The 144,179-nt window shown below is 43.8% G+C and overlaps 2 protein-coding genes and 1 pseudogene across 4 annotated transcripts; 1 reads left to right on the forward strand and 2 right to left on the reverse strand.

Moving 5' to 3' along the window:
- The first annotated feature begins 14,285 nt into the window (after positions 1–14,285).
- On the forward strand, positions 14,286–20,138 carry LOC116376349 (ATP-binding cassette sub-family G member 5-like; annotated as a pseudogene).
- Positions 20,139–24,483: 4,345 nt separating this feature from the next.
- dync2li1 (dynein, cytoplasmic 2, light intermediate chain 1) lies at positions 24,484–31,004 on the reverse strand. Of its 2 annotated transcripts, none has more exons than XM_020494228.2 (13): positions 30,827–31,004; positions 30,474–30,606; positions 29,778–29,812; positions 29,614–29,683; positions 29,442–29,530; positions 29,118–29,313; positions 28,944–29,012; positions 26,954–27,031; positions 26,573–26,652; positions 26,331–26,401; positions 26,102–26,199; positions 25,905–26,000; positions 24,484–25,100 (listed from the first exon to the last, which is right to left on the reverse strand). In XM_020494228.2, exons 1-13 carry the CDS (start codon positions 30,838–30,840, stop codon positions 25,038–25,040), a joined length of 1,092 nt encoding a protein of 363 aa, XP_020349817.1. In that variant the 5' UTR covers positions 30,841–31,004; the 3' UTR covers positions 24,484–25,037. The 2 variants fall into 2 exon arrangements, with proteins under 2 accessions (XP_020349817.1, XP_020349816.1); XM_020494227.2 differs by having other exon boundaries at positions 30,474–30,609; positions 30,827–30,984.
- A 4,248-nt stretch (positions 31,005–35,252) lies between these two features.
- LOC109900093 (centrosomal protein of 170 kDa-like) lies at positions 35,253–121,013 on the reverse strand. Of its 2 annotated transcripts, none has more exons than XM_020495817.2 (18): positions 120,716–121,013; positions 108,159–108,298; positions 99,614–99,703; positions 93,741–93,819; positions 93,437–93,495; positions 89,895–90,078; positions 73,587–73,724; positions 70,437–70,901; positions 62,571–63,160; positions 59,907–60,041; positions 51,964–52,099; positions 50,247–51,797; positions 41,490–41,748; positions 40,512–40,713; positions 38,377–38,627; positions 38,175–38,268; positions 37,987–38,038; positions 35,253–37,818 (listed from the first exon to the last, which is right to left on the reverse strand). In XM_020495817.2, exons 2-18 carry the CDS (start codon positions 108,288–108,290, stop codon positions 37,562–37,564), a joined length of 4,674 nt encoding a protein of 1,557 aa, XP_020351406.1. In that variant the 5' UTR covers positions 108,291–108,298; positions 120,716–121,013; the 3' UTR covers positions 35,253–37,561. The 2 variants fall into 2 exon arrangements, with proteins under 2 accessions (XP_020351406.1, XP_031691059.1); XM_031835199.1 differs by lacking the exon at positions 120,716–121,013 and adding an exon at positions 119,023–119,116.
- Positions 121,014–144,179: the final 23,166 nt, after the last annotated feature.

Genomic DNA, 144,179 nt, shown 5'->3' on the forward strand with positions numbered 1-144,179 from the left:
CACCATCTGCCTCAGTCTGGAGGTATTGTGGCAGAGATGAGAAAAGTTTTTGAGGCTCCGGTGTCCTGGAGAGAGGCTGCCCGGACGTTACACAAGCTTCGGCAGAGCTCCCTCAGTGTGGCAGACTAAGCATTGGAGTTCCGCACACTGGCAGTGGGGGTACCTGGAACCCGGAAGTGCAGTTCGACACATTCCTGCACGGATTATCGGCGAGGGTAAAGAACGAGCTTTCAGCCCAGGAACTACCGACGGATCTCGACTCACTCATTGGCTTAATCATCCAGATCAACTGACGGTTACGTGAACGTAGGAGGGAGAAGAGGTCTGATTGTGGTCTCAATCGCTCACTCAAGGAGACCACCTTGCCTCTGATGAACTCTGGAAGTCCCCGAGAGGATCCACGCTTACCCGAGATTCCTCCAAGAGCCTCCGAAGACTGCCGAGTTGCCGCTTCTCTTACCAGGTAGTGGTTCAGCAGTTACTGAACTTGAAGCGTAGAACATTATAGTACATTAACACAACACCCTCAAATTGGCAATCAGCCAAAGTATTCACACTGCACTGCAGGAGCTCTCTCATTGACTAGGTAAACCACTTGAGTTGTTTACACCACACACACAAACACACACACACACACACACACACACACACACACACACACACACAGAGTAAACTCTCTGTCAATGCTTCGGCCCTTAGGGGGGTGTAGAGTCAACCTGAACCTCCTAACCACAGAGATACAGAGAGAACAAATCACAGGATCAAAGCATTAATCACTACCTGTCAGAAAGGTACAGCCACACTAGGGGAGAGAGGAGGGGATGTCAAACATCAACCCCCCCACCTTCTTCTCCTCCTGACTTCAGAGCTCTCAAATCACCTTTAAAGTTTCAACAAACCAATCTCAGGTAGTGCCCCCCTCCCCTACGCCTTCTTCCACTCTCCTGTTCTTATACTTCTGTTCTAGCAGGAGTACAAAGCAGTCTCCTGAGAGAGCAGATAAGGGGAGATTTGAGGCACGGCCCGCGTAGGGCCCCTCTCGCCAACACAGCTACGGCTATTTATCGACTTTAATTACATGGTTAATATGGGAATGTACAATGGTACAGCAACGTTAATCTCCTGAAAGCACTCACCTTCCCAAAAAAGCCTCACTTCTCAGCCTGAATGCAGGGCTTAATTAGGCAGACTAGAGGGAGGGGAGGTAACGTGTAAATCCCTTATTTGTGTATTAGTCGGGATTTGGAGATGAAACGAGAGCCTGTGATTGGATGGAGGATTCTGAGTTAGACCCAGGGGTGCTGTGTGCCCTGGCTACGCCTCCAATATGTACACACACACACACACACACACACACACACACACACACACACACACACACACACACACACACACAAACAAATAAATCTCCACAGTACTGTGGTTGTTCACTATTTGTCACGACTTCCGCCGAAGTCGGTTCCTCTCCTTGCTCGGGTGGCGTTCGGCGGTCGATGTCACCGGTCTTCTAGCCATCGCCGATCCACCTTCATTTTCCATTTGTTTTGTCTTGTTTTCCTACACACCTGGTTTACATTTCCCTCATTACTTGTCGTGTATTTAACCCTCTGTTCCCCCCATGTCTGTGTGTGAAATTGTTTGTTCTAGTGCTTGTACACATTTTTGACTGGTGCGCGACGGGTTTTGTACCCATATTTTGTATTTCTGGATGTTGTTGGTTTTGATCATTAAACTGCTCTGGTTATTACCCAGTTCTGCTCTCCTGCGTCTGACTTCCCTGCCACCAGTTACGCACCCCTTACACTATTGAATATATGTAAATGAATTGTCTGCTAAATTACCATATTATATTACTACACTGATCCAAATTATAAACGCAACATGTGCTGAGGGTGCTGAGGAGTATTTCTGTCTGTAAATAAAGCCCTTTAGTGGGGGAAAACTAATTCTGAGTAGGTGGGCCTGCCCGCCAAATGGGTGGGCCTATGCCCTCCAAGGCCCAGTCATGTGAAATCCATGATTAGGACCTAAGGAATTTATTTAAATTGATTGATTTCCTTATATAAACTGTAACTTAGTACCATTTGAGAAATTGTTGCATGTTGCATCATATTTGTGTTAAGGATAGGTTATATTACTATATTATATTGCTATCAGGTAAATCTTTCTTTTTGACTCATTCTCTTTCCAGGAGACGTTTAAGTTTTATGTAGACAAGCTGAAAGAGAAGTGTAAGGTATCTCAGCCGAGCACCGCAGTAGAGGAATAAGACTATCTGTCCTTTTGTTTTAGTTGTTTTTTAGAAGCTGTAGAAACATCTTGTCTAGTAGCTGGTTGTTTTATTACTTCAGTTGATTTAATCCTTTACTAATTTTGTCCCAAGAATTATTGGGATTTTGCACCAGCACAAAACTTACATAATCTTTCCATCTTCAACACCAATCCTTTTTCTGAGTGTGACTTACCAAACCTTCCAGAAGCTTTTCACGATACCCTTTACTGGCACACACATTGTTATGCTTTAATAACCATAACCTACATTAAGAAAAAGATTAGGAGCTGTAGAAACAAAAATAAGGAGAGAAAGAGATTGAAAAAGGAACAAGCAAAAGTTGTTGATGGATATCTGCCAGAGTGGCGTTCTAATCTTTTGCCAAGATAAAAATAAGTCTGTAATTTAAACTAATTCAACACAATATAGTACTTTGCTGCCATCCAGCAGCGGAGGGTAGTACTCCAACAAGAGCATTGGTTCGTTTACAGTCTTAAGAATGCGACAACAGACAGTTTCCGTAACCACGGTTTCACCAGTCCTGGCTGGACTTCCGCTTGATAAATTAGGGCAGCATGAAACACAGCACAACAGCAATGTGAACCAGGTTGCTTCCACCACCTGGACAGACACAAAGGTCAAATATATCATAATACTTCATGGTTGGTCCTCGGGTGGTAGAGCGTGTTGTTATAACGCTAGGATGGTGGGTTCAAATCCTAGGACCACTTATTGGTAAAACGTAAATGCAAGCATGACTAAGTTGCTTTGGATATCGTGTCTGCTAGACGATATACAGTTGAAGTCGGAAGTTTACATCCACTTAGGTTGGAGTCATTAAAACTCGTTTTTCAACCACTCCACAAATTTCTTGTTAACAAACTATAGTTTTGTCAAGTCGGTTAGGACATTTACTTTGCGCATGACACAGGTCATTTTTCAGATTATTTCACTTATAAATCACTGTATCACAATTCCAGTGGGTCAGAAGTATATATACACTAAGTTCACTGTGCCTTTAAACAGCTTGGAAAATTCCAGAAAATGATGTCATGGCGTTAGAAGCTTCTGATAGGCTAATTGACATCATTTGAGTCAATTGGAGGTGTACCTGTGGATGTATTTCAAGGCCTACCTTCAAACTCAGTGCCTCTTTGCTTGACATCATGGGAAAATCAAAAGAAATCAGCCAAGACCTCAGAAAATAAATTGTTGACCTCCACAAGTCTGGTTCATCCTCGGGAGAAAGTTCCAAATGCTTGAAGGTACCACGTTCATCTGTACAAACGATAGTATGCAAGTATAAACACCATCGCAAGTATAAAAACCACACAGCAGTCAAGAAAGAGACACGTTCTGTCTCCTAGAGATGAACGTATTTTGATGCGAAAAGTGCAAATCAATCCCAGAGCAACAGCAAAGGACCTTGTGAAGATGCTGGAGGAAGCAGGTACAAAGTATCTATATCCACAGTAAAACGATTCCTATATCGACATAGCCTGAAAGACTGCTCAGCAAGGAGGAAGCCACTGTTCCAAAACCACCATAAAAAAGCCAGACTACGGTTTGCAACTGCACATGGGGACAAAGATCATGCTTTTTGGAGAAATGTCCTCTGGTCTGATGAAACAAAAAATGACAATGACCCCAAGCATACTTCCAAAATTGTGGCAAAATGGCTTAAGGATAACAAAGTCAAGGTATTGGAGTGGCCATCACAAAGCCCTGACCTCAATCCTATAGAAAATGTGTGGGCAGAACTGAAAAAGCGTGTGCGAGCAAGGAGGCCTAAAAACCTGACTCAGTTACACCAGCTCTGTCAGGAGGAATGGGCCACAATTTCCCCAACTTTTTGTGGGGAGCTTGTGGAAGGCTACCCGAAATGTTTGACCCAAGTTAAACACTTTAAAGGCAATGCTACCAAATACTAATTGAGTTTATGTAAACTTCTGACCCACTGGGAATGTGATGAGAGAAACAAAAGCTGAAACAAATCATTCTCTCTTCAATTATTCTGACATTTCACATTCTTAAAATAAAGTGGTAATCCTAACTAACCTAAGACAGGGAATCTTTACTATGACTAAATGTCAGGAATTGTGAAAAACTGAGTTTAAATGTATTTGGCTAAGGTGTATGTAAACTTCCGACTTCAACTGTATATATGATATTTCAGTTTGGGGTCTGAATACTTTCCGAATGCACTGTGTCTTCCTTCTCTGGTCAGCTCTTTGTGTCCATCCATATGTCTCCATATCTTCCATCTCTAGTCAGCTCTTTGTGTCCATCCATATGTCTCCATATCTTCCATCTCTAGTCAGCTCTTTGTGTCCATCCATATGTCTCCATATCTTCCATCTCTAGTCAGCTCTTTGTGTCCATCCATATGTCTCCATATCTTCCATCTCTAGTCAGCTCTTTGTGTCCATCCATATGTCTCCATATCTTCCATCTCTAGTCAGCTCTTTGTGTCCATCCATATGTCTCCATATCTTCCATCTCTAGTCAGCTCTTTGTGTCCATCCATATGTCTCCATATCTTCCATCTCTAGTCAGCTCTTTGTGTCCATCCATATGTCTCCATATCTTCCATCTCTAGTCAGCTCTTTGTGTCCATCCATATGTCTCCATATCTTCCATCTCTAGTCAGCTCTTTGTGTCCATCTATATGTCTCCATATCTTCCATCTCTAGTCAGCTCTTTGTGTCCATCCATATGTCTCCATATCTTCCATCTCTAGTCAGCTCTTTGTGTCCATCCATATGTCTCCATATCTTCCATCTCTAGTCAGCTCTTTGTGTCCATCCATATGTCTCCATATCTTCCATCTCTAGTCAGCTCTTTGTGTCCATCCATATGTCTCCATATCTTCCATCTCTAGTCAGCTCTTTGTGTCCATCCATATGTCTCCATATCTTCCATCTCTAGTCAGCTCTTTGTGTCCATCCATATGTCTCCATATCTTCCATCTCTAGTCAGCTCTTTGTGTCCATCCATATGTCTCCATATCTTCCATCTCTAGTCAGCTCTTTGTGTCCATCCATATGTCTCCATATCTTCCATCTCTAGTCAGCTCTTTGTGTCCATCCATATGTCTCCATATCTTCCATCTCTAGTCAGCTCTTTGTGTCCATCCATATGTCTCCATATCTTCCATCTCTAGTCAGCTCTTTGTGTCCATCTATATGTCTCCATATCTTCCATCTCTAGTCAGCTCTTTGTGTCCATCCATATGTCTCCATATCTTCCATCTCTAGTCAGCTCTTTGTGTCCATCCATATGTCTCCATATCTTCCATCTCTAGTCAGCTCTTTGTGTCCATCCATATGTCTCCATATCTTCCATCTCTAGTCTTCCGTCTCTTTTCAGCTCCTCTATGATATGTGTATTTACTGTCATGGCGGAAGTGTAGTCGTCTCACACTGGAGAGCTATGGCTCTAATGACTCACGTGTATGCCGTTCAGGGTGAAGTTGCCGATGAAAACTGGGTACTTGAGGCCCCTGAACTGGACTTGCAGCATTCCCTCAATGCCCCAGTGCATGACTGAGGCATGGGAGAACCAGGATGACCACTGAGGAAAGTGACACAGGTTCACAGATGTTGAAGAACCACATTATACGCAAGGAAGGGTCACATATTGTCATTCTCATGGAAACTGTCATGTTTCTGAGGGATTAGGATTGCTAGTATTGCATGTTGCACCACAGAATCTTATGACAAAAAAAGGTATAGAACGCGCCCAATGTATGAAGACTACAGCAGAGACTTGTCCTCCTCTCTCACCTCACCACATGTTCTCCAGGCAGAGGATGAAGCCTCCAGTGAGGTAGAACACAGGGAACAGAGCATTGCCCATGAAGGCTGAAGTCTGCAGGGCAGGGCTGCAGCCACAAACAGCCATGGTGCAGTACACCATGAGCCAATCCAGCAGGAAGTTGTGCAGGAAGCGGTCCGGAGGGAGTGGTGTGAGGGAGGAGTGGTGTGAGGGAGGAGTGGTGTGAGGGAGGAGTAGTGTGAGGGAGGAGTGGTGTTAGGGGGGAGTGGTGTGAGGGGGGAGTGGTGTTAGGGGGGAGTGGTGCGAGGGAGGAGTGGTGCTAGGGGGGAGTAGTGTTTAGGGGGGAGTGGTGTGAGGGAGGAGTGGTGTTAGGGAGGAGCGGTGTGAGGGGGGAGAGGTGTGAGGGGGGAGTGGTGTGAGGGGGGAGTGGTGGGAGGGGGAGTGGTGTGAGGGGGGAGAGGTGTGAGGGGGGAGTGGTGTGAGGTGGGAGAGGTGTGAGGAGGGAGTGGTGCGAGGGGGGAGTGGTGCGAGGGGGGAGTGGAGCGAGGGAGGAGTGGTGCGAGGGAGGAGTGGTGCGAGGGAGGAGTGGTTCGAGGGAGGAGTGGAGCGAGGGAGGAGTGGTGCGAGGGAGGAGTGGTGCGAGGGAGGAGTGGTGCGAGGGGGGAGTGGTGCGAGGGAGGAGTGGTGCGAGGGAGGAGTGGTGCGAGGGAGGAGTGGTGCGAGGGAGGAGTGGTGCGAGGGGGGAGTGTGGCTACATTGCTTTTGTCATTGTGACGGGTTTTTAAACAACAGTATGAAAACCTCTGAGGTATGGCAAACATTGAGCTATACTGACCCCTAATGGTTCATGTGGAAAGTAACATTTTGACAACCACTGGCATGGGGAGAAGTCGTGTGAGGGGGGAGTGGTGTGAGGGGGGAGTGGTGTGAGGAGGGAGTGGTGTGAGGAGGGAGTGGTGTGAGGAGGGAGTGGTGTGAGGGGGGAGTGGTGCGAGGAGGGAGTGGTGCGAGGGGGGAGTGGTGTGAGGAGGGAGTGGTGTGATGAGGGAGTGGTGTGATGAGGGAGTGGTGTGAGGAGGGAGTGGTGTGAGGGGGTAGTGGTGTGAGGGGGAGTGGTGTGAGGGGGAGTGGTGTGAGGAGGGAGTGGTGTGTTGAGAGGGAGGAGTGGTGTGGTGAGAGGGAGGAGTGGTGTGGTGTGAGGGAGGAGTGGTGTGAGGAGGGAGTTGTGTGAGGAGGGAGTGGTGTGAGGAGGGAGTGGTGTGAGGAGGGAGTGGTGTGAGGGAGGAGTGGTGTGAGGGGGGAGTGGTGTGAGGTTGGAGTGGTGTGAGGGAGGAGTGGTGTGAGGAGGGAGTGGTGTGAGGGAGGAGTGGTGTGAGGGAGGAGTGGTGTGAGGGGGGAGTGGTGTGAGGGGGGAGTGGTGCGATGGGGGAGTGGTGCGAGGGGGGAGTGGTGTGTGGAGGGAGTGGTGCGATGGGGGAGTGGTGTGAGGGGGGAGTGGTGTGTGGAGGGAGTGGTGTGAGGGTGAAGTCGTGTGAGGAGGGAGTATTGTGAGGAAGGAGTGGTGTGAGGGGGGAGTGGTGCGAGGGGGGAGTGGTGCGAGGGGGGAGTGGTGTGTGGAGGGAGTGGTGCGATGGGGGAGTGGTGTGAGGGGGGAGTGGTGTGTGGAGGGAGTGGTGTGAGGGTGAAGTCGTGTGAGGAGGGAGTATTGTGAGGAAGGAGTGGTGTGAGGGGGGAGTGGTGCGAGGGGGGAGTGGTGTGATGGGGGAGTGGTGCGATGGGGGAGTGGTGCGAGGAGGGAGTGGTGCGAGGTGGGAGTGGTGCGAGGTGGGAGTGGTGGGAGGGGGAGTGGTGCAATGAGGGAGTGGTGGGAGGGGGGAGTGGTGTGAATGGGAGATTTCTCAGGGAACTGAGACAGTGTCCCCAGTGAATCATCATCTTACCTGATGGTGAACTGGTGTAGTCGGCCTGTCAAGCGGTCCCTGTGTTTGGATATAGTGATCACTTTCTCCTGAGGCATGGACTGATGTGTGGCGGACAGACAAACATAATTACTTGGTCGTTACAATGATGTAAAGGCAGAAGAAGAGGTTTAATACAATGCATTGAAAGGGGCACATTAAAGAAAAATATAACATCTCTGAGAAGGTTTTCGAAATATAACTTTTTTTAGGCACTCACCTCGTTACAGCCTCCAGGGTTGTACTTGGCTCTTCACCTGTCCCTCTTACCTGCTCCACAAACTGGGCTGACAGCACCCTAGTCCTCTTCAGACACTCAGCCTCTCTCTCAGGGCTCAGATCTACTGAGGGGATAGACACACACATGATCAGAGACACACACTGTGACATATACACTGACACACCCACATGATCAGAGACACACACTGTGACAAACCCACATTAATACACTCTGACTTCACAGTTTCCCCTTTCTGCTACTAACATACAGTATATCCCTTCACCCAACCTACCATAGAAGTCAGAGGGGTTGCAGTAGCAGGGGTAACCCAGGGCTGTGATATTTGGTACCATGTCTTTAGCAGCCCACAGTAGACAGCTGAGCCAGAGAAGAGGAGCACCACCAGGTCAAAGAGCTGGAAGATGTCTGAGCATGGCTGGTGGACAGACAGCGGTACCAGTCAGTTCCCTCGGGCCAGCCGGGACAGAGTGATCACCAGGTTATGGGCCGTGAAGCTGTCCAGTGGCTCGTACAGGATCAGGATACCTGCAGACAGAGAATGAGATAAGATTTACTGTGTTCAATACAGGGCTCTGGGTACAGTGATAAACTGAAGTGGAACAGTAACATTGCATAAAGGAACCAATATTAATTACAGTGCTGAGGAGAAAAATATCCCCATGTGGATTATATCAACTCATATAAAATAAGTCCTATTGCTATGTAACTTTTTTGCAATCCCTCACTCCAGCTCCCAACAGGGGTCCAGAGCAGCTGCACAGCGATGTTGACCCTCCTCCTCCCTCCCCCAGACACCCCTCTCACGTACTCATTACCAATCTGGGTGTGGGCACAATGACATCATCCACCTAAACAGGATGGCTTAAAAGAGCTGACTAGAGATGGAAGATATGGAGACATATGGATGGACACAAAGAGCTGACCAGAGAAGGAAGACACAGTGCATTCGGAAAGTATTCAGACCCCAAACTGAAATATCATATATTCAGTTGAAGTTGGAAGTTTACATACACCTTAGCCAAATACATTTAAACTCAGTTTTTCACAATTCCTGACATTTAATCTCAGTAAAAATTCTGTTATTTGGTCAATTAGGATCACCACTTTATTTTAAGAATGTGAAATGTCCGAATAAATGTAGAGAGAATGATTTGTTTCAGCTTTTATTTCTTTCATCACATTCCCAGTGGGTCAGAAGTTTACATACACTATTAGTATTTGGTAGCATTGCCTTTAAATTGTTTAACTTGGGTCAAACGTTTCAGGCAGCCTTCCACAAGCTTCCCACAATATGGGTGAATTTTGGTCCATTCCTCCTGACCGAGCTGCTGTAACTGAGTCATGTTTGAAGGCCTCCTTGCTCGCACACGCTTTTTCAGTTCTGCCCACAAATGTTCTATGTGATTGAGGTCAGGGCTTTGTGATGGCCACTCCAATACCTTGACTTTTTTGTCCTTATGGCATTTTGCCACAATTTTAGAAGTATCCTTGGGGTCATTGTCCATTTGGGAGACCCATTTGCGACCAAGCTTTAACTTCCTGACTGATGTCTTGAGATGTTGCTTCAATGTATCCACATAATTTTTCTACTTCATGATGCCATCTATTTTGTGAAGTGCACCAGTCCCTCCTGCAGTAAAGCACCCGCACAACATGATGCTGCCACCTCCATGCTTCACAGTTGGGATGCCTCCCCCTTTTTCCTCCCATGGTCATTATGGCCAAACTATTTTTGTTTCATCAGGCCAGAGGACATTTCTCCAAAGGTACGATCTTTGTCCCCATGTGCAATTGCAAACTGCAGTCTGTATTTTTTATGTCTGTTTTGGAGCAGTGGCTTCCTCCTTGCTGAGCGGCCTTTCAGGTTAAGTCGAAATAGCAACCATTTTACTGTGGATATAGATACTTTTGTACCCGTTTCCTCCATTATCTTCACAGGGTCCTTTGCTGTTTTTCTGGGATTGATTGCACTTTTTGCACCAATGTTCGTTCATCTCTAGGAGACAGAACGCGTCTCCTTCCTGAGCGGTATGACAGCTGCATGGTCCCATGGTGTTTATACTTGCGTACTATTGTTTGTACAGGTGAACGTGGTACCTTCAGGCATTTGGAAATTTCTCCCAAGGATGAACCAGACTTGTGGAGGTCAACAATTTATTTTCTGAGGTCTTGGCTGATTTCTTTTGATTTTCCCATGATATCAAGCAAAGAGGCATTGCGTTTGAAGGTAGGCCTTGAATTACATCCACAGGTACACCTCCAATTGACTCAAATTATGTCAATTAGCCTATCAGAAGCTTCTAAAGCCATGACATCATTTTCTGGAATTTTCCAAGCTGTTTAAAGGCACAGTGAACGTATTGTATGTAAACTTCTGACCCACTGGAATTGTCATACAATGAATTATAAGGGAAATAATATTTCTGTAAACAATTGTTGGAAAAATGACCTGTGTCATGTGCAAAGTAGATGTCCTAACTTACCTCCTAAAACTATAGTTTGTAATAATCTCTTATGGATCGTGGACCGCTAGTGGTCCACCTGCGACAACATCTGGTGAAAATGCACAGCGTCCATTTCGAAGTAAGAAAATCAAAATATTTGTACCTTTATTTAACTAGGCAAGTTTCCGGTTACTAGTCCAACTCTCTAACCACTAGGCTACCCTGCCGTCAATTAAAAGCTTAACTTCTTGTTAATCCAACCGCGTTGTCAGATTTAAGAAAATCTTTACGACGAAAGCATACCATGCGATTATCTGAAGACAGGGTCCCACATCATAATACTTTATCAACCAGCACCAGCTTCACAAAAATAACAAAGAGCGATAAAATATATCACTTACCTTTGAAGATCTTCCTTATTTCTATCTAAAAAGGTCTGTTTAGTTGAGTGGATAACTGTCAGTCAGGACCCGAGCTGTGCTGTCAGTCAGTCATTAACATTCAGCCCATTTAATCCTTATTAGGAGCATTGCCGTGTTGTCAGTCAGTCATTAACATTCATCCCATTTAATCCTTATTAGTAGCAGGGCCGTGCTGTCAGTCAGTCATTAACATTCAGCCCTTTTAATCAATATTAGGAGCAGACAATAAACAGACAACATCATATGCAAGTTGGCATTTATTGTCATGAATCTTTGCCTGGAGGCAACTCTGTAAAGTTGTCTCTAGCGGACACAGCCACAAAGTAAAACAAAAATGTATTTTAAACCTAACCTTAACCACACTGCTAACCTTAACCACACTGCTAACCCTAACCTTTTTAAGACCAAAAAGCAAATTGCTGTTTTCATGTATTTTTTACTGTATAGAGAAGTTCTACTTTGTAGCTGGCCCATCTAGCAGAAATGACTCAATTCTGCCTCCTGATCAAAATTCATCACTTTAACGTCAACCTGCACATACAGCTGCCATACATTCACACAGCTCACACAGTCCTCCTCACCTTTAACATAGGTCGCTAAGGTAACAAACAGTGTTCTCTAGGTGTGCAGAGTTAGGTAACAGCTTCAACTGTTTGATATGGGTAGACCATTTTACAGAGGATACATGGTGCTCTGAGTACGATCTCTGAAGGATTGTAGAACGTTTACCATACATACATGGACTACCGATATTTGTATATACATGCACAATACATGGACTACCGATATTTGTATATACGTACACAATACATGGACTACTGATATTTATATATACATACACAATACGTGGACTACTGATATTTATATACCATCCATGGACTACTGATATTTATATATACGTACACAATACATGGACTACTGATATTTATATAGACATACACAATACATGGACTACTGATATTTATATATACATACACAATACATGGACTACTGATATTTATATATACATACACAATACATGGACTACTGATATTTATATATACATACACAATACATGGACTACTGATATTTATATATACATACACAATACATGGACTACTGATATGTATACACCATCCATGGACTACTGATATTTATATATACATACACAATATATGGACTACTGATATTTATATATACATACACAATACATGGACTACTGATATTTATATATACATACACAATACATGGACTACTGATATTTATATATACATACACAATACATGGACTACTGATATTTATATATAAGTACACAATACATGGATTACTGATATTTATACACTACCATTCAAAAGTTTGGTGTGACTTAGAAATGCCCTTGTTTTTTAGAGAAAAGCTCTTTTTTGTCCATTAAAACAACATCAAATTGATCAGTGTAGACATTGTTAATATTGTAAATGACTATTGTAGCTGGAAATGGCAGATTTTTTAAATGGAATATCTACATAGGCGTACAGAGGCTCATTATCAGCAACCATCACTCCTGTGTTCCAATGGTACGTTGTGTTGGCTAATCCAAGTTTATATATTTGAAAGAGTAATTGATCATTAGAAAAACATTTTGTTTCTGGCCATTTTGAGCATGTAATCGAACCCACAAATGCTGATGCTCCGCATACTCTAAAGAAGGCCAGTTTTATTGCTTCTTTAAATCAAGACAACAGTTCTCTCTTTATCCCTGGCTTTCTGTCTTCCCTCTGTAGAGTGACAACCTGCTGAGTTACCTGACAGTGGATGAGACTCTGGCTTTCTGTCTTCCCTCTGTAGAATGATAACCTGCTTAGTTACCTGACAGTGGAGGAGATATACAGAGACAGTCAGCAGATGTCATCCACAAGAAGGTGTGAATCGTACAGACTAGAGATAACCTCTAGACCAGGGCTGGCCTACAACAGATACAGACTAGAGATAACCTCTAGACCAGGGCTGGCCTACAACCGATACAGACTAGAGATAACCTCTAGACCAGGGCTCGCCTACAACAGATACAGACTAGAGATAACCTCTAGACCAGGGCTGGCCTACAACCGATACAGACTAGAGATAACCTCTAGACCAGGGCTGGCCTACAACAGATACAGACTAGAGATAACCTCTAGACCAGGGCTCGCCTACAACAGATACAGACTAGAGATAACCTCTAGACCAGGGCTGGCCTACAACAGATACAGACTAGAGATAACCTCTAGATCAGGGCTGGCCTACAACAGATACAGACTAGAGATAACCTCTAGATCAGGGCTGGCCTACAACAGATACAGACTAGAGATAACCTCTAGACCAGGGCTGGCCTACAACAGATACAGACTAGAGATAACCTCTAGATCAGGGCTGGCCTACAACAGATACAGACTAGAGATAACCTCTAGACCAGGGCTGGCCTACAACAGATACAGACTAGAGATAACCTCTAGACCAGGGCTGGCCTACAACAGATACAGACTAGAGATAACCTCTAGACCAGGGCTGGCCTACAACAGATACAGACTAGAGATAACCTCTAGACCAGGGCTGGCCTACAACAGATACAGACTAGAGATAACCTCTAGACCAGGGCTGACCTACAACAGATACAGACTAGAGATAACCTCTAGACCAGGGCTCGCCTACAACAGATACAGACTAGAGATAACCTCTAGACCAGGGCTCGCCTACAACAGATACAGACTAGAGATAACCTCTAGATCAGGGCTGGCCTACAACAGATACAGACTAGAGATAACTTCTAGACCAGGGCTGGCCTACAACAGATACAGACTAGAGATAACCTCTAGACCAGGGCTCGCCTACAACAGATACAGACTAGAGATAACCTCTAGACCAGGGCTGGCCTACAACAGATACAGACTAGAGATAACCTCTAGACCAGGGCTCACCTACAACAGATACAGACTAGAGATAACCTCTAGACCAGGGCTTGCCTACAACAGATACAGACTAGAGATGACTTCTAAACCAGGACTGGCTTACAACAGATACAGAATAGACCTCTAGCCCAGGGCTCGCCTACAACAGATACAGACTAGAGATAACCTCTAGATCAGGGCTGGTATACAACTGATACAGACTAGAGACAACCTCTAGATCAGGGCTCGCCTACAACAGATACAGACTAGAGATAACCTCTAGATCATGGCTGGCATACAACAGACACACATGAAAGAAGATACACTAGATTTTTTCGAGATTATGGTGTCAACTGTGATAAGTTGTTGACACCTGACCTCTTGGCCTGCAGGTGATGGCGGTGTGATCGGAGGATGCATCTTCGCAGGGATCTCTATGGGAGAGAGGAGGAGGGTGTCCATTGCCATGCAGTTCCTTCAGTACCATAGTGAGGACAAATAAGCTCTTTGGTCATTGTCTGTGCAAAATTTCAGGAGGCAAGCATGTAGCTAGCTATACCATACATGACCAAAATATGTGAAGACAAATACAGGCTGTTTTACAAAACAAGTAATACTAATTTTCAACATCATGGATTATACTGTTCATTGTTAGGATAAGAGTATTTCACCTTGAGCGGAGGAAAACGTTGATCATCAAAAGTCCCCACAAAGTTCAACCACTAACAAAGAGACTTGTGTCTAATAATAGACCGGAAACAGAGAGGAATGGACAGAGGGAGGAAGAGAGAGGGAGAGATGGAGGACGGGGGGCTAATGAAAGGCAGGGTTATCATACACTCTGGATTAAGCTGAGTGAATCCTTTGGGGGGTCCCAGGTGGAGTTTATCAGGGCCTGTGAACACCCAGGGGGTGAGGGGGTTTTAGGCCTCATTCGGATTAGACGAACCACTCTCCACCCAAACACTGGGCCACATTAATGAAGGGTTCCCGTCCACTGCCTCGCCAATCAACCAGGAAATTAATAAATCATCACACAATTAATGTATCTGTTAATTCCAGTCATCCTTTACAAAGAGGCAATCTTTTAATTGTGTTAATTGGAGAAATTAACGGAAAAGAACACACTTATCTTAAAGAGTTGTCCCTTAGAGAGGGACTTTGCCAAAGTTCAACTTAGTTTTTAACATTTATACAAATTAATTTGGATTTTTATGTTTTTTCTATGTTAGATATTCCCTGATGTGTGACTTTGCGACATGTGATGTCGTTACAGAGGTCATCCTTCTGGACGAGCCAACCACGAGCCTCGACAGCATGACGGCCAATCAGATTGTTGTTTTACTGGCTGAGCTGGCCAGAAGGGACCGCATCTTCATAATGACCATTCACCAGCCACGCTCTGAAATTTTCAGGGTGAGGGAACAAGAACGAAGCTACTCAGTGTTATGTTCGTATATTCAGTGGTTATGTCAATCTTCAGACTGTTTTCATCCAAGAGAATAGTCTGTTAATGCATTATATTCTGTTGTTGTTGAGTTATGTTAATGGTGAGGACTAACTCCAGCCCTGTGTGTTCCTCATCTCTTCAGTAGAATAGCCATAATGAGTAAAGGAGAACGGGTGTTCTGTGGCCGGCATGGGGAGATGGTGAACGTTTTCAGCACCTTTGGCTACAAGTATCCAGAATAGTAGAACCCCTTTGATATCTATGGTACAGTAATATATTAACTTCACACAATGTATTCATGTACCGCCCCTATCTCTCTATTGACCCTCCCTCCTGGTCTGTCCTATGGATTGACCAACAGTGGATCTGACATCAGTGGACACGCGCTGCAGTGAGAAAGACCACCACCAACAGTGGATCTGACATCAGTGGACACGCGCTGCAGTGAGAGAGACCACCTCCAACAGTGGATCTGACATCAGTGGACACGCGCTGCAGTGAGAGAGACCACCACCAACAGTGGATCTGACATCAGTGGACACGCGCTGCAGTGAGAGAGACCACCACCAACAGTGGATCTGACATCAGTGGACACGCGCTGCAGTGAGAGAGACCACCACCTACAGTGGATCTGACATCAGTGGACACGCGCTGCAGTGAGAGAGACCACCACCAACAGTGGATCTGACATCAGTGGACACACGCTGCAGTGAGAAAGGCCACCACCTACAGTGGATCTGACTTCGGTGGACACACGCTGCAGTGAGAAAGGCCACTACCTACAGCTACATGCACAATATCACCTCGTCCTATCAGGACTCAAAGATCTAAAGGAGCATGCTGCAAGAGGACCGACAAACTCAAGAGCAAATAGTCGCCCAGCAGCCTGGCCAAACTGGCTGTGCTTCTCAGGTCAGAGGTTAAACTACTCTGTCGCACTTGGCTTGCTAACCCACCTCAAACTATTGTATCTGCTGTACTGCTATTGATTATGAAGGGAAATAAATATGGTTCATTTCTGAGGGTATAGTAGCCTATGATGTGGTAGCGTGATGGCACCTCCTGATTTACTGTTTGGCTCAGTCCTCCTTTCTAACCTCTCGCTTTCTCTTTCTGTAGGACTGTGAGGAACCTGTCTCAAGACTGGATGTGTCCTGATGCTTCTGTCCCAGAACATTATGCTAATGTTCATCTGTGGAGAAACAATTGATAAAATATTGAGTTACAATAACAACAAAATGGTCCAATGTTGTCATAACCTGTGTTTATCTCTAGTAAAACTTTAAAGGTTGATGTCCTGGTCAAGTGGACCTTACTGTATTTGGTTAGAGGACCCTGGTCAGGGACTTTCCTCTGGATCTCTTAGAACAGTGAACCCTTCTCTTTTACCCCCTATCTCTCTCCGTCCCCAATCTCACAGAGTAGGGATAAGGGATAGGGAAGGAGATAAGGGACTTGGCCAAGAGGCTTAAGGGACACCATGAGTCAATAAGCACCCAAACACCTCAAGATAGCAGCAATGGGTTTATAATGGTTATCGGTCTTGTCATGACTGTCCTGATCAGGTCAGGTTACAGGAGACCACATCCCTACAGATTATCTCTCAACCCCAACCGGGGAGGAGAGATCTAGGGGTCTGAAGATGTTGGGGTTTTATGACCCCTCACGCCCCTGGTAAATCTCAGGCCACAAGACAAATTCCTTTGTCCTGTTACTATGGAGAACCAGCCTCAGAACATTAAACATGAAATAAAGGGACTTTGGAACAATGGTTTCCGTCAGCCACAATGGTGATAGATGGAATATGAAAATGAATGTCATTTTTGTTGTGTTATTAAAGGTTAATAGATGATGTTATTATGAAAACATTGTATCGTGAAGAGTTTTCCTAGTATATGTTTGCTGTTTATACATTGTACGTTGTGTGGAAAATGTCCAAATCAAAGGGAATGTTTTGGTAAAGATGAAATGTTAAGTTAGTTTTCTAAAATTGGATTTGAGAAAAACTTAGACCTTGCTCTTAACTTGCTATACCCAGAGAATTGCCCTAAAGGCGGTTACGCCCACTTCTGACCCAAGGGTATAAAACCTGTGAGTAAAGAATTTACAGGGAAGACTACGTGACCCAAGCTGCAGCCAAGGTCTAAAAAGTCAACGAACCCAGAACGCAACGCAAGTTTGAAGACAAATAAATATTTTTCTACCCAAGCTACGGATGAGTAGCTGTGTCTAAGCGGGTGAATTCAAGCCGGACCCCCTAGCACCCAATCCCAGCAAATCGCGGTATCTAAACGGTTTCATTCCTATGCTGTGAGCTCTGAGCTACAGAGCTGTCTGTCCTCAGAAGACCCCTTCCAGAGCAAGGGTGAGGGAACAGACTCCTAAGCCAAAAGGACGCTGACATCGTGAGGACGACCAGAAAGGTGCACCGGGGAAGTGTGTCATCGAGCAGCCTGAACGGTCTACGCAGAGAATCCTCGGAGATCTTCCCCACGTAATTACATCATTATATTCTGACCCATAAGAGCGGCAGTTTGGGGCAAGGCTAGGGTTAGAATAGCATAGCTGACAAATTCACCAAAATGTATATTTCTCTCGTGTACTTTCTTTTCTCTCTCTCTTTGAAATCCCCATTGTGGGTAACACGCGCCATAGTTTGTTGGCCCGTTACACTAAGTTCTAATCAATAGCCTATAATGTGTTTTGTCTATGTGTATCTTTTATCATAATTTTAGCTTTCTCGTAAATAAATATTCAACTAAGATTGGTGTGGTACGAACTCATTGGAGAGACCCGGGTCCGTGCAGATTCACGGACTATACGACGTTCAGAACGAGATTGTAGAGGTAACTGGTTAATTAGCGGCTGTTATAAAATAGATATTCTGATATTCTTTGAGTTACTTTGGGAAATAGAAACTCAATAAAAACTAGTTTTCCCATGGTGCCCCAGGTTAATGAGTTAATAATTGCTTGATTCAGATAATCACACAATTAGAAACTTTTAATCATTCGATGAACAACAGTCGTCACTTTAACTAATACAACGTCACGACAGTCTTGAACAAATCTATGCTCTGAAATTACATTATACAAGAGAAACTGTAATCCAATCAGTGTAAAGGTATGATGGTAAAAACAATTAAAGGTAACCTTGTAATACTGACCTGTATGCAATAGCAGGAGGTGTGTTCATATCATAATCACTACTGGCCTAATGATGCTGTCCTCTAGTTCCTGCTCTGAGGGCCATGGCTGACCAGGAGAGTAAGGATGGTCTGTACCAGAAGTGACAGATGTTCTTGGCCTACATCTTCCACATCCTCCCCTTCAGCATTGTCAGCGTGCTCATCTTCCTCTCCTTCCTGTACTGGTAGCTTTCTGTGTGTGAATGTGTCAGAGGTGGCTGGTAGGGGGAGCTGTAGGAGAACAGGCTTGTTGGAATGGAAAAAATAGAACAATGGTGTGGTTTCCATTTAGTACTCCTATTAACTCCTCCCACCGGCCTCTGCGGTGTCTGTATGTCCATGTTCACCATGCAGATTTGCATTCATAGTCCCCCACACGCGACTGTGTGTCCATGCATATGAGTCTCCTTCTCTCCCAGGACGTTGGAGGTGAGCCTAGAGATGTGGAGGTTCCTGGTGCCCCATGTGGCAGGGGAGCTGCTGACCCTGGTGCTGTGGGAGTGGTGCATGGTCAACACAGGAGAGGCCCTTCTCAATGTGACTGGCGTCAAGGTGGGCTCCGGATTCCTCAGGTCAGACCACTACTAGGAAATATGGACTTGTGTTTTCAGTGTCTTAATTGTCATGCTATTGCACATACCCATTAAAAATTCATGTATCTGATGCTGATAGGAAATTATTGGTACTGGTGACATTTTATTTGGGCTCCCATCACCACTGTCAAATATGTAAACTACAGACCATAAGTGAACTGATGGTCCTGTCCCTCTCACTCTATAGAAGTAACCAGCAGATGCATGTGCTGCTCCAGTGGCTCAGCAGTACGGCTGTAAGCTGCTCATGGCCTCAACTTCACCTGCAGTTAGACTCATTCCAAACCTCTTTCTCCAATTAAAGAAGCCAGTGAAACCAGTGCCCAAATGAATCAGGGGATTCTGTGATGCGTGCACTGTAACAGTATGGTACATTCCTATCAGGTTTCCCTAAAGAGCCAATGTCGAGATCTTGCATTGTACTGTATCGCCTAATCCAGTGTTTTCCAACCCTGGTCCTTGAGTACCCTCAACAGTACAGTTTCATTGTGGCCCTTGACAAACACACCTCATTCAACTCATTGAGGGCTTGTTGATTAGTAGACAAGTTGAATCAGGTGTCCAGGGTTAAAATAAAAATGTGTACTGTTGGGGGTACTGGAGGACCAGGGTTGGGAAACACTGGACTAATCTTTAGTTTATTCATGTAATCATGTACGGTATGTGGTCGAATCTTTGCAATGAGTCTGGGGTTAATTATTTCTGTCCATGTTCTATGCAGGTACATGCAGAATACCTCTGGCAGGCGCCTGTCTGGTGACAGATGGAGATGACATCATAGACCAGGGTTACCCAGGAGCCCTGGACTGCTACACCCTAGACTTCCTCCTGCTCTACTCCTTCCTGCCTGCCCTGGTGCTGCTGGGAGTCATCATCTGCCAGATCAGAGACCATCTCGTCCAACACTGAAACAGAGAACGCCTCGTCCAACACTGAAACAGAGGTCGCCCCGTCCAACACTGAAACAGAGGTCGCCTCGTCCAACACTGAAACAGAGACAACCTCGCCCAACACTGAAACAGAGACCGCCTCGTCCAACACTGAAACAGAGACAACCTCGCCCAACACTGAAACAGAGGCCGCCTCGTCCAACACTGAAACAGAAACAACTTTGTCCAACACTGAAACAGACCGCCTCATCCAACACTGAAACAGAGACCGCCTCGTCCAACACTGAAACAGAAACAACTTTGTCCAACACTGAAACAGACCGCCTCATCCAACACTGAAACAGAGACCGCCTCGTCCAACACTGAAACAGAAACAACTTTGTCCAACACTGAAACAGACCGCCTCGTCCAACACTGAAACAGAAACAACTTTGTCCAACACTGAAACAGACCGCCTCGTCCAACATTGAAACAGAGACTGACACCAACAGTATCATCATGGAGACAGAAAGGGCTGTGGGAGCACAGTAGGCTGGTAAGGGGAGGATGGCTCATAATAATGTCTGGAATGGAGTGGTCAAACCATGTGTTTGATACCATTCCATTCATTAGGAATATTTGGTGCACCACTTTCTATGCAGTTCCTCCCCTTCCATCTGTCTCATTTCAAACTGTCTAAATGAAAGTAAGAAACAAAAACAATGGAGATATTTTCCCAGTACATTTACAAGGAGGGAAAATGGAGGAGCCAATTCTGCTGTTATTGAATACAGGACTTCCTTATGTAGTAAAGTGGGACCTGTAAAAATGAAAAGTGGTTATTGAGTTGGACTATCACATTTACTAGGAGTGTCATGAGCAAAGCATGCGATACAGTGCATTCGGAAAGTACTCAGACCCCTTAAACTTTTTCCACGTTTTGTTACGTTACAGCCTTATTCTAAAATAGATTTAAAAATAATTTTTCCTCATTAATCTACACACAATACCCCATAATGATGAAGCAAAAACAGTTTAGACATTTTTGTTCATTTATAAAAAACTAAATTAACAAAATCACATTTACATAAGTAATTCAGACCATTTACTCAGTACTTTGTTGAAGCACCTTAGGCAGCAATTACAGCATTGAGTCTTGGGTATGATGCTACAAGCTTGGCACACCTGTATTTGGGGAGTTTCTCCCATTCTGCTCTGCAGATCCTCTTCTCTGCAGGTGCCAGCTACTCCTGCGTTGTCTTGACTGTGTACTTAGGGTCGTTATCCTGTTGGAAGGTGAACCTTCGCTCCAGTCTGAGGTCCTGAGCACTCTGAAGCAGGTTTTCATCAAGGATCTCTCTGTACTTTGCTCAGTTCATCTTTGCCTTGATCCTGACTAGTCTCCTAGTCCCTGCCGCTGAAGAACATCCCCACAGCATGATGCTGCCACCCCCATGCTTCCCCCGTAGGGTTGGTGCCAGGTTTCCTCCAGATGTGACGCTTGGCATTCAGGCCAAAGAGTTCAATCTTGGTTTCATCAGACCAGAGAATCGTGTTTGTCATGGTCTGAGAGTCTTTAGGTGCCTTTTGGCAAACTCCAAGAGGGCTATCATGTGCCTTTTACGGTGGAGTGGCTTCTGTCTGGCCACTCCACCATAAAGGCCTGATTGGTGGAGTGCTGCAGAGGTGGTTGGTTCTTCCATCTCCACAGAGCAACTCTATAGCTCTGTCAGAGGGATAATCGGGTTCTTGGTCACCTACCTGACCAAGGCACTTCTCCCCTGATCGCTCAGTTTGGCTGGTCGGCCAGCACTAGGAAGAGTCTTGGTGGTTCCCAACTTCTTCAATTTAACAGTGACAGAGGCCACTATGTTCTTGGGGACCTTCAATGCTGCAGACATGTTTTGTTATCCTTCCCCAAATCTGTGCCTTGACACAATCCTGTCTCCGAGCTCTACGGACAATTCCTTCGACCTCATTGCTTGGTTTTTGCTCTGCCATGCACTGTCAACTGTGGGACCTTATATAGACTGGTGTGTGCCTTTCCGAAACATGTCCAATCAATTGAATTTACCACAGGTGGACTCCAATCAAGTTGTAGAAACATCTCAAGGATGATCAAAGGAAACAGGATACACCGGAGCTCAATTTCACTCCAATAGCAAAGGGTCTGAATACTTATGTCAATATATTTATGTTTAGAAATGTTAATACATTTGGAGAAAAAAATCAAATAAACATTTTTGCTTTTTTATTATGGGGTATTGTGTATAGATTGATGAGACATAGACTATATTTAATCCATTTTAGAATAAGGCTGTAACGTACCACAATGTGGAAAAAGTCAAGAGGTCTGAATACTTTCCGAATGCCCTGTAAATGTGAAGTCTCTAATGGAAGTATGGCAACAAATCTAGTAAATGATTCTGACAGTATAAAGAAGTAATACTACTGTAATGCTGTTATTACTTAAAGGTATATTGTTGTATATCTCATGTATTTCCACACTCGCAGAAAGTGACATGCCAGTATGTTGCAATCTGTTGGGATCTCCTTATAAAAATACATCATTTGTTTTTCTTTCTTGTTGTAAAAATGTCAAGTAAACAATATTTTTCAAAATAGCCTACTTTTAACAGTTGTATGTTTGAATAGGAAAATATATGTACAGTTGAAGTCGGAAGTTTACATATACTTAGGTTGGAGTCATTAAAACAAGTAATTTTTCCAACAAGACAGATTATTTCACTTATAATTTTATGATTCACTGTATCACAATTCCAGTGGGTCAGCAATTTACATACACTAATTTGACTGTGCCTTTAAACAGTTTGGAAAATTCCAGAAAATGATGTCATGGCTTTAGAAGCTTCTGATAGGCTAATTGACATCATTTGAGTCAATTGGAGGTGTACCTGTGGATGTATTTCAAGGCCTAACTTCAAACTCAGTTCCTCTTTGCTTGACATCATGGGAAACTCAAAATAAATCAGCCAAGACCTCAGAAAATAAATTGTGGACCTCCACAAGTCTGGTTCATCCTTGGTAGTAATTTCCAAATGCCTGAAGGGACCACGTTCATCTGTACAAACAATAGTACGCAAGTGTAAACAACATGGGACCACGCAGGAATCATACCGCTCAGGAAGGAGACATGTTTTGTCTCCTAGAGATTAACTTACTTTGGTGCGAAAAGTGCAAATCAATCCCAGAACAAGAACAAAAGGACCTTGTGAAGATGCTGGAGGAAACAGGAACACAATTATCTATATCCACAGTAAAAGAAGTCCTATATCGACATAACCTGAAAGGCTGCTCTGAAAGGAAGAAGCCACTGCTCCAAAACAGGTTTGCAACTGGACATGGGGACAAAGATTGTACTTTTTGGAGAAATGTCCTCTGGTCTGATGAAACAAAAGTAGAACTGTTTGGCCATAATGACCATCATTGTCTTTTTAGGAAAAGGGCGAGGCTAGCAAGCCAAAGAGTGTGGGAGTGCTTTGCTGCAGGAGGGACTGGTGCACTTCACAAAATAGATGGCATCATGAGGTAGGAAAATATGTGGATATATTGAAGCAACATCTCAAGACATCAGTCAGGAAGTTAAAGCTTGGTCGCAAATGGGTCTTCCAAATGGACAATGACCCCAAGCATACTTCCTAAGTTGTGGCAAAATGGCTTAAGGACAACAAAGTCAAGGTATTGGAGTGGCCATCACAAATCCCTGACCTCAATCCTTTCAAAAATCTGTGGGCAGAACTGAAAAAGCGAGAGCAAGCAAGGCCTACAAACCTGACTCAGTTACAGCTCTGTCAGGAAGAATAGACCAAAATTCACCCAACTTATTATGGGAAACTTCTGGAAGGCTACCCAAAACGTTTGACCCAAGTTAAACAATGTAAAGATAATGCTACCAAATACTTATTGAGTGTATGTCATCTTCTGACCCACTGGGAATGTGATGAAAGAAATAAAAGTTTAAATAAATCATTCTCTCAACTATTATTCTGACATTCCACATTCTTAAAATAATGTGGTGAACCTAACTGACCTAAGACAGATTTCTTTTCTCACCAGGAATTGTGAAAAACTGAGTTTAAATGCATTTGGCTAAGATGTATGTAAACTTCTGACTTCAACTGTATGAATCCAAAACAATCGATATGAAATGTTCTACAGTATATGATAATGGGAGCAGTTCTCTGGGTCTATTAAATGACTGGACAGGTGTCTACCATGGCTGAAGTCTGTATGGTTTATTAAATGACTGGACAGGTGTCTGCCATGGCTGAAGTCTGTATGGTTTATTAAATGACTGGACAGGTGTCTACCATGGCTGAAGTCTGTATGGTTTATTAAATGACTGGACAGGTGTCTGCCATGGCTGAAGTCTGTATGGTTTATTAAATGACTGGACAGGTGTCTGCCATGGCTGAAGTCTGTATGGTTTATCAAATGACTGGACAGGTGTCTACCATGGCTGAAGTCTGTATGGTTTATTAAATGACTGGACAGGTGTCTGCCAGGGCTGAAGTCTGTATGGTTTATTAAATGACTGGACAGGTGTCTGCCATGGCTGAAGTCTGTATGGTTTATTAAATGACTGGACAGGTGTCTGCCATGGCTGAAGTCTGTATGGTTTATCAAATGACTGGACAGGTGTCTACCATGGCTGAAGTCTGTATGGTTTATTAAATGACTGGACAGGTGTCTGCCAGGGCTGAAGTCTGTATGGTTTATTAAATGACTGGACAGGTGTCTGCCATGGCTGAAGTCTGTATGGTTTATTAAATGACTGGACAGGTGTCTGCCATGGCTGAAGTCTGTCTGATTTATTAAATGACTAGACAGGTGTCTGCCATGGCTGAAGTCAGTCTGTGCTTTAGAACATTCTGTTCTTTTGATCTCATTGGCTGAGAGAGCTGATGAGTCCATTAAGTTAGGTCTCCAGTTCCAGGCCTTTCCAAGACTTGGACACGTTTCTCTTGTACTGATCCAGTTCCTGTAGAAAACACAGAAGGCACAATGTTATCATGAGCCTTTGGGTTCATTCTACATGGTTTATCTCTCCTATAGCGTTAAAACCATGTCAGGATACCATGCAAGGAGACTGTCAAACCACGTAAGCTGTATAACAGAAAGCTGTTCTGGATGCTGAGCTCAGGGTTCAGCTGACTGATTCAGTTAGGTGATACATCTGACATGCTGTATATGACAGAGAGTCAATCAGTATTGCTGGTAAAAACAAATGAACTCAGTGTGACCTGGAACTGAATTCTGACCTCATAAAAACCCATCTATAAAGGTTGCATCTGAAGCAAGTTCCACTTAATGGCTCTGTCTGGGTTCCTAGACTCATTTATCAAGGTACATGTTTGAGTCTTTAGTATCCACATTCTGTGTATTGGCATGGATTCAGTACCCCAGCCTCTCAACTCTTATTGGCTGACTCCACCCATCACATGATCCCTGTACAATGGGAGTGCCATCTGATTCAGCAACAATAAAAAATAATCTGGACTCTTGGCTACAGCCAGATACACACCAGAGTTTACTTTCGTTCAGGGTTATTACGGGGCAATGCAGTGTAACTGGGCTTACTAGAAGACGAGTAGAGATGTTTGAGCTAGATTAGAAGAACAAGATAATCTTGACAATCTCCATGGACCCATACAGTGTGTGCTGTAGCCAACTCTTCTAACCCTAGGGTTGCGTTTACACAAACAGCCCAATTCTGATTTTTTTCCCCCACTTTTTCTTTTGACCAATCAGATCAGAAACATTGGAGTTAAGACAGGGTTCATACCGTGTCTTTCTGGGCTCTCATGGAGTCAATCTGGGGTTCACTATACTGGGGGTCCTTGGCTGGGTCCTTCAGCTCTCTGTGGTGGTCACTGGTGTTCTGGTGGACGACACGATTAATGGATCAGTATCACACACACATATATATATATCAACCTGTGTGTGTGAATGAGAGGGTATTTGTCCGTATGCAAGAATTACCTCAGGAGGGAAAACAACCTCAAACACTTTCTTCCACAGATCTAGAGGGTTTTTAGCATGAAGAGTCCCAATGTCCACATCTGTGGTTGGGGGAGAACCTGGAAAGTAGAGTGACATCAATTGTGTCATGTTACAACAACACACACACAGTATCAGTATGATAAACGGTAGGGCACTTTAACACTGCCGTAATGATTGTTACCACAAGGGGGTGCTAAACACAACTCACCTATCTGGCTGAGGGAGTCCATCCCAGCAGGAATGATTAGAGGCTTACTGAGGTCAGAGGACATAGATTTCCTGTCAGTATAGGAGGAAACATGTACATCTGTGTTAATGTTGAATGAGAGAGGACATTATTTATACTGGGCCTAAGTCTAGTCCTCTCAAATGATGACAAATTGTGGCACTATCAAACTGTAGCATTGACAAACTGTGGCATGGACAGATGGAGGGTACAACAGCTCTTACCCCTTCTCTGTCCCGAATCCTAGTTGTGTGAATAAGCTCTTAGTTTTGGACATCAAGCTCTCAGACTTGCTGCTGGTAAACTACAGGTGAAAGGATGGACAGATGGTGAGGTAGATAATAGACAGGTGAAAGGAGGGAACAATGGTGAGGCAGAGAGAACAGACAGGTGAAAGGATGGACAGATGGTGAGGCAGAGAGAACAGACAGGTGAAAGGATGGACAGATGGTGAGGCAGAAAGAATAGAACATATTGTGTAATGAAACGATACCATCACTCAAACATAGCATTTGAGATACTTGTTTAATATAGCCTACAGTGAAATACTGATATGCATAGGCACATTGGCAACTGTGATTGACTATTAGGCCTACGGTTCTTACAATTAAAGAAGCTGCGTAGTAATGAGAAATAAACCGAAGGGTCTTGCAGATCACTTTCCTCTTCTCAGAGTCAAAGTCCTACAAAGAAAATGCATTTATCAGTCACATACGCTAACTTTTACACAAAAACAGAAATCAACAGAAATAGCCAACAATTGTAAACACAAATCCAACAACTACATTCTTCAGGGTGAATATACACTCCCGGTCAAAAGTTTTAGAACACCTACTCATTCAACGTTTTTTCTTACATTTCTTTACCATTTTCTACATTGTAGAATAATATTGAAGACATCAAAACTATGAAATATCACACATGGAATCATGTAGTAACATAAAAAGTGTTAAACAAATCAAAATATATTTTATATGAGATTCTTCAAATAGCCAACCTTTGTCTTGATGACAGCTTTGCACACTCTTGGCATTCTCTCAACCAGCTTCACCTGGAATGCTTTCCAACAGTCTTGAAGGAGTTCCCACATATGCTGAGCACTTGTTGGCTACTTTTCCTTCACTCTGCGGCTCATCCCAAACAATCTCAATTTGGTTGAGGTTGGCGGATTGCGGAGGCCAGGTCATCTGATGCAGCACTCCATCACTCCCCTTTTTGGTAAAAAAGCCCTTACACTGCCTGGAGGTGTGTTGGGTCATTGTCCGGTTGAAAAACAAATTATAGTTCCACTAAGCCAAAACCAGATGGGATGGCGTATCACTGCAGAATGCTGTGGTAGCCATGCTGGTTAAGTGTGCCTTGAATTCTAAATAAATCACATAAGTCACCAGCAAAGCACCACCACGCTTTACGGTGGGAAATACACATGTAGAGATCATCCGTTCCGCCACGTCTCACAAAGACACGGAGGTTGGAACCAAAAAGATACAATTTGGACTCCAGACCAAAAGGACACATTTCCACCAGTCTAATGTCCATCGCTCGTGTTTCTTGGCCCAAGGAAATCTCTTCTTCTTATTGGTGTCCTTTAGTAGTGGTTTCTTTGTAGAAATTCGACCATGAAGGCCTGATTCACAGTCTCCTCTGAACAGTTGATGTTGAGATGCGTCTTACTTGAACTCTGTGAAGCATTTATTTGGGCTGCAATTTCTGAGGCTGGTAACTCTAATGAACGTATCCTCTCCAGCAGAGGTAACTGGGTCTTCCATTCCTGTGGTGGTCCTCATGAGAGACAGTTTCATCACAGCGCTTGATGGTTTTTGCAACTGCACTTGAAGAAATGTAAAAGTTCTTGACATTTTCTGTATTGACTGACCTTCATGTCTTAAAGTAATGATGGACTTTCATTTTCTTTGCTTATTTGAGATATTCTTGCCATAATATGTACTTGGTATTTTACCAAATAGGGCTATCTTCTCTATACCCCCCTACCTTGTCACAACACAACTGATTGGCTCAAATGCATTAAGAAGGAAATACATTCCACAAATGACCTTTTAAGTTGGCACACCTGTTAATTGAAATGCATTCCAGGTGACTACCTCATGAAGATGGTTGAGAGAATGCCAAGAGTGTGCAATGCTGTCATCAAGGCAGGTAGCCTAGTGGTTAGAGCGTTGGACTAGTAACTGAAAGGTTGCAAGATCGAATCCCCGAGAGGCAAGGTAAAAATCTGTCGTTCGGCCCCTGAACAATGCAGTTAACCCACTGTTCCTAGGCCGTCATTGAAAATAAGAATTTGTTCTTAACTGACTTGCCTAGTTAAATAAATGCCAAATTTAAAATATATTTAAAAAAGGCAGTGGCTATTTGAAGAATCTCAAATACAAAATGTATTACTTGCTTAATACTTTTTTTGGTTACCACATGATTCCATATGTGTTATATCATAGTTTTGATGTATTATTCTACAATGTAAAAAAATAGTCAAAATAAAGAAAAACCCTAGAATGAGTAGGTGTTCTAAAACTTCTGACCGGTAGTGTACTTTTTTTTATATCAATACCTCTCAAATGAGTAGAACACATATCTCACCTGAAATATATCAAACTTGCTGCCAATAATCAGCAGTGGAACTGGGAAGGGGTTGATCAGCTCTCTGTCCTGTTGAGAGACTCAGAGTTAATATCCTATGTAGCAAAGACTCCTTTTACATTAATAATGCTGTGCTTTAAAGAAAAGCATAACTACTAGAAAAAGTTGTGTTACCGGGTGGTCTTTAGGGAGGACCATTAGGGGTCTGTTCTGGGCCTGCTGCTTGGACCCAACTTTGGACTCTACTGTCCTTTGTGGCTTGGAGCAAGCTTTCTCCACCTGGGTCCGTGTTGTCTGAAGCAGCCTCTCCATGGTTCCCCATAGAGCATTGGGCTTGGACAGGTCCAGAACCAGCACCACAGACAGAGACCTGAGAAATCACACACAGACCTCTTTACTTTCATTAGCACAATGTCTCTGCAGAGTGGCTTTAGAGAAGAGGTCATGTGATGAACTACTCATTTAAGAAGCAGTTTAGGTGGTGGGACTGGGACTGACCTGACATTCTGAGCAGTGATGGGGATCTGAACCAGGTCTGATAGGGAGGTACCTCCTCCCAGCTCCCACAGGTGAGCTATGTCTTTGGGCTGGAGGAGGAGAACAACAGGTCAGACTGATAATCACACACCATCAGCTCCCTGGAATTGTACAAATGAAAGCGGTGTCATACAGTGTTGTGTCCTCGCGCCCGTCTACCAAAGGTGTACTCCAACGCTAGAGTTGGTTTAGGTGGTTCATCCCTAGAAGAGAACAACATATCATTCACAGTAATAGAGACAGCTATACTAGTATCTTACTATAAAAATACATCAGTGGTACTGAGAATAAACTCACCTGTCGAGGCACCGGAGCAAAATTGTAGTTTTACCCTAAGAGGGGGGAATATGATTATCAAGGATATCAACCACCCGAGCCACTGCCTGTTCACACCGCTACCATCCAGAAGGCGAGGTCAGTACGGGTGCATCGACGCCGGGCCTATCTCAAGGCCATCAGACTGCTAAACAGGAATCACTAACTCAGAGAGGCTGCTGCCTACATTGAGACCCAATCACTGGCCACTTTAATAAATGGATCACTAGTCACTTTATACAATGCACTGTAAATATTGCCACTTTAATAATGTTTACATATCGTACATTACTCATATCACATGCATATACTGTAATACATACCATCTATTGCACCTTGCCTATGCCGCTCGGCCATCGCTCATTCATATAATTACATGTACATATTCTCATTCACCACTTTAGATTTGTGTGTATTAGGTAGTTGTTGGGGAATTGTTAGGTATTACTGCACTGTTGGAACTAGAAGCACAAGCATTTCGCTACACTCGCATTAACATCTGCTAACCATGTGTATGTGACACATACAATTTATTTGTAGGTTACTGCTGTGCTGGAACAAAAGCCTTCACACCCAGTAGCTCTCCAGGACCAAATTTAGAGAACCCGGATCTCACTATTAGGAGGACTGTTAGCTAGTTTCTCCAGACACACAGTCATAAAGATGGCTACAGCTTACCCCTGCTTTATTCCCAATGAAGAACACGGTTCTCTCGTTGAGTGACACTGGATCAACTCCGCCATCCTCCTCCCCTCCTGTCCCGTCCTCCCGACTCTGAACCTCCGCAGAGGCCAACTCCCATAGCGTGTCACTACTAGACAAACGTTACGATGTAACCTTATTTGTTCATTCTGATAGTTTGTTGTCGCCCAAAACAATGTTGTTAATAGCTGGGTAGCTAGCTAACATTATATCAAATATACTGGTAACTAGCAAACCCCCCGTCCTCTGCTGCTACTAGCTAGTTAGCTAACGTTAGTTTAGGAAAAACATGCAAAATTTGAAGACCAAAGTGGCAAACATGATCTTACCTTATCTTTGGCATTGACTACCTTTAAATGAAATGTAAAGACTTGAGTTTGATTGCCCCGTTGTTTGAAAATATGAAGGTCCAGCTTGACGTTTACATGTCAGTCGCCTTGGATCAGTAAACGTTGCGCTGGGCAACGTCGCAGTTCGATGATGGAATTTAGCACTTTGCCCAAAGGGTTTGTGGGAAAGGTAGTTTCAAGAGTCAGAGACTAACGTTAGATAAAAAACATAATTTACAGGATGATCCACAGTATTTCTGTACTTTTTGGTGATGGGAAGAATGTACAATTTTAGAAGCATAAGGACCTTATCTTTCATATCAGTGAGAAATAAAAGTGAGAAATAAAAACAATCTAAAATCTATTTCAGTGAGAAATAAAAAAAATCTAAAATCTATAAGTTAAAAAAAGGTGACACACCTTGATAGCGATTATGGTTAGTTTTCCCATACAGCCAAATCTCCAGAAAACAGACGGAAGACAAGAGACGACCACCTGTGCTAATTAGCCATCTAGCATGTAATGAACACCTGTGTCTAAGCGTAACTAGGGAAGTGTAGTTTGGTCGCATGGAGGCTCCATAGCTGTATGGATCTGTAACTGCCACAGTGTAGTTTAGTAGGATGGAGGCCCCTATAGCTGTATGGATCTGTAACTTCTACAGTGTAGTTTAGTAGGATGGAGGCCCCTATAGCTGTATGGATCTGTAACTGCCACAGTGTAGTTTAGTAGAATGGAGGCCCCTATAGCTGTATGGATCTGTAACTGCCACAGTGTAGTTTAGTAGGAAGGAGGCCCCTATAGCTGTATGGATCTGTAACTGCCACAGTGTAGTTTAGTAGGATGGAGGCCCCTATAGCTGTATGGATCTGTAACTGCTACAGTGTAGTTTAGTAGGATGGAGGCCCCTATAGCTGTATGGATCTGTAACTGCTACAGTGTAGTTTAGTAGGATGGAGGCCCCTATAGCTGTATGGATCGCTAACTGCTACAGTGTAGTTTAGTAGGATGGAGGCCCCTATAGCTGTATGGATCTGTAACTGCCACAGTGTAGTTTAGTAGGATGGAGGCCCCTATAGCTGTATGGATCTGTAACTGCTACAGTGTAGTTTAGTAGGATGGAGGCCCCTATAGCTGTATGGATCTGTAACTTCTACAGTGTAGTTTAGTAGGATGGAGGCCCCTATAGCTGTATGGATCTGTAACTGCTACAGTGTAGTTTAGTAGGATGGAGGCCCCTATAGCTGTATGGATCTGTAACTGCCACAGTGTAGTTTAGTAGGATGGAGGCCCCTATAGCTGTATGGATCTGTAACTGCTACAGTGTAGTTTAGTAGGATGGAGGCCCCTATAGCTGTATGGATCTGTAACTGCTACAGTGTAGTTTAGTAGGATGGAGGCCCCTATAGCTGTATGGATCTGTAACTGCCACAGTGTAGTTTAGTAGGATGGAGGCCCCTATAGCTGTATGGATCTGTAACTTCTACAGTGTAGTTTAGTAGGATGGAGGCCCCTATAGCTGTATGGATCTGTAACTTCTACAGTGTAGTTTAGTAGGATGGAGGCCCCTATAGCTGTATGGATCGCTAACTGCTACAGTGTAGTTTAGTAGGATGGAGGCCCCTATAGCTGTATGGATCTGTAACTGCTACAGTGTAGTTTAGTAGGATGGAGGCCCCTATAGCTGTATGGATCTGTAACTTCTACAGTGTAGTTTAGTAGGATGGAGGCCCCTATAGCTGTATGGATCTGTAACTGCTACAGTGTAGTTTAGTAGGATGGAGGCCCCTATAGCTGTATGGATCTGTAACTTCTACAGTGTAGTTTAGTAGGATGGAGGCCCCTATAGCTGTATGGATCTGTAACTGCTACAGTGTAGTTTAGTAGGATGGAGGCCCCTATAGCTGTATGGATCTGTAACTGCTACAGTGTAGTTTAGTAGGATGGAGGCCCCTATAGCTGTATGGATCTGTAACTGCTACAGTGTAGTTTAGTAGGATGGAGGCCCCTATAGCTGTATGGATCTGTAACTGCCACAGTGTAGTTTAGTAGGATGGAGGCCCCTATAGCTGTATGGATCTGTAACTGCTACAGTGTAGTTTAGTAGGATGGAGGCCCCTATAGCTGTATGGATCTGTAACTGCCACAGTGTAGTTTAGTAGGATGGAGGCCCCTATAGCTGTATGGATCTGTAACTGCTACAGTGTAGTTTAGTAGGATGGAGGCCCCTATAGCTGTATGGATCTGTAACTGCCACAGTGTAGTTTAGTAGGAAGGAGGCCCCTATAGCTGTATGGATCTGTAACTGCTACAGTGTAGTTTAGTAGGATGGAGGCCCCTATAGCTGTATGGATCTGTAACTGCTACAGTGTAGTTTAGTAGGATGGAGGCCCCTATAGCTGTATGGATCTGTAACTTCTACAGTGTAGTTTAGTAGGATGGAGGCCCCTATAGCTGTATGGATCTGTAACTGCTACAGTGTAGTTTAGTAGGATGGAGGCCCCTATAGCTGTATGGATCTGTAACTGCCACAGTGTAGTTTAGTAGGATGGAGGCCCCTATAGCTGTATGGATCTGTAACTGCCACAGTGTAGTTTAGTAGGATGGAGGCCCCTATAGCTGTATGGATCTGTAACTGCCACAGTGTAGTTTAGTAGGATGGAGGCCCCTATAGCTGTATGGATCTGTAACTGCTACAGTGTAGTTTAGTAGGATGGAGGCCCCTATAGCTGTATGGATCTGTAACTGCTACAGTGTAGTTTAGTAGGATGGAGGCCCCTATAGCTGTATGGATCTGTAACTGCCACAGTGTAGTTTAGTAGGAAGGAGGCCCCTATAGCTGTATGGATCTGTAACTGCTACAGTGTAGTTTAGTAGGATGGAGGCCCCTATAGCTGTATGGATCTGTAACTGCCACAGTGTAGTTTAGTAGGATGGAGGCCCCTATAGCTGTATGGATCTGTAACTGCTACAGTGTAGTTTAGTAGGATGGAGGCCCCTATAGCTGTATGGATCTGTAACTGCTACAGTGTAGTTTAGTAGGATGGAGGCCCCTATAGCTGTATGGATCTGTAACTGCCACAGTGTAGTTTAGTAGGATGGAGGCCCCTATAGCTGTATGGATCTGTAACTGCTACAGTGTAGTTTAGTAGGATGGAGGCCCCTATAGCTGTATGGATCTGTAACTGCCACAGTGTAGTTTAGTAGGAAGGAGGCCCCTATAGCTGTATGGATCTGTAACTGCCACAGTGTAGTTTAGTAGGATGGAGGCCCCTATAGCTGTATGGATCTGTAACTGCTACAGTGTAGTTTAGTAGGATGGAGGCCCCTATAGCTGTATGGATCTGTAACTGCTACAGTGTAGTTTAGTAGGATGGAGGCCCCATAGCTGTATGGATCTGTAACTGCTACAGTGTAGTTTAGTAGGATGGAGGCTCCATAGCTGTTTGGATCTGTAACTGCTACAGTGTAGTTTAGTAGGATGGAGGCCCCTATAGCTGTATGGATCTGTAACTGCTACAGTTAAATATAACTTTTTTTAAAGGATTCTTTCTCGCTGATGAAAGATAAGGGCCATATGTTTTGAAAGCCATATCGCATCCAATGATTATTGATGTTATTAAAAGTTAAAACACAGCATGGACGAAGCTAACGGCTGAGAATTATTTACAAACCTGAGTCTTCCAAGAGTGCAATGTTACCCCTGCTTAGCTAAATCCCAGGCAGTAGCTCACACGTCTTGGAAATCAGCAATCAAGTTAAGATATGTAACTTTCAAAATACAAACATTTCTGTATTTTGAAAGTTCTATATCTTGAAAACTTGATTGCTGACAAGCAAAACATTTTGGAACTATGTCAACAATGGACTAATGAAACAAATACCAAAATACATTTTTTGGAGTATTCCTTTAAGTAGGCTAGTTTTAGGGGTATATTTGTAGGGGTATATTTATATTTGTGACAACTTTTGCTTTAACTCCGGTACATTCCTAAAGGTAATTTTACTCAGCATTTTAAAAAGTCAGGAAAAATGTATAAGGCAGAGCAATTATGGATGGCCGTCTGCACTATTATAATGTCCTTTAAATAGTTTCTGTTACAGGTGCATAGGTTACACAACAAGATTACTAGGAGAGATGGAGACCCCTCACACTTTGTGGACAAACTCAAAACGGAGGCTGCAAAAATAGAGATTTGGACATGAATATACCCAAAAAGTGCATTGAGCAGAAAAGTGCATAAATGAAAGGTGAAAAACAAAATACAAATGTTTAGGTATCAAACCATCAGTGTTAAGGTGAGCGCACAAACCAGTCTAAAAATTGCTCAGTATGAAAACGTACGAGTCACCATGAAATAGGTGTGCAAACTATAACTCATTGAATACCAACCAGTCTTGTTTCTACAGCAAAAATCCATGTAAATAAGGAAAGAATCTAAACATTTTATTTAATTGAAAAAGTAACATAACAATAAACATGAATTGCAACAATAAAATACAATGAATTAACAAAATAAATCAAATGGTGGTTTACACAAAACATGAAACAGAAAAGTAAAACATATCAAATGTGTACACTTTCAAATGAACAAAAAGTGTACCGAGCACTTCAGTATTCCCATCACTTTCTTTCTTTAATGTAATATACTGACACACATGATGGTGTGCAGAGGATAGGTACAGAGGCATCTCATTCTGATATCAGCGGTTCCATTTAGGTTTTTGGTTTTGTCCTTTTGAATCCTAAAACCACTGACGGTGACACTTGAAGAGCCTTTGACACGTTTGACAAATTATACCATTTCATTCCACTCTGGATGATTCCTCATCTTAAAAAACGTTATGCCATTTTACTATTCAAACTGGGCACTTGGTGACATCAAAGTCTGTATATGAAGCAGAAAAGATGGAGCATGTTTTCTGGTACCTAACTTCACTATTGCTTAAGTATCTAAATACGGTTGCAAGATCTTGAATACATTTTATACGACGACACATAACTTTACACGAAAGGCTTGTAAAATGGTCAGGCTAACCCTCCAAAAGGGAACTAAAGAGAAGCAGCAAACGCAGTGAGGTTGTCAAGTCTATACACACATACTGTATGAGTACATGACAACATCCTCCCTTATGGAAATGTAGAATGGTGAGTGATTCAATGTCAGTAAAAGGCTTGCTATAGTCTTATGATCATCATTCATATATGTAGTAATGACAGTGGTTATAGCTAATGCAACGTTGACAGTAACTTCTTTCTGTAATGACAGTGGTTACAGCTAATGCAACGTTGAAAGTAACTTCTTTCTGTAATGACAGTGGTTACAGCTAATGCAACTTTGACGGTAACTTCTGTCTGTAATGACAGTGGTTACAGCTAATGCAACTTTGACGGTAACTTCTGTCTGTAATGACAGTGGTTACAGCTAATGAAGCTTTGACGGTAACTTCTGTCTGTAATGACAGTGGTTATAGCTAATGAAGCTTTGATGGTAACTTCTGTCTTTAATGACAGTGGTTATAGCTAATGAAGCTTTGACGGTAACTTCTGTCTTTAATGACAGTGGTTATAGCTAATGAAGCTTTGACGGTAACTTCTGTCTTTAATGACAGTGGTTACAGCTAATGAAGCATTGACGGTAACTTCTGTCTTTAATGACAGTGGTTATAGCTAATGAAGCTTTGACGGTAACTTCTGTCTTTAATGACAGTGGTTATAGCTAAATGTAGCTTTGACGGTAACTTCTGTCTTTAATGACAGTGGTTATAGCTAAATGTAGCTTTGATGGTAACTTCTCTCTTTAATGACAGTGGTTACAGCTAATGAAGCTTTGACGGTAACTTCTGTCTTTAATGACAGTGGTTATAGCTAAATGTAGCTTTGATGGTAACTTCTGTCTGTAATGACAGTGGTTATAGCTAATGAAGCTATAAGCATACAATTTCAAAGACCAATTTAAAGTCCTTGTAAATCAACACTAAACAGACAGAGGTCCTCTTGGTAGAAGACCAACCTGCTCTCTCCAACAAAGGCCATTCAGGGTGTACATCTGGTACACCATTATGGACTCATGTTACTGTATAAAATACTACAGTAAAGGGGAAGGACTCAGAACAGTCCAAGATGAAAAAGATCCGGTCAATGTCACATTTTCGTTTTCACTTCCAGTTTACAAAGATACCGCATAGTCATAACAGGAAAAATATCAAGTAATGCAAATCATATGAAATATGTAATTTGGGTCAAGGACCAGGCTTAAGGGCTCTAATCAAGTCTATGCAAACGGAGCCAACGGAGGTCCGTTGCATTACTGTACTGTAACATAGTTTAACATGGTACTGTAACAGTCTTAAATCATTTCAAACACTAAAAACATTTTTTCATGTGAATTGCATTTCACCATAACAATGTATAAGATTCTCTGGGTACAGAATTGCTCAGAGAAGTTGAAATTCAGTATTTTAGACAAATGTGCAGAAAATAGATAGAAAACAGATTACCAGCAAAACAGATAAATTACCATTCAAAATACAATAAGAAACATTTTGAGTTTGCTCCACTGTACACTTATTTCACGTTTGGAAACTTGGCTCACATAAAAAAAACTGTTTTACTGTTAGCTTTGGTAGGTTACTAGGGTGGTGGAGGTTCATTCTGAAATATTCCCGAAAGAGGGCAAATTGTTCATTGAGGCAAGTGTTCTATATATGAAGCATCAGAGGGTGGGAACCTCCTCACTTCTGAGTGATGGCACTCTCTTCTCCACTGGGGTGGATGCGGTTGAAGTGCAGGCTTCCCAGGTCTCTGGCTGACACAGACCCTGACCCCTCAGTGGGTGCCGAGGAGGCGGTGTAGCCCCTGACTGCAGGGCCTGGGAGGGTCTTCTGGGGCCCCTGAGAACCAGGAGAGGGCTTGGGTGTAAGGGGGCTGGTCAGGTCAAGGCTGCTCAGGGCATCCAGGGTGCCTTCAGGATCCACCATGATATTTATCACTGTATGAGAAATACAGGAGAATAGTTGAAAAAGATGAGCTTGTGTTTGGTTGTGATCATATATGTTGAAGCAGGTGGAATGCATGTAGTGAAACTAATGTGTATATAAGTCTGAATCTATTTGCAATGAACACTCCTCTTAGCGGTGGCCTGCAGCGCTCTTCACACCTTGTAGCTGCTTCTCCACTCTCTTCAGCTCCAAGACGATAGAGGAGATGTCCTATTACAAGAGAGGTAAGGGGAAGTCATTAGAGAGGAATGAAATCTTCCTTATAAAAGTTGCTTTGTTATGATGCATTATTTTTTTTAAATGAAAAAGAATGTAAAAATACATGTACAACCTGTTTTTTCCTTACCTTGTTGGAGGTTTTGAGGAGTGGTATGTCGCTGTCAGATGGGAGTTTGCTCTCAATCTCATCCCAATTCCTGTCCTTGTCTTTGAACAATATTCTGGAAAAATCATAGTTCATAGAGCTAAGACTTGCTTTGCTAACATCTCCTTGATCTCTTGTGAATGTCAGATATAGAGATAAACAACATAAAGAGCTTGATTGTTACCGTATTTTTCCTGCTGTTTTGTCAACAGACTGTCTGATTTGGGCAGACAGCTGAGAGACAGATGTGAGCAGCAGACTGTCCAACACCGCCTCATCTCTGTTCCATGTGCGTCTCTGGAGGACGCAGTCCAGGCTGTCTGGGGCGCGGGGGCGGCGCTCTACAGGGCGTCCGTTTATCTCAGGGGCCTTGTTCTGCACCATGGGAGGGATCTTCCTGAAGTTGAGGCTCTCGTCAAACACACAGTCAATCAGCTATGAGGGGAAGAGGAAGTGATGAGGGTCAGTTATTTGTGGCATCTGTATGATTGCTGTGATTTCCACAACTTCACCACGACTGGAGCATGTTATACTGTATCTACTCGCTATTAATGTATACTATCACCATGCTACAGATTATCCAGATTATCATAATATGAGTTAGATTAATTAGGTATTAAAGTAGTTATCAGAGAAAGGTCAATGAAAGCTCAACAAGAACATTTTAATATACACACTTTAGTTATATCTGAACAGTATATAGCAGACTCAAAATGGAATAGAGCAAAGCTCAAACCATAATGCCAGTCCACACCTTCTGCAGCAGATCAAACCATAATGCCAGTCCACACCTTCTGCAGCAGATCAAACCATAATGCCAGTCCACACCTTCTGCAGCAGATCAAACCATAATGCCAGTCCACACCTTCTGCAGCAGATCAAAGCATAATGCCAGTCCACACCTTCTGCAGCAGATCAAAGCATAATGCCAGTCCACACCTTCTGCAGCAGATCAAAGCATAATGCCAGTCCACACCTTCTGCAGCAGATCAAACCATAATGCCAGTCCACACCTTCTGCAGCAGATCAAAACATAATGCCAGTCCACACCTTCTGCAGCAGATCAAACCATAATGCCAGTTCACAGTCCACACCTTCTGCAGCAGATCAAAGCATAATGCCAGTCCACACCTTCTGCAGCAGATCAAAGCATAATGCCAGTCCACACCTTCTGCAGCAGATCAAAGCATAATGCCAGTTCACACCTTCTGCAGCAGATCAAAACATAATGCCAGTTCACAGTCCACACTTTCTGCAGCAGATCAAAGCATAATGCCAGTCCACACCTTCTGCAGCAGATCAAAGCATAATGCCAGTTCACACCTTCTGCAGCAGATCAAAACATAATGCCAGTTCACAGTCCACACCTTCTGCAGCAGATCAAAGCATAATGCCAGTCCACACCTTCTGCAGCAGATCAAAACATAATGCCAGTTCACAGTCCACACCTTCTGCAGCAGATCAAAGCATAATGCCAGTCCACACCTTCTGCAGCAGATCAAAACATAATGCCAGTTCACAGTCCACACCTTCTGCAGCAGATCAAAGCATAATGCCAGTCCACACCTTCTGCAGCAGATCAAAACATAATGCCAGTTCACAGTCCACACCTTCTGCAGCAGATCAAAGCATAATGCCAGTCCACACCTTCTGCAGCAGATCAAAACATAATGCCAGTTCACAGTCCACACCTTCTGCAGCAGATCAAAGCATAATGCCAGTCCACACCTTCTGCAGCAGATCAAAACATAATGCCAGTCCACACCTTCTGCAGCAGATCAAAGCATAATGCCAGTCCACACCTTCTGCAGCAGATCAAAACATAATGCCAGTCCACACCTTCTGCAGCAGATCAAAACATAATGCCAGTTCACACCTTCTGCAGCAGATCAAAACATAATGCCAGTTCACAGTCCACACCTTCTGCAGCAGATCAAAGCATAATGCCAGTCCACACCTTCTGCAGCAGATCAAAACATAATGCCAGTCCACACCTTCTGCAGCAGATCAAAACATAATGCCAGTTCACACCTTCTGCAGCAGATCAAAACATAATGGCAGTCCACACCTTCTGCAGCAGATCAAAACATAATGCCAGTTCACACCTTCTGCAGCAGATCAAAGCATAATGCCAGTTCACAGTCCACACCTTCTGCTGCAGATCAAAACCTAACGCCAGTTCACAGTCCACACCTTCTGCAGCAGATCAAAGCATAATGCCAGTTCACAGTCCACACCTTCTGCAGCAGATCAAAGCCAAAGTGATGCTAAAGCAGTATGTTGAGCATTAGTAGTAGAAGGAAGGAAGAAGTCAAACACCTTTTGCAAGCCCTCCTGCGTGCCTTCCTGCGTGCGGCCTACCACTTCGTGGGTGTCAATATTGGAGCCGGGTGTGGTGGCGGCGGTGCTGACTGTGGTGCTGGGAGCCGTGCCAGAGGAGCTGACCGAGTCGATCTCTCCGGCCACATCGTGGATCTCCCGGGCGAGGATGGCCAAGTCCTTGGTTAGGTCTTGACTGATCCTACGCACACAGGGAAATAAGCAGTCAGGCTGCTGGAACACTTCTCTAAATCAGTACACACACAGATATCTCACAAGGATACAGTATTACCTAAGACTACTCATTAGACATTGAGGAACTTCTGTATGTCAGCCTCAACAAAAAGCACTTAGCCTACTGTATAATCAATTGACACAGCACATAGAACCATTCTAAAGATTGAAAATGGTCTAACCTCCATCTAGAGGCCGAAGTGAATTGACAATATTCACTTGTAAATGACAATATCCTACACAAGCATTGTATGCAGGGAACCTGAACAAAAAAAATGTTTACACGAAGAGATACTTGCGATAACATAACGTTATCTTCCATTACTTTCAATCTCCTTGTCTGATGCAGGTCCTTTCTTTTGTAAGACATTCCTTGTGCTTGCTCTGAGGCAGTATGAATCTGTCCTTTTCTCACTGCTGTCTGCCCAGTTCAGTCTCCCTGATCCAAATCCAATCAGTTTTCCACTTAAATGTTTGTGTGGAAACAACGTTCATTCAACCAGTTTTTGCCCAGTGGGATGGTTCTATCTCATGACCATCATACTATGTGAAAGTCCCCGCTGAGTCGGGAACCATTTATTACAGCTTGACAAAACAGAGCACCTCAGAGTGGACTAACTAAAGATCACAATTGTTTAATGAGATTGAAAACACTAACCTATTCCTGGGGATGCCCTATCTCCAGATCATATTTACCACCTGTGCCATGTCCATGAGGCATATAAACTGAGCTTAGATGAGTACCTGGCAATCTCCTCGCCGTGAGCGGTCCAGTCCTTGACGTACTCCTCCTGTTGTTCTCTCATGCGGTGTTTCAGGACCACGCCTCCAGGGCCAACCTGACCAGAGTTAAGGATGCCGGTGGAGCCCCCCAGTCTGGTACCCCTCAGGACCGGGTGTGGGCGCAGGGGGCGCCCGGGTTTGGGGGAGGTCCTGTTGGAGCCAAACTCCTCCTCGGAGGTGGATCCATATTCTGGGGGCAATCGTCTCCACCTGTTAGAGGCTAAGGTCAGGGAGAAAGATACAACACAATTATCCCGTGATAACTGTATTTGAGTTTATTTCAGATATTCAAAAAGCAGCGGATATGCACATTGTCTAAAGCATTGTATCTTAAAGCAAGCCAAGCAGACTTCTGTAACTCTGATCTCTACACAAATCATGACAAGATATGTGGTTTTAACAGTGGCACATAATGATCTCTACACAAATCATGACAAGATAGCCTGACGTGAGGCTGGTGGAGATGGATGTGGCTCTAACAGTACCACGTAATCACGTAAACAGTGAAGGTATACAGTATCACGTAATCAGTGAAGGTATACAGTACCAGGTAATCAGTGAAGGTATACAGTACCACATAATCAGTGAAGGTATACAGTACCACGTAATCAGTGAAGGTATACAGTACTACGTAATCAGTGAAGGTATACAGTGCCACATAAATCAGTGAAGGTATACAGTACCACGTAATCAGTGAAGGTATACAGTACCACATAATCAGTGAAGGTATACAGTACCACGTAATCAGTGAAGTTATACAGTACCACGTAATCAGTGAAGGTATACAGTACCACATAATCAGTGAAGGTATACAGTACCACGTAATCAGTGAAGGTATACAGTACCACGTAATCAGTGAAGGTATACAGTGCCACATAAATCAGTGAAGGTATACAGTGCCACGTAATCAGTGAAGGTATACAGTACCACATAATCAGTGAAGGTATACAGTACCACATAATCAGTGAAGGTATACAGTACCACGTAATCAGTGAAGGTATACAGTACCACGTAATCAGTGAAGGTATACAGTACCACATAATCAGTGAAGGTATACAGTACCACGTAATCAGTGAAGGTATACAGTACCACGTAATCAGTGAAGGTATACAGTGCCACGTAATCAGTGAAGGTATACAGTACCACATAATCTGTGAAGGTATACAGTACCACATAATCAGTGAAGGTATACCACTTGCTCTGTTCCTCTAGCTGGTCACAATTCAAATTCACATTATAATAGTGAGTCTTGTAATCCTATGTAGGCCTGAATCCAGTGCTTCACAGTGTCTGTTTCCTGTTTCCAGTGACTACTCCTCTTTTAGAAGGTGAGGTCACTGCCACTCATGGTTGATCAAGCCTCTAAAAGTCTAAGTCATGGGGGGGGTGTAGCTCGCTGTAGCTCGGCCACCTTCCACCGCAGATGTCTCATGGTCTGACAAACACCGCTGTAGCTCGGCCACCTTCCACCGCAGAGGTCTCATGGTCTGACAAACACCGCTGTCGCTCGGCCACCTTCCACCGCAGGTGTCTCATGGTCTGACACACACCGCTGTAGCTCGGCCACCTTCCACCGCAGATGTCTCATGGTCTGACAAACACCGCTGTAGCTCGGCCACCTTCCACCGCAGATGTCTCATGGTCTGACAAACACCGCTGTAGCTCGGCCACCTTCCACCGCAGATGCGAAAGTCTGACAAACACCGCTGTAGCTCGGCCACCTTCCACCGCAGATGTCTCATGGTCTGACAAACACCGCTGTAGCTCGGCCACCTTCCTCCGCAGATGTCTCATGGTCTGACAAACACCGCTGTAGCTCGGCCACCTTCCACCGCAGATGCGAAAGTCTGACATAGGCAGATGCGGTGGACTGAGACAGCTTAAACTGATTGATTTTTTAATGGGGATTTGTTACTTAGATTGATGCACCGATGAGTCAGCAGACTCCGGCGATAGCTGACGCCCGCATAGCTGATGTTCTTCTGTTTTGGCGGTGTCGGAAGCGTAACTGTGTTGGCGCTGTCAAATCAGTCAGCAGCTGCTCTTGCTGCCATTGTCAGGAAGCCACACCCATCCCACTCCCATTAGAGGTTCAGAGGGAGAAAGTGTAGGATATATAGAAATACAGTGCCTTGCGAAAGTATTCGGCCCCCTTGAACTTTGCGACCTTTTGCCACATTTCAGGCTTAAAACATAAAGATATAAAACTGTATTTTTTTGTGAAGAATCAACAACAAGTGGGACACAATCATGAAGTGGAACGACATTTATTGGATATTTCAAACTTTTTTAACAAATCTTTTTGTATCCAAATCCGGCTTTAAACTTCTTCACAACAGTATCTCGGACCTGCCTGGTGTGTTCCTTGTTCTTCATGATGCTCTCTGCGCTTTTAACGGACCTCTGAGACTATCACAGTGCAGGTGCATTTATACGGAGACTTGATTACACACAGGTGGATTGTATTTATCATCATTAGTCATTTAGGTCAACATTGGATCATTCAGAGATCCTCACTGAACTTCTGGAGAGAGTTTGCTGCACTGAAAGTAAAGGGGCTGAATAATTTTGCACGCCCAATTTTTCAGTTTTTGATTTGTTAAAAAAGTTTGAAATATCCAATAAATGTCGTTCCACTTCATGATTGTGTCCCACTTGTTGTTGATTACCACTTGTTGTTGAATACTTTCGCAAGGCACTGTAATGATGCTGAAATCATGAGGGTTTCTACCCTCCTCTTACATTCCAGTATTCAAACTTGTAAACGAGGCTGCATGGGATTTCTCTTAATGTGACTCCATGCAGCCAATGGCAACGTCCGCTTGAGGTATAATGCCAGGAGCTGCGTTGTGGATTTGATAACTCTAATGCAGTTCCACCTCCAACACCACCAGAACAACCGCTATGCGGATGTCAGCTAGAACCTGAAAGAATCTAAACCTCTTGTTTCAGTTGATGGGTGTGGATCTAATAGAATCTAAGCCTCTTGTTTTAGTTGAAAGGTGTGGATCTGATATAATCTAAGCCTGTCGTTTCAGTTTGAAGTTTTCTATTTACATAACGATGAAAATAATGTAATTGAAGCAATTTCGAGGCTGTATCTAGAATGAAAGTCTATCATTTGCAGAGCTTGTGTTAATAATGTCATTATTAGGAACAATGACAAACACCAGTTAAAAAGGCAGACTGATTCCCGTCAGCTGACACACAACAAAAGCATCAAATGAGGGCGCCCCATCACCCAAGCATCAAACAAGAAGGTATGGATATCTTGGAGGACATAAGCTATTAAGCTATTGTTTCTCACAATGTCACATCTGCGCAAAATGTGTAATGTACAGTATTGACCAAATGCTCTCTAAAGATTTAAAATATATCAATTGGATTCACTGTAGTAACATCTTAACTACATGACAAGTTCTAATATGCTATGGTAATGTCTTAAATAACCATTTCCACTAGGGGGAGTACAGCCCCTAAACAACAGAGCCCAGTGCTGATCACAACATTGCTTATGTCTTGCATCAGCAATGAGGCTAGGTTCCCTCAGTGACAATTGTCTTCATCTATTTGGCTCTGTATCGCCAATTAAGATACACTAAAAGATCAGTCAGCTTTGGCCGATAACATTGTCACTTCTAGCCAATTTGAAACTTGTGCCCATAGTATTTAGACCAGGGCTCTCTAACCCTGTTCCTGGAGAGCTACCCTCCTATAGGTTTACACCAGGGCTCTCCAACCCTGTTCCTGGAGAGCCACCCTCCTGTAGGTTTACCCCAGGGCTCTCCAACCCTGTTCCTGGAGAGCTACCCTCCTATAGGTTTACACCAGGGCTCTCCAACACGGTTCCTGGAGAGCCACCCTCCTGTAGGTTTACACCAGGGCTCTCCAACCCTGTTCCTGGAGAGCTACCCTCCTATAGGTTTACACCAGGGCTCTCCAACCCTGTTCCTGGAGAGCCACCCTCCTGTAGGTTTACCCCAGGGCTCTCCAACCCTGTTCCTGGAAAGCCACCCTCCTGTAGGTTTACCCCAGGGTTCTCCAACCCTGTTCCTGGAAAGCCACCCTCCTGTAGGTTTACACCAGGGCTCTCCAACCCTGTTCCTGGAGAGCCACCCTCCTGTAGGTTTACACCAGGGCTCTCCAACCCTGTTCCTGGAGAGCCACCCTCCTGTAGGTTTACACCAGGGCTCTCCAACCCTGTTCCTGGAGAGCCACCCTCCTGTAGGTTTACACCAGGGCTCTCCAACCCTGTTCCTGGAGAGCCACCCTCCTGTAGGTTTACACCAGGGCTCTCCAACCCTGTTCCTGGAGACCTACCCTCATGTAGGTTTTCGCTCCAACCCGAGTTGTTGGTTCAGCTTAACAAGCAGCTAATTATTAGAACAAGGTGAGCAAGATTAGAGTTGGAGTGAAACCCTACAGGATGGTATCTCTCCAGAAACAGGGTTGGAGTGAAACCCTACAGGACGGTATCTCTCCAGAAACAGGGTTGGAGTGAAACCCTACAGGACGGTATCTCTCCAGAAACAGGGTTGGAGTGAAACCCTACAGGGCGGTATCTCTCCAGAAACAGGGTTGGAGTGAAACCCTACAGGACGGTATCTCTCCAGAAACAGGGTTGGAGTGAAACCCTACAGGACGGTATCTCTCCAGAAACAGGGTTGGAGTGAAACCCTACAGGACGGTATCTCTCCAGAAACAGGGTTGGAGTGAAACCCTACAGGACGGTATCTCTCCAGGAACAGGGTTGGAGTGAAACCCTACAGGACGGTATCTCTCCAAGAACAAGGCACACACTAAACACCACCACACACCAAACACACTAAACACCACCGCACACACCCCACACACTAAACACCACCACCCCTCCACACATTATACACCACCACACACCCCACACACTAAACACCACCACACACCCCACACACTAAACACCACCACACACCAAACACACTAACCACCACCACAAACACTAAACACTAAACACACTAAACACCACCACACACACTAAACACAACCACACACACACACACTAAATACCAACACACCCACTAACCCCCACCACACTAAACACCAAACACCACCACACCAAACACCACCACACACTAAACACCACCACACACCCCACACACTAAACACCACCACACACCCCACACACTAAACACCAACACACACCCCACAAACTAAACACCAACACACACACACTAACCACCACCACACACTCACATTAAACACTAAACACCATCACACACAACACACCACCACACACTCACACTAAACACCACCACACCCACTAAACACCACCACAACACACTTAAACACCACCACACACACCGCACACACACTAAACACCACACCGCACACACACTAAACACCACCACACACACACACACTAAACCCCACCACACACACACACACTAAACCCCACCACACACTCACACTAAACACCACCACACACTCACACTAAACACCCCCCCCCCTCACACTAAACACCACCCCCCCCTCACACTAAACACCACCCCCCCACACTAAACACCACCACCCCCCCACACATTATACACCACCACACACACCACACACCCCACACACTAAACACCAGCACACACACACACACACACACACTAAACACCACCACACACACTAAACACCACCACACACACACTAAACACCACACACTAAACACCACACACTAAACACCACACTCTAAACACCACACACTAGTGGTGTGGGGGCTGTGCTTTGGCAAAGTGGGTGGGGTTATATCCTTCCTGTTTGGCCCTGTCCGGGGGTGTCCTCGGATGGGGCCACAGTGTCTCCTGACCCCTCCTGTCTCAGCCTCCAGTATTTATGCTGCAGTAGTTTATGTGTCGGGGGGCTGGGGTCAGTTTGTTATATCTGGAGTACTTCTCCTGTCCTATTCGGTGTCCTGTGTGAATCTAAGTGTGCGTTCTCTAATTCTCTCCTTCTCTCTTTCTTTCTCTCTCTCGGAGGACCTGAGCCCTAGGACCATGCCCCAGGACTACCTGACATGATGACTCCTTGCTGTCCCCAGTCCACCTGGCCATGCTGCTGCTCCAGTTTCAACTTCCACCTGACTGTGCTGCTGCTCCAGTTTCAACTGTTCTGCCTTATTATTATTCGACCATGCTGGTCATTTATGAACATTTTAACATCTTGGCCATGTTCTGTTATAATCTCCACCCGGCACAGCCAGAAGAGGACTGGCCACCCCACATAGCCTGGTTCCTCTCTAGGTTTCTTCCTAGGTATTGGCCTTTCTAGGGAGTTTTTCCTAGCCACCGTGCTTCTACACCTGCATTGCTTGCTGTTTGGGGTTTTAGGCTGGGTTTCTGTACAGCACTTTGAGATATCAGCTGATGTACGAAGGGCTATATAAATAAATTTGATTTGATTTGACTAAACACTAAACACCACACACACAAAACACCACCACACACTCACACTAAACACCACCACACCCACACACTAAACACCACCACACCCACACACTAAACACCACCACACACACACTAAACACCACCACACACACACACTAAAAACCACCACACAACACACACATGGATAGGAACAAATACTGACCACAACACACACATGGACAATGAAAAACACTGACCACAACACACACACGGACAAAGACAAACACTGACAACGACAGGACAGGAAAAAGGGCAAGCCTATCCAAGAATCACAATGATGTAAAAGAGGAACAATTCTAAACATTCCTTTACACCACATTATTTTCATGATTTTATATTTTTTATTTCACCTTTATTGAACCACGTAGGCTAGTTGAGAACAAGTTCTCATTTACAACTGCGACCTGGCCAAGATAAAGCAAAGCAGTGCGACACAAACATCAACAGAGTTAGTTACACACGGAATAAACTAACATACAGTCAATAACACAGTAGAAAAAGTATAGTGTGTGCAAATGAGGTAAGATAAGGGAGTTAAGGCAATAAATAGGTTATAGTTGCGAAATAACTATAATTTAGCAATTAAACACTGGAGTGATAGATGTGCGGAAGATGAATGTGCAAGTAGAGATACTGGGGTGCAAAGGAGCAAAAATAAATAAATAACAGTATGGGGATGAGGTAGTTGGATGGGCTATTTACAAGACGGGCTATGTACAGGTGCAGTGATCTGGGAGCTGTTCTGACAGCTGGTGCTTAAAGTTAATGAGGGAGATATGAGTCTCCAGCTTCACTGATTTTTGCAATTAGTTCCAGTCATTGGCAGCAGAGAACTGGAACAAAAGGTGGCCAAAGGAGGAATTAGCTTTGGGGGTGACCAGTGAAATATACCTGTTGGAGCACGTGCTACGGGTGGGTGCTGCTATGGTGACCAGTGAGCTGAGATAAGGCGGTGCTCTACCTAGCAAAGACTTATAGATGACCTGGAGCCAGTGGGTTTGGCGACGAATATGAAGCAAGAGCCAGCCAACGAGAGCATACAGGTCGCAGTGTTGGGTAGTGTATGGGGCTTTGGTGACAAAACTGTGATAGACGGCATCCAATTTGCTGAGTAGAGTGTTGGAGGCTATTTTGTAGAAGAGTTTACAGTCTAACCAGACACCTAGGTATTTGTCCACATAGTCTAAGTCAGAACTGTCCAGAGTAGTGATGCTGGACGGACAGGCAGGTGCTGGTAGCGATCAATTGAAGAGCATGCATTTAGCTTTACTTGCATTTAAGAGCCGTTGGAGGCCACGGAAGGAGAGTTGTATGGCATTGAAGCTCATCTGGAGGATAGTTCATACAGTGTCCAAAGAAGGGCCAGAAGTATACAGAATGCTATCGTCTGCGTAGAGGTGGATCAGAGAATCACCAGCAGCAAGAGCGACATCATTGATGTATACGGATAAGAGAGTCGGCCCGAGAACTGAACCTTGTGGCACCCCCATGGAGACTATAAACTATCAAAATAAAGAAAGTCGAACACTCCATGTATAATCTCCCAGCAATTTCATGGGTATTTACCAACGTTTCGGCATCACTGTGCCTTCCTCAGGGTAATGTCATGACTACTTGCACCAGGTGCTTGCACTGTGTGTCTACATAACCTGGTTTAAGTATTCATGACATTACCCTGAGAAAGGCACAGTGATGCCGAAACGTTGAAAAATACCCACTACATTTCTGGGAGATTATACATGGAGTGTGCGACTTTATTTTGATAGTTTATAGTCTCCATGGGGGTTTATTCACCGTTAGTCAGCACCTCCACACAAACTATTATTCTGGGTGTGCACAATCTCATGTTTTTTAACCCCCATAGAGACTTCTAGAGGTCCGGACAACAGGCCCTCCGATTTGACACACTTAACTCTGTCTGAGAAGTAGTTGATATACCAGGTGAGGCAATCATTTGAGAAACCAAGGCCGTTGAATCTGCCGATAAGAATGTGGGGATTGACAGAGTCGAAAGCCTTGGCCAGGTCTATGAATACAGCTGCACAGTACTGTCTCTTATCGATGGCAGTTATGATATCATTTAGGACCTTGAACGTGGCAGAGGTGCACCCGTGACCAGCTCGGGATGGAGGGTGTGGGGGATTTGGAAACAACGGGATGAAAAAAAACACAGTTGACTTGCTCTTTAAATGTTTACATTAAATAATAAAATACTGAGTGTTTCAATCTGTCCTTTATTTTATGAGTGAACCTATCAGAGATGAGAGCATGATCTGACCTGAGGGAGTGTTGTGGATGGAGGTGCTGATTCTGGACTTGGCCTCGGTCAGCTTGGACACACTGTTGGCCCTCATGCGAGGAGCCAGTTTGTTGTCGGTGGGGGAGCGGAGGCCCAGGCGCAGTATGGTCTCTGCAGACAGGCGAGGGGAGGAGGTGCTGCTCCGACCTACTGTACACTCTGAGTCACTACGGGCCGAGATGGAGCCCAGCCGTGTCCTCCTGGGCTGGGCCAACATGTCCAGCCGCGAGGGCCCTTTACGACCAGATGGAGGCTTGGATGTAGAACTGGTGGTGGACACCTCGGAGGCCACAGACATCCTGTCTGCATCGGCCTGGTCCGTGTCGGATGTGTCCCCCAGCCGGGCCCGGCGGAGCAGGGAGGTTCTGGTAGGCCGTGGCTGGGGCAGAGAGGCCTGTTTCCCCAGGGAGGAAGCTGTGGCGGCCTGGAGAGTCTTAGACTTACTGGAGCTGGTCTTGCAGCTGGATTTGGCTTCCAGTTTGGAATGTAGCAGGTCATCCGTAGAGGTGAAGTGGCTGCGGCCGTACGTGCGACTATGCAAACTCTCCTGGTCAGAGGAAAGAATGTCGGAGATGGGGAAGGACGAGGTCTGGTCGTCATCTGTGAGATCCTGGGAGGGTTGGCGTGCCCGTGACGAGGCAGGCTGGACGGAGCGGCGAGCATCTAGCCGGCTGGGATCAGTTCTGGTCTTGGTCTTTCTCTCCAAGCGCTCGCGAGCGTTGGTGCTGGCACCGGTTTTGGAGGTTGAGCCCAGGTTGCTCTTCTCCTTGTACAGGCTGCTGAGGGAGCGGCGTTTCTGGTGAGCTGGTTTCTTCTCTCCCTCCCCTGCCGCCTGGTTGTAGGTGCTGGCCGTGTCCACGTCTGACTCAGGGGAGAAGAAGCCTGCACGGTTGGCTCTGTCCAGCTTGTTCTCAGCCCTCAGCTTGGCCTCCAGGAAGGCCATGACAGCCTCTGTGTCCTTCAGCAGGGTGGCTGTGTCCATGCTGCCCACAGAGTCACTGCGCTCGCTGCCCAGGACACCGGCATCACCTTTGATCCGAGGGATCAGCTCGATGGGCACCACACCACTGGGCTTCTCAATGGTGAAGCTGCCCTGACGGACTAGAGACTTGCCCCCTGACTTCTCCCCCCTGTCCCCTCCACCTTTGTTGTAGTGCTGAATCCTATCCTCCGCCCGCCTCCTCCTCTCCTCGGACCTCTTCTCACTGCTGCTCATAGGTCTGAGAGAGGGCTTGGAGGAAGCCTGTAGTGGGGCCTTGGTCTGGTTCATCATATCCCCCTCCTCTATGGAGGTAAAACATGCCCTGTCTCCTTCATTCTCCACCTGCCTCTCCTTTTCCTGGGGCTCCGTATCCTGTTTCTCCCCGATCTCTGAGCGATGCAGGCCCAGGCCGCACAAGCTCTTCCCAGGCTTGGCCCGGGGGTCGTCGATGGGGAGCTGTGGGAGGGTCCTGCGTTTACGCTCGGTGAGACTGGAGGTGGCAGAGCTGGTACTTCGGATGGAAACGCCCGACTCAAAGGCATCCACTTCTGGAAGAAAAAAACAAATAGTAAAGCTACATTTCTTAATCAAATTAAATACATTTTGCTCAACCATAGTAATTTAGTGCCATTATGTGATGTAAATACACCTTAGTTAAGACAGATGCAGATTGACATTAGCCTCATTTTGGTAAATATAGGAGCCCTACTGTACCTCTCTGCTGATGGACGAAGACAGGTGACTCAGCACCAGACCCCTCTGGATCGGTTCTGGTGTGGTTTGCAGCTGGACTGGTCCACTGAGACACCCAGGGACTACCGCCCACTGCCAACGACTCCTCAGACATACTCTGACAGGAGAGAAGAGATCGCAGACACAGTTAGCCTCTTGTCAGACTCGTGGCATTCCACTCCATTTAGAGAAACAGCGGTTGTGGGAAAAGACTACAGTTAACCTACTAAATCAACCGGATCCCTGCTACTGGCCACCTAGAGCTGGAGGAAGTACTCACATGTAGCGGAGGACACAGAAGACAACTCTGCTGCCATTCATTCACCTCTGAGGGGTCTTATGTTTAAGTGATGAGCCTGAAGTTATCATACTCATTACGTATTAGCTGATTCATATTTAAAACCAAGCATGGTGTAGAATAGAGGACCCAGAGTAGCCAAGGGAGGTGATAGGTGGGAATGAAGAACCATGATTGTAGAAAACAATACTTGAATTTATTACAGATACAGGATTTCAGAATAAATGGCTTGTTGTCCATAGCAGCAACATTCAGGATACGAAATCTCACAAAAATGATGGCGTTTCTGAAGCTCAGCCCCTTAATAGGGTTCCTACTTCAGCTTAGACTGGGCTTAAATGCTAAACAGTATACCTAGGGATTACCCCTTTTCCAGCTCTAAACAGAGCAACGCTCTCATTACTGGGACTAAAGAGAGTATCAGAACAGCCTAAATCAACTGCCTGTACAAACAGGCCGCAACAAACAAACTGCTATGGAGCACATTATAAAATGGTGTTCAACCCTGAGCTGAGAGAAGTGGACAGCATGTATCCCTTCACTACTCAGCCCCACCAACACTTATTAACCAATGAGAATGAGCAATTCATTTGAAGAACTTTACTTGTTAAATTAGACCAGGTAGCACTTTGGGAAACATTTAAGTTAATTGCATGAATTAGTTTAAATGACCATATTTAGTCATGTCATTTAGTCATGTCCACTTCAGTTTAAAAGAGAGAGCTAAATTAAATTGAACATGAATAGAAATACTATTGTGGGAGAAAGGATGAATGTGTCACTGTTTGTCACCTCAAATCTTTCTCTCGACCTGTGTGTACAGTTGAAGTCGGAAGTTTACATACACCTTAGCCAAATACATTTAAACTCAGTTTTTCACAATTCCTTACATTTAATCCTAGTACAAATGCCCTGTCTTAAGTCAGTTAGGATCACCACTTTATTTAAGCATGTGAAATGTCAGACTAATAGTAGAGAGAATGATTTATTTCACCTTTTATTTCTTTCATCACATTCCCAGTGGTTTACATAAACTCAAAAAGTGCAATCTTTGTCCCCATGTGCAGTTGCAAACTGTAGTCTGTCTTTTTTATGGCAGTTTGGGCAGTGGCTTCTTCCTTGCTGAGCAGCCTTTCAGGTTATGTCGATATAGGACTAGTTTTACTGTGGATATAGATACTTTTGTACCTGTTTCCTCCAGCATCTTCACAAGGTCCGTTGCTGTTATGGGATTGATTTGCAATTTCTGCACCAAAGTACGTTCATCTCCAGGAGACAAACACCTTTCTGAGCGGTATGATGGCTAAATGGTCCCATGGTGTTTATACTTGTGTACTATTGTTTGTACAGATGAACGTGGTACCTTCAGGCGTTTGGAAATTGCTCCCAAGGATGAACCAGAGTTGTGGAGGTCTACAATTTTTTTCCCGAGGTCTTGGCTGATTTCTTTTGATTATCCCATGATGTCAAGCAAGTTTGAAGGTAGGCCTTGAAATACATCCACAGGTACACCTCCAATTGACTAAAATTATGTCAATTAGCCTATCAGAAGCTTCTAAAGTCGTGACATCATTTTCTGGAAATTTCCAAGCTGTTTAAAGGCACAGTCAACTTAGTGTATGTAAACTTCTGACCCATGGAATTGTGATACATTGAATTATAAGTGAAATAATCTGTCTATAAACAATTGTTGGAAAAATTACTTGTCTCATGCACAAAGTAGATTTCCTAACTGACTTGCCAAAACTATAGTTTGTTAACAAGAAATGTGTGAAGTGCTTGAAAAACGAGTTTTTCAAGGTTTTAACACCTAAGTGTATGTAAACTTCCAATATGCAATATGAATGACAGTCATCCAATATGCTGTAATAGAAATGTTTCATTAAATCAGATCGACGATTGTAGACTATACTAGACTATTGTAGACTATACTAAACTGTTGTAGACTATCCTAGCATATTGTAGACTATAATATATTGTTGTGGACTATACTAGACTATTGTAGACCATACTAGACTATACTAGACTGTTGTAGCCTATACTAGACTATTGTCGACTATACTAGACTGTTGTGGACTATACTAGACTGCTGTAGCCTATACTAGACTATTGTAGACGATCCTAGACTATTGAGGACTATATACAGTCTCCTTCCTCCCTTTGTGGCTTGTATGGAACTTGCCTGGAGGGGACAGAGCATCATTTCTCATCTCTCTATGAACTAGGTCACAGACTGAGTGGCCTACTCTGTGAATAACAAGGACGCGGGGAGTGCCTGGCTGACACACAACTACTCCCCTTCCAATAGAGTAATCTTAATGCAATCTGGAGCTCTTGCTTTCCTATATTTATAGAACAGATGTAATTCATTTGATCCCCATGTTGTTGCAGGACATTTTGTGTATGTTATTTACATTTTTAAAAGGATTCTAAAGTTTGTAATTTCCACTAACATTTCTGACTTCATTTGCACCAACTAAAATGTATCAATGCCTACAAAAATGTCCATTCATTATAATCCACACAATAATTCACATTTCCTGTTGCTTCAGGATTATTTTCCACCTGTGAGAAATGGATAATCTGTAAATATACTGAACAAAAATGTAAATGCAACATGTAAAGTGTTGGTCCCATGTTTCATGAGCTAAAATAAAAAGCAAAAAACTTTATTTCTCTCAAATTGTGGGCACAAATGTGTTTACATCCCTGTTAGTGAGCATTTCTCCTTTGCCAAAATAATCCATCCACCTGACAGATGTAGCATATCAAGAAGCTGATTAAACAGCATGATCATTGACGGACAGTGCCTTGCGAAAGTATTCGGCCCCTTTGAACTTTGCGACCTTTTGACACATTTCAGGCTTCAAACATAAAGATATAAAACTGTATTTTTTTTGTGAAGAATCAACAACAAGTGGGACACAATCATGAAGTGGAACGACATTTATTGGATATTTCAAACTTTTTTAACAAATCAAAAACTGAAAAATTGGGTGTGCAAAATTATTCAGCCCCTTTACTTTCAGTGCAGCAAACTCTCTCCAGAAGTTCAGTGAGGATCTCTGAATGATCCAATGTTGACCTAAATGACTAATGATGATAAATACAATCCACCTGTGTGTAATCAAGTGTCCGTATAAAGCCGGATTTGGATACAAAAAGATTTCCCAAGCTTTAAACATCCCTAGGAGCACTGTGCAGGCGATAATATTGAAATGGAAGGAGTATCAGACCACTGCAAATCTACCAAGACCTGGCCGTCCCTCTAAACTTTCAGCTCATACAAGGAGAAGACTGATCAGAGATGCAGCCAAGAGGCCCATGATCACTCTGGATGAACTGCAGAGATCTACAGCTGAGGTGGGAGACTCTGTCCATAGGACAACAATCAGTCGTATATTGCACAAATCTGGCCTTTATGGAAGAGTGGCAAGAAGAAAGCCATTTCTTAAAGATATCCATAAAAAGTGTCGTTTCAAGTTTGCCACAAGCCACCTGGGAGACACACCAAACATTTGGAAGAAGGTGCTCTGGTCAGATGAAACCAAAATTGAACTTTTTGGCAACAATGCAAAACGTTATGTTTGGCGTAAAAGCAACACAGCTCATCAGCCTGAACACACCATACCCACTGTCAAACATGGTGGTGGCAGCATCATGGTTTGGGCCTGCTTTTCTTCAGCAGGGACAGGGAAGATGGTTAAAATTGATGGGAAGATGGATGGAGCCAAATACAGGACCATTCTGGAAGAAAACCTGATGGAGTCTGCAAAAGACCTGAGACTGGGACGGAGATTTGTCTTCCAACAAGACAATGATCCAAAACATAAAGCAAAATCTACAATGGAATGGCTCAAAAATAAACATATCCAGGTGTTAGAATGGCCAAGTCAAAGTCCAGACCTGAATCCAATCGAGAATCTGTGGAAAGAACTGAAAACTGCTGTTCACAAATGCTCTCCATCCAACCTCACTGAGCTCGAGCTGTTTTGCAAGGAGGAATGGGAAAACATTTCAGTCTCTCGATGTGCAAAACTGATAGAGACATACCCCAAGCGACTTACAGCTGTAATCGCAGCAAAAGGTGGCGCTACAAAGTATTAACTTAAGGGGGCCGAATAATTTTGCACGCCCAATTTTTCAGTTTTTGATTTGTTAAAAAAGTTTGAAATATCCAATAAATGTTGTTCCACTTCATGATTGTGTCCTACTTGTTGTTGATTCTTCACAAAAAAATACAGTTTTATATCTTTATGTTTGAAGCCTGAAATGTGGCAAAAGGTCGCAAAGTTCAAGGGGGCCGAATACTTTCGCAAGGCACTGTATGTAGTTCTGTCCTTGAGCTGTTCTTGTCTAATGATGTTCTGTATTATGTCATTCTGCATTATGTTTCATGTTTTGTGGGGACCCCAGGAAAAGAAGCTGTTGCTTTTGCAACAGCCTTTTGGGGATCCTAATAAAATATAACCCCCCCCCCAAAAAACAACACAGGTGCAACTTGTGCTGGGGATAATAAAATGCCACTCTAAAATGTTCACAGATGTCTCAGAAATCTCAGATGTCCATCAGCCACTCCTTGGGCTACAATAGCTATTTTGCCAATTGGCCTGGACACCTTTTACAGCCGACACGGAGCCCTGACGATCCATCATGACTGGTCTACTGACGTAACTGTCCGAGAGGGCTTCAACAGACTATTCCATCGCGACGTCCCGCTAAGGCCCTTCTGCTAGACCCGGCCCGCTAGCTGTCTCAATCGCCGTGCCTCCAGCTCGCTTAGCTACACACTGGACCCTATGATCACTTGGCTAAGCATGCCTCTCCCTAATGTCAATATGCATTGCCCATTGCTGTTTTGGTTAGTGATTATTGTCTTATTTCACTGTAGAGCCTCCAGCCCTGCTCAATATGCCTTAACTAGCATTTTGTTCCACCTTCAACACATGTGGTGACCTTGCCTGGTTTAAATGGTGTCTCTAGAGACAAAACCTCTCTCATTGTCACTCAATGCCTAGGTTTCTCTCCACTCTGCTGTCTTCAACCTGGATCTCAGCGATCACTGCCTCATTGCCTGCGTCCGTAACGGGTCCGCGGTCAACCGACCAACCCTCCTCACTGTCAAACGCTCCTTAAAACACTTCAGTGAGCAGACCTTTCTAATCGACCTGGCCAGGGAATCATGGAAGGATGTTGATCTCATTCCATCAGTAGAGGATGCCTGGTTATTCTTTAAAAGTGCTTTCCTCACCATCTTAAAAAAGCATGCCCCATTCAAAAAATGTAGAACCAGGAACAGATGTAGCCCTTGGTTCACTGCAGACCTGACTGCTCTTGACCAGCACAAAAACATCCTGTGGCGTACTGCATTAGCATCAAATAGCCCCCGCGATATGCACATTTTCAGGGAAGTTAGGAACTAATATGCAAAGGCTAGCTTTTTCAAACAGAAATTTGCATCCTGAAGCACAAACTCCAAAAAGTTATGGGACACCTCCTCCCAGCTGCCCACTGCACTGAGGCTAGGAAACACTGTCGCCACAAATAAATCCACGATAGTTGATCATTTCAGTAAGCATTTTTCTACAGCTGACCATGCTTTCCACCTGGCTACCCCTACCCCGGTCAACAGCTCTGCACCCCCCACAGCCTCCCCATTTCTCATTCACCCAAATCCAGATAGCTGATGTTCTGAAAGAGCTGCAAAATCTGGACCCCTACAAATTAGCTGGGCTAGACAATCTGGACCCTCTCTTTCTAAAATTATCCACCGCAATTTTCGCAACCCCTATTACTAGCCTGTTCAACCTATCTTTTGATTTGATACTTGTATCGTCTGAGATCCCTCAAGATTGGAAAACTGCTGTGGTCATCTCCCTCTTCAAAGAGGGAGACACCTTAGATCCAAACTGTTACAGACCTATATCTATCCTACCCTGCCTTTCAAATGTCTTCGAAAGCCAAATTAACAAACAGATCCCCGACCATTTCGAATCCCACCGTACCTTCTCCACTTTGCAATCTGTTTTCCGAGCTGGTCATGGGTGCACCTCCTCCAACTGCTCTTAAATGCAAGTAAAACTAAATGCATGCTCTTCAACCGATCGCTGCCCACACCTGCCCGCCTGTCTAGCATCACTACTCTGGACAGTTCTGACTTAGAATATGTGGACAACTACAAATACCTAGGTGTCTGGTTAGACTGTAAACTCTCCTTCCAGACTCACATTAAGCATCTCCAATCCAAAATTAAATCTAGAATCGGCTTCTTACTTTGCAATAAAGCATCCTGCACTCATGCTGCCAAAAACGGACTATCCTACCGATCCTTGACTTTGGCGATGTCATTTACAAAATAGCCTCCAACACTCTACTTAGCAAATTGGATGCAGTCTATCACAGCTCCATCAGTTTTGTCACCGAAGCCCCATATACTACCCACCACTGCGACCTGTATGCTCTCGTTGGCTGGCCCTCGCTTCATATTCGCCGCCAATTCACTGGCTCCAGGTCATCTATAAGTCTTTGCTAGGTAAAGCCCCGCCTTATCTCAGCTCACTCTGCCAATGACTGGAACGAATTGCAAAAACCACTGAAGCTGGAGACTCATATCGACCTCACTAACTTTAAGCATTAGCTGTCAGAGCAGCTTACGGATCATTGCACCTGTACATAGCCCATCTGTAAATAGCCCACCCAACTACCTCATGCCCATATTGTTATTTTTTTGTTTTCTTGATCCTTTGCACCACAGTATCTCTATTTGCACATTCATCTTCTGCACATCTATCACTCCAGTGTTTAATTGCTAAATTGTAATTCCTTACACTGCTTTGCTTTATCTTGACCAGGTCGCAGTTGTAAATGGGAACTTGTTCTCAACTGGCCTACCTGGTTAAATAAAACGTTTAAAAAATGTCTGCGCCCCTGCCCAGTCATGTGAAATCCATAGATTAGGGCCTAATGAATTTATTTACATTAACTGATTTCCTTCTATGAACTGTAACTCAGTAAAATCTTGGAAATGTTTTGCATGTTGCGTTTATATTTCTGCTCTGTCATGAGGAAATCAGCACTAGCGTTGGAAACTTTGTGATCTCTGCCTGTCATTCCTGCCTACTGGGCACAGACATCAATTCACTGTCTATTCATATCAAACTATTTGTCACATGCGCCGAATACAACAGCTGAAGACCTTACAGTGAAATGCTTACCTATAAGCCCTTAACCAACAATGCAATTTCATTGAAATTACGTGGAAGCAATGTTGATTCAACCAGTGTGTGTGTAGTGGGTGGTTTGTGCATCACTCTCCTTTGAAAACTAAAACAATAGGAGTTCTACTGGAAAATAAATGGTATTTTGGCATATTAACACTCAACAGTTTTCAGAGGCTGTCCCATCCCTAAGAAGGAGTCTGAGGGTCAAGGGAAGAGACAGCGAGTGACTCAACCCAAGTATGTCAGGGCCATAATAATGAATGTTAGTGATGGATACACTTCAAGCATCACATCACTGAATGAGATAGATGCCACCAGGTGTTGGTAGCCTGGCAGGCTATGATGACTAAAAGCCGTGAGAGATTGGGTGCAATCAATTTTGTCACTATGGAAGGGGTGTATATTACCTCGGATGGAAGGCAGCTTGGTTTCACCGTTTCTCCCATCTCTGTGGTCTTCCTCTCCTTCTTCCCCCCTCCTCCTTGTTGTAGTTCTACTGGTCCTGAGACAGACAGATCCTGGTTCTGCTCCATCCCGAAGACCTGAGTATTAAGGTAATAAAGAGCTCCTTGACTTTCCACTGTAGTCTACTCTACTCAATAGATAAAGGTGGCTGATATTGGACCAACATGAGGGCCAGAGAATTAAAGCACAGCCCCATACATCCACACAAGGCCAGTGCCATGGTAACAGCACTAGAAAGAACACATATTACAGCCATGTAAAAAAAAACAAAGAGCAGTGTGCCAATTAGTGTGTCAGCTAATTATAGGAATTACCATAATCACACTTCTAGTTTAGAGAAGACTACCCAGTCCATGCTCTGAATAAAACTGACAACCAATTATTTGATTTAACTAGGCAAGTCAGTCAAGAACAAACTCTTATTTACAGTGGGTTAACTGCTTTGTTCAGGGGCAGAACAACAGACTTTTACCTTGTCAGCTCAGGGATTCAATCTAGCAACCTTTCGATTAGTGGCCCAATGCTCTAACCACTAGGCTACCTGCCACCAATGCCATCCCCCAACCCACTCCCCTCTTCATCCATCCCCCAACCCACTCCCCTCTTCATCCATCCCCCAACCCACTCCCCTCTTCATCCCCAAATACCATATGTCCCATATACCTGTTTAATGATAGAATAAAGTACATATCAGGGCAACATGTTTAATGATAGAATAAAGTACATATCAGGGCAACATGTTTAATGATAGAATAAAGTACATATCAGGGCAACATGTTTAATGATAGAATAAAGTACATATCAGGGCAACATGTTTAATGATAGAATAAAGTACATATCAGGGCAACATGTTTAATGATAGAATAAAGTACATATCAGGGCAACATGTTTAATGATAGAATAAAGTACATATCAGGGCAACATGTTTAATGATAGAATAAAGTACATATCAGGGCAACATGTTTAATGATAGAATAAAGTACATATCAGGGCAACATGTTTAAACCAAGTTTATTTGGGGTAATCTTAAGCCGCAGCAGTAAACTCTCCTCCACTTCTGAGAATCTCCCTTCTAGAAATCTTTTCATTCAGCATGAGAAAGCACGCAGGCAGCTGTTACATGAGCAAATAATGGAGAGAGCTCGATTGTGAGCCTCAAAATGCCATTTGGAGCCCGTTAGATTTGCTCTACAGCTGCGATCAGACTGAGCACTACACTCTTAGAAAAAAAGGCTTCCAAAAGGGTTCTTTGGCTGTCCCCCCTTTTGATTCCAGGTAGAACCCTTTTGGGATTTATGTAGTACCCTCTGTGGAAAGGGTTCTACATGTAACCCAAAAGGGTTCTTCAAAGGGGTACAGTCCCAAAATGTTTTGCATGTCAGCAATCAAGTTAAGATATTGGACTTTCAAAAAGCTAATTGTAACTTGCCACATAACCATGACACAAAATGAACCATATGATGAAAAACACGTGATGATGTGGCAAGTTATAATTAACTTTTTGAAAGTCATATATCTTGACACGTTGATTGCTGACATGCAAAACATTTTGGTAATGTATCAGCAGTGGACTAATGAAAAAAATACTAAAATATAGTTTTTGAGTGGATTATTCCTTTAAAGGATTTATGTGGTTTTAATCGTGTTTTTTTATGATGGCAGCTGTTACGCTGGATTGGGCCAGACAAGTTATACACACTACACTCTTAGAAAAACGGGTTCCAAAAGAGTTCTTTGATTGTACGATAGCCCTTTTTGGTTCCATGTAGAACCCTCTGTGGAAAGGGTTCTACATGGAACACTTTTGGGTTCTACCTGGAACCAAAAAGGGTTCTTCAAAGGGTTCTTCTATGGGGACAGCTGAAGAAACCTTTAAGGTTCTAGATAGCACCTTTTTTTTCTAAGAGTGTATGATAGCCCACTCTCTTAATGTGTATGGCTGTTCATATGAGCTAATCCTAATAAGAACAGAGAGACTTGAGGGAAATAGACCTCCATCTCAGGGCGAGATGTACCATTTCCTAATACTAACAGTGACATTTCTTTATTGCTATACTATTGAAAATTAGAGTATTAGTGAAAGTGCCTGATCAAGAACTTCACTGCACCACAGTTTGAAAGGAATCTTGGATTACATATTGTACAAGGTAAATATTTTAAATAGTCTCGTAATGACCACATTGTTGGACATGAAATACATTACGAAATGAAATCCAATTTCCCTTTACCCATGGGTCACAGAGGACTAGAGGACTTAGTCAAATGCTTCTCATTCAAAAAATAGCAATGTAATAGATCAATGTGACGACAGGTCATTACAGCTCAAAAGCTCAGCATGCTTAGTGGACGTTATTTATGGAGGATATTTCAGAAAACTATAGAAAAATAGCCCTTTGAATGCCCCGTTCAATAAAGTTAATTCAATGATGTTATTTCAAGACACGGAGAACTTGGTCATTCTTACTTTCAAACCAAGTCAACTTTCCTACATGCAATTCAGATCATATAAAATGACTTTTGTATTCCTAACGATTTTCACAGCAACCCAACCCACAATGATATATCCTTGAGCGGAGTGTGAATATACATCAGAAAGCTGACCATACCTTGTCTATCATGCGCCTGGCCTCCTCCTCCTCAGGGTTGCGGTTCTCCAACTCGATGGTGTAGGTTCCCTTATCACTCTGGTCATCCTCCTGCTCCCTGTTCCTGTCCCCATGAGACCGAGGGGTCCTCAGACCCTCCTCACTGGGGCTGGGCTCAGTGGTCTGGTGGCCTGTACTGACCGAGCTCCTCCCTATGCTCTGGTCCTCAGACCTCTGCTTCATCAGAACTCGGGCGGCAGTGGGGGCTCCCGCTATCAGGGCCGCTGATAACGGGGCCTTACTGAAGTCTGTGGTCATGGTGGAAGGGGCCTTAGAGTGGGAGGGGGGGGTGGGGCAAAGAGCCTCCCTGGCCGCACCCCCAAGCAGCGGTGCAGTCTGGGAGAAGGAGTAGGAGCGTCGCTTGCGGGGGTTGTCATCGTTGTAGAATTCGATCATGAAGGTAGTCCTGTTGCCGGTAGTCCGACCCCACTGACCTCCCTGTCCTCCCTGCGCCGACCTCAGCCTCTCCTCCAGAGCCAGCCTCCGGCTGCCGAAGCGCAGGCCAATCCCGTTCTCAGAGTCACTCTGGGTACCGTCCTCATGCTTGCTGCCTGGGAGAAGCAAGACAGGAGGAGAGCACAGACCCATAACATCTAACCTCTGACCTTTCAACTGCTAATCATGACAGAGAAAGGACAGATAGTCCTCTATGATGGAATTTAATGTCTCCAGACTTCACCCAGCCACAGTACTACTAGCCCTGCCTCCCTGTGGGCAGAGGGGGAGAGGGGAGGGGGTTGGAGGGTGGAGCTGGAGCAGGAAGGGAAGAGGGAGGGAAAGCGGGGGCTCAGAAAGTAGCATGCAGTCAGACGTGACAGTGGTGGGTTCAGAGACAGAATATTACCAGGCCACTCTGGAAACAGAGGCCTTTCATGCAGCAGCAGACAAACAATCTGTTAGGAGCCTTACAATGCTGCGTGTCTCTGAGTGACTAGAGGTGACTGGCCCCGGCCACATCACCGCCAGCCCCACATGAGTCAGACTGCATCTCCTCCACTCCACCTCATCACACACAGCACACATCAAGCAAAAACAAAACAGTTAAATCTACTACACAGTACGGAAACAATCAACACAGTTAACCCTACAACACAGTACAGAGACAATCAACGTGGTTAACTCATCAATCCACACAAAATACCCCATAATGACAAAGAAAAAACAGTATTTTTAAAAACTGAAATATAAAATGTATATAAGTATTCAGAACCTGTACACAATACTTTGTTGAATCATCTTTGGCAGAGATTACGGGTTCAAGTCGGGGCTCTAGCTGTGCGACTCAAGGACAGACACTTGTCCGGAAGCCACCCCTGCGTTGTCTTGGCTATGTGCTTAGGGTTGCTGTCCTGTTGGAAGGTGAACCTTCGCACCAGTCTGAGGTCCTGAGCATTCTGGAGCAGGATTCCTCTGTACTTTGCTCCATTCATCTTTCCCTCCGTTCATCCCCACAGCATGATGCTGCCACCAGCATGCTTCACCGTAGGGATGATGCCTGGTTTCCTCCAGACGTGACGCTTGGCATTCAGGCCAAGGAGTTCAATCTTGGTTTCATCAGACCAGAGAACCTTGCTGTTATATGCCTTTTACTGAGGAGTGGCTTCCATCTGGCCACACCATAAAGGCCTGATTGGTAGAGTGTTGCATAGATGGTTGTTCTTCTGGAAGGTTCTACCATCTCCACAAAGGAACTCTGGAGCTCTGTCAGAGTGACCATCGGGTTCTTGGTCACCTCCCTGACCAAGGCCCTTCTCCTCCGATTACTCAGTTTGGCTGTGCGGCCAGCTCTAGGAAGAGTATTGGTGGTTCCAAACTTCTTCTATTGAAGAATGATGGAGGCCACTGTGTTCTTGGGGACCTTCAATGTTTTGGTACACTTCCCCAGATCTGTGCCTTGACACACTCGGAGCTCTATGGACAAGACTTCATGGCTTGGTCAATGATCAATGGAAACAGGATGCACCTGAGCCAAATTTTGAGTCTCAGAGCAAGGGGTCTGAATACTTAAATATGGTATTTCTGTTTTTATTTTTAATAGATTAGCAAATATTTCTAAAAACCTGTTTTCGCTTCATCATTATGGGGTATTGTGTGTAGATTGATGATTTATTTTTATTCATTTTAGAATAAGGTTGTAACGTAACAAAATGTGGAAAAAGTCAAAGGATTTGAATACTCTATATTTCTTTATTGTTTTCCCCTAACCCTACCACCCCTCCCCTAATTGTAGTAAACTAATGGACAACAATACTTAGGCTTCTACTTCCAGCTTATACATACTATATACAATTTTCTGACAAGAAACAAAGTGAAATATAATATAAAATATTGGAAGGTGAACAGCCAACAAAACAACAATTAACCATAGTACACAGCACAGCAGTGCAAACACTAACACACAGACACATGTCAAATCTCCATCACACAGTTTTAAAACACACAACATTCACAACATAACATATTGTTAACCTTCTACAGGTTAACAGAGACTAAAACCACCAAAACGTAACAGATTAACCAGTTAATTTACGTCACAAACAACAAAGTTAACCCTCTCCAGCCATTGTATTTCTGAGACCCACCTGAGAACATGAATATTAACACTCAGCAGCTTCACGCTCGTCTTGCTTTCCCGTCTGCACACATGACTGGGGCTGATGACTGCACTGAGCACCACTGAGCACGCCTCACACACACACAGCTCTCTGTCCCTGGGGCTGATGACTGCACTGAGCACCACTGAGCACGCCTCACAAACAGCTCTCTGTCCCTGGGCTGATGACTGCACTGAGCTCCACTGAACACGCCTCACACACAGCTCTCTGTCCCTGGGCTGATGACTGCACTGAGCACCACTGAGCACGCCTCACAAACAGCTCTGTCCCTGGGCTGATGACTGCACTGAGCTCCACTGAACATGCCTCACACACAGCTCTCTGTCCCTGGGCTGATGACTGCACTGAGCACCACTGAGCACGCCTCACACACAGCTCTCTGTCCCTGGGGCTGATGACTGCACTGAGCACCACTGAGCACGCCTCACACACAGCTCTCTGTCCCTGGGCTGATGACTGCACTGAGCTCCACTGAACACGCCTCACACACAGCTCTCTGTCCCTGGGCTGATGACTGCACTGAGCACCACTGAGCACGCCTCACAAACAGCTCTGTCCCTGGGCTGATGACTGCACTGAGCTCCACTGAACATGCCTCACACACAGCTCTCTGTCCCTGGGCTGATGACTGCACTGAGCACCACTGAGCACGCCTCACACACAGCTCTCTGTCCCTGGGGCTGATGACTGCACTGAGCACCACTGAGCACGCCTCACACACAGCTCTCTGTCCCTGGGCTGATGACTGCACTGAGCTCCACTGAACACGCCTCACACACAGCTCTCTGTCCCTGGGCTGATGACTGCACTGAGCACCACTGAGCACGCCTCACACACAGCTCTCTGTCCCTGGGCTGATGACTGCACTGAGCTCCACTGAACATGCCTCACACACAGCTCTCTGTCCCTGGGCTGATGACTGCACTGAGCTCCACTGAACATGCCTCACACAAACATAACACCTCCAAAGCTCACAGTCCTGACCGCCTGCAGCATGAGAACTCCAACCACAACACCGACCCCTGTTTCTTCCTCCCCTCGATCCCACAGCTAGACTCCCACAATAGCCTCTGGAAGATACAGCTTCAGAATACACCCCATAAATCAAGTACAGGAGAAACGCCTCAAAGCACAGCAGCCAAACATTGTATTTATTTATTTATTTTACTAGGCATGTCAGTTAAGAAAAAATTCTTATTTTCAATGGAACAGTGGGTTACAGTGGGTTAACTGCCTGTTCAGGGGCAGAATGACAGATTTGTACCTTGTCAGCTCGGGGATTTGAACTTGCAACCTTTCGGTTACTAGTCCAACGCTCTAGGCTACCCTAGGCTACCCTGCCGCCCCAATACAGTATGCGCTGTAGCACTCAGCAGCTCAGCCTCTGACTTCACTTTTGTACGTGCTATGTGCTTCATAAATCTCCATTTATACCACTGTCTGCACCCCACCCCCAGGCACAGCTATCCTACACCAGAAATTAGCAGCCATTTAATTAGCCAGCTACAAAGAGTAGCTAGCGCCCAGCCCACACTCTATTGAGTCCTGTCAAACAGCGTCCCACAAAAGGCCCAGACATGGTCATGAAGATGCAGACAGAGATAGTGGCAAGGCTCCAATTAAAATATGAAACAACTAAAGCACTATGTGGATGAATCATTAAGGAGATGGAATGGATGTGGCTTGGCTCCTTGGTGTACAGCAGAAAATGAGTGCTGTATGCAGGGAGAATGGAGAATGGGTGAGGCAGGCAGAAAGGCAGGTGGTCTACTGTGCCATCCATGCTAAGCTCAGTCAATGGGTCTCAGAGCTGGGAGATGGCTGGGGGATTTAGAAGTGCTGGGGACTAATCCTGAGGAAGTAGACAATTCGGACTGCCATTAACAAAGCCATGCCTAGTCTCTCTTGTATTACTGTAAATGGAAGGCTGAGAGATTTAAGAATGAAGAATCATTAGAATCAGAGTGGGAGGATGTACATAGAGAGTCATAGGGGTGTGTCTCCGTCACTGATATACAGTACAAAGGAGGGTTGGACTTTATTTGCTTCAGGGTGGGGACCTTAATACAATTACATAAACAGACAATATTTAATATAAGGGACCTTTAGAGTTACATCATATCATCATGGAGATGATATGGCATCACAGTGAATTTTGTCTGCGCAGAGTCACCTTGAGAAGAAGAATCATACAGCTAGATACTGTAAGCCATTCAGATGAGTAGCGTGTAAAGCCTTCTAGCAGGATGAAAGTCAGATCAGGCTACAGGGGGAGTAAACAGGCCATGGCCTATCCTGCCTTCTCTCCTGTCTGACTGCCTACAGGAGGAGTAAACAGGCCAAGGCCTTTCCTGCCTTCTCTCCTGTCTGACTGCCTACAGGAGGAGTAAACAGGCCATGGCCTTTCCTGCCTTCTCTCCTGTCTGACTGCCTACAGGAGGAGTAAACAGGCCATGGCCTTTCCTGCCTTCTCTCCTGTCTGACTGCCTACAGGAGGAGTAAACAGGCCATGGCCTTTCCTGCCTTCTCTCCTGTCTGACTGCCTACAGGAGGAGTAAACAGGCCATGGCATTTCCTGCCTTCTCTCCTGTCTGACTGCCTACAGGAGGAGTAAACACGCCAAGGCCTTTCCTGCCTTCTCTCCTGTCTGACTGCCTACAGGAGGAGTAAACAGGCCATGGCCTTTCCTGCCTTCTCTCCTGTCTGACTGCCTACAGGAGGAGTAAACACGCCATGGCCTATCCTGCCTTCTCTCCTGTCTGACTGCCTACAGGAGGAGTAAACAGGCCATGGCCTATCCTGCCTTCTCTCCTGTCTGACTGCCTACAGGAGGAGTAAACACGCCAAGGCCTTTCCTGCCTTCTCTCCTGTCTGACTGCCTACAGGAGGAGTAAACAGGCCAAGGCCTTTCCTGCCTTCTCTCCTGTCTGACTGCCTACAGGAGGAGTAAACAGGCCAAGGCCTTTCCTGCCTTCTCTCCTGTCTGACTGCCTACAGGAGGAGTAAACACGCCATGGCCTTTCCTGCCTTCTCTCCTGTCTGACTGCCTGCTGTACTGCAGCTTGGAGTGAGACTGCAGCTACAGGCATTAGAAAAGTGGAAGTAATTCTTTAATGTCGGAAAGATCAGAACCAAGGCTATGCAAGGATCTCCTGCTCCAATACACACAGCATACAGTAGATTACATGAAAAGCAATGACAGGTATGGGCCATATTTAAATCTATATATTTTACCTTTATTTAACTAGGCAAGTCAGTTAAGAACAAATTATATTTACAATGGCCTGAGGACATTGACAGGTATGGGCCATACAGTAGGTTACATGACCAGCCTGAGGACATTGACAGGTATTGGCCATACAGTCGGTTACATGACCAGCCTGAGGACATTGACAGGTATGGGCCATACAGTAGGCTACATGACCAGCCTGAGGACATTGACAGGTATGGGCCATACAGTCGGTTACATGACCAGCCTGAGGACATTGACAGATATTGGCCATACAGTAGGTTACATGACCAGCCTGAGGACATCGACAGGTATGGGCTATACAGTAGGCTACATGACCAGCCTGAGGACAATGACAGGTATGGGCCATACAGTAGGTTACATGACCAGCCTGAGGACATTGACAGGTATGGGCCATACAGTAGGTTACATGACCAGCCTGAGGACATTGACAGGTATGGGCCATACAGTAGGTTACATGACCAGCCTGAGGACATTGACAGGTATGGGCCATACAGTAGGTTACATGACCAGGTATGAGTAATTGTAGTCTGGTTGGTTAATGGTCATGGTCATTAATAATGGTCATTACTGCATCAGGAGAACCGCTATTCTAGGTGTTTCGAGGTAAACACTAGTCTTACTTTAGATGATAAGATTTTAAAAAAATGTAGCCTCTGTTTTTAGCGAGTAAGGGATGAGCTTTATTAAACCTGTTAAGGATGCTTCGAATTTTCGCAGCTTTTTGTTAAAAATCGCGCAACATTTCAACGTCCTGCTACTCATGCCAGGAATATAGTATATGCATATGATAAGTATGTGTGTATAGAAAACACTCTGAAGTCTAAAACTGGTTAAATCATGTCTGTAGCTATAACAGAACGTGTTTAGGAGTAAAAATCCCAAGGAAAACTGATCACCAAAAACACAAGAAAAATATTCATCCGCCAGTCTATGTATGGTCTATGGCGATAGAAAATAGATGGAGTCCCGTTTACAATGCCTACAGCTTCCACACGATGTCGCCAGTACTGGCATTTCATTGCATGTTTATCCTTGGTGGGATGACGTATAGGCACTTCCTGTCTTGGGGTACACCGAGGAAGTTATGAAAGTGAAAAAATGGACGATGATTTCAAGACTTGCTGCTATCGAATACAGATCGCCCCGTGATCAATTTGATCGATTATTAACGTTTATTAATACCTAAAGTTGGTTTACAAAAGTAGTTTGAAGTGATTTGTAAAAGTTTATAGGCAACCTTTTTAATAAAAAAAAATGACGTTGCGTCTTGTAAAGGTGAATTTTCCTGGATCAGACGGCCTTCATAAATGGACATTTTGGGTATACAATGACGGATTTAATCGGGAAAAATACCCAATTGTGATGTTTATGGGACATATAGGAGTGCCGACAAAGAAGCTCGTCAAAGGTAATGAATGTTTTATATTTTATTTCTGCGTTTTGTGTAGCGCCGGCTACCGGTAATTCTTTTGTTTAGGTCTCGTTCAGGGTATTTCGGGGGGGGGCATGCTATCAGATAATAGCTTCTCATGCTTTCGCCGAAAAGCATTTTACAAATCTGACATGTTGGCTAGATTCACAACGAGTGTAGCTTTAATTGAGTATCTTGCATGTGTGTTTTAATGAAAGTTTGAGTTATCGAGTACTACATTTGGTGCTCTGAAATTTTCGCTGATTTTGGTCCCTGTACAGGGACCGCAGCCGTAAAAGGTTTAAGAGGATCCATTTTACAGGATCTCGCAAAAAAACTCCCAAAATAACTCAAACACTCATGGCTTTTAGCAGTAAAACACATGTTGATCAGATCAGCAACATTGTGAAGTTAGCAAGGTCAGATGTACAACAGTTAGTAGATGATACTGTAGTGTGGCTATAGGGAGGAAATATGTGCATTTGCTGATCTGGCAACAGAAACTGTGGGACAGAGAGAAGGACAAGCAGGCAGGATATGGCCCTCACCTTTGAGCCTGTGGAAGTGGACGGGGACATCACTCTTGATGCTCTTGCTGTCCTCCTCTGTGGACTCACTGTGCACCGTGGGGGGGTCATTGTGGGCCAGCCAATCAGCCACCTTGCTCTCAGAGGCCATCATGGCGGCCTGTAGGGTGCTGAGGTCCTTGCTCCCCGGCTGGGGGGCCTTCTTAGGCCGGGGCCGGTGGTCCGGAGTCAGTTTGGACACATGGTCCTTAATCCTGACATTGCCAGGAGAGGTGTCATCAAACTCGATGGTGAAGGCGTGAGGTGAGGCGTGGCCCTGAGCGCTACTGGCGGTGGTAGCAGCAGCCCCCTCAGTGTCTTTAGTAGGGATTTCATGAATGCTGTCCTCAGCCATCTGAGACTCCTTGGTAGGGATCTCAAAGTAGCTGGGCTCAGGACCCAGACCATCCTCCATAGGCCTCTCACTCCTCTTAGACTCTCTGCCATCTGTAGGATCACAAAGAGGAGAACACTGGGGATCAGTATCTAGAGGTCAGAGGTTACGGGCCCCAAATGGGCCGCTCAGCTGTGTCTGTTCTGAGTCTCACCATAAGTCTGAATCCGTGTCTGCGGCCCTGGCAGAACACAGCCCTCTGTTTATGTAACCTGTATTTAACTAGGCAAGTCAGTTAAACAACACATTCTCATTTACAATGACGACCTACCAAAAGGCTAAAGGCATCCTGCAGGGACAGGGGCAGGGATTCAAATCTAAAATACAGGACAAAACACACATCACGACAAGAGAGACACCACTACACTACATAAAGAGAGGCCTAAGACAACAACACAGCATGGTAGCAACACAACATGACAACAACATGGTAGCAACACAACATGGCAGCAGCACAACATGGTAGCAGCACAAAACATGGTACAAACATTATTGGGCACAGACAATAGCACAAATGCTAGGTACAGACAATACATCATGCGAAGCAGCCACAACTGTCAGTAAGAAGGGTTGGAGATAAAATGGTCCAGTTTGAGTGTTTGTTGCAGCTCGTTCCAGTCTCTAGCTGCAGCGAAATGAAAAGACGAGCGACCCAGAAATGTGTGTGCTTTGGGGACCTTTAATAAAATGTGACTGGAAGGAATGGGTGTTGTATGTGGAGGATGAGGGCTGCAGTAGCTATCTCAGATAGGGGGGAGTGAGGCCTAAGAGAGTTTTATAAATAAGCATCAACCAGTGTGACTTGCGATGAGCATACAGAGATGACCAGTTTACAGAGGAGTATAGAGTGCAGTGATGTGTCCTATAAGGAGCATTGGTGGCAAAACAGGTCAGGCTGTGCTGGAGCCCAGGCAGACAGGCACAAAGCCATGTAGTGTAACTTACTTAATAATGTCACTTACTTAGTAATGATTGTGCAACTTCCTTTGATTATGTGGCAAGGCATTATGGCATATGTGTAGACCATCTAGTTTATACGTATGCCAAAGTGAGCAGCTGAGTTGTTCTTGGAAAGTACAAGTTAGTTTTGTACATTTCCTCCCTTATGTAGTAGTAAGGGAACAATATCAAAGTCAAATATTCAAAGTATAATAGCTACTGGGATTTAGGAGCCCCCAATAAGGCCACATCTTTCTCAGAAGTTATATCTCCCAATTCAACTTGAAAGTAAGTCATGTTTGTATCTCTTTGAAAACAGATAAGCTCCTGAAAGCATGACTGCAAATATCTGTGGCTTTCAACAAAGTAAAAAATGGAGTGTTGTCCATTTAGAGAACTATATTCAAACTGATACCCCTTGCATCAGGTCCTAGATTATAGTCCCCAACAGGTCTGGTGGTAAATAAGGCTGTGCTTTCAGGTTTCATCCTATCCAAGCATCAAACAAATACCCACTGCTTCCACAAACAAGACCACCACAACTTCATCTTAGAACCTCCCTTTTTTTAAATAAATACTACCACCCTTCCTCTAAAGATTTCAAGATGAATCATGTGAAAAAGCAATGAGGGTCACGGTGGTCATTCATTTAACAGGAAAACTGTACATTAGAGCAGTGGTTCCCAACCTTTTTACGGTTACTATACCACCAACTGAATTTTGCTCTGTCCTGAAGTACCCCCTCATGTGCATTTTACCAATAGGTCTATGGTCTCATGAGTCTACTCAAGTAACCCCTGCGGATAGGCCAAGTACCCCCAGGGGTCATTAGAGTACATGAGACACACACACAGAATAACTAACACCTATATTAATACATATTCCTGACAGAGCATTACTAACACCCATATTAATACATATTTCTGACAGAGCATTACTAACACCACCCATATTAATACATATTCCTGACAGAGCATTACTAACACCACCCGTATTAATACATATTCCTGACAGAGCATTACTAACACCACCCATATTAATACCTATTCCTGACAGAGCATTACTAACACCACCCATATTAATACATATTTATGACAGAGCATTACTAACACCCATATTAATACATATTCCTGACAGAGCATTAATAACACCACCCATGTTAATACATATTTATGACAGAGCATTACTAACACCCATATTAATACATATTCCTGACAGAGCATTACTAACACCCATATTAATACATATTCCTGACAGAGCATTACTAACACCACCCGTATTAATACATATTCCTGACAGAGCATTAATAACACCACCCATATTAATACATATTCCTGACAGAGCATTACTAACACCACCCATGTTAATACATATTCCCCGACAGAGCATTACTAACACCCATATTAATACATATTTATGACAGAGCATTACTAACACCACCCATATTAATACATATTCCTGACAGAGCATTACTAACACCACCCATATTAATACATATTCCTGACAGAGCATTACATACACCACCCATATTAATACATATTCCTGACAGAGCATTACTAACACCCATATTAATACATATTCCTGACAGAGCATTACTAACAACACCCATAGCTCATCTAATGTACAGTACATTTAATTAATCATGTTCTCTAGTAGCTCATCTAATGTACTGTACATTTAATTAAATATGTTCTCTAGTAGCTCATCTAATGTACTGAAACATGCAGCTGATCATCTTGCCAACATTTGGAACATATAATTTCATACTTCAGATATGATGAGGTCAAGTAGGTTCTTACCTGCTGCAGAGCTGTCATGCTTCTTCCCACACGTCTTGGTCTCCTGTTTGAAGGAGTTCTCGTCGTCTGCGTCCCCATCCCCCCACCAAGATGGCTGTCCATACAGAGGTGTTCCCCGGTGCGATGCTGCTATGTCCCCTATAACAAACACAAGTGGTTTCACACAATTTAGATTTAATGTATAACATTCGTCAAGGGGTGTTTGACAAGATAAATGAATTAAGTCAATTGATACAGTAACTGGCCAGTAGTTACTGTGACTGTTCCTGAGCAGCTGCACTGTGTCTTTTTGTAAGGGGTGCGACCTGGCGGCAGAGAAGTCAGACGCAGGAGAGAAATAACTGTTAACAAAACCCACCAGAAAACAGAATAATAAAATAAATGGATCCATAACCCAACACACACCAGGACAGACGTTCACAAACACTACAATAAACAGTCACCCACAAGGACATGAGGGGGAACAGAGGGGTAAATACACACCAGGACAGACTGTCACGCCGTGGTCTAAGTATTTTGTGTTTTTTCTTCATGTATTGGGTCAGGCCAGGGTGTGGCATGGAGTTTTTGTATTGTGGTGTGTTTTGTCTTGGGGTTTTGGTGTGTATATATTTGGGATTGTAGCTAGTGGGGTTTTCTAGCAAAGTCTATGGCTGTCTGGAGTGATTCTCAATCAGAGGCAGGTGCTTATCGTTGTCTCTGATTGGGAACCATATTTAGGCAGCCATATTCTTTGAGTTTGTCGTGGGTGATTGTCCTATCTGTTCTATGTGTACTCTATGTTAGTTTTACACAAGTATAGGCTGTTTCGGTTTACGTTTCGTTCTTTGTTTTGTAGTGTTTGTGTTTATTTCGTGTTTCGTTTTGTTCATTAAATATGGATCGCAATCGACACGCTGCAGTTTGGTCCGACTCTCATTCATCACCACTAGAAAGCCGTAACAGAATCGCCCACCACACTCGGACCGAGCAGCGTGTTAACAGGCAGCAGCGAAAGGAGGACGTTATGGACAGCAATCGCACGGAGTATACGACGTGGGAAGGAATCGACAGGTGGGCGGCCGACCCAGAGAGAGTGCAGGAGCCCGCATGGGATTCGCTAGAGCAGTGCGAAGAAGGCTATAGGCGAATGGAGTTGGAGAAAAGAAAGTCACGGCGGTGCAGAGCGAAGCCCGAAAAGCAGCCCCAAAAATGTATTGGGGGGGGGGGGGCTCAGAGGGAGAGTGGCTGAGTCAGGAGATAGACCTGTGCCAACTCTCCCTGTTTATCGTGAGGAGCCTAGGAGGAGACCAGAACCAGAGCCGGTGTTGGAGGTGAGCGAAACAGAGACTGTGAAGGAGTTAATGGGGAAATTGGAGGAGAGAGAAATGAGGGAGTTGCTGTGTTGGTGCTTTTTGCATGGAATTCGCCCGACGGAACGTGTCGGGGATTTGATGACACCTGGGTTAGCGCTCCATACTCGTCCTGAGGTGCGTGTTAGTCGGCTGGTGAAGTTGGTGCCAGCCTCACGCACCAGGCCTCCTGTACACATCCCTAGCCTTGCACGTCCTGTGCCAACACTGCTCTCAAGATCTCCAGTACGCCTTCACAGTCTAGCCCATCCTGTGCCACCTCCACACTCCAGTCCTCCGGTAGCAGCTCCCCGCACCAGGCTTCCTGTGCGTGTCCTCGGTTCCAGTAACACCAGTACCAGCACCACGCACCAGGCCTTCAGTGCGCCTCGCCTGTTCAGCGCAGCTAGCGCTTTTCTCGTCTCCTGCGCTGCTGGAGTCTCCCGCCTGTTTAGCGCAGCCAGAGCCTTTCTCCTCTCCTGCGCTGCCGGAGTCTCCCGCCTGTTCAGCGCAGACAGAGCTGCCAGCCTGCAGGGAGCAGCTGGAGCTGCCAGCCTGCATGGAGAAGCCAGCCTGCATGGAGAAGCCAGCCTGCATGGAGCAGCCAGAGCTGTCAGTCTGCATGGAGCAGCCAGAGCTGTCAGTCTACATGGAGCAGCCAGAGATGTCAGTCTGCATGGAGCAGCCAGAGCTGTCAGTCTGCATGAAGCAGCCAGAGCTGTCAGTCTGCATGAAGCAGCCAGAGCTGTCAGTCTGCATAGAGCAGCCAGAGCTGCCAGTCAGCAAGGAGCTGCCAGTCTACATGGAGCAGCCAGAGATGTCAGTCTGCACGGAGCTGTCAGTCTGCACGGAGCTGTCAGTCTGCACGGAGCTGTCAGTCTGCAAGGAGCTGTCAATCTGCAAGGAGCTGTCAGTCTGCAAGGAGCTGTCAGTCTGCACGTTGCTGTCAGTCTGCACGGAGCTGTCAGTCTGCAAGGAGCTGTCAGTCTGTAAGGAGCTGCCAGTCTGCAAGGGGCTGCCAGTCTGCAAGGGGCTGCCAGTCAGCACGGAGCCGCCAGAGCTGTCAGTCTGTAAGAAGCCGCCAGAGCTGTCAGCCTATATGGAGCAGCCAGTGCCGCCAGTCTGCCCAGCGCCGCCAGTGCCCCCAGTCTGCCCAGTGTCGCCAGTCTGCCCAGCACCGCCAGTCTGCCCAGCACCGCCAGTCTGCCCAGCGTCGCCAGTCTGCCCAGCGTCGCCAGTCTGCCCAGCGTCGCCAGTCTGCCCAGCGCCGCCAGTCTGCCCAGCGTCGCCAGTCTGCCCAGCGTCGCCAGTCTGCCCAGCGCCGCCAGTCTGCCCAGCGTCGCCAGTCTGCCCAGCGCCGCCAGTCTGCCCAGCGCCGCCAGTGCCCCCAGTCTGCCCAGTGTCGCCAGTCTGCCCAGCATCGCCAGTCTGCCCAGCACCGCCAGTCTGCCCAGCGCCGCCAGTCTGCCCAGCGCCGCCAGTCTGCCCAGCGCCGCCAGATCTGCCATTCAGCCAGACTCTTCCAGATCTGCCAGTCGACCAGACTCTTCCAGATCTGCCAGTCGACCAGACTCTTCCAGATCTGCCAGTCGACCAGACTCTTCCAGATCTGCCAGTCAGCCAGACTCTTCCAGATCTGCCAGTCAGCCAGACTCTTCCAGATCTGCCAGTTGGCCAGGATCTGCCAACCAGCCAGGATCTGGTAGATCTACCTACCTGCCTGAGCTTTCTCTCACTCCTGAGCTTTCTCTCACTCCTGAGCTTTCTCTCACTCCTGAGCTTTCTCTCACTCCTGAGCTTTCTCTCACTCCTGAGCTTTCTCTCACTCCTGAGCTTTCTCTCACTCCTGAGCTTTCTCTCACTCCCGAGCTGTCTCTCACTCCCGAGCTTCCCCTCAGTCCCGAGCTGTCCTTCAGTCCCGATCTGCTCCTCAGTCCAGTGGGTTTCTGGGTAAGGACTACTAGGCCATGGTCGGCGGCGAGGGTGGACTATCCAGGGACGAAGGGAGAGGGACTAAGACATTAAAGGAGTGGGGTCCACGTCCCGCGCCGGAGCCGCCACCATGGACAGACGCCCACCCGGACCCTCCCTATTGTTTTGAGGTGCGTTCGGGAGTCCGCACCTTAGGAGGGGGGGGGGGGGGGGTTCTGTCACGCCGTGGTCTAAGTATTTCGTGTTTTTTATTCATGTATTGGGTCAGGCCAGGGTGTGGCATGGAGTTTTTGTATTGTGGTGTGTTTTGTCTTGGGGTTTTGGTGCGTATAATACACACCAGGACAGACGTTCACAAACACCACAATCACCCACAAGGACATGAGGGGGAACAGAGGGGTAAATACACACCAGGACAGATGTTCACAAACACTACAATAAACAGTCACCCACAAGGACATGAAGGGGAACAGAGGGGTAAATACAACCCAGGACAGACGTTCACAAACACTACAATAAACAGTCACCCACAAGGACATGAGGGGGAAAAGAGGGGTAAATACACACCAGGACAGACGTTCACAAACACCACAATCACCCACAAGGACATGAGGGGGAACAGAGGGGTAAATACACACCAGGACAGACGTTCACAAACACTACAATAAACAGTCACCCACAAGGACATGAAGGGGAACAGAGGGGTAAATACACAACATGTAATTGATGGGATTGGAAGCAGGTGTGATGGAAGACAAGACAAAACCAAAGGAAAATGAAAAGACGATCAGCAATGGCTAGAAGGCCGGCGACTTCGACCGCCGAACACTGCCTGAACAAGAAGAGGGACCAACTTCGGCGGAAGTCGTGTCACTTTTAATTCATCTGTCCTGGATGATGGGACTTGGAGCAATGGTTTGGCTTTAGCCGTTCCCCTGACCTACATTACCCAATCAGCAGAATAATGAGGGACAAACCCATCAACACCAACCTCTGCTACACAATCTAACTACCTTCTCCTCTTCCCACTGCCAAAGGCTTGATTTTCTAACTACCTTCTCCTCTCCCAGCTGCTAAAGGCCTGACCTTCTAACTACCTTCTCCTCTCCCCACTTTGGCTTCACCCAGCTGGGATGTTTATATGGGTGTGATTTACAGACTTTAGTTGAAGCAAGGTCTGGGACAATGTGTAGGCCCATTTACTGCCAACAATGTCACAATAGCAAAATGGAACCCAATATTCACTTCGGACTGCAGTGTAAGCAAGCACTGACTTTGCATATGAAGAAAACCCAAAGAATGCACTAATTGCAGTGTGCATTCACAGAGGACTGTGTTCAAAATGCATATATGCCTATTATTGCTACAAGATTAGTGGCGAGCCTATAAATGCTGCAAGATTGGTGAGGAGTTTTGCCTGCCTGCATAACATCTCCAGTTAACCTATGGTGGTGTGCTGCAGAGAGGAAAGGGAACATACAGTCTGACTGCAGAGAGGAAAGGGAACATACAGTCTGACTGCAGAGAGGAAAGGGAACATACAGTCTGACTGCAGAGAGGAAAGGGAACATAGTGACTGCAGAGAGGAAAGGGAACATACAGTGACTGCAGAGAGGAACGGGAACATACAGTGACTGCAGAGAGGAAAGGGAACATACAGTGACTGCAGAGAGGAAAGGGAACATACAGTGACTGCAGAGAGGAAAGGGAACATACAGTGACTGTCTGACTGCAGAGAGGAAAGGGAACATACAGTGACTGTCTGACTGCAGAGAGGAAAGGGAACATACAGTCTGACTGCAGAGAGGAAAGGGAACATACAGTCTGACTGCAGAGAGGAAAGGGAACATACAGTCTGACTGCAGAGAGGAAAGGGAACATAGTGACTGCAGAGAGGAAAGGGAACATAGTGACTGCAGAGAGGAAAGGGAACATAGTGACTGCAGAGAGGAAAGGGAACATACAGTGACTGCAGAGAGGAAAGGGAACATACAGTGACTGCAGAGAGGAAAGGGAACATACAGTGACTGTCTGACTGCAGAGAGGAAAGGGAACATACAGTCTGACTGCAGAGAGGAAAGGGAACATAGTGACTGCAGAGAGGAAAGGGAACATAGTGACTGCAGAGAGGAAAGGGAACATACAGTGACTGCAGAGAGGAAAGGGAACATACAGTGACTGCAGAGAGGAAAGGGAACATACAGTGACTGCAGAGAGGAAAGGGAACATACAGTGACTGCAGAGAGGAAAGGGAACATACAGTGACTGTCTGACTGCAGAGAGGAAAGGGAACATATGGTAACTGTCTGACTGCAGAGAGGAAAGGGAACATACGGTGACTGTCTGACTGCAGAGAGGAAAGGGAACATACGGTAACTGTCTGACTGCAGAGAAGAAAGGGAACATACGGTGACTGCAGAGAGGAAAGGGAACATATGGTGACTGCAGAGAAGAAAGGGAACATACGGTGACTGCAGAGAGGAAAGGGAACATATGGTGACTGCAGAGAGGAAAGGGAACATACGGTGACTGCAGAGAGGAAAGGGAACATACGGTGACTGCAGAGAGGAAAGGGAACATACGGTGACTGCAGAGAGGAAAGGGAACATACAGTCTGACTGCAGAGAGGAAAGGGAACATACAGTCTGACTGCAGAGAGGAAAGGGAACATACAGTCTGACTGCAGATAGGAAAGGGAACATACAGTCTGACTGCAGATAGGAAAGGGAACATACAGTCTGACTGCAGAGAGGAAAGGGAACATACAGTCTGACTGCAGAGAGGAAAGGGAACATACAGTCTGACTGCAGAGAGGAAAGGGAACATACAGTGACTGCAGAGAGGAAAGGGAACATACAGTGACTGCAGAGAGGAAAGGGAACATACGGTGACTGTCTGACTGCAGAGAGGAAAGGGAACATACGGTGACTGTCTGACTGCAGAGAGGAAAGGGAACATACGGTGACTGTCTGACTGCAGAGAGGAAAGGGAACATACGGTGACTGTCTGACTGTGAATCAGCGGGGGGAATAATACATTAGCATTAAAAGGACAATTAGCAGGCTTCAATATCCAGGTGGTGGAGAAGGCGACAAGGAGGAACACATGTAAACGCTTCCCGCCTCCTATTTTTTAATGGTTGTCGAGTAATAAAGGAGACATATGGGTGGATGTGGCTCCCCCTATCATTACAGGCCCTCTGCTGAAGGCCCCCACTGCAGATCCTGTAATTAAAACACATAATGGGTGGCAAGCCGGGTTAAATGTAATGTTGGTACACTGGCCTTGTGTTAAGCCTGATGCCTCATATGACAGTGTTAGAACATCTGTTGTTTTGATCCTGATACTATGGACCAGGGTTCCTTAACTGGCGGACCGCGGGTGGTTTAAGTTTGAGCAAAATAAATAATGTATATATGCAGTACTACTCAAAAGTTTGGACACACCTACTCATTCAAGGGTTTTTCTTCATTTCTACCATTTTCTACTTAGTAGAATAATAGTGAATACATCAAAACTATGAAAAAAAACAGATGGAATCATTTAGTAACCAAAACAGTGTTAAACAAATCAAAATATATTTCATATTTGAGATTCTTCAAAGTAGCCACCCTTTGCCTTGATGACAACTTTGAACACTCTTGGCAATTTCTTAACCAGCATGAGGAATGCTTTTCCAACAGACTTGAATGAGTTCCCACATATTCTGAACACTTATTGGTTGCTTTTCCTTCACTCTGCAGTCCAACTTATCCCAAACCCTCTCAATTTGGTTAAGGTCGGGTGATTGTGGAGGCCAGGGCATCTGATGCAGCCCTCCATCGCTCTCCTTCTTGGTCAAATAGCCCTTACACAGCCTGGAGGTGTGTTGGGTCATTTTCCTGTCTAAAAACAAATGATAGTCCCACTAAGCGCAAACCAGATGGGATGACGTATCGCTGCAGAATGCTGTGGTAGCCATGCTGGTTAAGTGTGCCTTGAATTTTTTATAAATCACTGACAGTGTCACCAGCCCATCACACCTCCTCCTCCATGCTTCATGGTGGGAACCACACATGCAGAGATCATCCGTTCACTTACTCTGCGTCTCACAAAGACACGGCGGTTGGGACCAAAAATCTCCAACTTGGACTCAGACGAAAGGACAGATTTCAAATCAAATCGAATCCAATTTAATTTGTCAATGTGCCGAATACAACAGGTGCAGACCTGACAGTGAAATGCTTACTTACGAGCCCATAACCAACAATACAGTTTAAAAAAAAATTCTTACCCATAAGAAACAAGTTACAAGTAATTAAAGAGCAGCAGTAAATTAGCACAAGCAAGACCATATACAGTGGGTACCGGTACAGAGTCAATGTGTGGGGGCACCACTTAGTTGAGGTAATATGTACATGTAGGTAGAGTTATTAAAGTGACTATGCATAGATTATATCAACAGAGTAGAAGCGGTGTAACGGGGGGGGGGGGTAATGCAAATAGTCTGTGGAGCCATTTGATTAGATGTTCAGGAGTCCCTGGAAGGGGTGCGTCACCTGAGTGGGTTGATTCACTGATGTGGTCATCCTGTTGGGGTTGGCGCCCCCCCTTGGGCTGTGCCGTGGCGGAGATCTTTGTGGGCTATACTCGGCCTTGTCTCAGGATGGTAAGTTGGTGGTTGAAAATATCCCTCGAGTGGTGTGGGGGCTGTGCTTTGGCAAAGTGGGTGGGGTTATATCCTTCCTGTTTGGTCCTGTCCGGGGGTATCATCGGATCGGGCCACAGTGTCTCCTGACCCCTCCTATCTCAGCCTCCAGTATTTATGCTGCAGTAGTTTGTGTCGGGGGGCTAGGGTCAGTTTGTTATATCTGGAGTACTTCTCCAGTCTTATCCGGTGTTCTGTGTGAATTGAAGTATGCTCTCTCTAATTCTCTTTCTTTCTCTCGGAGGACCTGAGCCCTAGGACCATGCCTCAGGACTGCATGGCATGATGACTCCTTGCTGTCCCCAGTCCACCTGGCCGTGCTGCTGCTCCAGTTTCAACTGTTCTGCCTGCGGCTATGGAATCCTGACCTGTTCACCGGACGTGCTACCTGTCCCATGCTGGTCATTTATGAACATTTGAACATCTTGGCCATGTTCTGTTATAATCTTCACCTGGCACAGCCAGAAGAGGACTGGCCACCCCTCATAGCCTGGTTCCTCTCTAGGTTTCTTCCTAGGTTTTGGCCTTTCTAGGGAGTTTTTCCAAGCCAACGTGCTTCAACACCTGCATTGCTTGCTGTTTGGGGTTTTAGGCTGGGTTTCTGTACAGCACTTTGAGATATCAGCTGATGTACGAAGGGCTATATAAATACATTTGATTTGATTATGGCTTGGGGGTAGAAGCTGTTTAGAAGCCTCTTGGACCTCTTGGCACTCAGGTACCGCTTGCCGTGGGGTAGCAGAGAGAACAGTTTATGACTTGGGTGGTCTTTGACAATTTTCAGGGCCTTCCTCTGACACCACCTGGTATAGAGGTCCTGGATGGCAGGAAGCTTGGGCCATTCACACTACCCTCTGTAGTGCCTTGCAGTCAGAGGCGGAGCAGTTGTCAAACCAGGCAGTGATGCAACCAGTCAGGATGCTCACTGTGGTGCAGCTGTAGAACCTATTGAGGATCTGAGGACCCATGCCAAATCTTTTCAGTCTCCTGAGGAGGAATAGGTTTTTGTCGTGCCCTCTTTACGACTGTCTTGTAGTGCTTGGACCATGTTAGTTTGTTGGTGATGTGGACACCAAGGAACTTGAAGCCTCAAAATGCTCCACTGCAGCCCCGTCTATGAGAATGAGGGTGTGCTCAGTCCTCTTTTTCCTGTAGTCCACAATCATCTCCTTTGTCTTGATCACGTTGAGGGAGAGATTGTTGTCCTGGCACCACACAGCCAGGTCTCTGACCTCCTCCCTACAGGCTGTCTCATCATTGTCATTGATCAGGCCTACCACTGTTGTGTCATCGGATAACTTAATGATGGTGTTGGAGTCGTGCCTGACCGTGCAGTCATGAGTGAACAGGGAGTACAGGAGGGAACTGAGCACGCACCCCTGAGGGGCTCCTGTGTTGAGGATCAGCGTGGCAGATCTGTTGTTACCTACCCTTAACACCTGGAGACAGCTCGTCAGGAAGTCCAGGATCCAGTTGCAGAGAGAGGTGTTTAGTCCCAGGGTCCTTAGCTTACTGATAAGCTTTGAGGGCACTATGGTGTTGAATGCTGAGCTGTAGTCAATCAATAGAATTCTCACATAGGTGTTCCTTTTGTCCAGGTAGGAAAGGGCAGTGTGGAGTGCAATAGAGATTGCATCATCTGTGAATCTGTTTGGGCGGTATGCAAATTGGAGTGGGTCTAGGGTTTCTGGGATAATGGTATTGATTTGAACCAGCCTTTCAAAGCACTTCATGGCTACAGACACTTGCCAGTTGGTCAGAGCATGCTCGGAGTACACGTCCTCGTAATTCATCTGGCCCCGCGGCCTTGTGAATGTTGACCTGTTGAAAGGTCTTACTCACATCGGCTGCGGAGTGCGTGATCACACAGTCTTCCGGAACAGCTAGGGCTCTCATGCATGTTTAAGTGTTATTTGCCACGAAGCGAGCATAGAAGTTTAGCCCGTCTGGTAGGCTCGTGTCACTGGGCAGCTCTCGGCTGTGCTTCCCTTTGTAGTCTGTAGTGGTTTGCAAGCCCTGCCACATCCGACGAGTGTCAGAACCAGTGTAGTACAATTTGATCTTAGTCCTGTATTTACGCTTTGCCTGTTTGATGGTTTGCCGAAGGGCATAGCGAGATTTCTTCTAAGCTTCCGGGTTAGAGTCCTGCTCCTTGAAAGTGGCAGCTCTAGCTTTTATCTCAGTACGGATGTTGCCTGTAATCCATGGCTTCTGGTTGGGCTATGTACGTACGGTCTCTGTTGGGACGACGCTATCAATGCACTTATTGATGAAGTCAGTGACTGATGTGGTGTACTCCTCAATGCTATCGGAGGAATCCCGGAACATGTTCCAGTCTGTGCTGCAAAACAGTCCTGTAGCTTAGCATCTGCTTTATCTGACTACTTTTTTATTGATCTAGTCACTGGTGCCTCCTGCTTTAATTTTTGCTTTAAGCAGGAATCAGGAGGATACAATTATGGTCAGATTTTTCAAATGCAGGGCATGTATGGCTTTGTATGCGTCTCTGTGTGTGGAGTAAAGGTGGTCCGTAGTTGATTTCCCTCTGGTTGTACATTTAACATGCTGATAGAAATTTGGTAAAACAGATTTAAGTTTAAAGTCGGCTACTAGGAGTGCCGCCTCTGGGTGAGCGTTTTCTTGTTTACTTATGGTAGAATACAGCTCATTCAATGCAGTCTTAGTGCCAGCCTCAGTCTGTGGTGGAATGTAAAAGCTATGAAAAATACAGATGAAAACTCTAGGTAGATAGTGTGGTCTACAGCTTATCATGAGATACTCTGCCTCAGGCGAGCAATAGCTTGAGACTTCCTTAGATATTGTGCACCAGCTGTTGTTTATAAAAATAGATAGTCTGCCGCCCCTTGTCTTACCAGACGCTGCTGTTCTATCCTGCCGGTACAGCGTATAACCAGCCGGGAAATTTCAGGAAACATAAGATATCACATTTTTGAATGTCCCGTTGGTAGTTTAATCTTCCGCATAGGTAATCTATTTTATTCTCCAAAGAATTCACGTTTGCAAACGGAATGGAAGTAAGTGGAGGTATATTCGTTCAGCTTCGAATTCTCAGAAGGCAGCCCGCCCCTTGGCTCCATTTTCTCTGCCTCCTCTTCACGCAAATCACGGGGATCTGGGCCTGTTCCCGAGAAAGCAGTATATAATTCGCGTCGGGCTCGTTAGACTCGTTAAAGGGAAAAAAGGATTTTGCCAGTCCGTGGTGAGTAATCGCAGTCATGATGTCCAGAAGTTATTGTCGGTCACAAGAGACAGTAGCGGCAACATTATGTACAATATAAGTAAAAAGAATAAGTCACAAACAACGCAAATAAACAAACAAAAAAACACAATCGGTAAAACATCAGCCTTCCTCTCCAGCTCCAGATAACCACCAGTGTCATTTCCTTGGCCCAAGCAAGTCCATTCTTATTATTAGTGTCCTTTAGTAGTGGTTTCTTTGCAGCAATTTGACCATAAAGGCCTGGTTCACGCACTATCCTCTGAACAGTTGATGTTGAGATGTGTCTGTTACTTGAACTCTGAAGCATTTATTTGGGCTGCAATCTGATGTGCAGTTAACTACAATTAACTTATGCTGTGCATCAGCGGTAACTCTGGGTCTTCCTTTCCTGTGGTGGTCCTAATCAGACCCAGTTTCATCATAGCGCATGACTGCACTTTCAAAGTTTTCGAAATGTTCTAGATTGACTGACCTTCAAGTCTTAAAGTAATGATGGAATGATGTAATTTCTCTTTGGTTATTTGAGCTCTTCTTGCCATAATTGTAACGGCGTTCTTCGTTTGTTGAAAGAGAGTCGGACCGAAATGCAGCGTGGTGGTTACTCATGTCTTTAATGAAGAAAAAAATGACGATACATGAAATAACTAATAAATACAAAAACAACAAACGGAACGTGAAACCTATACAGCCTATCTGGTGAACACTACACAGAGACAGGAACAATCACCCACGAAATACAAAGTGAAACTCAGGCTACCTAAATACGGTTCCCAATCAGAGGCAACGAGAATCACCTGACTCCAGATTGAGAACCGCCTCAGGCAGCCAAGCCTAACTAGACACACCCCTGATCATAGCAATCCCAAATCCTATAAAACCCCAATACGAAACACAACACGTAAACCCATGTCACACCCTGGCCTGACCAAAATATATAACGAAAACACAAAACACTATGACCAAGGCGTGACAATAATATGGACTTGGTCTTTTACCAAATAGGGCTATCTTCTGTATAACACCCCTACCTTGTCACAACACAACTGTTTGGCTCAAACACATTACGAAGAAAAATAATTCCACAAATTAACTTTAAACAAGGCACACCTGTTAATTGAAACTCATTTCTGGTGACTACCTCATGAAGCTGGTTGAGAGAATACCAAAAGTGTGCAATGCTGTAATCAGGCCAAAGGGTGGCTACACTGAAGAATCTCAAATATAAAATATATTTTGATTTGTTTAACACTTTTTTGGTTACTACATGATTCCATGTGTCTTATTTTATCATTTAGATTTCTTCTACATTATTCTACAATTTAGAAAGAAAAAAACATCTGAAAAACCCTGGAATGAGTAGGTGTGTCCAAACCTTTGACTGGTACTATATTATTTTTAGAAATAATATTAATTGTTTATTCACATAAACTTGTCACGGTCGTCCTCCTCTTCATCTGAAGAGGAGGCGAGATGGATCGGAGGACCAAAATGCGGCGTGGTATGTGTTCATCATTAATTTTAATACAGAAAACGCTGAACACTGAAACACTATACAAAAAAACAATAAACGAAAGAACAACCGTGAAGCTAAATGCAAACTGCGCTGAAACAAGCAATCAACATAGACAATCACCCACAAACAAACAGTGCAACCCAGGCTACCTAAGTATGGTTCTCAATCAGAGACAACTAATGACACCTGCCTCTGATTGAGAACCATACTAGGCCGAAACATAGAAATCCCCAAATCATAGAAAATCAAACATAGACTGCCCACCCAACTCACACCCTGACCATACTAACTAAATACAAAACAAAGGAAATAAAGGTCAGAACGTGACAAAACTACTGAAAAAACACCAGGAAATCAGCTCCCAAGTTATTTTAATTTTGGAAAGCTGTTCCAAACTATTCCCATGCATAATAAAGAAACACATTATCGTATATAAAATGTAAGCTACAGTTGAAGTTGGAAGTTTACATACACTTAGGTTGGAGTCATTAAAACTTGTTTTTCAACCACTCCGCAAATTTCTTGTTAACAAACTATAGTTTTGTCAAGTCGGTTAGGGACATCTTTGCGCATGACACAAGTCCTTTTTCCAACAATTGTTTACAGACAGATTATTTCACTTATAAATCACTGTATCACAATTCCAGTGGGGCAGAAGTTTTCATACACTAAGTTGACTGTGCCTTTAAACAACTTGGAAAATTAGAGAACATTATGTAATGGCTTTAGAAGCTTCTGGTAGGCTAATTGACACAATTTGAGTCAATTGGAGGTGTACCTGTGGATGTATTTCAAGGCCTACCTTCAAACTCAGTGCCTCTACTTGACATCATGGGAAAATCAAAATAAATCAGCCAAGACCTCAGAAAATAAATTGTAGACCTCCACAAGCCTGGTTCATCCTTAGGAGCAATTTCCAAATGTCTGAAGGTACCATGTTCATCTGTACAAACAATAGTACGCAAGTATAAACACCATGGGACCACGCAGACGTCATACCGCTCAGGAAGGTGGCGCGTTCGGTCTCCTAGAGATGAACGTCCTTTGGTGCGAAAAGTGCAAATCAATCCCAGAACAACAGCAAAGGACCCTGTGAAGATGCTGGAGGAAATGGGTACAAAATTATCTATATCCACAATAAAACGAGTCTTATATCGACATAACCTGAAAGTCCGCTCATCAAGGAAGAAGCCACTGCTCCAAAACCGCCATAAAACGAGCCAGAATACGGTTTGAAACTGCACATGGGGATAAAGATCTTACTTTTTGGAGAAATGTCCTCTGGTCTGATGAAACAAAAATATAACTGTTTGGCCATAATGACCATCATTATGTTTGGAGGAAAAGGGGGAGGCTTGCAAGCCGAAGAACACCATCCCAACCGTGAAGCACGGGGTGGCAGCATCATATTGTGTGGATGCTTTGCTGTAGGAGGGACTGGTGCACTTCACAAAATAGATGGCATCACGAGGTAGGAACATGATGTGGATATATTGAAGCAACATCTCAAAACATCAGTCAGGAAGTTAGTTTGATCGCAAATGGGTCTCCCAAATGGACAATGACCCCAAGCATACTTCCAAAGTTGTGGCAAAATGGCTTAAAGGACACCAAAGTCAAGGTATTGGAGTGGCCATCACAAAGCCCTGACCTCAATCACATAGAACATTTGTGGGCAGAACTGAAAAAGCGTGTGCGAGCAAGGAGGCCTACAAACCTGACTCAGTTACACCAGCTCTGTCCGGAGGAATGGGCCAAAATTCACCCAACTTATTGTGGGAAGCTTGTGGAAGGCTACCCAAAACGTTTGACTCAAGTTAAATAATTTAAAGGCAATGCTACCAAATACCAAGTGTGTATGTAAATGTCTGACCCACTGGGAATGTGATAAAAGAAATAAAAGCTTAAATAAATCATTCTCTATACAATTATTTTGACATTTCACATTCTTAAAGTAAAGTAGTGATCCTAACTGACCTAAAACAGGGCATTTTTACTAGGATTAACTGTCAGGAATTGTGAAAAACTGAGTTTAAATGTATATGTATACTTCTGACCAACTGTATATGTTTGTAAAATATTATATCTGTTTTGGCTTCTTGCAGTCAAATTGCAGTCTTCAAATGTTCTGTAATTTTCCAGCCCCCTGATCATCTGCTCAATAAAATCAGCCCGTGGCTGAATCTCGTTGGTGATCCCTGGTCTAGGGACGATGGCCATGGCTAAAGTAAAAAATGAAGGACATCCTCTCATTTATCAGAAAAACGACTCCATCCATAGGGACCAAACCGTTTCCCTTAAATGTTAGTCATTTAGCAGATGCTTTTATCCTGAGCGATTTACTAGAGAAATTAGGATTAAGTGTTTTGCTCAAGGGCACATCGACCGATTTTTCACCTAGTCAGCTCAGGGATTCGAACCAGCGACTAGGGTTTTCCCCAAAGAATGTAAGAGGGCACTGCGCCACCTTGTAGACTGGCTGCACCACTTTATTTGTTATAATTTAAGCAATTATTTTCCTCTAGATTGCAGGAAATGGCAGTTACAAGTGTTCAAAAATGCAAAAATCTCTAAGGCACTGCCCACCCACGCTGCACTCAGCAGTACCAGATCATGGAGAAGACCCTGAGCAATATTTCAGTTACTGGCCCAACACTCTTAACCGCTAGGCTACATGCCACCCCAACGCATATCAAAAGAACACTCTGTGTTCCTAATGTAATGACAATGAACCATGTACTGTATGTCACAATACAAAAGCCCTGTTAAAGTCTTGTTCCATCTGTAATACAGTAGCTATTCAACTCCCACAGCTGTACCATCTACTGTAACAGATACTAAACCGCTATCCACACCAACACCAGCATAAACTCTCCCTCCAGCTGAGTGACTTGATGATAGTGCGTAAACGATGCAAGTGTAGGAGACATTTTCCCTGTCAGCTACACAGGGAGAGACAGGAGCAGCTGCAACCACTCTGCTGCATCCTGTAGATAAATATAACTCTTTCCCACTGGGCAGACACTTGTTGAATCAATGTTGTTTATGCGTCATTTCAATTAAATTACGTTGAACCAATGTGAAATAGACGTTTAATTGACATCTTTGCCCAGTGGCTACTGATAGTGGGACCAGGAGCATGCTGGGCTGGCTCATCAGATAAGACACCCAAGTGGTACAGGACAGTAGCTCAGATTAGTGTGATGTTTTTAGTGACAACGTGTTATTTAAACACCTGTCCTAAACCCTCGCTCTTTTATTACAGTCAATAGATAAACAGACAAGCCCCCATAAGAGACAGGCAGTGAAAGGTTTATTAGTCTTTTAGATGACTGGTGGTCCATACAAGTGTATCACTGTCCAATCTATGGTAGGATCAGGACATTCATTGCTTACTTATTCAGAATAAGGACTCTAAAATGCTATTGTTATAAAATGGCATTATGAATCTAGTCACAACTTGGATGCAGATATTGCTTATTTCCAAATACTGTGTCATGATTGAAAATCAAAACTGAAATATCCCATTCATTATTTCCCTGAAATGACTGGGTCATACCGTACAACATACATGTAATCTCTTATATGTGCTTCCTGCTCTCACCTGCCATCTTGTCATCTCCCTGGTGTGAATCAGCAGGTTTGGCCGATGGCTCCATGATGGTCCCCTCGGCTGCCTTGGTCTCGGGTGGTCTGGGGGTCTTAGCGGGGGACTTGCCAGGTGACTTGGTGGGCTCACCGTTGAAGTGCTTCTTAGTCAGCTGGAGCTGGCTGGTGAACTTCTCATGCTGATGGAGGGAGGAAGGGATGGAGCGATGGAGAAAGAGAGTGGAACACCGTCAGAGCCAAAAATATCATGTTTCATCTAATGTTGACACACACAGCTTAAAGTTGTATTTGCATGGGGCAAGATAAAATCTTATGAACCTACAGTGCCTTCAGAAAGTATGCATACCCCTTGACTTATTCCACATTTTGTTGTGTTACAGCCTGAATTTAAAATGGATTAAGTCGATTTTTACAGCCTGTATTCAAAATGGAACATTTTTCTCACCCATCTACACACAATATCCCATAATGACAAAGTGAAAACATGTTTTTAGATTTTTTTTGGGGGGGGGGCAAATGTATTGAAAATGAAATATCTAATTTACATAAGTATTCACACCCCTGAGTCAATACTTTGTAGAAGCACCTTTGGCAGTGATTACAGCTGTGAGCTTTAAGTCTGTAAGAGCTTTCCACACCTGGATTGTGCAACATTTGCTGATTATTCTTTAAAAATTCTTCAAGTTCTATGAAATTGGTTGTTGGTCATTGCTAGACAACCATTTTCAAGTATTGCCATAGATTTTCAAATAGATTTAAGTCAAAACTGTAACTCGGCCATTTAAAAACATTCACTGTCTTCTTGGTAAGCAACTCCAGTTTAGTTTTGGCCTTGTGTTTAAGGTTATTGTTCTGCTGAAGGGTGAATTAATCTCCCAGTGTCTGGTGGAAAGCAGACTGAACCAGGTTTTCCTCTAGGATTTTGCCTGTGCTTAGCTCCATTACGTTTGTATTTTTATCCTGAAAAACTCCTGTCCTTAAGGATTACAAGCATACCCTTAACATGATGCAGCCACTCGATGCTTGAAATTTGAAGAGTGGTACTCTTTAAACAAGGCACACCTGTTAAAAGTAATATGCTGTAATGATTTGCCCCAAATATAATATTTTGTATTCAGGACAAAAAGTGAATTGCTTTGCCACATTCTGTCCAGTATTACTTTAGTGTCTTGTTGCAAACAGGATGCAGTTATGGAATATTTTCAGTTTTCTCCTATCACAGCCATTAAACTCTGTAGCTGTTTTAAAGTCACCATTGTTCACATGGTTTAATCCTTGAGCAGTTTCCTTTCTCTCCGGCAACTGAGTTAGGAAGAATGCCTGTATCTGTACTGACTGGGTATATTGATACACCATCCAAAGTGTAATTAATAACTTCACCATGTAATTAATAAAGTTTTACCCATCAATAGGTCACCTTCTTTGTGAGGCATTGGAAAATCTCCCTGGGGTACAGAGATGAGGTAGTCATTCAAAAATCATGTTAAACACTATTATTGCACACAGAATGAGTCCATGCAACTTATTACGTGACTTGTTAAACACATTTTTACTCCTGAACTTATTTAGGCTTGCAATAACAAAGGGGTTGAATACTTATTGACGCAATACTTTTTATGAATTGGTAAAAATGTCAAAAGACATCATTTCACGTCCACTTTGGCATTATAGGGTATTGTCTAGACGCCAGTGACCAAAAATCTAAATTGAATCAATTTTAAATTCAGGCTGTAACAACAACATTTTGAAAAAAAATCGAGGGGTGTGATTCCATTCTGAAGACCCTGTACTTACAGACACTGTGTTATACTATGGTATAACTGTTGTTATTTCAGATTTAGCAGACATTAGCACCCCAGATAGCCCTGATATTGAGTACAACATAGATATTCTGATATATAGTGCCTTCAAACAGTATTCACACCCCTTGACTTATTCCACATTCTGATGTGTTACAAAGTGGGAAATCAAAAGTTTGGAGCCACTTAGAAATGTCCTTGTTTTCCATGAAAACATACATGCTAAATGAATAGAAATTATAATAAAGACATTGACAAGGTTATAAATAATGATTTTTAATTGAAATAATAATTGTGTCCTTCAAACTTCGCTTTCGCCAAAGAATCCTCCATTTGCATCAATTACAGCCTTGCAGACCTTTGGCCTTTGGCTCAACAAAGTTGTCAATTTGTTGAGGTAATCTGAAGAGATTTCATCCCATGCTTCCTGAAGCACCTCCAACAAGTTGGATTGGCTTGATGGGCACATCTTAAGTACCATATGATCAACGTGCTCCCACAACAGCTCAATAGGGTTGAGATCTGGTGACTGTGCTGGCCACTCTATTATAGACAGAATACCAGCTGACTGCTTCTTCCCTAAATAGTTTTTGCATAGTTTGGAGTTTGGAGCTGTGCTCCAATAAAGCGCCATCCACAGGGTATGGCATGGCGTTCTTCAAGATCCCTTTTACCCTGTACAAATCTCCCACTTTACCACCAAAGCACCGCCAGACCATCATCTTGCCTCCATCATGCCTGACAGATGGCTTCAAGCACTCTTCCAGAATCTTATAATTGTTCTGCTTCTCACGAATGTTCTTCTTTGTGATCCGAACACCTTAAACTTATATTAGTCTGTCCATAACACTTGTTTCCAATCTTCCTCTGTCCAGTGTGTGTTCGTTTCCCCATCTTCAACTTTTATTGGCCAGTCTGAGATATGGCTTTTCATAGCAACTCTGCCTAGAAGGCCAGCATCCCCGAGTCGCCTCTTCACGGTTGACGTTGAGACGGGTGTTTTGTGGGTACTTTTTAATGAAGCTACTAGTTGAGGACTTGTGAGGTGTCTGTTTCTCAAACTAGATACTCTAATGTACTTGTCCTCTTGCTCAGTTGTGCACCAGGGGCTCCCACTCCTCTTTCTATTCTGGTTAGCGCCAGTTTGTGCTGTTCTGTGAAGGGAGTAGTACACAGCTTTGGACGAGATCTTCAGTTTCATGGTAATTTCTCACATGGAATAGCCTTCATTTCTCAGAACAAGAATAGACTGACGAGTTTCAGAAGAAAGGTATTTGCTTCTGGCCATTTTGAGCCTGTAATCGAAGGCTCAACTAAATCTGATGCTCCAGATACTCAACTAGTCTAAAGAAGGCCAGTTGAATTGCTTCTTTAATCTGCACAACAGTTTTCAGCTGTGCTAACATAATTGCAAAATTATTTTCTAATGATCAATTAGCCTTTTAAATGATAAACTTGGATTAGTTAACACAACGTGCTATTGGAACACAGGAGTGATGGTTGCTGATAATGGACCTCTGTACGCCTATGTAAATATTACATAAAAGATATGTTGTTTCCAGCTACAATAGTCAGTTACAACATTAACAATGTCTACACTGTATTTCTGATCAATTTGATGTTTTTTTTTTATGGATAAAAATATGCTTTTCTTTCAAAAACAAGGACATTTCTAAGTAGTGTACATTCTATCCCAGTACAACATGTAAAGGGTTGTATGTACTGTGTAGTGTCCTACCTGAAGAGCCTCATCTGGGACAGTCATCTCCTCTCGCACCACCGTGAACAGGTTGATATGTGGAACAGGTTAAGGGAATACACTTTCACACTGTTTGCATCGATCCTCACAGCCACTTCATTATACACACAACAGTCAGGCCGAAGCCACAGCGGATGACAGTTTGACACTTGCAGATTATACAGCTTGACAAATGATCAGTGGACGAGAGCAATGAAGTGAACAGATGCCTCATGTAAGGTTATTTAAATTGCAGTAATGTTGTGTCATTAAAATGTTAAGGACTGAATGATTGAAAGGATATCATATCCAAACCTCAGCTTGTCATCAATCTTTAAAGTGACATACATCTGCTCCTGAATTCGGACATCATTCACAAATGTCTGTGTGGAGAGAAAAGAGGGAAAACCTGTTTGTAAGTTATAAATAGCACATTATAAATGCACTGCCCTCCGCCTCTCTCCAGTGCCAGGCGTGCCAGCCCAGTTCTCATTGCTTAAAACCCTTGTGGCTCAGACTTAAGTTACATAATGAATTTAGGGAAACTGTTCCCTGCAAACTTCATTTCAGGCTACATTTAAACCAGAATACATCGCCTTTCATTCTCAGTTACAAATCACCACAAACCTGCAGACAACAGGTGATGGCGAGAACTTGGATTAGGGTTGTATTACACCGGTACTGTAAATGTGATTTCTGTCTTTCTTGCAGGTCTCTCCAACCCCCCATAAGAACCAGCCATTGTGACATTATAAAAGGAAAGACAGCACCTTAAATAATCTGGTGATGTGAAAAATGTCCCACAATGCAGCCAGAGACATTGAATCAGCTGATGGGGTCTGGTTATGGAAGGTATGTCAGATGATGGGGTGCAGAGCGGGGCAAAGAAAACATTGGCAGCTCTGGCCTCACTGACCAAGCATTTTCAATCATCACTGCCAGCGATTAAGTTTCCTGACTCTGTGCCGGTCTCTGTCTGACCTCTAAATAGTGTGACAGAACTTGATGAAAGGGACAAGAGGTACTTTGATCTACCTGGGTCCTTCATGGAGAGCATAGAAATTCAAATCAAACTTTTTTAGAGTCACAAGTCCAGTTTAAAGTCACTCTAAAAGAGAAGAACCACATTGGGTAATAAGTGTTAGCTGAAAGGTGGTTGCAGTGTCTAATTAGAAGATACAGTTATGACTGTAGGCTAGCTGTGGTTGCCATCAGGATTTATCAAAACAGAGTCCTGGACAAATAGATTGAACATACACTGTTGACTTCTCTTATGAATCAAAATGTATCCTCAAGATGAGTAAGATGTGCAGGGCATTCAGTAGTCAGGCTCTGATTGGCCCAGCATGTGATGTAGATCCATCCTAAAGATGAGTAAGATGTGCAGGGCATTCAGTAGTCACTTCCTGATTGGCCCAGCATGTGATGTAGATCCATTCTAAGATGTATTTTTTATTTTTTTATTTCACCTTTATTTAACCAGGTAGGCCAGTTGAGAACAAGTTCTCATTTACAACTGTGACCTGGCCAAGATAAAGCAAAGCACTATGACACAAACACAGAGTTACACATGGAGTAAACAAACATAGTCAATAACACAATAGAAATGTCTATATACAGTGTGTGCAAATGTAGTAAGATAAGGGAGGGAAGGCAATAAAAAGGCAGAATTGGCGAAATAATTACAATTTAGCAATTAAAACACGGGAGCGATAGATGTGCAGAAGATGAATGCGCGAGCAGAGATACTGGGATCTAAAGGAGCAAAAAATATAAAAAATAACATGGGGATGAGGTAGTTGGGTGGGATATTTACAGATGGGCTGTGTACAGGAGCAATGATCGGTGATGCTCAGACAGCTGATGCTTAAAGTTAATGAGGGAGATATAAGACTCCAGCTTCAGTGATTTTTGCAATTCGTTCCAGTCATTGGCAGCCCAGAACTGTAAGGAAAGGCGGTGAAACGAGGAGCTGGCTTTGGGGATTACCAGTGAAAAATACCTGCTGGAGCGCGTGCTACGGGTGGGTGCGGCTATGGTGACCAGTGACCTGAGATAAGGTGGGGCTTTACCTAGCAAAGACATATAAATGACCTGGAGTCAGTGGGTTTGACGACGAATATGAAGCGAGGGCCAAACAACGAGAGCATACAGGTCGTAGTGATGGGTAGTATGGTCACGCCCTGACCGTAGATTGCTTTGTATGTTTCTATTTTTAGTTTGGTCAGGGAGTGATGTGGGTGGGTATTCTATGTTTGTATTTCTATGTGTTTGGCATGGTATGGTTCCCAATCAGAGGCAGCTGTCAATCGTTGTCTCTGATTGAGAACCATACTTAGGCAGCCTGGTTTCACCCTTGAGTTGTGGGTAGTCGATTTCTGTTTTTGTGTGTATTCACCTGACAGAACTGTTTCGTTCTCGTTATTCATCGTGGTTATTTTGTTTAGTGTTTAGTTTTGATAAAATTTACAACATGAACATTTACCACACTGCACCTTGGTCCTCTCCTTCTTCCACCTACGACAATCGTTACAAGTATATGGGGTTTGGTGACAAAACTGATGGCACTGTGATAGAGGCTATTTTGTAAATGACATCACCGAAGTCACGGATGGGTAGGATAGTCAGTTTTAAGAGGAAAAGTTTGGCAGCCTGAGTGAAGGATATAAATAGGAAGCCAAATCTAGATTTAATTTTGGATTGGAGATGGTTAATGAGAGTCTGGAAAGAGAGTTTACAGTCCAACCAGACAACTAGGTATTTGTAGTTGTCCATACATTCTAAGTCAGAACCGTCCAGAGTAGTGATGCTAGTCGGGGAGGAAGGTGCGGGCAGCGATTGTTTGAAGAGCATGCATTTAGTTTTACTTGCAATTAAGAGCAGTTGGAGGCCAAGGAAGGAGTGTTGTATGGCATTGAAGCCAATCTGGAGGTTTGTTAACATAGTGTTCAAAGAAGGGCCAGAAGTATACAGAATGGTGTCGTCTGCGTATAAGTGGATCAGAGAATCACCAGCAGCAAGAGCAACATCATTGATGTATACAGAGAAAAGAGTCAGCCCGAGAATTTAACCCTGTGGCACCCCCATAGAGACTGTCAGAGGTCCGGACAACAGGCCCTCTGATTTGACACACTGAACTCTATCTGAGAAGTAGTTGGTGAACCAGGCGAGGCAGTCATTTCAGAAAACAAGGCTGTTGAGTCTGCCGATAAGAATGCGGTGAATGACAGAGTCAAAAACCTTGGCCAGGTCAAAGAAGACAGCTGCACACTATTGTCTTTTATCGATGGCGGTTATGATATCGCTTAGGACCTTGAGCGTGGCTGAGGTGCACCTATGACCAGCTTGGAAATCAGATTGCACAGCCGGGAAGGTACGGTGGGATTTGAAATGGTCGGTGATTTGTTTGTTAACTTTCGAAGACTTTAGAAAGGCAGGGTAGGATAGATATAGGTACGAACGAGAGGTTGAACAGGCTAGTAATAGGGGTTACAACAATTGCAGTGGATAATTTTTAGAAAGAGAGGGTCCAGATTGTCTAGCACAGCTGATTTGTGGGGTGGCAGGTAGCATAGTGGTTAGAGCGTTGGACTAGCAACCAAAAGGTTGCAAGATCAAATCCCTGCGCTGAAAAGGTAAACATTTGTTGTTCTGCTCCTGAACAAGGCAGTTAACCCACTGTTCCTAGGCTGACATTGAAAATAAGAATTTGTTCTTAACTGACTTGCCTAGTTAGATAAATGTAAGATTGTAGGGGTCCAGATTTTGCAGCTATCTGGAATTTGGTGAAGGAGAAATGGGAGAAGATTGGGCAAGTTTCTGTGGGGGGTGCAGAGCTGTTGACCGGTGTAGGGGTAGCCAGGTGTAAAGCATGGCCAGCTGTAGAAAAATTATTTTCGAAATTCTCGATTATTGTAGATTTATCGGTGGTGACAGTGTTTCCTAGCCTCAGTGCAGTGGGCAGCTGGGAGGAGGTGCTCTTATTCCCCATGGACTTTACAGTGTCCCAGAAGTTTTGGGAGTTTGTGCTACAGGATGCAAATTTCTGTTAGGAAAGCAAAGGCTAGCTTTTTCAAACTGCCTGTGTTCATTGGTTTCTAACTTCCCTGAAAACTTGCATAACGCGGGGGCTATTTGATGCTAATGCAGTACGCCACTGGATGTTTTTGTGCTGGTCAAGGGCAGTCAAGTCTGGAGTGAACCAGGGGCTAAATCTGTTTTTAGTTCTAAATTTTTGGAATGGGGCATGCTTCTTTAAGATGGTGAGGAAAGTACTTTTAAAGAACAACCAGGCATCCTCTACTGATGGAATGAGGTCAATATCCTTCCAGGATACACGGGCCAGGTCGATTAGAAAGGCCACAAATGATAGCAATTGGGGAATAGGAGTGGAACTGGGGGGATAAGGGTACGGCTAAAGGCTATAAGAACTGGTCATCTAGAGCGTTGGGGAGAGGGAATAAAAGGAGCAGAATTCTGGGCGTGGTAGAATAGATTCAGGGCATAATGTGCAGACAATGATACGGTAGGATGTGAGTACAGTGTAAATAAATCCAGGCGTTAAGTGACAATGAGAGAGGTTTTGTCTCTGGAGGCACCAGTTAAGCCAGGTGAGGCCTCTGCATGTGTGTGGGGTGGGACAAAAGAGCTATCTAAGGCATTTTGAGAGGGACTGAGGGCTCTACAGTGAAATAAAACAATACGAACTGGCCAAGACAGAAGCAGACAAGGCATATTGACATAAGAGAGAGGTATAAAGCAATCACAGGTGTTGATCAGGAGAGCTAAGACAACAACGGGTAAATGGTGATGAATGGGCAGAGCGGGTTAGTTAGGTACATACAGGACCTGAGTTGGAGGCTGGGGCCGACAGAAACAAAATGAGGTACCGGGTTATTGAAACAGTTCAGGGGGCATCAGCTGTGTAGCCGAGTGATCATGGGGTCAAAAGAGCAGCAATAGGTGAGTCAGGGTGCCATTCGGGGACACAGTGTTCAGAAAAGCTAGCGGGAAGGGGCTAGTAAATGGTTATTCGGCAACATAACAGAATAGCCTGTTGAGACCACATCTGGAGTATCACCTCGTCAGTCCAGTCGTGATGGATTGGCGGGGCTCCGTGTCGACAATAAAGGGTCCAGGCCAATTGGCAAAGGAGGTATTGTAGCCCTAGAATTAGCTGGTATATGGGCCTAGCTCGAGGCTATCTCAAGGCTAGCTGGTGCTTGCTTGCAGCTAGCTAGCTGCGATGATCCGGTGTAATGATCCAGAGTGGCAGGAATCCGGCGATGTGGTAGAGAGAAGCAGTCCGATATGCTCTGGGTTGATATCGCACTGTAAAGAATGGCAGGTGTTGTCCGGGCTAAGGCTGGCTTGGTGACCGAGAAAAAAGGTGAAGACCACTAGCCGTGGCTCACAAAGACTAGTAACTAGTTAGCTGGCTAGCTCCTGATGGAAGTTCTAGTTATAAGGAATAAAAATAGCAGCTCCGTACCACATTGGGTTAGGTGGGTTGTAGGAAAGTATATTTTGTTTGTTGACCGAAAGTGAGATTAAGATATGCAAAAAAGACTGGTTAATTATGGCTATTTACACAGGATAAGACATGGCTAAAACAAAAACAAACACGTCCTACTGCTACGCCATCTTGGTCAAGATGAGTAAGATGTGCAGGGCATTCAGTAGTCAAGCTCTGATTGTCCCAGTATGGGATGTAGATCCATCATAAAGATGAGTAAGATGTGCAGGATATTCAGCAGTCAGGCTCTGATTGGCCCAGTATGGGATATAGCGCTACTTCCTGTCACCATGGGCCCTCGAACGACAGGGGAGGAATCCTGAAGCATGACTCAGGAGGAAGAGCTTATGACTCCAGCTTCCTGCCTGGGAGAATGCTTCACAGTTGTTCCAAGCTAGTGGGTTAGCCTAAACACTGAGTAAGTTACACAGCCATCAGCAGAACTAGGACAACTAACACATGACTCACACACACCATGTGGCAGGAAGAGCACTTCAACATGGTTTTTCTCTGCCGTGAAAAGATAATGGTGTGGAATAAAGGGGTAATTATCTCAGCCCTGTCAATCCCTCTCAAGTCAAAGCTGGAGCAAATTTGATTGGCCTAAAGATGAAGCACAACCTCTGACCCTTTTACATGTCTTCTCCTCCCCTTTTACTCACCCCGTTCAGGCTGCCCAGGTCCTTGACTTTGTGCTCATCGCTGGTCACCTCATAGTTGATGACTGCATGCTGCTTGTCAACACTCCGCGACTGTAAACACAAACCCAACAGTCACAGTCAGTAATGGTGTTACATATTGTTGAATGGTAACTTGACATCAATGATGAACTTGAAATGTTTTTGACATGATGATAACAGTGTGTGCATGAAAGTTTAAACATCAACATTGTGACAATGTCAGTGTTTGGAGGAGGAATCACATGTATTGTTTACACAATTCTGCTTTGAAGTCAGATTATATTTCCATTCATAAAGCAGTTAGGCCCTGTTTAATTATCTCACAGACAGAGATGGAAGCACAAACACACACACCAAGAAAGATACAACATGTAGGGAAAGTAGAGGGAGGAAGAGAGATAGTACAGAGAGCTATGGCATCCACATAGAGCTACGGTATCCACACAGACAGCTACGGTATCCACACAGAGAGCTTTGGCATCCATACAGAGAGCTACAGCGTCACAAAGAGAGCTACAGCGTCACAAAGAGAGCTACAGCGTCACAAAGAGAGCTACAGCATCCACAGAGAGCTTCGGCATCCACACAGAGAGCTACGGCATCCACACAGAGAGCTACGGCATCCACACAGAGAGCTACGGCATCCACACAGAGAGCTACGGCATCACAAAGAGAGCTACGACATCCACACAGAGGGCTACGACATCCACACAGAGGGCTACGACATCCACAGAGAGCTACGGCATCCACACAGAGCGCTACGGCATCCACACAGAGAGCTACGGCATCCACACAGAGAGCTACGGCATCCACACAGAGAGCTACGGCATCCACACAGAGAGCTACGGCATCCACACAGAGAGCTACTGGAATCTTGTATGTTCTCTCTCTGTTCAGAGCATAAAGTTGTGATTCAGGAGAATGAAGAGAGAGGGAGCTTCTACTAAAGCATGTATGCATGTCAGTGCTAGATTTGAAGTAACTACGTTTCATGGTGAACATGAGTTGTCATATATAAGTGTCAAATACAAAACAGTGTTTACACTAACATAAGTCTACTGTAGATAGCATAGCCTATTATAGAACCAGCATGACAGATGAATGCCTTCATGGAATAAATCATTTCAAACACAAACATGGCCCTTTGATTTGACTGTGGCCTAGTTGGGAGTGGTCCAGATTTGACTGTTACTAACTAGAAGAGTCCTAGTTGGGAGTGGTCCAGATTTGACTGTTACTAACTAGAAGAGGCCTAGTTGGGAGTGGTCCAGATTTGACTGTTACTAACTAGAAGAGTCCTAGTTGGGAGTGGTCCAGATTTGACTGTTACTAACTAGAAGAGGCCTAGTTGGGAGTGGTCCTGGTTTGACTGTTACTAACTAGAAGAGGCCTAGTTGGGAGTGGTCATGGTTTGAATGTTACTAACTAGAAGAGTCCTAGTTGGGAGTGGTCCTGGTTTGACTGTTACTAACTAGAAGAGTCCTAGTTGGGAGTGGTCCAGATTTGACTGTTACTAACTAGAAGAGTCCTAGTTGGGAGTGGTCCTGGTTTGAGTATGATACCCTTGCGTTGGGAATCCATGCAACGGCTCTTAAACCCGTACATTCCTGAGACACCCATGTGACACCAAAAAGACTGAGGCCAGTAAAAACAGTCACATGGCCCGGACCTCTTGGCGTATTTTCCGTTGGCAGACTCACACTAAACAAAGTACCCAGTCTTCTCCTCTCTTTCCCCCAGGTCATCAGAGACAAACCCTAGAAAACAGGATCCCTGTTTGGAAAAACAGCCTCCTTGTTCCTTTCAACCCTGCTGATTTCAGCAGTAAAACTGCAGAGTGCCAGAGAGAAGTATCTTGCTGCACTCTGAACTGCTTGTTCTTTAGAAACGGCTGTTTCTTTCTTTTAGCATGGTACCTTCTAACTCCTATTGGTGATGTGCTGATGTATTAATGACCTGCTGCTTAATTATAGGCTCATTTGTAGACAGGGACAAACTGAGGATTGAGGAGGTCGAAGGGGGACTACTTGATTAGTGTCTCCAAGAGTGTCTGTGAAGTCAGGGTTTCTAGTGGCTCAGAGTTAACGACTGAAGCACTGTCAGTATTGCCACACACAGGCAACTCAGTTCCTTGAAAATAAATGTACTCTTCGTTATACAGAGCCAGGGCCTGGCAGAAACCTGACCAGTGAGTAATCAACTACTTAAGTTGGTTTGGAAAGTGTCATTTAGTTAGATTCAGAGTTGACATCAAGGAGCACAGAAAGTACATTAATTGTTAAACCTATTGTTTGTATGTCAACCCTTAAAATAGTGTCACAGTACAACTTAAATAGAATATATTCGTTTTACTACCATTGCTGTTGCTTTGAAACCTATGTCTAAGGCCTAGATTCAAACCGTAGCACTAAAGATCCACGCTGTAGTGAGATTAAAATTGAAAGGTAACGTCCCAAATGAGATGAAATGTGCAGCATTTACAGTCAATATAGTTTCCGTGAACCTGGGAGAATTCCCTTTAAATTTCACTCGTGCAATACCGCGGATCTTCTACGATACGTATTGAATCAAGCTCTAAAGATATTCCATGATATATGCAGCTACACCACACCCATTCTCTGCTCCACACTTGGCAATGCAGCAGCCACTCTACTTCCTAAGGAGCCCTCCTGTCTGGATGGACCTAACGCAACATGTATCTGCCCCACTTTCTAGAAACATCTCTGTCTGAGATTCTCGATCACACACATGCATGCACGGAGACACACACACATGCGTACAGACACAGGCACACACATAGACCTATATACAGTTGAAGTCGGAAGTTTACATACACTTATGTTGGAGTCATTAAAACTTGTTTTTCAAGCACTCCACACATTTCTTGTTAACAAACTATAGTTTTGGCAAGTCAGTTATGCACAAAGTAGATGTCCTGACACAAGTCATTTTTCAAACAATTGTTTACAGACAGATTATTTCACTTATAATTCACTGCATCACAATTCCAGTGGGTCAGAAGTTTACATACACTAAGTTGACTGTGCCTTTAAACAGCTTGGACAATTCCAGAAAATTATGTCAAGGCTTTAGAAGCTTCTGATAGGCTAATTGACATCATTTGAGTCAATTGGAGGTGTACCTGTGGATATATTTCAAGGCCTACCTTCAAACTCAGTGCCTCTTTGCTTGACATCATGGGAAAATCAAAGGAAATCAGCCAAGACCTCGGGAAAAAAATGGTAAACCTCTACAAGTCTGGTTCATCCTTGGGAGCAATTTCCAAACACCTGAAGGTACCACGTTCACTTGTACAAACAATAGTACGCAAGAATAGACACCATGGGGCCACTTAGCCATCATACCGCTCAGGAAGACGTGTTCTGTCTCCTAGAGATTAACTTCTGAGTGTAGGGGCCAGTATTTTGATGTTTGGATGAAATTTCTCAGGCCCAGAATATGCGTAAATTTGTCAGATTAGGATAGAAAACTCTAACGTTTCCAAAACTGTCAAAATATTGTCTGTGAGTATTACAGAACTGATATTGCAGGCAAAAACCTGAGGAAAATCCACCCAGGAAGTGCTGTTTTTCCTGAAACCTCTCGGTTCCATTGCATGCCTTCCTTCCATTTAAAGGGATATCAACCAGATTCCTTTCTCTATGGCTTCCACATGGTGTGAACAGTCTTTAGACAGTTTCAGGCTTTTATTCTGAAAAATGAGCGAGATGGATCACATCGCGTCAGTGGATGGCTGGGTGCCAGCAGAGTTTTGCATGCGCAACAGCTTGGAGCAGACATTTTCTCTCTCTCCTATTGAAAAGGCTACGGTCCGGTTGAAATATTATTGATTATTTATTGTAAAAACAACCGGAGGATTGATTATAAAAAACATTTTGACATGTTTCTACGAACTTTACGGACACTATTTGGAATTTTTGTCTGCCCCGTCGTGACCTCTTGAGCCTGTGGATTTCTGAACAAAACGCGCCAACCAAGGAGATATTTTGGATATAAAAATTATCTTTATGGAACAAATGGAACATTTATTGTGTAACTGGGAGTGCAAACATCCGAAGATCAAAGGTAAGCGATTTGGGCCTCCCGGGTGGCGCAGTGCTTAAGGGCGCTGTACTGCAGCGCCAGCTGTGTCAGAGACTGGGTTCACGCCCAGGCTCTGTCATAACCGGCCGCGACCGGGAGGTCCGTGGGGCGACGCACAATTGGCCTCGCGTTGCCCGGGTTAGGGAGGGGTTGGCCGGTAGGGATGTCCTTGTCTCATCGTGCACCAGCGACTCCTGTGGCGGGCCAGGTGCAGTGCGTGCTAACCAAGATTGCCAGGTGCACGGTGTTTCCTCCGACACATTGGTGCGGCTGGCTTCCGGGTTGGATGCCGCTGTGTTAAGCAGTGCGGCTTGGTTGGGTTGTGTATCGGAGGACGCATGACTTTCAACCTTCGTCTCTCCCGAGCCCGTACGGGAGTTGTAGCGACGAGACAAGATAGTAGCTACTAAAACAATTGGATATCACGAAATTGGGGAGAAAACGGGGTAAAAAAAATTAAGAATAATAATACAAATAAAAATAAATAAAAAAGGTAAGCGATTCATTTTATTGCTCAAATCAAATTTTATTTGTCACATACACATGGTTAGCAGATGTTAATGCGAGTGTAGCGAAATGCTTGTGCTTCTAGTTCCGACAATGCAGTAATAACCAACAAGCAATCTAACTAACAATTCCAAAACTACTGTCTTATACACAGTGTAAGGGGATAAAGAATATGTACATAAGGATATATGAATGAGTGATGGTACAGAGCAGCATAGGCAAGATACAGTAGATGGTATCGAGTACAGTATATACATATGAGATGAGTATGTAAACAAAGTGGCATAGTTAAAGTGGCTAGTGATACATGTATTACATAAGGATGCAGTCGATGATCTAGAGTACAGTATATACGTATGCATATGAGATTAATAATGTAGGGTAAGTAACATTATATAAGGTAGCATTGTTTAAAGTGGCTAGTGATATATTTACAACATTTCCCATTAATTCCCATTATTAAAGTGGCTGGAGTTGAGTCAGTGTCAGTGTCAGTGTGTTGGCAGCAGCCACTCAATGTTAGTGGTGGCTGTTTAACAGTCTGATGGCCTTGAGATAGAAGCTGTTTTTCAGTCTCTCGGTCCCAGCTTTGATGCACCTGTACTGACCTCGCCTTCTGGATGATAGCGGGGTGAACAGGCAGTGGCTCGGGTGGTTGATGTCCTTGATGATATTTATGGCCTTCCTGTAACGTCGGGTGGTGTAGGTGTCCTGGAGGGCAGGTAGTTTGCCCCCGGTGATGCGTTGTGCAGACCCCACTACCCTCTGGAGAGCCTTACGGTTGAGGGCGGAGCAGTTGCCGTACCAGGCGGTGATACAGCCCGCCAGGATGCTCTCGATTGTGCATCTGTAGAAGTTTGTGAGTGCTTTTGGTGACAAGCCGAATTTCTTCAGCCTCCTGAGGCTTCTTCACGATGCTGTCTGTGTGAGTGGACCAATTCAGTTTGTCTGTGATGTGTATGCCGAGGAACTTAAAACTTGCTACCCTCTCCACTACTGTTCCATCGATGTGGATAGGGAGGTGTTCCCTCTGCTGTTTCCTGAAGTCCACAATCATCTCCTTAGTTTTGTTGACGTTGAGTGTGAGGTTGTTTTCCTGACACCACACTCCGAGGGCCCTCACCTCCTCCCTGTAGGCCGTCTCGTCGTTGTTGGTAATCAAGCCTACCACTGTTGTGTCGTCCGCAAACTTGATGATTGAGTTGGAGGCGTGCGTGGCCACGCAGTCGTGGGTGAACAGGGAGTACAGGAGAGGGCTCAGAACGCACCCTTGTGGGGCCCCAGTGTTGAGGATCAGCAGGGTGGAGATGTTGTTGCCTACCCTCACCACCTGGGGGCGGCCCGTCAGGAAGTCCAGTACCCAGTTGCACAGGGCGGGGTCGAGACCCAGGGTCTCGAGCTTGATGACGAGCTTGGAGGGTACTATGGTGTTGAATGCCGAGCTGTAGTCGATGAACAGCATTCTCACATAGGTATTCTTCTTGTCCAGATGGGTTAGGGCAGTGTGCAGTGTGGTTGAGATTGCATCGTCTGTGGACCTATTTGGGCGGTAAGCAAATTGGAGTGGGTCTAGGGTGTCAGGTAGGGTGGAGGTGATATGGTCCTTGACTAGTCTCTCAAAGCACTTCATGATGACGGAAGTGAGTGCTACGGGGCGGTAGTCGTTTAGCTCAGTTACCTTAGCTTTCTTGGGAACAGGAACAATGGTGGCCCTCTTGAAGCATGTGGGAACAGCAGACTGGTATAGGGATTGATTGAATATGTCCGTAAACACACCGGCCAGCTGGTCTGCGCATGCTCTGAGGGCACGGCTGGGGATGCCGTCTGGGCCTGCAGCCTTGCGAGGGTTAACACGTTTAAATGTCTTACTCACCTCGGCTGCAGTGAAGGAGAGACCGCATGTTTTCGTTGCAGGCCATGTCAGGGGCACTGTATTGTCCTCAAAGCGGGCAAAAAGTTATTTAGTCTGCCTGGGAGCAAGACATCCTGGTCCGTGACTGGGCTGGATTTCTTCCTGTAGTCCGTGATTGACTGTAGACCCTGCCACATGCCTCTTGTGTCTGAGCCGTTGAATTGAGATTCTACTTTGTCTCTGTACTGACGCTTAGCTTGTTTGATAGCCTTGCGGAGGGACTTTTTTCTGACTTTCGTGACCAATCTACTTTGCTGCTAGCTGTTTATAATGTTTTGTCTGCTGAGAGAGATGTCCTAACAAATGCTTGGATAGCTTTTGCTGTAAAGCTTTTTTGAAATCTGACACACCAGGTGGATTAACAACAAGCTAAACTGTGTTTTGCTATATTGCACTTGTGATTTTGTGAAAATGTAATATTTTTTGTAATTTAATTTGAATTTGGCGCTCTGCAATTCAGCGGATGTTGACAAATTATCCCGTTAACGGGATGGGTGCGCCAAGAATTTAATGTACTTTGGTGCGAAACGTGCAAATCAATCCCATAACAACGGCAAAGGAACCTGTGAAGATGCTGTAAAATGATTCCTATACCGACATAACCTGAAAGACCGCTCAGCAAGGAAGAAGCCACTGCTCCAAAACCGCAATAAACAAAACAGACTACGGTTTGCAACTGCACATGGGGACAAAGATCGTACTTTTTGGAGAAATGTCCTCTGGTCTGATGAAACAAAAATAGAACTGTATGGCCATAATGACCATTGTTATGTTTGGAGGAAAAGGGGGAGGCTTGCAACTGTGAAGCACGGAGGTGGCAGCATCATGTTGTGGGGGTGCTTTGCTGCAGGAGGGACTGGTGCACTTCACAAAATTGATGGCTTCATGAGGTAGGAAAATTATGTGGATATATTGAAGCAACATCTCAAAACATCAGTCAGGAAGTTAAAGCTTGGTAGCAAATGGGTCTTCCAAATGGACAATGACCCCAAGCATACTTCCAAAGTTGTAGCAAAATGGCCATCACAAAGCCCTGACCTCAATCCCATAGAAAATTTGTGGGCAGAACTGAAAAGGCGTGTGCGAGTAAGGAGGCCTACAAACTTGACTCTGTTACTCTGTTCACCCAACTTATTGTGGGAAGCTTGTGGAAGGCTACCAAAAACATTTGACCCAAGTTAAACAATTCAAAGGCAATGCTACCAAATACTTATTGATTGTATGTAGATTTCTGACCCACTGGGAATGTGATGAAAGAAATAAAAGCTGAAATGAATCATTCTCACTAATATTATTCTGACATTTCACATTCTGAAAATGAAGTGATGATCCTAACTGACCTAAAATAGGGAATTTTTACTCAGATTAAATATTCAGGAATTGTGAAACTGAGTTTAAATGTATTGAGGCTGAGGTGTATGTACAGTTGAAGTCAGAAGTTTACACACACCTTAGCCAAATACATGAAACTCAGTTTCACAATTCCTGACATTTAATCCTAGTAAAAATGTAATGTGTATCATGTTGCGTTGTATCATATTGTGTTGTGATGTGTCATGTTGTGGTGTGTCATGTTGTGTTGTATGATTTTGTGCTGTGTTGTGTTATGTTTTGTGTCATGGTGTGTTTGGTCGTGTTGTATCACATTGTGTTGTATGATGTTTCTTGTGTCATGTTGTATTGTGTCGTGTTGTATGATGTTGTGTTGTATGATGTTGTGCTGTAACATGGTGTGTTGTATTGTATCATGTTGTATCATGGTGTGCTGTATCGTTTTGTGTCCTGGTGTGTTGTATCATGTTGTGTTGTATGATGTGTGGTGCTGTAAAAGGTTGTGTTGTATCATGTGATGCTGTAAAAGGTTGTGTTGTATCATGTGATGCTGTAAAAGGTTGTGTTGTATCATGTGATGCTGTAAAAGGTTGTGTTGTATCATGTGATGCTGTAACGTGTTGTATTGTATCATGTGATGCTGTAACATGTATCAATTGGAGCCATGCTCACCTGCAGCATGAGCTCGCAGTCGTCTCGGCCGACGAAGATCATCTCCAGGGGCAGACGGCGACGAGTGCCCCCGCTGCTCACCAGGAACCATGATGTGAGACTCATCTCTGCTACGCTACTCACTCCAACCATATGTCATCCTGAGAGAGAGAGCGAGAGATTGATTAAAAAAGCTTCTTCTACTTTCCCATACGCACAAGTGGTTATCTCCACCTTGCTACCACAAAAATACTTCCACCCTGCTACCATTCAGTGGGTAAACGCAAGTATTTCCCGTGACAGTACCTCAAAACAAAATGTTTAACTGGCCCACCACTCCACCCTGGACTTGAACAGCCTTTACGACCAGGTCCACCTGTACAAGGCAGCAGTGTCCACCTTTGCCCGGACCCTAAAGGACGCCGCTCTCAAACGCAGCCCCAACACTTCATACAGGAGCAACAGATCAATAGACCCCCACACCCCAACCAATCAATACCCCACAAGTCAAACATGCCCACACCTCATGTAGGCCCCCTCAGATCAGACCTATGCCCCTCCTGCCCACCCCATGCCACCCACTCCCACAAAGAGGGCCCCAACATGGAGCTCACACATACGACATGGTCGTGAGCAGGCAAACTGGCCCAACCCCCACTCTTACACTATCCCAAGCCATTGGCAATGTACCAGATGCTCAGCAGGCTCAGCTAACACTTACTGGTCTGAGGCCAAACCACACAACCAACAACATTTGACACTTTATGGAACACAAAGCCTTCACTATATCTTCCTGGAATACCCAAGGCCTGAGGTCATCTGCCTTTGGCCTAAAGAGCGGGAACATTGACTTCACCAAAGAAATCAGAAATACAGACATTGTCATCCTACAAGAAACATGGTATAGAGGAGACGGATCTACTGGTTGCACTATAGGTTACAGAGAGCTGGAAATCCCATCCACCAACCTACCAGGTGTGAAACAAGGAAGGGACTCAGGGGGTATGCTAATTTGATATAGAGCAGACCTAACTCACTATATTAAATTTATCAAAACAGGAACATTTTACATTTGATGAGAAATTCAAAAGGAAATTATCTTACCTACAGTTGAAGTCGGAAGTTTACATCCACCTTAGCCAAATACATTTAAACTCAGTTTCACAATTCCTGACATTTAATCCTAGTAAAAATTCCCTGTATTAGGTAAATTAGGATCAGCACTTTATTTTAAGAATGTGAAATGTCAGAATAATAGTAGAGAGAATTATTTATTTCAGCTTTTATTTATTTTATCACACTCCCAGTGGGACAGAAATTTACATACCCTCAATGTCACGTTCTGACCTTAGTTACTTTGTTTTGTCTTTTGTTTTAGTATGGTCAGGGCGTGAGTTGGGTGGGTTGTCTGTTAGTTTGTCTATTTTCTATTTCTATGTTTGGCCTGGTATGGTTCTCAATCAGAGGCAGCTGTCAATCGTTGTCCCTGATTGAGAACCATATTTATGTAGCCTGTTTTCCATTGTGTTTTGTGGGTGGTTATTTTCAGTCTTCGTGTGTCTACACCAGACAGAACTGTTCATGGTTGTTTCTTAGTTGTTGTTATTCAGTGTTCAGTTTACTTTATTAAAAAGATGAACACGTACCACGTTGTGCATTGGTCCTCACCTTCTTCCCACGACAGCCGTTAAACTCAATTAATATTTGGTAGCGTTGCCTTTAAATTGTTTAACTTAAGTCAAATGTTTCGGGTAGCCTTCCACAAGCTTCCCACAATAAGTTGGTTGAATTTTGGCCTATGCCTCCTGACAGAGCTGGTGTAACTGAGTCAGGTTTGTAGGACTCTTTGCTAACACACGGTTTTTCAGTTCTGCCCACAAATGTTCTATAGGATTGAGGTCAGGGCTTTGTGATGGCCACTCCAATACCTTGACTTTGTTGTCCTTACGCCATTTTCCCACAACTTTGGAAGTATGCTTGGGGTCATTGTCCATTTGGAAGACCCATTTGCAACCAAGCTTTGACTTCCTGACTGATATCTTGAGATGTTGCATCAATATATCCACATAATTTTCCTACCTCATGATGCCATCTACTTTGTGAAGTTCCCCAGTCACTCCTGCATTAATGCACTCCCACAACATGATGCTGCCACCCCTGTGCTTCATTGTTGGGATGGTGTTCTTTGGCTTGCAAGCTTCCCCCTTTTTCCTCCAAACATAACGATGGTCATTATGGCCAACGATCTTTGTCCTCATGTGCAGTTGCAAACCGTAGTCTGTTTTTTTTAATGGCGGTTTTGGAGCAGTGGCTTCTTCCTTGCTGAGCGGCTTTTCAGGTTATGTCGATATAGGACTCGTTTTACTGTGGATATAGATACTTTTGTAACTGTGTCCCCCAGCATCTTCACAGGGTCCTTTGTTGCGATTGATTTGCACTTTTCGCACCAAAGTACATTAATCTCTAGGAGACAGAACACGTCTCCTTCCTGAGCGATATGACGGCTGTGTGGTCCCATTGTGTTTATACTTGTGTACTAATGTTTGTACAGATGAACGTGGTACCTTCAGGCGTTTGGAAATTGCTCCCAAAGATGAACCAGACTTGTGGAGATCTACAATTATTTTTCTGAGGTCTTGCCTGATTGCTTTTAATTTTTCCCATGATGTCAAGCAAAGAGGCACTGAGTTTGAAGGTAGGCCTTGAAATTCATCCACAGGTACACATCCAATTGACTCAAATAATGTCAATTAGCCCATCATAAGCTTCTAAAGCCAAGACATAATTTTCTGAATTGTCCAAGTTGCTTAGAGGCACAGTCAACTTAGTGTATGTAAACTTTTAACTGGAAACTTTTAACTGGAAGGAGATCCTCACCCTGAGCTCGTGAACTTTATTGCTCTGGGACTGAACATTAGCGAGTAATATACCCGGAAGTGGTGGATGGTGTGCATGCCTCCTGAGTCGGACTAAAAGTCGTCTCCAAATACCTCTTCTCCGCCGGTGGAATCTGGGAGCTGCCTCTGTGATAAGTTAAATCGCCTTGGAAGGTACGAAAAAAGGATCCAATTCAGGAAAGTTGTATTCTTGGTCAAAATGCTGGTGAGTTACTGCCTCTCTGATATCCAAAACTTCTTTCCAGCTGTATGTAATAACGCAAAGGACGTTCTGGGCTAATAATGTGAGAAATAACATTACAAATAATACTGTAAATTTGCTTAGAAGCCTGAAACAAGACGGCCATGTCCATCGGCGCCATCTGCAATGACTCATTTACATAACGCAACATTTTGAGTTGAAAATGTGATGGAAACCCATTTCACTTCTATTTTGTATTCAGTTCAAGGGAATTTCAACGCAAAAGTTATTTTCATGTGCACTGCGTCCTCACGCACAGCCTTTTATCCACAACAAATCAATTTGATGGAAACACATCTCTGGTGGGAAAATATGCATTTTGTTTTTATGAAGATTTTTGAATATTCACATTGAAAATCTGTCACCAATTGTATGGCAACCTAGCTAGTAAGGTACTTAATTGTTACAAATAATTTGATAATAAGATTTTTAAAAACAGCTGCATTGAACCTTTAACTTCACTAGGGTAGGGGGCACTATTTTCAGCTCCGGATGAAAAGCGTGCCCAAAGTAAACTGCCTGCTACTCAGACCCAGAAGCTAGGATATGCATATAATAGAAAACACTCAAGTTTCCAAAACTGTTAAAATAATGTCTGAGTATAACAGAACTGATTTGGCAGGCAAAAACCTGAGAAAAATCCATCCAGGAAGTGGGATTTTTTAAATGTTTGTAGTTTTCTATTGAATGCCATTACAGTATCCATTGACGTAGGATTCAAATTGCACTTCCTATGGCTTCCCCTAGATGTCAACAGTCTTTAGAAATTGTTTCAGGCTTGTATTCTGAAAAATGAGAGAGTAAGACCACTCTGCATGAATGGACCCTACAGTGTCCCAGAGGTTTTTCATGTGTATGTCCGAGTGCGCGCTTTTCTTGTTTACCTTTTATATTGAACGTTATTGTCCGGTTGAAATATTATCGATTATTTAGAATAAAAACAACCTGAGGATTGATTCTAAACATCGTTTGACATGTTTCTACGAACTTTACGGACACTATTTGAAACCCAGGCTACCTAAGTATAATTCTAAATCAGAGACAACTAATGGACACCTGCCTCTGATTGAGAACCATACTAGGCCGAACCATAGAAATACCCAAATCATAGAAAAACAAACTGCCCACCCCAACTCACGCCCTGATCATACTAAATAATGACAAAACAAAGGAAATAAGGGTCAGAACGTGACATCACCACTCATTATAATGGCTGTCTATGGGAATACCAAAGGAATACCTCCCAGATTGCAGTTCCTCTGGCTTCCAGTTGATGTCAACAGTCGTTAGACAGAGTTTCAGCGCTGTTTTTATGAAAAATATGCTAGAATTTGTCGTTTTTCTAAGTGGCTCCTATTTGGCTGTAGTGTTGTGGTGCGAGTCAGTGAGGGCTTGCACTTCGTTACCAATTTTTTGTTTTAGGTCTCTGTCTGTTCAGTGAGTTCTCATTGAGAGTTGTTTTCAGTTCCTACCGCTTCCACTGGATGTCACCAGGCTTTGGAATTTGGTTGAGGTTATTCCTTTGTGCAATGAAGAATAACGGCCATCTAGGAAATGGGTAACACTGTTGAGAGTTGCGAAAGACTTGAAAAGTAGCATTGGTTTGTTGTCTTCCTGTATTTAACACAGATAGACCCGTCTTCAATTTGATCGATTATTAATGTTTAAAAATATCTAATATGTATTACAAAAGTACTTTGAAATGTTTTGGCAAAGTTTCCAGGAACTTTTGAGATTTTGTAATGACGTTGCTCAATTTGGAAGCTCTTTTTTTCTGGATCAAACGCACCAAATAAATGGACATTTTGGATATATATGGACAAAATTCATCGAACAAAAGGACCAATTGTGATGTTTATGGGACATATTGGAGTGCCAACAAAAGAAGCTAGTCAAAGGAAAGGCATGTTTTATATTTTATTTCTGCGTTTTGTGTAGCGCCTGCAGGGTTGAAATATGCCACTCTCTTTGTTTACTGTTGTGCTATCATCAGATAATAGCTTCTTATGCTAACAGCCAAGACAATGAAGTCATCCCTTAAAGGACAAAAATCATTGGAGAAAGCACAAGCGAATCTAGCATAATCAGCTCTTTGGCTAATCCCCTTCTAAGCCATAGCATTACTTTATCTAAATACAACATGACAAATTGTGTAAGTAGTATAGTGATCTCATTCCAGCCATTCAAAATCATTCCCTCCTCGCTAAACCAATCAGATTTCAGGCTCCCTCTGAGAGAAAGTGACACATGAATGGAGTGTTCTCTTCCGGGTGTCTCTAATGTGTTTCTCTCCTGTGACCATGGATCCTCCAAGTAGCGTCATGGTCACATGATGCAACAGTCCCTCAGCCTACTTATCCCATCATAGGCCAGGGCTACTGACTCAGACCACCTATCACTGCCAGATGCGTGCGCACACACACACACAAAATAATGCATAGGCAATCTGTGCAAGCACTCCCACATATATCCAAGATGCTGAGGCAGGTGTTTCAGTAAAGGCTGCCATGTTAAATGTGGCCTCCTGTCAACTAAAAGGAACTAGATTGTAAAACCTCATAAATGAAATAGCTTGCCTGATCTTCTTATTTGCTTCAGCAGGCCCAAAGCTAATGAGAGCGCTTTACTTTGATACATGGCTGCATCGACAGTCAGAAAGAATAGGGAGGCAAGACAACAGCCCAGGGCAATAAACAACTAAAAGGACTGGATCTTACTCGGTCTTATTCTGGTCCCAGATGACTGCACTATTATTTACAGTCTGGCCAGACCAGACCATACCAGATGAGGCCAGGCCAGACCAGAAAACACAGAGGTATATATCTAACTTTTCACAAAAGGAAAGATCAAACACAAGGATCCTTTCTTTAAAGGCTGCACAGCAATCCCATCAATCTGTTTGTTTTCGGTATGGAAGTGATTACTCATCACTGGCAGGCTACATGTTATATAACCACACAATCAATTGATGTTGTGTATCCATTCCTTGAGGGCACCGTGGCCTCAGACAACATCCCTTGCTAATATTAGACGTGATTACAATACCAACAGAGAGCGCCGACACTGCCCGTGTCCGAAAACCAACACTAGCTTACTACATACTTAAACAGCATACTATGTACTCATTGTTGCATACTATTTAGCATATACCGTTTAGTAAAATGTATGCCACGGCCGCAACGCAGTAAACTGGCTGAGTAGATGGGACGGGGTCAAGTGCGGGTAGATCTTTCCAAATTCAACAGACATGCATCGCATTAGCCAGCCTGATAATAGTTTGTTTTCAATTCGATACATTTCTCTAAACTGGTTACAGGCAAACTATCACATTGGACCCAATGGAGTCATAAGCCTACTCAGGCTGGTTATAGGCAGACTATCACATTGGACCTATACTGTAGTAGACCATATAGCACATCGATCCTATTTAAAAAGGACTGAAGATGGAGAAAGATCATTTGGGTCCATTTCAACATATTTATCAGTGAAACCAAATATAACATATAACATATATAAATGAAATCAAATAGCCTAGTACACACACAAAAACGTTTCAAATGTTCAAATCATAAGGCTATTGCACAGACAAACGTAGACAATCGGGTGTGTCGCAAATTCAGAACCGTTGGACGGCAACATAATAAACTAAAGCACTGTTCATTGGGAACAAGATCAGAATGACTGCTAAGGCTTGATCCAGAAATGTAATAATTAAATAGGTAGCCACGCCTACAAAACTAAACCAATCCATATGTTCAAATAAACAGTCCTGGGCTGGTTTTCCCAAAAGCAATGGGAAAAAGAATAATCTTAATTCCATTGAAACTAAAAGGACGAAAGATGGTCTTAGTGCTACGAAGCTTTTGGGAAACTCAATAACTCAATAACTCAGTCACATCCCGAGTCCCCGGAAATCAAAAGGTGGTTTAGTATTTTCTTTAAAAGCTCGGGCAAAGGCCAAGAGAACAAGAAACACTTTTCAATGAAAACAGAAATCCACTTTGGTTAAAAAATACATTTTAAAAAGGCTTCTGTTTTCTAAAATGTAGCCTATGATACAATACTCGATACGATTCAAAAACGACTTAGCCTACATTTGAACACCATCGCTATTCGGCATCTTCTCAATTATGTAGCCCAGTTCTATTGTTTGGCTACTTGAAGAGAACTAGGGCCTATCACTCGCAGCCCACCTCTTCCAATGCATTGTGGAAAAGTATGCATCTAATCCTACTAGATGAAGAGCTGAAATTATAAGAACGTCCTGGCATTTAAACCATACTAGATTTGAAAGAATTCACATACTTAAAACTTTCTATTTTGGTATCATGAGAATGCTCTATTGTGTTGTTTTGCATTAATTGGTGCATTTTGGGAGCTCATCCCAATATCTAATTGATCAGCTGTTGTAAAAGCCTTAATGAGTATGAAATCCGGGCATTTCAAGTATACTCAATTTTCTAAATGTCACATACTATAAAACAATTTTTTTGGTGTACTCAAATGGCCTACTATTTAGGTCGCAAGAATGGGTATTCAGACACGGTCAGAGTCTGGTAATTTCGGGGGAAATGTGACTATGCAATAGGAAGACTTCCAACTAAACTACTGGGCACACATTGAGGGTACAATGGCTTATTCCCAGGGGCGTGTTGCTGCTTCATGCTGACTGTCTGTATGGAGACAATTCACTTTGAAGTTTGTACCAGAATGGACTACTTTTCCTGTGCTAATACATGAAAAACACATTGTGTCACTTGCTTACCTAACCACAATGTGCCACTATGCCAACTGCTCACATAGAATAGTATTTGTATTTCCATCCTTTAATCAGCATATCCTTATATGATCTCAGTTAGACTATGGATCCGTAATAACATGGCTTAATTCATGAATGCAAAAATTATTATTTGGTGACAGAACAATAGAACTATCACAAAGGACTCAGCACTTACATGGCTGTCTAGGTGAGATACGTCTAGGTGAGATACGTCTAGGTGAGATACGTCTAGGTGAGATACGTCTAGGTGAGATACGTCTAGGTGAGATACGTCTAGGTGAGATAAGCAATCTCATCCATTTTTGTTTCATTCAAGAGCCCCCGGGATAGGCTAAGATAGGCTGACTGCAAAGTTGAACAATAGCTAACAGTCTCCCTTTGTTAGTTAACCATATTATTGGGTGCTACAGTATGGGGACAGGAGACCTTATAGGGAGAATGGCTATGGAAAACAAGCTCTACAGACCAACTCTGTTTGACCAAATTAACTCAAAGAGCCCCTATCTTCACAAAACATTTCCTTGTAGACAGCACATAGACAGCACCCAGACAGCACATATACAGCACATAGACAGCACCCAGACAGCACATATACAGCACATAGACAGCACCCAGACAGCACCCAGACAGCACCCAGACAGCACCCAGACAGCACCCAGACAGCACCTAGACAGCACCTAGACAGCTCATCTATCACCTGAGCAGCTTGTGAGAAAAACCAAACTGTGCAATAATCCTGCATCCTAAACTGAGCCTGATTGTGATCAGTACGTAAAACCCTTATTTAATACACATGCTCATTGACCTTCATTTTTTTATATTTTATTTTATTTTACCGTTATTTTACCAGGTAAGTTGACTGAGAACACATTCTCATTTACAGCAACGATCTGGGGAATAGTTACAGGGGAGAGGAGGGGGGTGAATGAGCCAATTGTACGCTGGGGATGATTAGGTGACCATGATGGTTTGAGGGCCAGATTTAGCCAGGACACCGGGGTTAACCCCCCTACTCTTACGATAAGTGCCATGGGATCTTTAATGACCCATTTAATGTTCCATATGACCTACACATGGAAATACATGCTGGGCATACTGTATGTTTACTCAGATAGGCTTCAACGTATAGACTGTAATTGATGACTGTAATACTATTGACATTCAAATGTCTGTACATGTTTTAAGTGCAGCATGGCATAATCCCCATTGGGCATCCGTTCACATCCATTCACATCAAACAATAGATTACAATCCTTTTCCAACGTCATTGATAGATGTTCTTAGAAATCCCTAATTCAACAGCAGCACGGAAAAATGACCAGCTATGAACAATAAGGTATATATTATTATTATTATTAATCATAGTATTATTATAAAGCTAAATGGATATAGGTCACTGGTGATTTAGCACACATGCAACAATGTCATGATGGATATAATCATAACATTCTCTAGGGATATGGGGAACCTGTACTAATGGTGACCCTACTGGCTGTGGACATCAGTAGATGACATGGGACACTGAATTCATTGGTCACAGTCATGCACCATCTAGGATCTGGTCTATACAGGGCGGTAGCAGTGAAAGGAGGCTACATTACTCCAGACACAAAAATACATGTATGTTTTATTTTAGAAAAACATAATGCATAAGCGGAAAAGTGTATGTTAAGCTCATACAGGTTATTATAGAGCAAGTCAAGAAAATGTTTGATTCAGTAAATACACTGACCACAGCCAGTGAAGCTAAAACATTAGCTCCACCTTGCTCGGCTCTGGCCTTACTAGTGACATTAGCACTTAACTAGCCATTCCAAGTTAACTATGAAACCACCTCTAATGTTGTCCAGAGATGGCCTTCCTATTTTCACAGGACAATAAAAATAGCCATGTCACTCACACAGAAACAGAGACTGGCACATGGAAAGAAATTATCCATACTGGCAAAGATAATAGGCCAATGTCACACCCCAAAACGGATGTGAAGTTGATTGCATGTAGTTTGAGACACTTATTCTACATGTGGAAAAAGTGGATGTTATTCTTTTATAACATGGCTGATGAAATAGATGCAACTAGCCTACCCATGGTATAACTACAATTATAAACTGGTGGTTCGAGCCCTGAATTCTGATTGGCTGACAGCCGTGGTATATCACACTGTATACCACCGGTATGACAAAGAATGTATTTTTACTGCTCTATTTCCGTTTAGTAACCAGTCTATAATAGCAATAAGGCACCTCGGGGTTTGTGGTGTATGGCCAATATACCACGACTAAGGGCTGTATCCAGGCACTCCGAGTTGCGTTGTGCATAAGAACAGCCCTTAGGCGTGATATTGGCCATATACCACACCCCCTTGGGCCTTATTGCTTAATTATCCCTCTCCTTGAAAACAAGAGCCCATTATTCTTTCAGGCAATTTACCCATGAACCTCTAGTAAAATAGACCTGGTGGAAGCTTCAGTTATATTCTTAGTGTGTATAACAACACTATTATAACAACACACTATTATAACAACACTGAAAAGGGAACTGGCCCCGTGGCAGTGTCTATGGCAGAGTGAAGTAGGAGGGTCTCATGAACAACATACAAAATGCTGTAGTAAAGTGAACTCATTTCCCAAGCTTCCTCTTGGCTGTTAAGAAACAATGGCAGGGCTGGACAACAAAGTCCTCAAACATAAAAAATGAAGATATTCTTGAAGAAAACAAGCTTGTTGTTAACAGGAGGTCATTGAGACTAGACTCCAAAAAGAGCTTCATGAGTGGCATGATGACCTTGATAATAATTTACATTATACTGTATACCTTGTTGTTACCAGGAGGCCATTGAGACTAGACTCTAAAGAGAGCTTCATGAGTGGCATAAGGACCTTGATAATAATTTACAGTATACTTTCAAATTGATGCAGAACTATATTTAAAGTACTCTAACTAAAGTATGGTAAAATGGGTCAGTACTTAGGCGTAGGCTACTTCAGTGTGCTGCCTCTCCAGTCATCCAATGAGTCGGACACAGCTGCCTACAGCCAGTGGTTACAGTTGGAGTGCTGGCTATGATAAACCAATCATTGATGCAGAACTATATTTAAAGTACTCTAACTAAAGTATGGTAAAATGGGTCAGTACTTAGGCGTAGGCTACTTCAGTGTGCTGCCTCTCCAGTCATCCAATGAGTCGGACACAGCTGCCTACAGCCAGTGGTTACAGTTGGAGTGCTGGCTATGATTATCAGTGGCACAGGCCCAACACTTGAATTCCTGCAGGAGGAGACAACGATTCAAAAGCAGATGGTCACTGTCCCGCTCTCAAAGAATACCAGTCTGTTTCACACTGTCCCGCTCTCAAAGAATTCCAGTCTGTTTCACACAGACAAATGGCTGTTTAATGCAGGAGCTGTACCAGAAGTTCTGTGTAGCTTTAATAAATTGGTTTATTTAAGGTTCTAGCTATTGTAAGCCAATCAATTTGTCTGACTATTGTGTTTCTAAAATGTTTGTATAGTATTATTTCACAGACCACCGCCTGCCTGATTCACATTAGTTTATCACTTTTCATGAGCATAATGGACAAAGCAGAATCTCGAGCTTTAGTGATAAAAAAAAAAAGAGAGAGCTCTTTTCGAAACACCCCTCTAATTCATGGGAATTTGACATTAGGTGACGTCTTGAAAGAGGTTCGAGATTGTCTCATGGAGAGGACTATGAAATCCAAACTAAACCAAAAATATAAAATTATTCAGATGCATTGGCAGCACTTTTTAAGTTGAAGCCTTGTGTGGTGAAAAAACCTATACATTACACAAAGAGAGCCGATATGAAGTAAAGCAGGTCACTGAGGCAAGCTGTCTGGCTTCAAAATAAAGCCCCCACACTACAGAACACACAAGGGCTTCATCTCGGGAAAGAAACAACTGACCGAAAAGAAAGGGATATACTCAGAAAAATCCTCTGCCATTACAAATAGACGAACCAATCGGATAAAAGCCCTAGTCCGTAAACTCCACTGATTAACTGGGAACAACAGGACATTCAGATAACCCGACCGGTCCAGTAGTGCCTAGCCTGAACATAGCCTGGTTGGCTAAAGCTAAAGGCAAGCATTAGACTATCAAATTGTATCAACTAAAGGAAATGTAGCAAATAATCAAACACTACAGTAGCTACAGGTCAGCGTTATCCTATCAGATACACAGTAGCCGATTACATGGCAGGGGAGATTTGCAACAATGCAGCAAGCCCACAAAAGCTGGAGAAGTGGCCATGCATGCAGCATGACAATACACTGCAACCAGCCTAACCAGTCTCACTACTCTCTCTATATAACGTTAGCCAATAAAACATCAGCCTTTATAGGCTAATCATTCTGCACAGCCCCATTGTGAATTTTGAGTTGTATAATTTAAAACGTTCATCTGCTCTTTCATAATTCACAAATATGCCCTGGAATGAAAACGTTGTAGCCAATTATATCATTGTTCCAGTTACATTGTCAGAAAGTAGGCCTAAAGACAGAAAAGATGGAGTGGGAATTCCAAGAACTGTATTTATTTATTCATTTGTACAGTTGGTTTACTTGGAAGCAATACAACATTCTCTCCAAGACAATCATACAGCTGTGGAAAACGTTTCATTATCTTGCATGTCTCACTTACCTTTTATTTACTGCTCTATTTCGCTGGCTTTTATGGTGGAGGCTTGCAATATCCAATGGAACTGTACACTGATCTCGGTGCCCAGACCTAGTAGCCTATATACGTTGGTCTTCTCTCAGTTGCTCAGCAATAACGCTTTTCCTTACAAATAGCAGTTTCCTACATCCTCCACGAGTCGCCAGCGTCTGCAGTTCCAGCTCGACCCGGTGGGCGTGTTTTCCAGATTGATTGGCAAATACAATAAATGCAACTATCAAAAACAAAGATGTTCAACAATGTTGTTACAATATGCTAATACATTCGATACATATGTATTAGTGTACATTGTTTTGGCCGAATAAAAGCTATTTTATGTGATTGTGAAGACTGATCTCGCGATCATACCAATCTGATAGGCCTACCAACGCGATATTGGGGTTGTAGTTTTTATTTTAAACAGTTCAACAAAAGTTGAGCATCACCTAAAACTACAAGTTCCAAGGCCCATTGCTTGGTTCAGGGAGGTATTTGGAAAGCTGCTTGATTCAACGGTTCACAGCTGAGTTGAAGCCAGACATGCATCAACTCTGCTGATATCTACACGGTAGCAACCGTTTTGTATGTGTAACTTAGCTAGCTAAATACATCAAGGACACACATATAGATACGTTCACACGTTATCCATGAAGCCACAGTTCGATTCTGTTGAGCCTAGGAGGAAGAAGAGTTGGGAGCGTAACAAACTAAACTGAAGAGGTAACGTTAGGCTAGCTAGCTAAAGATGAGGGTTGAGTTTAGCCATAACATTTTGGGCTATAACTAACGTTAGCTAGCTGGTCTTTTTGTTGTATTTGTGGTTGACATTAGCCATAGGCCTAGCTACTTAAGGTGTTGCAAGAGCTGGAGAAAACATCCCCAAATGTACTCTCTAGCCTGTCTCTTCAAAATATAGATACAATGTCATTTGTTTGTTATTGAGCTGTGCAAATACACAGTCATATCTGTTACACAGTAAACCTTTCAACATGATGATTTGACCCTGAAAGGGAGCCAACCGCAGCATCCAGCAGCGGAGGACTCATGAACCGAAGGCAACAGAGTGAAGCTGGTACTAGCCACAACCCCACTCACTGCCTGTGATCAATGTCATCACTTCAGTACCATAGACCAGGGGTCTCCAACCCCAGTCCTGGAAAGCTACTGGGTGTGCAGGCTTTCATTCCAGCCCTGCAGTAACACATCTAGCTAATTTTACTTATCATAGTCCAGATTGAGGACTCTCATACTCCAGACTCAGGACTATGCCGAGCTGAATACTTTAATCAGATGTGTAAGGGATGGGCTGGAACAAAAACCTGCACCCCTCTTGCAGCTCTCCTGGACTGGAATTGGAGAACCCTGTAAAAGACACAAAGCATTATGGATCAGGGTGATTCCATGCCGGGATAGACCCAAACTATTTTTGTATCTCCAATTGTTCTAGCAATTCTCACAGAGAAGCTTCACTGGGAGGAACGGTTTTTGATATGCTTTTTACATCTGTAACACAATTTTTTTGAAAATCATAAATAAAGTGGCCACCAAATAAAGTGGCCACCCATTGATCTGTGAACCATACACGATAAAAACAAAACCTTGGTGTTGTTTTTATGTGAGCTTTATTTGCCAATGTTTGTATATGAGAATTACCAGAACAATCTGAGAAACCAAAAATATTTTCTGGCCATGCTGGCGTGGAATCGTCCATCAGCACTGATTTTGCAGAATGACATGCTCACTTCATTATACATATCCTTGGTTGTTTTGTAGCTAGTGTAACGACCCTGGGTTTATATGTGCGGATATCGACTCTACCGCTCGACTTCGGGCTGCTCCCTGCTGTTTCATTACATTGGTGTCAGAAGTGATCGGACCTTGCATCCACGACAGTGTAAGTGCTTGGCCGGTGAGCGCGTTCATATAAGACGTGGAGTCGCTAGCTAGCGCGAGGATGCGCTCTTTGAAAGGAGGGAGTAGTGTAACGACCCTGGGTTTATAAACGAGGATATCGACTCTGCCGCTTGAGCATGCTTTTGGGGCACAGTCGATAGCGCGCTGGACTTCGGGCTAGAAGGTTGAGGGTTCGAGATCTGCTCCCTGCCTGTTTCATTACAATTACATTGGTGTCAGAAGTAGGATTAGTGTCACAATCAACCTTTTACCTTTATTTGTAAAGGTACATACACTAATTAATTATGTTGTGTTTCAGTCAATCAACTGTGCTCACTCCTGCAAAATAAACAAAAAGAGAAACTTTTCCTTCAAAGAAAAAATATTTTCCAAAGGTACTATCTTCAAGACTGCGTAAGCATCTATGATAAGACTTAAGACAATTAACAACGCAGATGTCTAGATGTCCTTTCCCTTTATCAGCCTAGGGCAATATATTTATTGATCACCAAAAACCCTATTGGAAATGTTATCACATCATGATTGCATTATTGAGTTTAGACACTGGTGGTGTGGTTTTCCCCCACTTTCGGTGGGTGCAGCACTGTTATTGTCCCATTGTGAATTTGTTCATGACTGACACAGACAATCTGTAATCCATTTTACCGGAGTTGTCAAGATAATTCTGAGCTCTAGCATGCCTGCCGTTCAAGACCTGGTCCACATTCTGCACAACCAGTCAGTACATCAAGCACCTGGAGGCTGAGGTCAAGTTCAGTAAGGTCTGTCTGATGAGCCCACCTCAGAGTCTCGTTACCACTGAGTCTCATGAAAGTTCTTCTTACGCAATTTGTTCACCAATGGATATTCATGACATGTAATGAATTACAGTGGTAGATTTTCATCTTGTTGGATGTTTATAATCCATTAAGTTTCTACCGTTGTCTATTGTCCTAAGAAAGCACAGTTGTTTGTAGGTCTGTGTATTTCTTGTTGTTTGTGACTGTATCTGTTGTTTGTGACTATCTGTTTGTGACTGTGTACAGTGCATTCATTTTGTTACATTACAGCCTTATTATGAAATTGATTTAATTGTTTTTTTCCCCTCACAAATCTACACACAATACCCCATAATGACAAAGCAAAAACAGGTTTTTAGACATTTTTGCAAATAAAAATAATAATAATATAAAACGGAAATATTACATTTACATAAGTATTCAGACCCTTTACTCAGTACTTTGTTGAAGCACCTTTGGCAGCGTTTACAGCCTCAAGTCTTCTTTGGTATGACGCTACAAGCTTGGCACACCTGTATTTGGGGAGTTTCTCCCATCCTTCTCTGCATATCCTTTCAAGCTCTGTCAGGTTGAATGGGGAGCGTCGCTGCACAGCTATTTTCAGATCTCTCCAGAGATGTTTGATCGGGTTCAAGTCCGGGCTATGGCTGAGCCTCTCAAGGACATTCAGAGACTCGTCCCGAAGCCACTCCTGCGTTGTCTTGGCTGTGTACTTAGGGTCGTTGTCCTGTTGGAAGGTGAACGTTTGCCAGAGGAAATCTTCAACAGAGAAATGCTGGAGTTCTGTTAGAGTGACCATTGGGTTCTTGTTCACCTCCCTGACCAAGGCCCTTCTCCCCCGATTGCTCAGTTTGGCCTGGCTGCTAGCTCTAGGAAGAGTCTTGGTGGTTCCAAACTTCTTCCATTTAAGAATGATGGAGGCTACTGTGTTCTTGGAGATCTTCAATGCTGCAGAAATGTTTTGGTACCCTTCCCCAGGTCCGTTCCTCAACAAAATCCTGTCTTGGAGCTCTATGGACAATTCATTCAACCTCATGGCTTGGTTTTTGCTCTGACATGCACTGTCAACTGCTGGACCTTATGTGTACCACAGGTGAACTCCAAGTTATAGAAACATCTCAAGGTTGATCAATGAAAACAGGATGTACCTGAGCTCAATTTTGAGTCTCTGAATACTTATGTCAATACGATATTTAAGTTCTTTATTTTTTATACATTTGCAAAAAAATCTAAAATCCTCTTTTTGCTTCGTCTTCTGGTATAGTGCTGTAGATTGATGAGGAATAAACAACTATTTAATCCATTTTAGAATAACGCTGTAATGTAACAAAATGTGGAAAAAGTCAAGGGGTCTGAATACTTTCTGAATGCACTGTATCTGTTGTTTGTGACTGTGTATCTGTTGTTTGTAACTGTGTCTTTGGAAGTTTTTGGAGCTGGTCAAAATAGGATACTATCTGGTCCCAGGTGGAATACAATGTTGGTTGACCCTCAAATGGTATACTTAATTTTTGGGAACTTTAGGAATAGCATAAAATCTTTGAGCCAAAGAGAGGTTAAGGGAGGATTGATAGATTTCCAATTCAATAAAATCCTTCTGCGGGCTAACAAGGAGGCAAAGGCAATAGCATCTAGTTTTCTATTGGACTGGAAATGATTTTCTTGTGGTACTCCAAAAATAGCTGTTTCTGCTCTGGGCTGCAAGTCTATAATAGCTGTTTCAGCTCTGAACTGCAACTCTATAATAGCTGTTTCTGCTCTGGGCTGCAACTCTATAATAGCTGTTTCTGCTCTGGCCTGCAACTCTATAATAGATGTTTCTGCTCTGGTCTGCAACTCTATAATAGCTGTTTCTGCTCTGGCCTGCAACTCTATAATAGCTGTTTCTGCTCTGGCCTGCAACTCTATAATAGCTATTTCTGCTCTGGTCTGCAACTCTATAATAGCTGTTTCTGCTCTGGCCTGCAACTCTATAATAGCTGTTTCTGCTCTGGCCTGCAACTCTATAATAGCTGTTTCTGCTCTGTTTCTCAGTACTTTCTGAAGCATGACAACTTCCCTTTTTCTAGATGTTGTCACGTTACAGCCTTATTCATCAATCTACACACAATACCCCCAAATGTAAAAAAAACAAAAAAACGGAAATACTTTTTTTTACATGAATATGAATGTAGTGGACCAGTAATCTGCCAGACGGGGACAGGAACAGAACATACAGTGTGGGTCAAGTCCACCAATGAGCTTTTACACCTGTCACATGTACCATCAATATTTGGGTAGATTTGGGATAATCTGGATTTACTGTGATGGATACGATGAAGTACCTTCAACTGTACAAGGCTGAGCCGGGTACAAGAGGAGCTTCCATTTACCCTCAGTAAGGCATTATTCCAGACTTCGTCAGAGATCTCTCCACCAAGTTTCTTTTCCCTATCAGAGACATGATTGTCTAAAAAATATGAGTCCCTTTAGTTGAAAGAGTGTTCTCAAAAGGGCTTACATTATTCATCTCATATGTATACGTATATACTGTTCTCTATATCATCTACTGCATCTTTATGTAATACATGTATCACTAGCCACTTTAACTATGCCACTTTGTTTACATACTCATCTCATATGTATATACTGTACTCAATACCATCTACTGTATCTTGCCTATGCTGCTCTGTACCATTACTCATTCATATATCTTCATGTACATATTCTTTATCCCCTTACACTTGTGTCTATAAGGTAGTAGTTTTGGAATTGTTACCTAGATTACTTGTTGGTTATTACTGCATTGTCGGAACTAGAAGCACAAGCATTTCGCTACACTCGCATTAACATCTGCTAACCATGTGTATGTGACAAATAAAATTTGATTTGAAACCCAATCCGGGTGGTAGAATTGGAAAAGTGGGGTTTTGAGTGCGAATAAACTGGCGAATTTGGGAATACCTAAATAAACTTAAATGGTTAGATAACATTGTTTGGCAAAGTCGTCAAAATTGGCAAAGTTGAGGTAAAACAAAACGTAGTAAGGCCATTCCTCTGCCACAGCCTAAAAACTGAATCCAGTTTAGCTGGAAGGAAGAGGGGATTATGACATATAGGACCTTGAATAGGAATTGAGTCCACATTTCAACAGTACTGAAACCAATTGGATTAGATGTGTAGCTCGAAGCTGAGAGAGGAAGAATGGAGGTGACTAAAGCTGCCAAAGAGGAAATGAAATGTCTATTCAATACAGCTACACCCCAATTATTTGTTCAAATTGTCATGGCAATGAATGATTGTATTCCCTCCCAGGTAAACAGCCTAGAGCAGACAATACTCAAACACCAACACCCATACCACCAGTGTCTTTCAGCAAGCAGAGGAACAGAAGTGGAAGAAAGAACTGGTGGGCCTGTATCACTATTGTCACCTCTCTCCTTCTGTAACAGTATAGCGTTAGACCGTCCCCTCGCCCCTACCCGGGCGCGAACCAGGGACCCTCTGCACACATCAACAACCACTACTTCAAGGTCTCAGAGCAAGTGACGTCACCGATTGAAGCGCTATTTAGCGTGCACCGCCGCTAACTAGCTAGCCGTTTCACATCCTTTCCACTTCCATACTGCCACCTCTCCTTCCATACTGTCACCTCTCTCCTTCCATACTGCCACCTCTCTCCTTCCATACTGCCACCTCTCCTTCCATACTGTCAACGCTCTCCTTCCATACTGCCACCTCTCTCCTTCCATACTGTCAACTCTCTCCTTCCATACTGTCAACTCTTCTTCCATACTGCCACCTCTCTCCTTCCATATTGTCACCTCTCTCCTTCCATACTGTCAGCTCTCTCCTTCCATATTAACATCTAACATCACATTTTCAACTTGGCCTCAGGAGCAGCTCAAATCCCTCTATCTAGCCCAGACAGGGACACTGGAGGCTCAAATAAGGTCACTGAAGCAAGTGAACTGTATGACTTTAGAGATCAGCATTAATGCACAGAGATCTTGCATATCTGATTAATCAGGATTTCATTTTTCATCATCCTCTTCGTACATCCTGTTTATGTTGTTTTGATCATTCCATTTAGGAAAGACCTGGCCAGCAGTCAGAATGAGTGTGACGAGGTGAAAGGTCATCTGTGACTTTAGGGGGTGCATAGGCTGCCTCTGTCTGAAGTGTGCCCAGAACGAGGTAGTGCAGGCAGAGACACGCTCCAAAGTCCAGGCCATCCAGAGAGTCACCAAGTCAGTGTGATCATGCATTTGTTTCCTGATCTTTTGTTCTTTATTGATCAGAGTAGTTGGGTTCCTTCAAGATTTCTTCCATCTCATGACAGCAAACTACCAAGCAAGGGACATTTTTCCTGCCCATTGACACCTAAGGTTTTGCCATTGATCACACTTTATTCTCTGAGCTATGTCAAGGGAAGGATGTTCAAATTGAGATGTCATCTCAATCAATCCAGTTTGCATCTGACATAATGCAATCAATGTTCACCCCCCCCCCCCCCTTTAGCAAGGTTGTCAAGATTTTAGTCACAAATTATACATCTGGCTTTGACAGGGCATGGCATGTCTACAAGTGACATTGTTAGAAAACATTTGCCCACATTGAAAAGTGTGTGTGTGTCCCACATAAAGCATGATGAGCTGATGAGTGTGCTTTGCTCGTAGGGAGGCCCAGCAGAGGGTGCCTACCAGCAGGTCAAACTGGCTGAGGAGGCCAACCTGGAAAAGACCAGGGTGTCAAACAACCACTCACTAATTACTGAGCAACAGCAACATCTACTGGTCCGGCTCCTCAACCACACACTTTAATGGAACCCCCAGTACCTGATAGAATACAGTGCCTTGCAAAAGTATTCATACCCTTGGATTTCTTCTACAAAGTGGGATTAAAATTAGTTTCATTGTTATTTGTTGTCAACTATCTGCACAAAATACTCTGTAATGTTAAAGTGAGTTTTTTATATATATATTTTTTAAGATAAGTAGAAATTAAATAACTAAAATATAGTGCGTAATATACATTGCGTAATTATTCTGCCCCTTTGTTTAGGAAAGCCTAAATTAGTTCAGGAGTCAGATTTGGGATAACAAATCACATAATAAGTTACATGGACTAACTGTGTGAATAATAGGGATTGACATTGATTTTTTCTTGACTAACCCTTCCTCTGTCTCCCATAGGTAAAACATATGTAAGGTCCCTCAGTCAAGTATTGAATTTCAAACAGATTCAACTACAAAGACCAGGGAGCTTTTGGAAAGCCTCATAAAGAAGGGCAGTGATTGGTAGATGGGAAACAATAACAAACCAGACATTGAATATCTCTTTAAGCATGGTCAAGTTAATAATGATACTGTGGATGATGTATCAAACCATCCAGACACATCAAATATCCATCAGAACTGAGCTGCAGGACAGGAATGAAACTGATCAGGGATGTTACCATGAGGCCATTGGTGAGTTTAAAACAGTTACAGAGTTCAATGCCTGTGATGGGAGAAAACTGAGGATGGATTACAATAGTGACTTAAATGACAAAGTGATAAGAGTAATACAGAATAAAACAATTATAATCAAATCAGTTCATTCAAGTTGCCTCTAACTCACCTGCCCCCTAAACAACATAATGTAAAAACGTGCCTGATATTCTGAGAATGTATTCATTTTGGGCCGTCCCAGGTTTATGGTTTGTGCAGATGCTATTTTAGCATGTCAATCTTGGTGGGGCCAAACTACGTTTTTTTAGATGCATGCCAGCAAAGACATCTCACAACTCTAAACAATAGTTTAAATGCACTATAACAGTGACAAACAGTGCCCACATACTTTTAGGGTCTACATAAAGCTGTCCCGAGGGTGAAGTTTATGGCTGACTTGGTTTCTATTGGTTTCTGAGTCCTTGTGGATTTATATAACCTGATAAGAACCGCATTCTCCTTCAATAATAATGAATATCGACATGAGTTTTGACTTTTCAACCAACCACTTTTTTATTGCATTTATGTTCAGTAAATTCACAATGTTTGTTCTTATATATTTATAAGCAAATTCTGATAGATATTAGTTCAGATAAAATCAGCAAGATGTTGAGGCCTTAAATTTACTCTTCTTTAAGTCACCACAGAGAGAGAAAGAGAGAGCGCGATCCAAACTCAGCGGTTAGCCTACCATTAGAAGTGTTTTATTAGGCCTATGTGGTCTGAAAAGGAAAGACTATACAAACACAAGGATCAACTTTTATAGACAATATACAGACGCACTGAAATCACATTGCTCAAACAAAACAACCCTCGCAATATGAACTGGAATTGCATGGGTCTATTACTGAACCTTTTGATGAACAAAAATATTGGAAGAGACTGTCACTGGCAAACATGGTTACGAGGAGGGGATACTATAATGTTGGGTCTGTAACTTTAATTTACCACCCTCTTCATGGAGAAAAGCACCAGAGCTAATTCTAACACACAGTGAAGATTAGTTTTTTTATGCATCATTCTAACATTGTCTATAATTATTAATAAGATACTAATGAGATATACCTACACAAGCATTATAACAATGCAGATGTACAAACTATGACGATAAGCGGTTAAGAGGCAAAGCGGAAATGTAGATTAAGACATGAGCTAGCTGAGACCGATGTAGCCTAAATGCTGCCTATTTGTTCAACACTTATGAAATAGACTGACAGAATTCAGTACATGGGCCATTCTTACAGTATTCTCCCTGTACACCAAGGGGGCAGATAAGCATAAGCAGGCAATGAAAGTTACAATAGGGGTAGGTAAGCAGGCAATGAAAGTTACAATAGGGGTAGGTAAGCAGGCAATGAAAGTTACAATAGGGGTAGGTAAGCAGGCAATGAAAGTTACAATAGGGGTAGGTAAGCAGGCAATGAAAGTTACAATAGGGGTAGGTAAGCAGGCAATGAAAGTTACAATAGTGTCACGTTCTGACCTTTATTTCCTTTGTTTTGTCTTTATTTACTATGGTCAGGGCGTGAGTTGGGGTGGGCAGTCTGTTTGTTTTTCTATGTTGGGGTTTTGAGTTCAGCTTAGTATGGTTCTCAATCAGAGGCAGGTGTGGTTAGTTGTCTCTGATTGAGAATCATACTTAGGTAGCCTGGGTTTCACTTTTGAGTTGTGGGTGTTTGTTTCCGTGTGAGTGTTTGTTGCCACGCGGTACTGTTTCGGTCGTTTCACGTTTATTGTTTTGTAGTGTTCAGTTTATGTCTTTAAATAAACATTATGGACACTTACCACGCTGCGCATTGGTCCTCCGATCCTTCTCGCTACTCCTCCTCAGAAGAGGATGAAGAATGCCGTTACAAATAGGGGTAGGTGGGAAGGCAATGAAACTTACAATAGGGGCAGGTAAGCAGGCAATGAAGGTTACAATAGGGGCAGGTAGGCAGGCAATAAAGGTTACAATAGGGGCAGGGGGACGGGGACTTAAACAGTCCAGCAAAAACCCACAAAATGGGAAACACACACTCAGACGTGCACACTAGTCACACAAACAATCACGCACAAAAGCACGCGGGCCTACTGGTTAACATAGCCCGACTAATCAGCCTAAACACAAAACAGGTGAAACCACTAAACAGAAAGGGGGAAAGGGATCAGTGGCAGCTAGTTGGCCGGTAACGACCGCCGAGCGCCACCCGAACAGGAAGGGGAGCCGAGTCGTGACACTGGTACAAAAAACGGTACTTGATTCAACACTTAGTGTTTTCAATTTAAATTATTCTATAAAATTATTGCCATCAACAGAATGCTATATATATGGGGCATACAACAATCTCAGCTCTGTAGATTTTGCCGCGAAGAGACAGAATCAACAGATAATGTATTCTGGTATTGCCCCTATGTAGCTTGCTTCTAGTCACAGGTTCATGGATGGTTAAAAAATCACAACATGCACTTAAAATGAACCTTACAAATAGCAGTGTTGGAAAGCCATAGTCAGTCAATAAATAATATAATAATACTCATAGGAAAGGTTTTCATCTTTAGCTCACAATCTGTTTAAAATATATACGATTAGAAAGTTTCAGAAATGTTGTAAAACATCACAGCACAATTGAAAAATATAAGGGTGGTCTTCGTGATAGGTGGGATGGGCTGAGGGGTGGGATTAAAAATCTTATGTTTGGTAATGTATTGTTGTTATGTGACTGCTTTATATAAAATGACCATGTATGTAAAATGGATATGTAAAATGTATGTATATGTTGCAAAGAAGCTGTAAAATAACTTAGATATTTGTCCTCCGAAGAGGGGTGGTGGATGGGGTTAAATATACTGTATATATTTTTTTACATTTCATTTACTCTATGGCAGCATCCATGAATTTGAGTTTATGAGCTCTGTGGGTAGATTTTGCAGTGACGTAGAGTCCCCATGAGTGACAGAACACTGAGCCAATCATGGCGCAACTAAAGAAAATTACCAACCCCTACGCTCTGTATTTCAGCTGGCTGCCCCACCACATTTTTGTGCTGCCTTACTCAAGAAAGCAAAAAAGAGACCATTTTAATGTGTGCTTTATTAACTCAATATTACATTTTTTACATTGTTTGCAAACTGATATGTGACACTTGCCCTGAATGATGCGTCACCACTGGGTTTGGGTAACATTATAGCCTAGAGACCAACTCATGGCCATATTCCAATAGCACCAAGAATAGAACATATTGAAGATGCAATATTAGATTATTTAATAACTATCTTTGATATGTAACTCCTTTGTCAAACAAGTACCATGTACTCTATGTAAAATATATATGTAAGACAAGTACCATGTACTCTATGTAAAATATATATGTAAGACAAGTACCATGTACTCTATGTCAAATATATATGTAAGACAAGTACCATGTACTCTATGTAAAATATATATGTAAGACAAGTACCATGTACTCTATGTCAAATATATATGTAAGACAAGTACCATGTACTCTATGTCAAATATATATGTAAGACAAGTACCATGTACTCTATGTAAAATATATATGTAAGACAAGTACCATGTACTCTATGTAAAATATATATGTAAGACAAGTACCATGTACTCTATGTCAAATATATATGTAAGACAAGTACCATGTACTCTATGTAAAATATATATGTAAGACAAGTACCATGTACTCTATGTAAAATATATATGTAAGACAAGTACCATGTACTCTATGTAAAATATATATGTAAGACAAGTACCATGTACTCTATGTAAAATATATATGTAAGACAAGTACCATGTACTCTATGTAAAATATATATGTAAGACAAGTACCATGTACTCTATGTAAAATATATATGTAAGACAAGTACCATGTACTCTATGTAAAATATATATGTAAGACAAAGTTCCTTTTATTCGTCGGAATAAATGATTATTGACCTCAGATCCCAGAAGCCAGAGTTATCATATTTTCCACCATATATGTCTCCACATACCTAGTAGAATAACTATGCAATTACACCCATTTAAAATTGATGGAGTGTTCTTCAAGACAGTAGGATTTCAGTTGGATAAATTTGTTTGTGTCTCCACTCACAGGTGGCCAGCTTGTCCCAGAGGGTAGCAGAGCTGGTCAGTCAACTGGCCAGGGGGGACAGAGAGAAGGGCTCCCTGAGCTCCCAGCTGGATGAGACCCTATGCAAACTCACATCACAGAAGCAGGACACCAGCAGCAAGGTACTGGAGACACCTTACTGCTGTCAACACCTAAAGAGGTTCCAGGTTGTAGCCTGTTGATGGAACGGTTAAGCTTATGAACTGGCAGTTGCAGACACAGTACACACTACTATCACAGAGTTTTCAAAACTTGAGGAGAGTGATTTCAGTAACATTGTTGTAATGCATTTTAATGCCACTCGGTGGCACCAAAGCCTTGTCTATTTTAAAATGTTATTTTGAAGTGTCAAGCTCTATGTAGGTCTAGGAGGCAGTTGAGTTTTTTGAGGATAGATCATTACACCCAGTGCTTAATTTGAACAGGATCCTGTGGCACCTCTCACTTTTGGAAGCCATTTGCCAGGATTCGGTACCCCGTGGCATACAAAATAATTTTCACTGTTTGCAAATTAACAATTAGAATAAAATCAATCAGTTAATTCAAGTTGCCTCCTCTGTAATTCAGCTGCCCACTAAACAACGTAAAGTGAAAATGTGCCTGACATTCTAAGAATTGATTCATTGGGCCGCCTAATAATTGACAAATTAAGCACTGATTACAACCAACGCAATCATTATTTACTGAATGAAGACTGTGCATTGATCTCCAATTAGGTCAATTCTGTCTCGTATTACTGCTCAATTTACAGTAATATAAAGTTACCATCGTCCTCTCTGTCACACAAAAAAATGTCACAATATTTGTATTGATTGTGTGCTGGTGTCAGATGATATGAAGGAATCTTTTAGAAAGTTGACTATTCTCAGGTGTTTGTGTAAAATATTGACAGCCTCTCTCAATCTCTGCCTCAGTATTTCTGTTCATATTTGGGATTGATTTATGCTTCATCCTAATCTTGGATTGATTTATGATTCATCCTCATTTGGGATTGATTTTTGATTCATCCTCATTTGGGATTGAGTTATGATTCATCCTTATTTGTCATGTTGAAAACATTAGGATGCCTTTCCCTTTTTCAAATTGGAGAACTTGGCATATCTGAGGTTGTATGGTGTTGCAGTGTAACCGGTGTGAAATGGCTAGCTAGTTAGCGGGGTGCGCACTAATAGCGTTTCAATCGGTGACGTCACTTGCTCTGAGACCTTGAAGCAGTTGTTTCCATTGCAGCGAAAGTATTCACCCCCCTTGCCATTTTTTCTATTTTGTTGCCTTACAACCTGGAATTTAAATATATTTGGGTGGGGTTGTATAATTTGATTTACACAACATGCCTACCACTTTGAAGATGCAAACTATTTTTTATTGTGAAACAAACAAGAAATAACACACAAAAAAACAGAAAACAGTATGCATAACTATTCACCCCACCAAAGTCAATACTTTGTAGAGCCACCTTTTGCAGCAATTACAGCTGCAAGTCTCTTGGGGTATGTCTCTATAAGCTTGGCACATCCAGCCACTGGGATTCTTGCCCATTCTTCAAGGCAAAACTGCTCCAGCTCCTTCAAGTTGGATGGGTTACGCTGCTGTACAGCAATCTTTTAGTCACACCACAGATTCTCAATTGCATTGAGGTCTGGGCTTTGACTAGGCCATTCCAAGTCATTTAAATGTTTCCCCTTAAACCACTCAAGTGTTGCTTCAGCAGTATAATTAGGGTCATTGTCCTGTTGGAAGGTGAATCTCCATCCCAGTCTCAAATCTCTGGAAGACTGAAACAGGTTTCCCACAAGAATTTCCCTGTATTTAGCACCATCCATTATTCCTTCAATTCTGACCAGTTTCCCAGTCCCTGCCGATGAAAAACATCCCCACTGCATGATGGTGCCACCACCATGCTTCACTGTGGTGATGGTGTTCTTGGGGTGATGGGAGGTGTTGGGTTTGCGCCAGACATAGCGTTTTCCTTGATGTCCAAAAAGCAACATGCCCTCCTTGCCTGGTCCATAAGTTTTGGTGGGCGGCCCCCTCTTGGCAGGTTTGTTGTGGTGCCATATTCTTTCCATTTTTTAATAATGGTTTTAATGGTGCTCTGTGGGATGTTCAAAGTTTCTGATATTTTTTTATAACCCAACCCTGATCTGTACTTCTCCACAACTTTGTCCCTGACCTGTTTGGAGAACTACTTGGTCTTCATGGTGCCGCTTGCTTGGTGTTGCCCCTTGCTTAGTGGTGTTGCAGACTCTGGGGCCTTTCGGAACAGGTGTATATATTCTGAGATCAAATGACACTAAGATTGCATACAGTTGGACTTTATTCCAAGGATCTGTCCTAATTTCCCCACTCTGTTCAGCTCCTTCTGACAGCTGAGTATCTGTCCTAATCCCCTACTCTTTTCAGCTCCTTCTGACCGCTGAGGATCTGTCCTAATCCTCCTACTCTGTTCAGCTTCTTCTGACAGAAGAGGATCTGTCCTAATCCGCCCACTGTGTTCAGCTCCTTCTGACAGAAGATGATCTGTCCTAATCCCCCCACTCTGTTCAGCTTCTTCTGACAGTTAAGGATCTGTCCTAATCCCCCCACTGTGTTCAGCTCCTTCTGACAGAAGAAGATCTGTCATAATCCCCCCACTGTGTTCAGCTCCTTCTGACAGAAGAGGATCTGTCCTAATCCCCCCACTCTGTTCAGCTCCTTCTGACTGCTGAGGATCTGTCCTAATCCTCCTACTCTGTTCAGCTCCTTCTGACTGCTGAGGATCTTTCCTAATCCTCCTACTCTGTTCAGCTCCTTTTGACTGCTGAGGATCTGTCCTAATCCTCCTACACTGTTCAGCTCCTTCTGGCAGCTGAGGTTCTGTCCTAATTACCCCACTCTGTTCAGCTCCTAGTTCCTTTGTTTGTTGGTTTGTTTACTCCTGTTTTTTTGTCATTCCCCTTCCCTCCACTGCTCTACTCGGGGGACCCCATAGCGCGGGACAAAAAACATGCCTAAAACCGACCAACACACTTGAACTCCCATCACTATTCAAAACCTCTTTCCGTTTGGTGGTAATGATCTATACTAAGGCTTGGATGGGAAACATACTGTACACCCATGAATTCCCCCCCATTTCATCTACATTAAATGTTGCATCCATGTTAATGTTGGTGTTTGCCAACTATCATTGGCAATGTGGGGCCCAGCGTTTGGATAGATTGATAATCATGTCCCTACTCGAAGGAGGAACCTACAGGCGTAGACATGCACATCAAACTCCCACATATTCATGATGCCTCTGTCATCGCAAACCCAGACAAGCCGCCTACCTGTTTGTGGTGAACAGATGGACAGACCATTCTAGATACAGCACTCTCAGAGAAGGTACGGTCATCTGGCCAGTTCACTTGGTGGATCAGTGTTGTTTGTGTGGTTAAATTGATAAGGAAACTACTTGACTCAGTGTGGTTCTATGACAATGCGGGCCCTTTGCTGCCAGTCTGAGTCTGAGACAGCTATATTGATACTATTCACCCATTGCAGATGGCTGTGTCTGGCTCCTTTTAAAATGAACAAATAATGGCACCGGAGGGGAGGCTGCCATTTTACGGGCTCCTAATCAACTATGCTATTTTGTTTGTTTTTTCGCATTGTTTGTAACTCATTTTGTACATGTTGCTGATACCATCTCTTATACCATCTCTTATGACCAAAAAGAGCTTCTGGACATCAGAACAGCGATTATTCACCTCAAATTAGACAAAGATGTTTTATTTAATGACTCCGACACAAAGAATATATTGTTTTGTCAAGGCAAGGCCCAAATCTATGTCATTAGCGTGAAGAAAAGATGGACGAATAGGGGGAGGAGGGCATGGTGCCTTGTAAGAATTCGCCGTTGAGTAGGTAAACCACCACTTCCCTGCGTATTATTGGCCAACGTGCAATCATTGGAAAACAAACTGGACGATCTACAATTAAGACTATCCTACAAACGGAACATTAAAAACTGTAATATCCTATATTTCACCGAGACGTGGCTGAATGACAAGACGGATAATATAGAGCTGGCTGGCTTCTCCATGCATCGGCAGTACAGAATAGAAGTAGAATACCTCATGATAAGCTGTAGACCACACTATCTACCAAGAGTTCTCATCTGTATTATCCGTCTATTTACCACCACAAACCGATGCTGGCACTAAGACCGCACTCAACAAGGCCATAAGCAAACAAGAAAATGCTCATCCAGAAGTGGCACTCCTAGTGGCCGGGGACTTTAATGCAGGCAAACTTAAATCTGTTTTATCTCATTTCTACCAGCATGTCACATGTGCAAGCAGAGGGAAAAAACTCTAGACCACCTTTACTCCACACACAGAGATGCATACAAAGAGAAGAGGTATTCCACTACTTCCGAGTATATTATTCGCCGATGTTCTGTCTCTGGAAAATAAAGTAGATGAGCTCAGGGCGAGTATCTCCTTCCAGAGAGACTTCAGGGATTGTAACATACTCTGTTTCACGGAAACATGACTTTCTCGGGATATACTGTCCCCATCCATTCAGCCATCTGGGTTCTCAGTACATCTCTCAGACAGAAATAAAGACCCCTCCGGGAAAAGGAAAGGCAAGGGTGTATGTTTCATGGTTAACCACTCATGGTGTGATTGTGATAACATACAGAAACTCAAGTCATTTTGTTCACCCGACCTAGAACACCTCACAATCAAATGCTAACAATATTACCTCCCAAGAGAATTCTCTTTGATTATAGTCACAGCCGTGTATATTCCCCCTCAAGCCGATACCATGACAGCCCTCAAAGAACTACACTGGACTTTATGCAACCTGGAAACCAGATATCCTGAAGCCGCATTTATTAGGAGGACAACACTACCAAAGTTCTACCAACCCATTGAGCTGGTAAAACAGTTGACCACTGCTACTCAACTTTTCTAAATACCTACAAGGCCCTCCTGCACCCTCCCTTTGGAAAATCTGATCACGACTCCATTTTGCTCCTCCTTTCCTATAGGCAGAAACTCAAACAGGAAGTACCCGTGCTAAGGTCTATTCAACGCTGGTCTGACCAATAGGAATCCATGCTTCAAGACCGTTTTGATCACGTGGACTGCAATATGTTCCGGGGATCTTCTGAGAATAATATTGACGAATACATGGATACGGTGACTGAGTTCATCAGGAAGTATATAGGGGATATTATTCCCACTATGACGATTAAAACCTACCCAAATCAGAAACTGTGGATAGATGGCAGCATTTGCGCAAAACTGAAAGCGTGAACCACCGCATTTAACCATGACAAGGTGACTGGGAATATGGTCGAATACAAACAGTGTAGTGTCATAACTCTCCTGTGACGATCTGAAGGATCAGGTTACAGTGGATCCGCTCTACAGTGTGCTCTCTCCCGTAGAGGGGGGAGAACAGGAAGTCGTCTGTTTTATGGCAGTCGTAAAATATGCTGCCTCTATGGTCTGTAGTGTTCGAGTTTGCAATGTAAACTGTGGAACACAGAGAGACACTCAATCAAACGTTTTGATTATTAAACAATATTTATATATTTGAGAATATGGGAATGGTCCGTGGGTATTTAAAGAGCAGATGGACAGGCGACCACAGAGAGAGACACCGTACATACCCTTGTCAATATGTAAATTGCAATTTCTTTTGAGTGTAGTTATCAGCTATGAGTCTCCCGCTCTTGAGCGGTCCCCACCCCCTTTCCTTTGTCTACCAAGCCGTCATATCGGTTTTGTCCGCTAGGGACTTTTTCTTTATCATGCAGTAACCCATGTATGAACTAATTGTGTTTGATTATGTAATTCTGTCATTGATTATTAAGTTAGTAAATAAATAATTGAAGCAATTTTTAAACCTAAATTAATAATTTAGGTAGGGCCCATTCGATCAACACATGGTGCCCCGTGCTAGGAATCTAAGATAGAATGAGACATTTATTTTGATTCAGCCTATATAAAATTGGAAAGCAGATTGCATTATGCACCCAGATTATGTTATACAATATGGGAGTTGTAGACAGGATTTGTTGACGTGTGCTGCATTTGAACAATACAAGGAGGTTCCCTCTGTCTCCAGCTAATTATAGAAATTTGACAAATAGTTGCGTTGGTGCCAAAGGTGCTATTTCTGTCTCTTGTGTTTCAGAAGCGGGTAGACTCAGTCATTATTCATTTCTCGAGTGAGGACATAGGGCCAGCCGATTCAAATTTGAGGATATATTAGCTTGACCAAGCAATAATTCTCTGTCCCGCTCGTTTTCAGTAGCGTGAGGAGACCACTGTGTATTCTGTTGTTTTCTGCGCATTCTGGTTAAAACATAGCAAAAATAATGGGTTTGATCGTAATACATTATTAGTAAAACTATTCCCTTGTTTAAATATGTTATGTTTGAAAGTGTACAAAGTAGGATGAGATTGCACGAGATGCTACAGCTAACAAAGGGAGAGCAACCATTTTGTTATTCCTGTGTCACTTTGAAATTCCTCTGTCTTGGGCGACGGAAGTCCCGCCCTTTGTACTTCCGTTTGACTTTAGCTTCCTGCGATCAGTGACCCCTTTTTTAAAAAGAATTATTTGTGACACACAACGTTTGTCACGTTTATATCAAGTGGCTAATTATGATATCCAGCCAATCTCAATTGATTGGATATCAACGTCTCATTCAATTTAATAAGTTAAATTGTTGAACATACCTTTTCAGGTTATTTCAATGAAATTAGACTATTTAAACTTTTCCACATTAACCTTGATACAGCTACATTTCCAGGTTAATTCAAGTTTAAATCCCAAATAGCCTATACAGGTTTGATTTATCATTAACATTGATTAATCAGTCAAATTTGCTTTCGCAAAGCTCATTGAGTACTACCAGGTACTGACGGAAGTCCCGCCTTCGTGGGAATCCCATGTGGCTTCGGCCTTAGGGATATGTGAACCTGGTGGTGAATGTGTTCTAACATTTAAACTACTGGTTTAGTAGTAGTTTAAATAGCACCTTTAGCCCAACGCAATGTTTATGATAATCCAACAAATCTCAATTGATTGGATATCATCGTCTCAGAACCAAGGTAAGACCCAGATGCAGACTGATGAGAGGCTATCTTGGAGTGATCCGAGGGGAAGGAGGAGGGCTGAAGCTCAAAGACGAGGGCACACTGAGCTAGGAACGCCCAACAGGTGCAGGTGCTTGACTCTCCACTGAAGCGTTCCAGAGGTGGTAAACGGGGCTCCCGAGAAGGTGGAGTGACCGATGAGACCGCGCTGCTAGCCGCTGAGTCGCTGAGGGGCTGTGGGGTTATCACCGTGGTAGGAGGCCTCTCATATAACCTGTGGAATTGCTCCAACAAACTGTCCAACACCCAGTCATGCGTTTAGCCAACGTTTGGACCCCCCTCCACAAGGCCACGAAGCAATTACTCGTACATACCGATGGTGGCTCCATGGGTGGAGATGGTGTTGCACAGCTGGTCCGGGTCTGCTGGGTCAGTTCGTACTATCAGAACCAAGATAAGACCCAGATACAGACTGTCGAAGTAACAATGTTTATTGTAGCAACAGGGGCAGGCAAAAACAGGTCAAGGCAGGCAGGGGTTGATAATCCAGAGTCTGGGGGCAAGGGTACAGGTCGGCAGGCAGGCTCAGGGTCAGGGTAGGCAGAGGTTGGTAATCCAGAGTCTGGGGGCAAGGGTACAGGTCGGCAGGCAGGCTCAGGGTCAGGGTAGGCAGAGGTTGGTAATCCAGAGTCTGGGGGCAAGGGTACAGGTCGGCAGGCAGGCTCAGGGTCAGGGTAGGCAGAGGTTGGTAATCCAGAGTCTGGGGGCAAGGGTACAGGTCGGCAGGCAGGCTCAGGGTCAGGTCAGGCAGGGGTTGATAATCCAGAGTCTGGGGGCAAGGGTACAGGTCGGCAGGCAGGCTCAGGGTCAGGGCAGGCAGGGGTTGATAATCCAGAGTCTGGGGGCAAGGGTACAGGTCGGCAGGCAGGCTCAGGGTCAGGGTAGGCAGAGGTTGGTAATCCAGAGGGCGGCAGAGGTACAGATCGGCAGACAGGGACAGGCAGAGTGGTCAGGCAGGTGGGCTCAGAGTCAGGACAGGCAAGGGTCAAAACTGGGAGGACAGGAAAATAGAGACTGGGACAAAACAGGAGCTGAGAAACAAAACGCTGGTTGACTCGAACAAACAAGACCAACTGGCAGACAAACAGAGAACACAGGAATAAGTACACAGGTGATAATGGGGAGATGGGCGTCACCTGGAGGGGTGTGGAAACAATCACAAAGACAGGTGAAACAGATCAGGGTGTGACTGTCTCATTCAATTTAATAAGTTGTCGAACATACCTAAAATGTAATTCCCGGATAGCCTATCCAGGTGCAGTATCGAACGCATCCAAACCCGAACTTTGAAAATAGCGGGGGGTGGTCCCCACTAAGTAGTGAACCCTCACCCATAAAAGGATTGATCACTGACCACAGCTGCGATACAAATCCTAATTATGCCATTAGCGGAAAAACATCAGAAATTGCGAACATCGCTCTCCAAAATCAACCATCGAACACCGGCTTTGTAATGGTTCTCTCCTCTTTAGCCCTTATGTATTGCCATCAAAGATTAGCATTGGTCCAGTACCGCAGTGCTCAGCAGAAGCGTGTGCAAGGCATGGCTGACATGAAAGGACAGGTGGAGAGAACCGATCAACTATTGACAAAAGCAGGAAATGAAAACATTCTGCTAGCAAAGGAACTGCGTTTGAAATCTGAACAATTGAAAGTAATTGCAAATACTTATGACGATGAACGAGCACAAACTCCTCAACAAAATTGTTTTCTACAGGAACCACTCGATTTAGCCAACATTAAATAAGATGTAGTCCACTCCAAACTAGATAGATTTATCTAATTATCTTCAAACATCTTGGCCACTCAGGCACCGAGCAATATGGTGCCTCTCCACCAATAAAGCCAAAGCTTGGCTTCTCCTCTTGGCCTTTCAGCCCCAATTTTCCCACAAGATGAAGCCAACCCTCTCCGCCCGCTTAGCGTGGAATGCCTTTACAAACTCATCAAAAATTTCCCCAATTTTGTTCGGTTCCAAGTCAGCCAAACGTTCCTAGCTGACATAGAGGACGCATTAGATGGCTACCTGAACACTACACGGTTTACCTGTTGAAGCGAACGTTGAATAGACACGTGACAGGGTTCATTCGTCTACAACAGAAACACGTGCTCAATGACAATGCTAAACTTGCCACAGCTTTGAAATTAGAATTAAGTGGTTCTGTGACTCGCAAACACGATAACTCAACGTCAAACAAGCTTGGAATGAACACCCACAAGCTTAGTATCATAGGCTTCGTTCAGCTTACGTTGGCCTACTCACTGAAACAGGAATGGAAGAGCTGTTACCATTCAAAAAAGTGTTTCTGTCAAACATGTATTCCACCTTCATTACCTAAGCTCACCACGCTAAGAGCCCTGACATCTCGGTTTTGAAGTTTGACCAGGAGCACTCACTCCACAACAAAAACCATGACTCCAATAACCACCGCGGTTGAAATAACTGTACTAACTGTACGTCGCCATCGAAACAACTACCACTACAATCGTCCGGGTTCGCTACGTTCCTACACAAGCGTAACAAGTGGTTAAAGGACAGTCAAAACATAGACCAATGTTCTCTGGATGTTCCACTACGTGATGAACTAAAGCAAGAAAGATTTGAGAAAAGGGTAAAAGATAAGTCACAAGGACTAGATGGGGATTTACCGGACACCAGGTCCGCAGGAATTAACACCCATAGCAAGGATGTTAAAAATCGGATTTCTCCCTCGAGACCCTATTCAGGGCCCGCTCGATCAAGAAACAAGCCCACAGGCTTTGTCTATAGACTCTGATACAAAGGTTGCAAAGAGACATATCAAAAGCTTCGCTAAAGCCAAGCCCACTCAAAACCCGAAAAGGTGATCTGCTTTCACCTTGAACAGAATTGGCACATCACGTCGTTGCGAACTACCACTCCACTTTGTGGAGAATATGTCCACTAGCCACGAATCTAACCAGCCATACCTGGAAACAGTCCTGGAGGACTGCTTAACTTGTCATGCGCTAATTGATTCGGGCGCCACAATATCGCTCATCTCTCAAACATTGTTCAATGATCTCAAAATGGCTTTGAAGCCAACTAAACGTTGGTTAAAAGTGGAACGATGTGAAACTACACTTCAAGGTTTTATCAGACTACCTCGCCTCTCACATTGAGAATCATGCTGAAACTACACTTCCAAAACGTATTGCTCATTCACCCTGTGTATGTTACCAGCCTCGAATCTGTACCCCTGCTACTCGGAGCAGACTTGATGGATCGGTTACTCCCAATGATGGATTGGAACACCAACCATGTATGGTCGCAGGTCACAGTGCCTTCTCCACTGACCACACTGTCTTCCCCTAATGCTAGCTGCAACGCAGTCATTCACGAGGGATGTCTGTAAAAAGCACCCCTTGGGAAAAAGACATTTCGAAACCTCTTGGTGCAGAACCCGATCCAAGGAGATATTATGATATCTCGACACATTCCATCAGCAAACCTGATTGACCATTATTTTTCATGATTTCGAGCCAGGAGTCTCTGTGAATGAGCAACTTCCCTCCTCCTTGAAGTTGTGCAATACTGTAGTTGAGATGAACTTCTCTTGCCCTACGTACACTTCCGCATGCACTGCAGGCATCTCAACAAGTAAAACATTGACGCGTAGAGTGTACTCTGCTTCCGATGATACATCTTCCACTTTGTGGGGGACTGTCACCCCTTACAATGACACTAATGGTGTCAGTCCCGAAACTGACCTGATGAATCCCACTGGTGAAACACTTTGCCATATCACAGACAGATATCCTCGTCTCAGTTCGCAAGTACTGAAGAGGTTGCCACACACGGAAGCTGTGGTGAGTGACAGGCCTCGACAGCCACTGAGCGTTTTGAAGCATAAACACCAGGAGATTTGATTGAAAGGTTACCGCCATTCTCATAACAACGCGGCCACTGAAAACTCGTACATAGGGTCAGATTTTTTTCCTTTGTGCCTCGGATACCAACACCAACCGCTGGTGGGGAGGTCCCGAGATACAAAGGGGAGAACACAAGTCCAGACCCATGTTGA

The sequence above is a fragment of the Oncorhynchus kisutch genome, linkage group LG11 (assembly GCF_002021735.2).
Source record: "Oncorhynchus kisutch isolate 150728-3 linkage group LG11, Okis_V2, whole genome shotgun sequence".
NCBI lineage: Eukaryota > Metazoa > Chordata > Actinopteri > Salmoniformes > Salmonidae > Oncorhynchus > Oncorhynchus kisutch.

Coding starts and splice junctions, on each gene's coding strand:
- LOC109900093 (XM_020495817.2), bottom strand. CDS start 108,290: ATGGTTGGAGTGAGTAGCGTAGCAGAGATGAGTCTCACATCATGGTTC. Junction 51,798..51,963: donor CTTCGTCCATCAGCAGAGAG/GTACAGTAGGGC, acceptor TTTTTCTTCCAG/AAGTGGATGCCTTTGAGTCG. Junction 37,819..37,986: donor AGTGGAGAAGCAGCTACAAG/GTGTGAAGAGCG, acceptor TTTCTCATACAG/TGATAAATATCATGGTGGAT.
- dync2li1 (XM_020494227.2), bottom strand. Junction 29,314..29,441: donor ATCACTGCTCAGAATGTCAG/GTCAGTCCCAGT, acceptor GTGATTTCTCAG/GTCTCTGTCTGTGGTGCTGG. Junction 29,013..29,117: donor TCCTCCCTAAAGACCACCCG/GTAACACAACTT, acceptor GTCTCTCAACAG/GACAGAGAGCTGATCAACCC.